The sequence below is a fragment of the Salmo salar genome, chromosome 15, assembly GCF_965601325.2.
Source record: "Salmo salar chromosome 15, fSalSal1, whole genome shotgun sequence".
Classification (NCBI taxonomy): Eukaryota; Metazoa; Chordata; class Actinopteri; order Salmoniformes; family Salmonidae; genus Salmo; species Salmo salar.
This window is the reverse complement of record NC_138305.1, coordinates 41740512-41873163: the sequence shown is the minus strand read 5'-3', so window position 1 is coordinate 41873163 and position 132652 is coordinate 41740512. Positions and strand designations below refer to the sequence as shown.

Genomic DNA, 132652 nt, shown 5'->3' with positions numbered 1-132652 from the left:
AGAGCAGGGGAGCAGGCAGAAACCCGACCAGGGGGGGTTCCTTTCGTCTCATGCTTCAGTGGCAATTTGTCAGCCAGCATGAATGGCCGCCTTTATGAACCCACAAGACAGCAGTCGGGGTTCAGATCTGATTGAGCTCTAAGCCGATTGTACCCCGTTCCTTTGTGGGCCGAGCATAGCCCGTTCCCCCTCAGCCAATGAGCATCCAGCTAGGACATTACCTCACGATCATATGATGTCTATGCCAATCACCCAGAAAAACACTCCCTCTTTTCCCCTTTGAGAGGAAGAAAGGCACTCTGGGAAAATAATGAAACTCCATCAGGCCTTCCATGAGAACCACTCTCTCCAGGAATACATTGACAACGGAGTGTAGAGAGAACAAAAGACAGATTTCTGCAGGGAAATATTTCACAAAGTGGCGTGTAGACAATCGTGATTGAGGGAGTGTTTGGAAGTAGGCCAAACATACAGGGAAGATCACCATTATGGAGACTACTACCAATTAACATGTTCCCCACTGGGCTCGAGCTGGAGATTCCCATGATACACTAGGGTTCAGCTATTGTCTTCAGACACAAAGCTCTGATTATGGAAGTGGGAGCTGCAGGTATGCATGCAAGAGACAGTGGTCTGCAAGAATGTACAGAAGTACACTGATGTGAATTTAAGTTGTTTCATTTGGAAAGAATAAAACTGACATTATGTTTTGCATGACGGAGTGAATAAAACTTAGAGCTGTGACTAGTTCTCGAACCAATTTGTGGATTGTTTCTTGCTTCATTAACAGTAGGGTTTACACAAAAGTGATAAATGACATGACACTTACTACAGTATTTTCCCAAAATATTTTGTGAGACCATGGACAGTAGCTCGAATAGTTTTCAGCCTACCATCATTTGAGAACAACATGGTAGATATGAATTAATAAATGACCTACAACCCATAGTAGGAATGACCAAATTCTTGATAAATCTATTCCTTGTGATTTGCATCTGTCTGGCATCCTATGTTTATTTCCCTCATCAGAGGTGACTTACCTAACAAACAGACTAACATCCTAAAGGATCATGTTCTACCTACCCCCGCCCTGTAACTTCATCTAAAAACAGTGCCTTCAGAAAGTTTTCACAGCCCTTGACTTTTTTTGTTGTTGTTGTGTTACAGCCTGCATTTAAAATTGATTCAACTGAGATTTCCTGTCACTGGCCTACACACAATACCCCATAATTATATATTTTTTTTTTACAAATTAATAAAAAATTAAAAGCTGAAATGTCTTGACTCAAGTATTCAAGCCCTTTTTTTTATGGCAAGCCGAAAAAAGTTCAGGAGTAAACATTTGCTTAACAAGTCACATAATAAGTTGCATGGACTGTGTTAATTAATAGTGTTTAACACAGGGTTTCCCAAACTTGGTCCTTGGGACAAATAATCAACTAATCATCCAGCTTTGAAAATTTGAATCAGCTGTGTAGTGTTATGGCAACAACCCAAACTTGCACCCCTCGTGTCCCGAGGACCGAGTTTGCGAAACACTGGTTTAACGTGATTTTTGAATGACTATCTCATCTCTGTACCCCACACATACAATTATCTGTAAGGTCCCTCAGCTGACCGGCGAATTTCAAACACAGATTCAACCACAAAGACCAGGGAGGTTTTCTTATGACTCGCAAAGGGCATCTATTGGTAAAAAAAAGCTGAGATTTGAATATCCCTTTCAGCATGGCAAAGTTATTAATTACAATTTGGATGGTGTATCAGTACAGTCAGTCACTACAAAGATACAGGCATCCTTCCTAACTCAGTTGCTGGAGAGGAAGGAAACCGCTCAGGGATTTCACCATGAGGTCAATGGTTTAAAACAGTTACAGAGTTTAATGGCTGTGATAGGAGTAAAATGAGGATGGATCAACAACATTGTAGTTACTCCACAATACTAACCTAATTGACAGAGTGAAAAGAAGGAAGCCTGTACAGAATACAAATATTCCAAAACATGCATCTTGTTTGCAAAAAGGCACTAAAGTAATAATCCAAAAAATGTGGCATAGCAATTCATTTTTTGTCCTGAATAAAAAGTGTTATGTTTAGGGCAAATCTAATAGAATACAATACTGAGTACCACTCTCCATATCTTCAAGCATAGTGGTGCCTGCATCATGTTATGGTTATGCTTGTAATCGTTAAGGACTGGGGAGTTTTTCAGGATGAAAAGAAACAGAATGGAGCTAAAACAGGCAAAATCCTTGAGGAAAACCTGGTTCAGTCTGCTTTCCACCAGTCACTGGGAGATTAATTTACCTTTCAGCAGGACAATAACCTAAAACACAAGGTCAAATCTACACTGGAGTTGCTTACCAAGAAGACAGTGAATGTTCCTGAGTTACAGTTTTGACTTAAATCTACTTGAAAATCTATGGCAAGACTTGAAAATGTTTGTCTAGCAATGATCAACAACCAATTTGATAGAACTTGAAGCATTTTTAAAAGAATAAAGGTCAAATTTTCCAGGTGTGGAAAGATCTTAGAAACTTATCCAGAAAGACTCACAGCTGTAATCGCTGCCAAAGGTGTTTTTACAAAGTATTGACTCGGGTGTGAATACTTATGTAAATTAGTTGTTTCTGTATTTAATTTTCTAAACATTTGCAAAAATTTCTGAAAACATTATTTCACTTTGTCGTTATGGGTTATTTTGTGTAGATTTTGTGTAAAAACATCTAGTTCATCCATTTTGAATTCAGGCTGTAACACAACAAAATGTGGAAAACGTAAAGGGCTATAAATACTTTCAATAATGATTTTCTAAAGACAAGCCTAAGCCGATTGTGTGCCTTTGCTGCAGGTTTCCTTCCTTGGCTTTATCCTTGGTTTGTAGTGGGGCAGAGCCTCAGTAGGCAGCATTGAGTAGTTCAGGGTCAATGGTTTTGCCCAGGATGGAACATGTTGGCCAAGGTCTTTGATCATGGTGGAGCCTGGGGGTCATGACCCCTTTTATTCCACATGATAACAACTTTACTGACCCATGATACTATGTCTGCGTCCCTAATGGCACCGTATTCCCTATGCAGGGCATTATGTTTGACCAGGGCCTGCACTATGTAGGGAATAGGGTGCCATTAGGAACGCACATAGCGCAACAGATGACCCCGCCTGCAGTTTAGGGGCACAGAGCTGGTTAATTTCTAAAGGCAGGTTTCCTCATTACATTTAGCCCCTGCTAACTGCCTTTTCAACTCTTGATGTTCACCATTGTTACATGCATTAACCAGGCTAGTTTGATATGGATATGAACAATTGTTCTGAGAAACACTGTACAAATAGTACTTGAAATGATTCACAGTAGAAACACTATTCTGACAACCTCAATATTGTCAATTTGACTTTGAATTCCCAAAATATTGTTACTCCACTCTTAGTTTACACAGTCCACTGTTGTATGCATGATACAGTATATTGCCATCTTCATTGCAATGGCCTGATGTTCTTCAAAAAAATGAATGGAGATGATGTGGTGTGGGAAGGTTGCCAGGACATACTTTAACACAATCAGACCTGACCTATGCATTCTGCTCATGTGGAAAATTGATGTTTAGGTTTAGTTTTAAACTGGCTATTCAATTGTTTAAAAGTACTCATTATGATCATCTTCTGTGTTATCATATTAGCATTAAAACTGTGCAAGCTATCTGTAGTTGCTGACCAAAATGCAATACGCTACTCTGTGGCAAAGGGGTCTGAAAAGGTGGTAGACTGCAGATGAACTGCTACAACAGTGCCATCATCTGGCATTATATGTTCATTGCATCCTTCTGAATAAAATCCTGCCAACAGTTTTGCACTTTTGTTGGTGGAGTGCATTGGTCATCTGTAAATATGGGGGTGTGCGTTTTACTTAATTAGGTAGTTTACCATTGGAAACTTGTGATGTGACCTGACTGAACATTTAAATGAATGGAATCATAAGAATAACAACAAACATGTCAGAACCTTAATATAATTAAATTACATTCCTCATATATGAATGAAGTGGTATGTTGTATTCTCTTATCGTTAATGTGACAAAGGAGGTAATAACAAAGGCAAGGGCTTTTTCAATTAAAGATATTAAAATAACTAATTGAAAAGCACTTCCCTCCCACATAAGATTATATAAGTGATTCTGAGATAAATGTGGACAAAGTGACATATAACCAACAGTTTTCCCCCTAATGTTCCACAGAAAAAAAACTGGGTGTACAAACAGATTGTAATATTTTGTAACATAATCAGTGAACATTACATTATTGGTCTCCTGGGACCTCATTTATCATTCATGCGTAGGCACAAATCTGTGTGTAAACCATGCGTGGGATCATTTCCACGCAAAGTGCGAGATTTATCAATATGAACGTTGGCTTGAGAGTGTGCCATGACCATGTGTGTACACACAGTGCCAAGTGGTAGAATACGGGAACTGTTTGTCAAGCGTAGTATGGGGAAAATATATGTTGAAAATGTGTGAACCTGTGAGAGTAATCATGAAATCGTTTTTAAATGTAATCGTATTTCCATTTCCAAAACCCATTTTTATAGGATTTTTGCGAGGATTTAAAACGAACCTTAAAAAGGCATGCCATTCCGGTGCACATCCAAGTGCTATCCACCCTCGGGGTTTTGGCAACCGGTACTTTACAGCGGGAGCTTGCCAATTCGCATCTCACAGCCCTCGATGTGCCAATGTTTTGGATGCAATCATCAGCAAAATGAACAGTAACACATACCATTTCCATAAACCATCGCACAACAGGTCGCCGTCAACAGGGGTTTCTTTGCCATGATGCTATCAATGGCTTCCCAAATACGATCGGATCAATAGACGGCACCCACCACATCGTCATAAAATCACCATCACAAAACGAAATCAACTATGTGAACAGAAAATACTTTCTTTATGTGCAGGTTATGGGATGCGCACAAGACGCTGCTGAATGTTGTGGCAAGATGGCCAGGTGGAAAGCACGACTTGTTTATTGTGCAGAACAGCATTGTTGGCCTATATGTCGACAGAAGGGAGCTGTTGAGGATGGATGGCTTATTGGTGAGTGTTGCTTACTCAGTACCTATATTTTGCCATTGCTAAAGCAACTTGACTTGTCCTAATGGTCCTCTCTTTGTAGCTATGTTTTTATTTTTACTGGGCAAGCCACAACTGAGCAAGACAAATAAAACATTTTGGTTGTACTCACTCTCTGACACTAGCACCTCTATTTAATGTATTTTTTTTTCCTTCTTAGGTTTTTTGGGTGCGCTGTTGTATTTCATGGTATGGCGTCGTACAATCCCCACTGTTTAAATGGACCACGTGGTTAATTAGGGGCGTTTCGAAAATCAAACAGCTCAAGTCGTGCATGAGCACTGATGCTGGGAACAGTTGGTATTTGTTTATCAATGGTTATCTCCTACCCGTGTGCATATGACGCTCATAGGTTTGTTTGACAAATCACACTTTTTCTATGCATACGACAATTCTAAATTCCGTTCGGTAAGTGGTATGCTATGACAACATCTCTTAACCCCCAGACTATTAATTGAACCTGTCACCACTAATAAGACCATGTAGACTGCGTCTGACAAGATGCCAGATAGTGAGATTGGTTCAGGCCTTAGACACGGTCCGGCGCGCCATATGGCGTGTAATTTATCATGAGTTATACCCTACAGCAGTTCAAGCATATTGCTCCATCTAAACATTAGCGGACACGCAGCGACCATATTGGCAAAGGCCCTGGGCAAGCCAACGATAAACCACTAGTCCATTAGGTGGCATCTGAATCCCTGTCTGTCTGTACGAGCGCGCACACCCGGCCTGGCAGCACTGGGCGCCATGTTGAACCCACTCACCCATTTCTCTGAACTTGCTGGAACGGGGAACTGAAAGGCTAAGAAAAACGTTTTAATTAAAATTCTTCATGACAGTTCTCGAGAATGTTTAATTAAACGGCAATTCAGGTAATTTGTTAACATTTCTGTTGTAGGCCTAATAGGCTACGTGCTTCCATTCCACCCATAGATTGTTCAGAGATCCACCATTCCCTCCACCATCTGGTTATTGAGATAAGCTCCTGGGCATTGGCTTAATAGACGCCTGCCCCGTCGAATATTGAAGCAGCACCAGACCAGTGGTTTTCACACAACCACGCTTATGGACCAGCCAAGGTCGGAGGCAGAGGCCCGGGCCTATGAGGAATTAATTTCATTCATTAACATGACTGTAGAAAATCAAAACTCAAACTAAGAGCACCATTAAGATGTGCAATTGAATCATCATTGATATTCGAGTTGAATAGGCATACACCATTTTTTTTATTTTTTAGCTCATGCACTTTACCAAATAAGCTAGTATGCAACTCATGGCATCTGTCCATGCACTGATGTTGATGTACTGAGTGTTCTGGGCTATATGGTCCCGTGTTGTTTAGTAAGTAGCCTGTTTTGTCTCACTGCTGTATATTTGGGATGTTTTATACTTGACATCTACACCCCAATCTAAACATCTAAAATAATGTTACATCGCCGTCATTAATACCAGCGACACCAGTTTCCAAATACCCCGCAGAGCTAGAGCAGAGTCAACAAGGCGCTGTCCACTCACCTGGTGCTGAAACGGCCACCGGGCAGCACTGGAGTGACTGGACTCGTGAGTTTGTTCAAGGTCACTAATTGCATGACACCTTTGTGATCTGGCTCTGTAATATTAACCATTTTGTAAACATCCAACTTGTCTTACCAGGTAGCTGCTGAAGCCTAGATCTCAATTTTTTGTAGATAGGGGTAATTGTCATCGAGCATAGATAGCCTAATGTCATTCTGAATGTCATCATGCACCAATACAAATACTGCAAACTGAGTTCTAACATCTTAAGATGCGATTTTTTTTTAATAATCAAGGAATCAACCATCGAAAGACCAAATGGCCTATTCACAGAGCAACGTGAGAGAGCACTTCAAAATGACAGCTGCGCCTTCACAACAAAGGTAATTTGCTATGCAGGTCCGTCCATTCAATTCATTTCCTCCACACACCCGTCAGAACAGAGCGTAATTATCGTCTGCCCATTTCCCTCTCCCTCGGGAGTCTATTTTTCCTCCGTCACTGCTCAGATGTCAGTCCTGTGCTCCCTCTGGCCCCTCGCGCTACATACAATTATCCACGCGCTGCGCCTTATCTTCCGCTACATCCTCACCAGTGTCGAGCTCGAGCTGGGGGAGCGGTTGAGTGATGTCCAGAATATCTGATGTCTAACTAACACTATGAATCAGTTAACGAAATAACCAATTAATAAACCCCACACAAGCTCTGCAGAATAAGTGACTCCAGAGGAGATGCACAAGGAACAATGCATAATTGGTTCGACTTTGAGTGAGTGGGAGGACATTTCCTTTGTTGCACTAGGTTGATAAGCTCTGAAAATGGAGCCTTTTATATCTATAAGACTTTGAACTGAATGTCTCATCATCGCACATGGCACAAGGAAGTGTATGTGCATCTCAGTCTGACTCAGACAACAGCACCCATATGATTATTATGCAGGTTGACAATTAGAATATAGGCCTACACAGGTTTGCGCACCATTATAAGGGCTCAAATCAGCAGCCATGATGCGGATGGAACCTCAAAAAATCACATTGATTGGATCCCTGTCAAGTCAAGGGGTCCCCTGCTGTGTGCGCGCGCGTGTGCACCGGTGCGCATGCCAAGTCCTCCTCAACAGTGTGCGCGGTTGATCATCGCTCTCAGAGCTTGGAAGCAATTTGGGCAACCTTTGTAGCACAACTTGTAATCACATTTGTTTGTACAGGGGGAGAGAGCAACAAACGCAACAAATGCTGGACCAGACAGGTTGGTATTTATTATTCAGTTGAGCGGCCACTGGCCCCGCCCTGAGTGGGAGGACCAGGAGGACAGTGTAGACCACCACAAGACATAATTAATTGCCTTACTGAAACAAAGCCCATGTCGGGATGCTCCTGCAATCAATTAAATAGATATATCAAACCAATTGTGTTGCCTATTTGTTGCAACATTGTAAACATTTTGATGTGAAGTGTCACAATAATGAAAGGGAGGGCCATATGAATAAACTATTTAATAAACTAAAGAGAATGAAAATTACCCAAGAAGTCATAACGCGTGCATTTTTTTTCGGTTCTAATTGTAGGCTATAGCCATATGACCTAATGCATTTATAGCCTAACGCAAAATGGGTTCCCCAATGCAACGCTAAATGACATAAACATGGTTGGATGGTTGGAGGTCGTTTCAAAAATATTATTTATGCAGCACTAGAATAGCCTATACACTAAAATAAAATAAATAATTAATCACCCACAAATTGATGACAGACTGAGATTGAGACGGCGATAGAAGAAGAGGATTCAGCATAAATTCGAATATAAAATCAGAGTGGGCAGCCTATGTCTGGTCTGGTCGCAGCCAATGAGCAGGTGGTGTTTGGGTGCGATGAATAGAGTGAAGAGAGGGTTATTCTCCCTCCTACACCATGTGATGACGGCCAGACTGACTATAACACTGGAGCGATGGTTTTTAGTCACTTTCAACAGCAACAAAACGGCAACAGCATCACTGACGTAAAGCAACCACAAAAAGAACTGGAGCAGCACCGCGCTCAGAACAACGGGACTTTGACTTGGTCATCCAATATTGGGAACAAACACAGAGAATGGAAATAGACAGCATACTGAATGGAGTGAGGATGTCGACGGAATATGTCGCCTTGAGTCTTTGACTGTAATTTCTAGCAGTCGGGCACAGCATCTTTCTGATTCTGAATTGCAATGCATTCGGTAAGGAGAGTTATGACAGGAGTTGCTGCAGGGTGCCGCATTGCCTGACCGCTTGCAGGTAGCATAGTGTAATGCTTTTATGGTAATTGTAATGTTAGGTTATTTTGGGTGGGGATGGATGATAACGGTTGTCTCACAATTGTGTGTTTAGGCTTCCAACATAGCCACGTTAGAGATGCAATCGGTGACTGAACATAGGCTATTCATATACCTAATTGGGAAGTCAGCAACAGCCAGTATTGCGACTGATTTGAGAGCTATAAATGTCAACGTATGAAAAGAAAGTTGGAAACAGAAGTCAAATGTTAGATAGGTACAGGTGGAAACATAATGGCGCTGTCCAAAAAGTGAATGCAGCCTATGTTGCACCTTCTATCACAGGCCTACTCAGGAGGACCCAGGACGATATCTGAAGTCAGGCTTTGATTTTAGGGAACTGATTGAGAGGGTCCAATAGGCATATACGTGACGCATTCATTGTTGGAGGTTTTGGCTCCATCGACGGTAACATTTTACCTACCATTCAATATTGGCCGTGGAAGCAAGGACGATGGCTCACTTGCAAGCGGGCTTGTCTCCAGAAACCCTGGAGAAAGCCAAGGTGGAGTTAAAGGAGAACCCCGACACTCTACATCAGGACATTCAGGAGGTGAGGGACATGATCATCACCCGCCCAGACATTGGCTTTCTTAGGACAGAAGATGCTTTCATCCTGCGCTTTCTCCGAGCGCGGAAATTTAATCATTTCGAGTCGTTTCGCCTCTTGGCCCAGTATTTCGAATATCGTCAGCAAAATCTGGACATGTTTAAAAACCTCAAAGCAACCGACCCGGGAATCAAGCAAGCTCTCAAAGACGGATTTCCGGGGGTGCTGACCAACTTGGACAGATATGGCAGGAAAATACTGATTCTCTTTGCTGCTAACTGGGACCAGAGCAGGTAATGTCCGTCTGATATTTGGGAGCTGTCCTTTCAGAACTACTGTAACGACTTTCCCACAGATTTGTGGCATTGGCTTTGTTATAGCCTAGTCTCACGAATTGATTCGAAACATAAATTGAACTATTAACCAAAAGGCAAGCCCTGTCAGTGTCTCATTGATGTAGGCCAGGGCATGGGCATAGACTGGGCTGCATAGGTCAGTAAAAATGCTATTACCCCACTAGTGAATGAGGAATGTAAGTGTTGAACCAGATACAATCAAATTACGTTTCACCACATTACTTTAGAGATTTGAGTATGTGATTTATTTTACTTTTAGGGGCCCACTCATGGGATCTCCATAGTCACAATGAAAACACATTAGTAATTTCACACAATAGCAGGATGTGATAAACACACAAAAGGCCATCAGGAGTGCCTATTAACTTAATAACAGCACTCATACAAGTCATCTCTGCAATCTGAATCTCTGTGTATTACTCTCCTGAATGAAAAGGTTAAAGAGTCACATTATGTATTTACTGCCAAACAAGGGTATGCTGGTTACATTTCATTTTTACAGTTAACTATTTAACTGGGATTACAGTACTAGAATAGTCTCCTAATGCTTTTGCTGTCCTCTATAGGTATACATTTGTGGATATACTGCGATCTATTCTGTTGTCGCTGGAGTCCATGATAGAAGATCCAGAGCTACAGGTGAATGGATTTGTCCTGATCATCGACTGGAGCAACTTCACGTTCAAGCAAGCCTCCAAACTAACACCGAGTATGCTGAGACTGGCCATAGAAGGTCTACAGGTAATAGTCTCAACATTCTTATAAACCTTCTCTTTGCTGGGCTCCACATCACTCGGATTAAGTTCTTAGCTACTTTTGACACTAAACTCCATTTACTGAGATTACTCAGATGACTCCTAATTTAGAGGGGTTTGCTACATTTACTCATTTAATCAAGCCTAAAACAATAAAGGTCTTTAGGGATTTTGAATACACCAGACACTTGTCAGTCTTGCAGTGTGGAAGTGCAGATCTTTGTTGTTGTCATGGTCGGTTATAGAAATATAGCACTACTGCTACTAGTTTATATGGGGGCAACATTAGCGACAACTTTCTTATCATTCTCTTGGTAATGTGACAAACTCTTATAATGTAAAAGCACATCCACTCAATAATCACTCCTCTGTACTCTCAGAAATGACTTTACAATCAAAGACTTGCATAAGAAATTAATTACGACATTTCCATTTTGATTTCTGAGCCTATGATTGCAATCTTCAGCAGGTGATGCAGAGACTCAAATTTGAACAATATTCCTTTGACCCTGTTCAATATTTTCTAATGGAATACAGAAGACAAGGTCTCTGTCCAAGTGCATCCTTTGGGAGGTGGCCAACCAAATTATAAATATGATGTGTAGCCTAATAACAAAATGCATACAGCAATTGCGAATTACATTTTTGTCATTTAGCAGACACTCTTATCCAGAACGACTTATAGGAGCAATTAGGGTTAAGTGCCAAGCTCAAAGGCATAGAATGATTTTTCACCTAGTCGGCTCTGGGATTCGAACCAGCAACCTTTTGTTTATTGGCTCAATGCTCTTAACCGCTAGGCTATCTGCCAACCAATTCCTCTGTAGTCCATCATTCAAATTTCAATGTATGGAAAGTTAAGATAGACTAGTTTTATAGCTGTGTAGCCATGTAATATGTAGCCATGTAGAGCGTAGGCTGTTATCACCAGAAAGGTTCCTTGACTGAATATCAATGGAGGACCATGATGAGGCCATTGCACATTCCACTGCCTCTCCAGACACAGATTAGACTGTGAATAATTGATCACTGCTATTAGTATCTCAGCCTCCCAATGTGCCGCTATCAAATCATGCGGGAACACTGTTGTCATCCTTTGAATGGAAAATAAAATAAAACCCAACAGAAACATTGTACTAACTAATGGAATCAGCCACATAATCAACAGTTACTGGCTAAATGTTTCTCCCTGTCTGAGTCGGAGACGAAAAGCTCCAACTGAAACCCATTTCAATCTGAGCAGGTTTATATCTACACTACATAATATATGTTCATCAGCTCTACAATAGTAGATACTTCATAAGGTATATATGCTATTTATTATATGGTATGGTATCTTCAACTATTGATTTTCCACCTCAAGACACAAAATATGTTGTCCAGTGCCTGACCCTTGTACTCATAATGCTTCTCTCCAGTGTAATGGATAGTGGTGACATCCTATCTGTGAGCCCGCTTGACACTGAACACTGAGAGCATCTCAGGGTGTTGTGGCCCTCTGGTGGGTTGTGTAATGACATTGAAGGGCTCGTGTGTGCCAGCCCGCCTCATGATTCACTATGACTGTCATGAAGGGCCTGAGCTGCTAAAGAAATCACACACAAAGAAAAGCACATTCAAGACATCAACATTAGGTTTTCATCCTCAGCTGAGGTTAACACTCGTTGCCTCTATGGGTATTGATTTTTGAAATTGCCAAGACGTCAAGATGTTGTTCTTTTTTGTTGTGAAGGACATGTTATAGCTAATGATTTATCCATATTACATACCATTTGTACTTGCATCAGGTGCAGCTCACTGTTTGCTGCCCACCAGTGTGTTTGTGTGTGTCTTCCGGATCTCAGTTCAGCTTCTTTATCATTTCCTGTCAGTACATTTGTTAATGCACGTGGGTCGTGTGTTCAGAATAACATGATGAAATTCAACATTACTGACAACAATTACATTTTTTTTTTAACACTTCCACTGGCAACAATGAAAACACTCTGTTTACAGAATTTGAAAGAGATTATGGAAGATTCTGAAGCTTAACAGAAAAATGAAAATGAACCAAAAATCTGAACATACCCCATAAGGATATTTCAAAACGCATCTCCAACTGTGTCTGCTAAATAACTAAATTGTAATTGTCAATGTGTGATAATTCAGTTTCCTATTCCCAAACTGACAGTCACATCTATTGTTGTTGGAATAGCTAATACACAGAGCACAGCTCTAGTACAGATTTCATTGAGTATTGCAAAACAAAGAGAAAGAAATTAAGACTTGTTTAAAGTGTGGGTATTCTTGGCAAATCAATACCAAGAAAAACAAATGGTTGAAATGAGTAGAACACTCCATGCTGGCCTTGGTTTCCCCAAGCTATGCTTTGTTATCTTAGAGCCTCTGTTGTTTCCTCTTGCTCGCTCGCTCTCTCTCTCTCTCTCTCTCTCTCTCTCTCTCTCTCTCTCTCTCTCTCTCTCTCTCTCTCTCTCTCTCTCTCTCTCTCTCTCTCTCTCTCTGTCTGTCTTAGCCATGCCTTTGTCCCTCTTAGTCTAGAGAATAACCTGTGTTCGGCAGCCAATCACAAAAGACCAGTCTTCCCCATCCCATCCCACAAGTTTCCGTGGCAACCTGTCCAACCGCCATGCTATGTACTCTCCAGATGGACTGTGCTGCTAGATGAGAGAAACACACTTCTGCCATTCTCTCTCAGAGTGGGTGATGATGTGTGCATTGTTTCTGTGGGTTTAAGACAGATTGGGGGACAAATGTTTTACATTAACATAATTCTGCAGATGTAGGGCTGTAGTCAGTCCCTCTCTCCATATGGTCTGCTTCCCCATAATTATGTAATTTGGTGCAATGGTGTTAATTCACATCTTAAAAGGTGACAGCTTAAAACCCATTTAGCCAGGCTCAATCAATTAGTTATATATGATCAATAAATTATATATGAGTGCAACACATTTTCAAATGCTCTTACATTTTTAAATTTGAGCCATTTAGCAGACGCTCTTATACAGAGCAACTTACAAGAGCAATTAGGGTTAAGCTCCTTGCTCAAGGGCACATCGACAGATTTTCACCTTGTCGGCTCGGATTTGCACCAGCGACCTTTCGGTTACTGGCACAATGCTCTTAACCGCTAGGCTACCTGCCGCCTAATCTTCATCACTATTATTAATGATAGTGGGAAATCGTCAGTGAAATAATTGGAACTGCGAGAGGTTCATACTTGGAGCTATTTTTAGAGCTCATTTTTTTAGCACTCTATAAAGTATTCATATTGCATTGCCATTTTTTTCTAAGTGTATTGTGGTGAAAACTACATTTTGTTCATTCACAAAGGAATGTGTTTTTCCCCCTGCGTATGGCTAATAGACTTAATTCAGTAGCAGCAGATAATGCCGTGCTGTGCTTTGAGGACAGTGGCTGTAGCTATACAGTATATGATGTTCTGTCTGAGGCTTGGGAGAAGGAAAGTCTACTTTTGTGAAGAGGTGTAGAATAAATATGATTTATGGCTTTATCCTTTAGAATTAAAGTGCTAGATAATTTGATGGAATAGTTATTTTTTTGCTGTGCGTTAACTTGGGCTTTGCCTGAGCTTGGTGTGCCCTTGAGAGTGGTTCAATTGATTGAAAGCTGTCTATGTCTATGTCTCTGTCTATGTCTTTTCCCTTTGTTATCTAACATCTAATCCCTGAGATTGTATATCTATTAGATGCCCAGTCAATTTCTCACCCATCAATACTCTTCTACATACTGTAGATACACATTGTATATACACTACATGACCAAAAGTATGTGAACACCTGCTCGTCAAACATCTCACGCCAAAATCATCTGCATTTGTGTGGAGTTGGTCCCCCCTTTGTTGCTACAACAGCCACCACTCTTCTGTGAAGTCTTTACACTAGATGTTAGAACATTGCTGCTGGGACTTGCTTCCATTCAGCCACAAGAGCATTAGTAAGGTTGGACATTGATGTTTGGCGATTGGGCCTGGATCGCAGTCGCCATTCCAAATCATCCCAAAGGTGTTCGATGGGGTTGAAGTCAGGGCCAGTCAAGTTATTCCACACCGATTTCGACAAACCATTTTTTATGGACCTCCCTTTATGCACGGGGGCATTTTCATGCATTTTCATGCCTTCCCCAAACTGTTGTCACAAAGTTAGAAGCACAGAATCATCTAGAATGTCATTATATGCTTCGCGTTAAGATTTCCCTCCTCTGGAACTAAGGGGCCTAGTCCTCCACCAAACTTTACAGTTGGCACTATGCATCCAGGCAGTTAGTGTTCTCCTGGCTTACCGTCGTACTGCAAGACGGTGAAGTGTGATTCATTACTCCAAAGAACACGTTTTCACTGCTCCAGAGTCCAATTGTGGCGAGCTTTACACCACTCCAGCCGACGCTTGGCATTGCATATGGGGATCTTAGGCTTGTGTGCGGCTGCTCGGACATGGAAACCCATTTCATGAAGTTCCCTATGAAGAGTTATTGACGTTGCTTCCAGAGGCAGTTTGGAACTCGGTAGTGAGTGTTGCAACCAAGAACAGACAATTTTTACGGGATACACACTCCAGCACTCGGCGGTCCCGTTCTGTGAGCTTGTGGGGCCTAGCACTTTGCGGCTGAGCCGTTGTTTCTTCTACACATTTCCACTTCACAATAACAGCACTTACAGTTGACTGGGGCAGCTCTATCAGGGCAGAAATTTGACGAACTGACTTATTGGAAAGGTGGCATCCTATGAAGGCTCTTCAGTAAGGCCATTCTACTGCCAATGTTTCTCTATGGAGATTGCATGGCGGTGTACTCGATTTTATACACCTGTGAGCAACGGGTGTGGCTGAAATAGCCGGATCACTAATTTGAAGGGGTGTCCACATACTTTTGTATATATAGTGTATGTGTCAGGGTTAGGGTCAATTCAGGATGTACACTGAAATTCCAATTCCAATGATCCTCAATGATTTTCAGTGGGGAAAAATGTGAATTTTCGTTTACTTTCTGAATTGACGGGAATGGAAATAGAATTGACCCCAACCCCGTTATGTAGTAATGCAGGGAGAAAACCCTATTCCCAGACAGATACTTCTTACAATCCACTGAGCAAAACATTTTGGTCAGTATTCTTAGTCAACTCAGTGTTACTGTATTGTTTGGATGCAAACTATGATTCATGCATAGATAATGATGTCATTACAGGTGGATGAAATAGCGCTTGAGCTTTGAAGGGATTATACAGTGTTTTTCCTTTTCTACTTGTGGTGAAAACTCCAGTAGAAGAACACTGATCAGATCCTAATGCCATTCTATTAATAACTTAATGAGCTATGATATATTCCCATCGATTGCATGTTTTATTAAGCCCACCCACAGGATGGATGAATTGAAAGCAGCAAACCACTCGACATGGTTCTCTAAGCTTGCCGATAACGCAGTGGACTTGCTCCATTGTATTCAAATTGTATTTATGAATTTAGTCCTAAACTCGAACCTTTTCAATGTGTTTATCGCCAAAGTATACCCAAAAGATGTGAAATATGGATTTGACCTTCCCTCAGTTGTGTCTGGACTTTTATCAAGGGCAAGTCTGTATAATATTTATAGATTCGACCTGTTAACACATTTCGAGTGATTCAGAAGAACAGAGCCTTTCCTCAATGAGAGGTCAGGGATTATGCTGTGCTGTGCTCAATAGTGCAGTATGCACATGTAACAAGTTCAACCAAAGTGCTCAATCCATCTCGCTGTCTGACTGGGAGTCTCCCATCTGAATGTTCAGCTCCACTGCCTCGTATCCCACAGCCCTGTACAGGGGACTCTCAGCTGGCTGAGGAATCAGCAGCAGACATACAGTATTTTGGACCGAGGGGCAGAGGAAAACCAATTGTTAGTTTGCTTGCCTCAGATTCCGATTCCGCTTGGCACTCTGGAGTTGTAATGTTGTTTCTCCTGCAGAAGAACTGTGCTGGTCTGGTCTATAACAGAATGTGGTTTTGCCAATAAGTGTAGCTTCATTCCTCACAATGAACTTTTCCCCAACTTTTTCATTTTACTTTTTCCCAAATAAAGCAGGCCGGATCTGGCAGGTGCAGATAAAGTGTCTCCTGTGGTGCCTACGTTATTGACGTGACCTATCGTTTGTGACTGTCTCTCTTCTCTCTCCTTTCTCCTCTCTCTATTTCCATGGCTACGTATTAACCCAGGGTCTGTCTCTTCAAAGAAAGCAGAGAATGTTCAATGGCTTTATGTCATTTTCAGTTTTCACTTAATGTAGCTCTCAATCAAAGCCTTCCCCAGATAGCCTACTACAGAGTGCTGTGGGCCTGTTTATATAGTAGTCTGCTGTTAAAGTAGTGCATATGAAGAGGCCTGATTCCAGTAAAGGCATAGCCGTTGGAAGTAGTGGTGCTGAGGGTGCTGCAGCACCCCCTGAAAAATCATAATAATAAAATATATATATACTGCTCAAAAAAATAAAGGGAACACTTAAACAACACAATGTAACTCCAAGTCAATCACACTTCTGTGAAATCAAACTGTCCACTTAGGAAGCAACACTGATTGACAATAAATTTCACATGCTGTTGTGCAAATGGAATAGACAACAGGTGGAAATTATAGGCAATTAGCAAGACACCCCCAATAAAGGAGTGGTTCTGCAGGTGGTGACCACAGACCACTTCTCAGTTCCTATGCTTCCTGGCTGATGTTTTGGTCACTTTTGAATGCTGGCGGTGCTTTCACTCTAGTGGTAGCATGAGACGGAGTCTACAACCCACACAAGTGGCTCAGGTAGTGCAGCTCATCCAGGATGGCACATCAATGCGAGCTGTGGCTGTCAGCGTAGTGTCCAGAGTATGGAGGCGCTACCAGGAGACAGGCCAGTACATCAGGAGACGTGGAGGAGGCCTTAGGAGGGCAACAACCCAGCAGCAGGACCGCTACCTCCGCCTTTGTGCAAGGAGGAGCAGGAGAAGCACTGCCAGAGCCCTGCAAAATGACCTCCAGCAGGCTACAAATGTGCATGTGTCTGCTCAAAAGGTCAGAAACAGACTCCATGAGGGTGGTATGTGGGCCCGACATCCACAGGTGGGGGTTGTGCTTACAGCCCAACACCGTGCAGGACATTTGGCATTTGCCAGACAACACCAAGATTGGCAAATTCGCCACTGGCGCCCTGTGCTCTTCACAGATGAAAGCAGGTTCACACTGAGCACATGTGACAGACGTGACAGAGTCTGGAGACGCCGTGGAGAACGTTCTGCTGCCTGCAACATCCTCCAGCATGACCGGTTTGGCGGTGGGTCAGTCATGGTGTGGGGTGGCATTTCTTTGGGGGGGCCGCACAGCCCTCCATGTGCTCGCCAGAGGTAGCCTGACTGCCATTAGGTACCGAGATGAGATCCTCAGACCCCTTGTGAGACCATATGCTGGTGCGGTTGGCCCTGGGTTCCTCCTAATGCAAGACAATGCTAGACCTCATGTGGCTGGAGTGTGTTAGCAGTTCCTGCAAGAGGAAGGCATTGATGCTATGGACTGGCCCGCACGTTCCCCAGACCTGAATGCAATTGAGCACATCTGGGACATCATGCCTCGCTCCATCCACCAACGCCACGTTGCACCACAGACTGTCCAGGAGTTGGCGGATGCTTTAGTCCAGGTCTGGGAGGAGATCCCTCAGGAGACCATCCGCCACCTCATCAGGAGCATGCCCAGGCGTTGTAGGGAGGTCATACAGGCACGTGGAGGCCACACACACTACTGAGCCTCGTTTTGACTTGTTTTAAGGACATTACATCAAAGTTGGATCAGCCTGTAGTGTGGTTTTCCACTTTAATTTTGAGTGTGACTCCAAATCCAGACCCCATGGGTTGATAAATTGGATTTCCATTGATTATTTTTGTGTGATTTTGTTGTCAGCACATTCAACTATGTAAAGAAAAAAGTATTTAATAAGATTATTTCCATTCATTCAGATCTAGGATGTGTTATTTTAGTGTTCCCTTTATTTTTTTGAGCAGTGTATATATATAAATGGGGGAAAAAATATTAAAATCCACAAAAGTGGGCCTTTAACTTCTATGGGCTACGTGGGACGCTAGCGTCCCACCCGCGGGACACAGCCAGTGAAATATCAGGGCGGCAAATTCAAAAACAACAAAATGTCATAATTCAACTTTCTCAAACATACAACTATTTTACACCATTTTAAAGATACACTTCTCCTTGATGTAAACACATTGTCCGATTTCAAAAAGGCTTTACAGCGAAAGCAAAACATTAGATTATGTTAGGAGAGTACATAGACAAAAATATTCACACAGCCATTTTCTAAGTAAGGACGTGTCAATAAACCCCAAACCACAGCTAAATGAAGCACTAATCTTTGACGATCTTCATCAGATGACACTCCTAGGACATTATGTTACACAATACATGTATGTTTTGTTCGATAAAGTTCATATTTATATCCAAAAACAGCATTTTACATTGGCGCGTGATGTTCAGAAAATGTATTCCCACCAAAACCTCCGGTGAATGTGCACATCAATTTACAAAAATACTCATCATAAATGTTGACAAAATATATAACAATTATTTCAAGAATTATAGATAGACTACTCCTGGATGCAACCACTGTGTCAGATTTTAAAATAGCTTTACGAAGAAAGCACATTTTTCAATATTCTGAGTACATAGCTCGCCATCACAGAAAGCTATACAGACACCCGCCAAGTTCGGGGCAACCTAAACTCAGAATTAGTATTATAAATATGCTCTTACCTTTGCTGATCTTCGTCAGAATGCACTCCCAGGACTGCTACTTCCACAAGAAATGTTGTTTTTGTTCAAAATAATCCATATTTATGTCCAAATACCTCTGTTTTGTTCGTGAGTTCAGAGTACTATCCAAAGGCATAACGCGCGAGCGCGGTACCAGAGACAAAAAGTCAAAATGTTCCATTACCGTACTTAGAAGCATGTCAAACGCTGTTTAAAATCAATCTTTATGGTATTTTTAACGTAAAATTGCGATAATATTCCAACCGGACAATAGCGTATTCATTCAAGGAGAAAAAGAAGGAACGGCGCACTCGTGGGATCGAGCATATCCAATCCCTTTGTTGCCAGGCAGTCCACTCAGTAACTGAGCTCCTATTATCTGCCCAGTGACAGGAGAATACTGAAACAACTTTCTGAAGGCTTTTGACAGCCAATGGAAGCCTTAGGAAGTGCAACGTAACCCCACAGATACTGTAGTTTCGAAAGGGACTAGAAAGAAGAACTACAATTCTCAGATCCTCCACTTCCTGGTTGACTTTTTCTCAGGTTTTTGCCTGCCATATGAGTTATGTTATACTCACAGACACCATTCAAACAGTTTTAGAAACTTCAGAGTGTTTTCTATCCAAATCTACTAATAATATACATATTCTAGTTTCTGGGCCAGAGTAGTAACCTGTTTAAATTGGGAACGTTTTTCATCCGGCCATGAAAATACTGCCCCCTAGCCCAGACAGGTTAATAGTGCTGTAATAGCGGACCAATATAGCGTCTGTTGCATGGGCCAAAATATTTTTTAAGCGCCCTCTCCCTTGAAAATAAACAATAATAAAACGCAACATCCCCACCCCCAAACTACTTCCAGTGGCTGTAAGTAAAGGGATATAACAAAGTAGCATCTTCACTTCAGGTTACATTTTCTTTTTGAAAAGGACTCCACTAAATTGATGTTTTCTTTTTTCATTTTCACAGCAGGATTAATTCACTCCATCCTTTATCAATGACTCCTGAAAAGAGCAGAGCTGAATTTAGAGAGCTTGTCAAGCCAATCTCTCACAACTTCCACCGAAGTCGGTCCCTCTCCTTGTTCGGGCAACGTTCGGCAGTCGACGTCACCGGTCTTCTAGCCATTGCCTCTCCACCTTTCATTTTCCATTTGTTTTGTCTTGTTTTCCCGCACACCTGGTTCGCATTCCCTCATCAGACTAAATGTATATTACCCTCTGTTTCCCCCATGTCTGTGTGTGGAATTGTTCTTTGTGTAGGGTGTTACGCTACAGGCTGGCTTGCGCTAGGTTTGTTTCAAACCTACGTTTGTTTGTTTTGTTTAATCCTGTTCATGTCACTGTGGTTGTGCTTTGTGCTGCCTTGCCTGTGCCTTTGGGCCAGGGTGTATATTAAAGTTCTCCTATTATCACCCATCTCTGCTCTCCTGCGCCTGACTTCCCGGCAACCAGTCACTCACCCCGTTACACAATCCTATGAAAAGAAAAATGAATCCAGGAAAAGATGGGCTCATCAGCTTTACAAAAAATAATGTGAAAACATGAGAGCCGCATTCCAGAATGTTCAACATCAACAGTAGTGGAAAAAGCACAGATTGACAATTCAAATAATCAGATTTACATATTATAGGCTATAACTTTTAGTACACCATCTCATCTCTTGGGTTTGCATGCATATACCCCTTTGTCATGTTTACGAATCAGTTGCCAAATTCATTCCAGACCATGAAGCTCAAATTCAAATGAGATTCATTCAAAATGGGGATAGTGCATTCACTGTTGCAATCGGGCTAATCAGCATTTTCTGGTTGACAAATCACATGTCATCAGTGTATACCATTGAGTCCTTGTGGAACAACACATTCTGGGATTTTGCCAGTATGTGTTCATCAGTGTTCACTAAGGGGTTTGACAACTTGGCTTTATAGGCTTCTATTGCCATCAGTGCCTCTCTGCAATGCAAGGAAAGTCTCATCAGCAATCTCTGCCTTGTTAGGTGGGCTGCCCTTGAATTTCTGCCCTAGTTTCTTGCTTTTGTTGCTTGGGAAACTCTGTGAGGTAACATCAGGCAACCTATATGCCTTCAACAAAAGGACAAGTACATCAGGAGGCTAAACTGTGACATAACAGTCACCAAGAGATAAAAAAAATATATATGTTTGGTTATTAACTAATACATCTAAACAGAAGCTAATAAATCAATTGAAATGATCTTGTGATAAAAGATCTTTGGAGCCCTGCAAAATGGCCCACGTATGCCCACGTCCATCTGTTCATGTTCCATGTTGCTGGCTTCTGATGATGCTTGGATGTCATTTGCCTTTTTAGTTGCTCACAGTTAAAGATGCATATGCAGAAATCGCTCCGGCATTTCCTGGTTGCTAAAATTCTTATAGTTCTCCTAATTTAAATTTATGTAACAAAACAATTAAGTATAGTGTAGAGAATCATTGTACCATCTAAACCACTGTGAAATGTATTTTCCATAACCCGAAATGTTGTATTTTCAGCTGTTTGAAGCTGGTGTACAAAACAGAAAGTAAAAGACACAAAAATGAAACTTAAGAACGGGTAGCATAGAAATAGCACACATATAGCAGATCTACCGCTTCTTAGACTTGCTTTCAATGAGAATGACAGATGTATAACACACATTTCTATGTGAATTTGGTCTGGTCACCCAAAAAGTTACGTATTGCAGCTTTAAGCTTCATGCTCTCTCAATTATGGAAGTTTTCCTCTCCAAATGAAACTGCAGCAGAAGTAGCTTGTAGCTAGAATACATCAAAGAGGGCAGCAGTGGTTTTTCTATTCTTCCCCTTTCCCTCCTTCCTCCAACATCGCACTAGAGGTACAGACCAACAACAACCAGAGGAGGAAGACGAAGTCTCCATCCTGCATTCTATTTTGTGTTTCTTATACATTCAGTGTATAAAACATTAAGAACAGCTGTTATTTCCATGACATAGACTGACCAGGTAAATCAAATCAAATGTTATTTGTCACCTGTGCTGAATACAGGTGTAGACCTTACAGTGAAATGCTTACTTGCAAGTCCTTAACCAACAATGCAGTTTTAAGAAAATACCCCCCCAAAAAGTATGAGATAAGAATAACAAATAATTGAAGAGCAGCAGTAAATAACAATAGCGGGGCTATATACAGGGGGAACCAGTACAGAGTCAACGTGCAGGGGCACCGGTGTTGTACTGTTTTCTTCCAGGTGAAAGCTATGATCTCTTCTTGGTGTTACTTGTTAAATTCACTTCAATCAGTGTAGATCAAGGGGAGGAGACAGGATAAAGAAGAATTTTTAAACTTTGAGACATGGATTGTGTATATGTGCCATTCAGAGGGTGAATGGGCAAGACAAAAAAATTGAAGTGCCTTTGAACGGGGTACGGTAGTAGGTGTCAGGCGCACCGGTTTGTTTCATGAACTGCAACGCTGCTGAGTTTTTCACACTCAACAGTTTTCCGTGTGTATCAAGAATGGTCCACCACCCAAAGGACATCCAGCCAACTGTGGGAAGCTTTGGAGTCAACATGGGCCAGCATCCCTGTGGAACACTTTCAACACATTGTAGAGTCCATTCCCCCGAAGAATTGAGGCTATTCTGAGGGCAAAAGGAAGGTGTTAGGAGGTGTTCCTAATGTTTGGTATACTCAGTGTATAATGCAGATGGCGCCTTCATCCTAGTCAAAGCTGTCGGATGTATCACTCTCCCTGTCCACTATCAGCTGTGCCTTATGATGTTGTGCCAGAAAACAGGTCTCAGCCTGTGAGCAGTTCTACTGGTGCCAGACGCTGGACCGCCCAGTGTCCTTGCAGCCAGGCCAAGGGATGCTAACCCAGCTGTCCAGCATCACCATGGCAACAACGGCTGTCCTTCCTGAGATAGACAGAGCCCTTAAAGCTCAGTTCTGTCGTCTTCACCATCAAAGCATATGGCTCTTTTCTCTCTCAGTCCAGGAAGGGCAGAGCAAACACATACTAGCCCCACTGAGGAGAATGAGGAGTATCCTAAACATACGATGGACTGATCCCTGGGATGTAAAGGGATTAAGGTGTATGGATCCTTCTGTTTGGCTTCTAGGCCTAGACGTGCACATGAAGCTATTAGTGCCCTGCTTTAAAAATGAACAGCTATCTGGTTATCCTCAAACTACGCATAGCCAAGAGACAAGATCTATCTCACACTGCAAGGATACCCTGTCACTTCAACTTTTTGTCTGAAAGTGTGATAGAGAGAATTAGTGTTGTGAGTTGATTACCATGCTTAATAGAGGTATACGTCCCGCTGGGTAGATAGGTATAGCACAGCTTGTGTTAATGAAGAATTCCCAGCATTGGTTCTCTGAGCTGGGAGGAAAAAACTCACAGTCGTCTGTGATCTTAAATGTCTAGCCTGATGAATGTGGATTAAAAACTGAGACAGATTTAAGAGGGAAACCCTACTGAAAAAAAACATAATAGCCTAATTTTCAAGCTGGTCCACGCTGGGCTATGTTGTCCATGCAGGTCCGATTGCTGGTCAAGATGGTCTGACCAGCATGGTCTAGCTGGTTAGGTTGGCCAACAAGCTGGTCAAGCTGGCGATGCTGGTGAACAGCTCATGCTGGTATGCCGGTGATTCTGGTATGCAGGTGACCAGCTCATGCTGATGTGCTGGTGATGGTGGTATGCTGGTGACCAAGCTGGTCCATGCTGGTCTATGCTAGTCCAGCATGGTCTAGCTGGTGAAGCTATTCTGCAATACCACGCCCATCATTATCATATTTCCCAGCATGCTCTATTGTATTTTGCTCAATTGGCTCAATTGCCCTCAGCTATGTTTATGTTTTGCTGTGTTCTAGTGTACTATGGAATATATTGCTTTCTTATTCTTGACACTTCTCCCAGACATATTTAAGGTTAGAACTACCTTTCTAAGTGTTCTGATACTTCTAGCTTGGAGTTAAATTTTTATGATAACATAGCTACAGTATTTCACTTTAAAGTGTGTATAGTATTGCTTACTAGGTGTGTCCAATCAATTTTAACCACTCCCTCTTCAAATTAGGGTTAATTGGAAAAGCTGTTAAAAAGAGAACATTGTATTATTTCTTTGTACTCCCTGACGAAGGCCATGCAGCCGAAACGCGTCAGATTTTTTAAAACATTGTTTCTATTGAACATGCCATACTAATAAAGGCATTTTAATCAATTATATGAAGAGTGCCTTGGTCCTCCTTTCTTTTTGATGCTCTATTGCAGTTTGGTTTTTGGAATTGTTTGTTTCAATATCAGTATTTTTGCGTGTACTTGATTGATTAATCGATTAAATTATCTTGTGCTACACAAAGATAAATAACATTTTCTAAACTAATCCAATCTGTTAGTTGCAGTTATTGCACCTGTTACTGAAATGGTTGTTCCAGTTTAGGTGGTTTACAGTGCATTTGGAAATTATTCAGACCTCTTGACCTTTTCCACATTTTCTTGCAATACAGCCTTATTCTAAAATGGATGAAATTACTTTTTTCCCTCATCAATCGACACGCATTACCCCACAATGACAAAGCGAAAACAGGTTTTTAGACAATTTAGCAAATGTATTTTTTTTAATACCCTATTTAATACCCTATAAGTACTCAGACCTTTTACAGTGGGACTCGAAATTGAGCTCAGGTGCATCCTGTTTTCATTGATCATCCTTGAGATGTTTATACAACTTCATTGGAGTCCACCTGGGGTAAATTCAATTGATTGGACATGCTAAAATGTCCAATGACCTGTTTTTGCTTTGTCATTATGGGGTATTGTGTGTATATTGATGAGGAAAAAAAAATATTGAATACATTTTAGAATAAGGCGTAACTTAGCATCCCTTGGGGTGGCAGGTAGCCTAGTGGTTAGAGTGTTGGACTTGTAACTGAAAGGTTGCATTATCGAATCCCTGAGCTGACAAGGTAAAAATCTGTCGTTCTGCCCCTGAAGAAGGCGGTTAACCCACTGTTCCTAGGCCTTCATTGAAAATAAGAATTTGTTTTTAACTGACTTGCCTAGTTAAATAAGGTACAATCTAATAAATAACAACATTTGGAAAAATTCAAGGTGTCTGAATACTTTCCGAATGCGCTGTAGGTAGTGTCATTTATTAATATTTCTAACCCTGGCAGTCATTCTGAATGCAGATTTTAGGTGAATGAAAGTTCCATTTGTTGGATAACCCCAATCTGTCTGGATTCCTATAGGAATTAAACATTACTTTGCAAGCCAGCATAATGTGACATGATGCTGGTTATGCTGGTCACTAGTGTCCAAAACACAGTGAAGGCTGGTCAGCAGCAAAACACAGCAAAAGGCTGATCACCAGCAAAAACTAAACAAAGACACCAGCAAAAACACAGTGAAGAGACCAGCAAAAACCAAGCGAATGCACCAGCAAAAAAACTGCGAAGGCACCAGCAGAAACACAGCGCAAGGCTGATGACCAGAAAAAACACAGCAAAGGCTGATCACCAGCAAAAACACAGCGAAGGCTGGAAGGCTGGAGACCAGCATGACCAGCCTACAGTATGCTGGTCTATGCAGTTTCTTTTCAGCAGGGAAGCTACAGTGAGCTAGCAACACCATTGTCAACTACCTCCATTAGCTAATTCAATTAATACAGGTAGCCATTACACCAGTCTTAAACTTCAGTAAAGTCTGCAGAACAGATGGGAACCACACTTACACATGAAACTGAGGCTTTACCAACATGTTAAATGTTGTGAGACTATTGTGTATTTTGAGCTTTCCTGGTGATTGTCCTCCCACGGGTTTGACTGTAGCTGTGATGTTGCTCTGCTGCGGTGCCTGTGTGAGCTGACTTTACCCCAGACTGTGTCACTAGATTACAGGGTGCACTCTGGATGTTCCTCCTGCGTCCTCCTCACAAACAATCCCCTAAATCATCAGATTGCTCCTTTACATGAACTTCTCCCCAGGGACACAGTTCTGCTGCTCGTCAGCAAACCCTGTTATATCAGTGTATATTCTCAGAATACTCCCTGTGTCCAAATTATAACAGACCATTATGATAATAATGTTCAACCTACAGTGCCTTCGGAAAGTATTCAGAACCCTTGACTTTTTCCACATTTTGTTACGTTACAGCCTTATTCTAAAATGGATGAAACATTTTTTTTCAGCAATCTAGACGCAATATCCCATAATGACAAAGTGAAAACAGGTTTTTAGAATTCTTTGCAAATGTATTCAAAATAAAAACAGAAATACATTATTTACATAAGTATTCAGACCGTTTGCTATGAGACTCGAAATTGAGCACATGTGCATCCTGTTTCCATTGATCATCCTTTCGATGTTTCTACAACTTGATTGGAGTCCACATGTGATAATTTCAATTGATTGGACATGATTTGGACAGGCACACACCTGTCTAAATAAGGCCCCACAGTTGACAGTGCATGTCAGAGCAAAAACTAAGCCATGATGTTGAAGGAATTGTCTGTATAGGTCTGAGACAGGATTGTGTCAAGGCACAGATCTGGGGAAGGGTACCAAAACATTTCTGCAGCATCGAAGTTCCCCAAGAACACAGTGGCCTCCATCATTCTTAAATGGAAGAAGTTTGGAACCACCAAGACTCTTCCTAGAGCTGGCCGCCCGGCCAAACTGAGCAAAGGGGGAGAAGGGCCTTGGTCAGGGAGGTGACCAAGAACCCAATGGTCACTCTGACAGAGCAGAATGTGAGAAACTCCCCAAATACATGCTTGTAGCATCATACCTAAGAACACTTGAGGCTGTAATCGCTGCCCAAGTTGCTTCAACAAATCAAATCAAATCAAATGTATTTATATAGCCCTTCTTACATCAGCTGATATCTCAAAGTGCTGTACAGAAACCCAGCCTAAAACCCCAAACAGCAAGCATTGCAGGTGTAGAAGCACGGTGGCTAGGAAAAAATCCCTAGAAAGGCCAAAACCTAGGAAGAAACCTAGAGAGGAACCAGGCTATGAGGGGTGGCCAGTCCTCTTCTGGCTGTGCCAGGTGGAGATTATAACAGAACATGGCCAAGATGTTCAAATGTTCATAAATGACCAGCATGGTCAAATAATAATAATCACAGTAGTTGTCGAAGGTGCAACAAGTCAGCACCTCAAGAGTAAATGTCAGTTGGCTTTTCATAGCCGATCATTGAGAGTATCTCTACCACTCCTTCTGTCTCTAGAGAGTTGAAAACAGCAGGTCTGGCACAGGTAGCACGTCCAGTGAACAGGTCAGGGTTCCATAGCCGCGGGCAGAACAGTTGAAACTGGAGCAGCAGCACGGCCAGGTAGACTGGGGACAGCAAGGAGTCATCATGCCAGGTAGTCCTGAGGCATGGTCCTAGGGCTCAGTTCCTCCGAGAGAGAGAAAGAAAGAGAGGAAGAGAGAATTAGAGAGAGCATACTTAAATTCACACAGGACACCGGATAAGACAGGAGAAATACTCCAGATATAACAGACTGACCCTAGCCCCCGACACATAAACTACTGCAGCATAAATACTGGAGGCTGAGACAGGAGGGGTCAGGAGACACTGTGGCCCCATCCGATGATACCCCTGGACAGGGCCAAACAGGCAGGATATAACCCCACCCACTTTGCCAAAGCACAGCCCCCACACCACTAGAGGGATTTCTTCAATCACCAACTTACCATCCTGAGACAAGGCCAAGTATAGCCCACAAAGATCTCACCACGGCACAACCCAAGGGGGGGCGCCAACCCAGACAGGAAGACCACGTCAGTGCCTCAACCCACTCAAGTGACGCACCCCTCCTAGGGACGGCATGGAAGAACACCAATAAGCCAGTGACTCAGCCCCTGTAATAGGGTTAGAGGCAGAGAATCCCAGTGGAGAGAGGGGAACCGGCCAGGCAGAGACAGCAAGGGCAGTTCGTTGCTCCAGAGCCTTTCCGTTCACCTTCACACTCCTGGGCCAGACTACACTCAATCATAGGACCTACTGAAGAGATGAGTCTTCAGTAAAGCCTTAAAGGTTGAGACCGAGTCTGCGTCTCTCACATGGGTAGGCAGACCATTCCATAAAAATGGAGCTCTATAGGAGAAAGCCCAGCCTCCAGCTCTTTGCTTAGAAATTCTAGGGACAATTAGGAGCTCTGCGTCTTGTGACCGTAGCATACGTGTAGGTATGTACGGCAGGACCAAATCGGAAAGATAGGTAGGAGCAAGCCCATGTAATGCTTTGTAGGTTAGCAATAAAACCTTGAAATCAGCCCTTGCCTTAACAGGAAGCCAGTGTAGGGAGGCTAGCACTGGAGTAATATGATCACATTTTTTTGCTTCTAGTCAGGATTCTAGCAGCCGTATTTAGCACTAACTGAAGTTTATTTAGAGTACTTAGTAAAAGGTCTGAGTACTTATGTCTTTTTTTAAATATAAATTTGCTAAAATTTCTAAAAACCTGTTTTTGCTTTGTCATTATGGGGTATTGTGTGTAGACTGGTGAGAGGAAAAACAATTTAATCAATTTTAGAATAAGCCTGGGATCTGGGATCTGGATACTTTCCAAATGCACTGTATGTCTCAAACCTGCATGGTAATGTAACAGCACGGAAAAAGCCAATATCAGTGCAATATTGTAACATAAATGGACTGGGTCATTTTCAATGAGCAACGTTAACATGAAGCCAATAATGCCAATATGCAAACCCATCAAGATAAATCTGTAACGTTGGACAAGGAAATGAAAAAGAACAGAATTACCTTCTATTTACATTCTACAAAACAATGTTCAAATCCACTCTCATTATCCAACATACCCTCCTCATAATGTAGTTTGAATAGAATAAAACAATATATACTCTTAGCGAAAACACAGCAAAAGTGGATTACCATACCAACAGGTAGAATAGTGAGTGTATTTGTGTTTTTTATTGCCCACAGGACAGCTTTCCTGCCAGGTTCGGAGGAATCCACTTTGTGAACCAGCCGTGGTACATCCACGCCCTGTACACTGTCATACGGCCCTTTCTGAAGGATAAGACAAGAAAAAGGGTAAGATGGGAGGATGTTGTTGACTGAACATTCTGAAAAATCACTTTGACAGAGACCAACAAGTCAACTGTGTTGCTGTAACCAATGAATGTCAGGTCATTCTATTGAACATACAGCATCGGTTATTATACTTTCTGAATAGCTGCTGTCATAAGCATTGTTCAGGTCAGGACATTTGCTTTTCAAAAGAGCAAATCTATCCACTCCAACAAACTGTAGACTTTTATAACGTGCTCTTAGACAGTATATACTCATTATCTATCTGTGTCAATGTTGTGTTGTTGTTTTGCACAGTGCTTGACTTGGAGTAAAACAGTATTGTTTACAATTAGGTGGAGAAGCTCCACAATACTTTTGAGCTATTATTCTATAAGAGGAACATGATCTAAAGTGGTAGAATGTTCGAGGTGCCGGTACTCAGCTCCGGTGAGCTCCCGCACAAGTCAACCGCTGGTTTTGTCCATCCCTCTCTAGATCTTCATGCATGGGAACAACCTGAACAGCCTTCACCAGCTCATGCACCCTGAGATCCTGCCCTCTGAGCTGGGTGGGATGATGCCCCCCTACGATATGGGCACCTGGGCCCGCACCCTCCTGGACCACGCCTATGATGAGGAGACTGAGTACTGCCCCGAGTCCTACTCCCTGTCTGTCAAAGACCTGGAGAAAGACCTGTCTCCCAAAACCATGAAGAGGTCAGTCTAGACTCTGGACAGTCATGTTATTCACGTGTGTCAATGTGATAGATTGTGTATTGTGTGTCTTCATACGAGATAAAGGTGGAGGTGTCTTCTAAGAAAGCGATATGTTAGTCTGTCAGATATGTCATAACTGATGTATTGTTTCCATTTATAAACTGGATGGTTCCAGCCCTGAATGCTGATTGGCTAAAAGCTGTGGTATATTTAAGAAATAATGCCTGTGGGGGTGTGGTATATGGCCAATATACCACGGCTAAGGGTTGTTTTCTTAAGAACGACGCAACGCGGGGTGCCTGGACACAGCCCTTAGCCGTGGTATATTGGCCGTGTATCCCAAACCCCTGAGGTGCCTTATTGTTATTATAAACTGTTTACCAACGTAATTAGAGCAGTAAAAATAAGTGTTTTGTCATACCCGTGGTAAATATGGATACCCATATATATATATGACAAAACACTTATTTTTACCGTGATATACCATGGCTGTCAGCCAATCAGCATTCAGGGTTCGAACAACCCAGTTTATAATAGACCATATTCCACTGGTATGACAAAAAAATACTATTTACTGGTCTAATTTCGTTGGTAACCAGTTTATGTGTTGTGTCGTGCATAAGAACAGCCCTTAGCCATGTAATATTGGCCATATACCATACCCCCTCAGGTCTTATTGCTTAAATATATCATAAAGTATATGGTTCATGTAATAACCACAGAAATAGGGCAGATATGGAATATACTGTACGTAGGGCTTCCTAGAGCTAGAAGAGTAAGTAGGGCTTCCTAGAGCTAGAAGAGTAAGTAGGGCTTCCTAGAGCTAGAAGAGTAAGTAGGGCTTCCTAGAGCTAGAAAATCAATGGAAAACACATCCTACAGTAAGAACAATCCTTCATTAAATTGCACTACACGTGTAGTTCGGTGGAAATTATCCAACCATTATGTAGAAATTATGTTGAATATAATAATAAATTACATTTATCAATCTGACTCCATTATTCTGTGAATAAATGCAACATGCTCTGTACGTCTCTGGAGGAATCTAGTCAAGGTAGCGAGCCTTACATCTCCTCTCAGTATGACTATAATGATCATGTGTCTAACTTGCAACATTATGCAATTATTAAGAGACTAGATACAAAGAGCTAATCCTGGCAACCAATGTTCAAGCATTAATTTATTCAGACAAGCAGATCAGAGATGTCAAGGTGTTACCCAAACGTGTAGCGTAAATAACAACTACAAATAGACCTACTAAATGATGAACGTGTAGTCAAAGAATTACTCTGTAAAACGAGGAATGTATTTACTCAATTCAGCTAATATAATTTATTAGTCACAAAATAATTAACGCTCAAACAATTACAGTGTACATGAAATACATGATCCATTGCAGACTAGCACAGTAAATGACTACAACCAATAGGATAAGACTTAACGTGGTTACACATGTCTTCAATTCAGAATAATCTCTAATCTAATCAACTCAATTTAAATTGTTGGAGCGCACCCCTGTGTCACTCCCTCTTTGAACTACCCGCTGTCCGACGAATAAAATAACAGTTTCCCAGTGTTACGGTGCTGATATGAGACGCACCAAGGCGCAGCGTTTGTTGAGTTCCACATATTTATTTAAAGTGAAACTTCTTCAACCAAAACAATTAACAAGCAACACAACATGACGTAACAAGCACCACCACAAACAAACAATATCCCCCCAGGCAGGTGGGAACAGGGAACCCTTAAGTATGATCCCCAATTAGAGAAAATGAACATCAGCTGCCTCTAATTGGGAACCATACTAAGAGCACCAACATAGAAATGGAAAGACTAGAACACCCCCCTAGTCACGCTCTGACCTAAACACCATAGAGATCCAAGGGATCTCGTGACACCCAGTAACAATAATTCCATAGCACTTACAGTACAATAAAACATATGGTATCAAAATTCATAGCTCTTAACGATCTCTCGAACAGTCCAAACATGACAATTTAATTCACACTGTAGCATTCATTTTGCCGATTTCACATTTTCATCTAATTTCACATCTCCAAAGGTGTCTGTGCTCTCAGAGTTCTGTGGGAACGTCCCTCCCCGCAGAAAACACAGATAATGTGTTGCTGACCACTGTGATTGCCCACAGATGGTCATTCATCCAAACAATGTCATAAATCGTGATTGAGTCATCACGCTGCGCCTCGACGCCTTCAAGTCACCAGTCCTGAGTATCACCTTCTCTCTTTCTTCCACTACACACTGTAGTGCAGAGCACAAAGATCCATATGCTTGTTTGTGTGTGTGGTGTATTAATGCCCTCTCACTGGCATAATTTTGTTGGATTGCTCTGAGAGATAAGCATTGAAAATTGTATACTTGGAGATTATCTTATTTATTCACTATTCAAAATGCTAAACATTGTTCTGTGTGTTTCATTCAGGTGAGTAGTTTAGGAAATCCTCCTTGACATATACACTACTGGTCAAAAGTTTTAGAACACCTTCTCATTCAAGGGTTTTTCTTTATTTTGACTATTTTTACTTTGTAGAATAATAGTGAATACATCAAAACTATGAAATAACACATATGGAATCATGTAGTAACCAAAAAAGTGTTATACAATATATTTCATATTTGAGATTCTTCAAAGTAGCCTCCCTTTGCCTTGATGATAGCTTTGCACACTCTTGGCATTCTCTCAACCAGCTGCATGAGGTAGTCACCTGGAATGCATATCAATTGACAGTTGTGCCTTCTTAAAAGTAAATTTGTGGAATTTCTTTAATTCTTTATGCATTTGAGCGAATCAGTTGTGTTGTGACAAGGTAGGGGGGTATACAGAAGATAGCCCTATTTGGTAAAGACTAAGTCCATATTATGGCAAGAACAGCTCAAATAAGCAAAGAGAAACAACAGTCCATCATTACTTTAAGACATGAAGTTCAGTCAATTCGGAAAATTTCAAGCATTATGATGAAACTGGCTCTCATGAGGACCGCCTCAGGAATGGAAGACCCAGAGGTACCTTTTCTGCAGAGGATAAGTTCATTAGAGTTACCAGCCTCAGAAATTGCAGCCCAAATAAATGCTTCACTGAGTTCAAGTAACAGACACATCGTAACATCAACTATTCAGAGGAGACTGTGTGAATCAGGCCTTCATGGTCGAATTGCTGCAAAGAAACCACTACTAAAGGACACCAATAATAAGAAGAGACTTGCTTGGGCCAAGAAACATGAGCAATGGTCATTAGATCGGTTTAAATTTGTCCTTTTGGTCTGGTCCAAATTGGACATTTTTGGTTCCAACCGCCGTGTCTTTGTGAGACGCTGTGTGGGTGAACAGATGATCTCCGCATGTGTGGTTCCCACTGTGAAGCATGGAGAAGGTGGTGTTATGGTGTGGGGGTGTTGGCTGGTGACACTGTCTGTGATTTATTTAGAATTCAAGGCACACTTAACCAGCATGGCTATCACAGCATTCTGCAGTGATACGCCATCCCATCTGGTTTGGGCTTAGTGGGAATATAATTTCTTTTTCAACAGGACCCAATGACCCAACACACCTCCAGGCTGTGTAAGGGCTGTTTTACAAAGAAAGAGAGTGATGGAGTGCTGCATCAGATGACCTGGCCTCCACAATCCCCCGACCTCAACCCAATCGAGATGGTTTGGGATGAGTTGGGCCGCAGAGTGAAGGAAAAGCAGACAACAAGTGCTCAGCATATGTGGGAACTCATTCAAGACTGTTAGAAAAGCATTCTCGGTGAAGCTGGTTGAGATAATGCCAAGCGTGTGCAAAGCTGTCATTAAGGCAAAGGTTGGCTATTTGAAGAATCTCAAATCTTAAATATATTTCTATATATTTGTATATGTTTAATTACTACATGATTCCATATGTGTTATTTCATAGTTTTGATGTCTTCACTATTATTCTACAAAGTAGAAAATAGTCCAAATAAAGAAAAACCCTTGAATGAGTAGGTGTTGTAAAACTTTTGACCGGTAGTGTATCATTTTTTGACAGTCTATTGTCTCAGTGAGTTTTTTCAGGGCTGTGTCTCTTACGACTTACTGGGTCGTGAAATGAGCATTAGACAAAAAAAATGAATATGATGCACTGATCTGCACTCAATTGACGGAGCTCTGACTTCTTCTGAGTGCGCTAGCTACTGTAGCAACCTTCTGGAGCATGAACAGAAGTGATGGACTTTTACCTTCGGCAATAAGCTCAGTTCCACTCCTGCTGCCTCACAAAACCCTCTGACTAAACCTGTATAGACATATGACTGTCATGAAGGCCTTCTTGCCTTGGGGAAATTGGCCACTCTAATGTCCTTTTTTTGAGAGCCATCTCAATTTGTCAAGTGTGTTTGTGTGTTTATGTGTGTGCATGCATGCATCTACGTGTGTGTGTGTGTGTGCCTACCTGAAAGGAAATACATGCACTTCCCCGTTCATAGCACAGAATCTTTAGTAAAAACATGTTTGGATTCAGCAGATTTGAATCATTCTCATTGACATTTCTGTTTACCAAGACAGTAGACCGACACAGCAGGCAAAGCAATGAGAGATACAGCACAGTATGGGATTTTCATAAAGGACATAAAAGCATTTAATAACGTCTTTATTCCTATTGTTAAGCACTCTGTTGCCCTGCACTGCCCTGTATCTGTGACAGAGGAGCATTTGATTGGTGTATCATAGCATCCTGGCCAGGGTCCTAATGTATGGTGAACTAAAGGCTGTAATCACCAGCAGCCATATGATCTGAAGTGACTTCTTTAGTCAGGGCTATTATCTCCCCACTGTACACTGCCATTCATACACTCCACAAAGTTCAAGCAAACATTACCTCATGAATTACTTGATTAAAATAACAAAATTGTATATGAGTCACTGTTAGAGAAGTATATGTTTTGTATGATGAGCCACTGTGTCATGGGCACCCCATAATGACGAAGCCATACTGTACTGTGTGACTATGATGTCTGTGAGTGGAGACAGATCTGTTTTACTTTACTGCTGCAGTAATTACATAGCTCCCCGCTAGCAGCAGTAGCTGTATGACCTAAATGTTAACCTCACTGAGGCTGACGTGATTGAGTTCTACTATTCATTCCAATGGTCATTTAGCCCCTGTGTTAATACTGTACATTCATACATTTTATTTTGTTTTGGGGTGGGTTTTTTTGTCACAGGTGAATGAAGCTCTGGTTGTTGACTTAGTTATCATCATCAGTCATATGAATCTTTATCTGTCACGGTAGACACAGGAGACCAACCTGTCCCAGATTTCTGCATGATGAATGATAGCTCCCGTTCCCCAAAGCAGCTTAGGCTTTTATTAGAGAAATATATCAAAAATAGGTCAGATCAGTGTCTGAGTGTGACATTTTGTGATCAACTTTTCGGGCTCATGTACTAGACAAGATAACACCATTTCTTTTTCTAGGAGAAGATCATTTTTATTGATGGTTTTGTGTGCTTGTGCGTGTGCTTGTGCATGTGTGTGCATTTGTGTGTTTGCATGTAACCCAAGGCCTCTTCTGAAACAATTGATGCGGAGGGATTTTGGGATGCATTTATGAAACCCATCGTATATTACCCATCGCCTATGACCCCCATGTGTGCTACCTGCTCTGCAGGATGCAAGGGGGCTCTGGGGCTCACACCTTTTCATCCCCTCCTTTGTACTTGAGTAGGTGAGAAGTCATCAGTGATAATGCTTCACTGAGCACAGGCCTCTCTGATGCTAGTCATCTTTTATTTATATCCACAGGTCCCAGTCGGTGGTGGAGCCCGGAGTTCTTAAACGGCCAGAAAAAGTGAAGAGCGAGGAGGAGAACATGCAGCCACTGCTCTCGCTGGACTAATGTACAGTCTGACACAACACAAGCAGCCTAGAAAACATTGACCCTCAGACAGACAGACAGACAGACAGACAGACAGACAGACAGACAGACAGACAGACAGACAGACAGACAGACAGACAGACAGACAGACAGACAGACAGACAGACAGACAGACAGACAGACAGACAGACAGACAGACAGACAGACAGACAGACAGACAGACAGACAGACAGACAGACAGACAGACAGACAGACAGACAGACAGACAGACAGACAGACAGACAGACAGACAGACAGACAGACAGACAGACAGACAGACAGACAGACAGACAGACAGACAGACAGAGGAAAGAATGCCCTTGTTCCCCCAAAACAAAGAAAATAGCACAGGCATATAAAAAGGAGGTGAGGAGGAGGGAAGAGATTGGAGCACGAGAAGAGCCTGTTCTGGCATCATAAAGATGGTCCGACCCACCATTTTGAGGGATATTTCTAAAAAACAAAAAGGGAGTAAGAGTTACTAGCAGAGTTCCATATGTTATTGTTAAGTGCCAATTCAAAACTGTAAATACACTTCTGATCTAAACCCCAGGAGGATGGGGAACTCGTTGTGACAGGGACACATCTAGAGACTGCTGTTAATATTCTGTATGTGCTTGTGAAATATTTTGTGAAAAAATGGTACTATAGGAGGTTGATGGAAAATCACGCTTAAAGAGGATTGGGAGCTGGGGACTTTCGGTACAGTTTCTAAAATGTCCAAACCGGCAAGTGCAGCTCAGGATTAGTTCTAATAATGATGAGGTTCTCTTTAAATGTGAAGCAGAAAGTGTCTGACTGCTTGCACAGCAAGGCATGTGGCTCTTTCATCCGAGGAATTCAAACAGACGTTCAGGTTTCTCTATCTAAAAGCAAACTCCCCTTTACTCTTCAAGGCTCAATGAATTATGTGTTTTTGTCAGAGACCACATTTTTTGTTTGGTCTGAATCTTGCTATTGGAATACTTTCATCCAGAATGGCTTCTTATCTATGGTTAAATTTGGCTAAACAGTGTCTTCAAACCATTACATTTTTCAACATTTATGAAACATTTGTCAAGGTTAGGTATTTCATATTACATTTGAGACAAGATACAAGGTAAGAAGTGCATACAGTACCATGAAAACATTCTGCAACAGCAAGGTCACATGACAATTGTTTTGTATTTTGAAATGATTTAGTATTAGCTATTGGTTCAGCTCAGAAGTGTTAAGAATGTTTTCTCTGTGTCATGTGATTCCAGAAATGAGTTCTTGTTTAAGATGTATTAACTACACTTGCTTTGAGGATTGTCTTGAAACTATATGTTTCAATAGGAGAGAAGCTGTCCACAACAGCATTGCTACACCTACTTGAAAACCAATTTAGATACAGTATTTAAAAGATAGAGACATTATTTTCTTATATCTTATTTTATGATGGTGGAAGTTAAGATATAATGTATACTTATATACAGTATGATAACAAGCTTTTGTAATGGCTGCAAGGGTACAGTCAGTGTATGCCACTGTGTGATCATCCGTCGCGAGCTCCTTTGTTTCTCCCTGCATGGTGGTGAAGCTTGAGGCCATGTTCAGCTCTGGAGCCTCTGAGCCCTGACACAGTGCTGCCTTCCTGTTATGACACTAACATGGGGTGAGTTTGTAAATTCACTCTGGAGTGGCTACCTGCTGCCCAGAACTAGGCCAGGCAGACAGACATTCTTAATACCCAGTGAACACAGTAGCGTAAACCGTACAGGAAATGTCAGCTCCAGCTCGATGACTGAGTGACTCGGGTTTTCATCTGCTGCAGATCCAGGAACCTTTTTGGTTGCTTTGGTGAAGAAAGGGTGCCATAAGAGCTTGTCAGTGTTACCCACTCCGTCTGTAGTAGCCGTTAGGTAGCGATGTGTGAGATGTTACAGAAACTTGATAGCTGAACAATGTATTTTTTTAATCTAAAGCCTCATTATCAGATGGGGCTGTCTGTGTGCATCACCCTGGTATATTTTTGTGTGATGTTCATCAGTATTTTAAGGCATTCATGGTGCTTGTTTGTCCTGTGCACTATTCAGATCATGCAACAAGAGCAGCAGCGTTTTTGAGAATTGAATATGCTTGTTTAGCATTTGGAATGTTCTTCCAACTGTTTTCATGTATCCAGCCTTGCCATTTCAACCAAAGCCACCCTTTGACAAAACAAAGATTTTATTGTATTATGCTTTACTTAATAAGAATCCACGGCTTGAAGGTAAAGCAACGACTTATTACGACAATGTATTCTTTTTCATGAAATGAATGCATATTATGCTTTGAGTTAAGTCTTTGGTGTCATGTTTTCATGTCACTTTGATTGTATATACATGTAGGAACAGATGGCAGAGCAACTCAATTTAGAGGTCTAGTCAAATCTCAGATTATTCAAAGCGGACGTGTAGGGCAGAGTGTTTAATGTTTAAATGTCCTTAAAGACAACTTGCTGACTTAAATTATGTAACTGAATCAAACATGTCATGAGCAAAAAACAACCAATAAATATGGACACACTTACATTGGTATCGCTCTGCTCTCTTATTTACTGTTCTGCACTCCTGTATGCTGCACAGTATGTTTACATCGAATGAATGTCCTAAAATGGGAGCCATACTCCTGAGCGCACACCAATTTCACCTACAGGCAGTAAGGCATGCGAGTGAACTAAACAGTGTCACGACCAAGGTTATACTGAAGGTATTTACAGGCACTTTTGTTAAGAGGACCTCTGTTGTTGAAGTATGAGTTGCAGACCACTGAATAGAATACAATATGATTACAGCGGGTAATTGAGAGACCATCAAAGCTTTCAGTAAGCAGGTCGCATTCAAAAGAGAGCGCCTTCTCTAAACACGTGTATTGGCTAAGGGACCAATGAATACATTAAAAGCTCTGAAAGATATCAAAAGCTGTGTGCTCAGGGTAATTGGTTGGGTGGAAAATTACTTCGGGAATGAATACCCCTAGGTCGCGTTTCAGAAAAATGCAAGCATCTGGTGTGAGTGTAGAGAGCTAATATGAGGAATTGTCGCAGCAGGATGATTTTTCCGTCCCTGCCTATACTGAGTGTCTACCAGCCACACTGGGTTTACCCCCCACTGAAAAACACAGCAGCAAACCCGCCAGCTTTCTGAATTATTCATTGAAAAAGCCAGCGTTATTCCCTCCCACATGACCATCACAGTGCAGTCTGTTTGGCTAGTTGGCTCACCCAGTCAGAGCCCATACTGACTGAGACAACAGATGTGGTTTGATTTATACTTTAGCATGGGATCCTCCACTTTCAGAGATTGGTCCGAATTATGGATGGACTTGACTGTGTATGAGTCTTCTGCTCATCCCTATTGACTTCAATGTGATAGTGTAGCTAAAGCTGTGTTTTTCCTGTGGGGGAGGCATTTCACTGTCTGTTGAGAGCGTGAGGGGCCAGGGCTATTACAAGAGTCGTCATCACACTGCACAGTGGAACCAGCAGCTTCCATATTGCCTTGCTTTGCCCTGGTCCACTCCCATACAGCCACTTATGGAAATGGAGCTCTGATTCTGGCCTGAGGTGGATTCTGGGAGCTGCCTGCGTGTTTAGCCTGTTGATGCTTGAGGGAGTTGCGTTGTGGAGGGTGCTGTGGCCAGACAGGCAGAGATGAATCACACTTCTTTACCTCATGACTCTTACCATTACACACATGCTGCTCTGGGTACATGGGAAGGAGCAACGTTCTCTCTAATGTCTCTGTCTGCACAGTGGTTATATCAGAAATTCAAATAACCCCCACAGCGTCATTCATTTCAATCTGTTTTCAACATAAACTCCACGGTAGCTTCAAACCGAAGACAAGCGGTTGTATTATTTATTGCAAGTGGCAGCATTACTGAGCATGCGGCACATTGTACTAATTTAGTGCTCTGGCTGACCCAGATCTCCCGGCTGATCAGTTGATGATGTGGCCTAGCTAGCTAGCTAGCTTGTGCTTCTCTCTATCTATCTCTCACTGCTACTGTAGCTCAGGCTGCATGGGGCCCCACACCTCTGCTCAGATTATCGCGGCTGTAGAGCCATGGAGAATTAAGCCTTTAAATAGTGTACTGCTTTAAGGTGACAGATTAGAAAATATGGGTTCAAGTAGCACCATTTTATCGGGAATTAACCAAATGTAAGAGAGGAATTCACTGGATTCTATTTTTGTTCCCTGCCCTGTTCGGAGCAGATTTGATTCAATTCCTTTTATGAATGGCTCAGGCGTGGGCTGGGCTGTCTGACTCCTCTTGATGGGCCAGATTGTGAGGAGTCTTGAGAGAAAATGGAAAGCACAAACCCACAAATCAAATTATACAGTACCACTAAAGTACTTTGGCATACAGTAGGGGATACTCATACTGTATCTGTGGAACTGACTCAATTTGATTTGCACTGCATGATATTTAGGCAATTACACCTCAAGTACAGATGGCATATCTTAACTAGATCATCCTGTTGTTGCAGGAATGCCAACTTGTACTGTATTCAAGGTTTAACATTTTTTATAAAGTTAGTACATTTCAGACTTGATTTGCCCTAATGAAAAATGTAGAAACCACTACAAAAAAATGGCTATTAATTATAATCCACATAACAATTCACATTTCCTTTTGCTGCAGGAGTATTTTCCTGCTGTGAGAAACTGGGTCAAATTAAGATACGGCATCTGGACTCTATTATTGTCTTATTTTTATTTCCTCTCAGGCCTGGGAATGGACTATGTATCCTGGGAGTCGTAAAGGCTGCTTGTGTGGTAAAGTTTCAGAAAAACAACCCATCTGCAATTTGGGAAGCACTCGATAGCAGAACATAAGGTTGCCTTCCTCGTAACTGTGGTAACAAAAGCAATGAAAACGTCAAGTATGATTATCCCTCTATTGCAGAAACAGCATTACCGCTGCTATTTTAGCCCCTCCAATATTAGTCCCCGTCTATAAGGACTGCTGTTACACAGGGGAAATGGACATAAGAGGATTTGACGTGATCAACAGTCTTTATACCCACTGTTGTGCCTCAGAATTTGATAACTTTGTTGCTGGGTGGCATGACAATATGAAGTGCAGAATACAACCATTTAAGAAGGATCGCTGGGTCCCCCACGGGACGGTTGAGCTAATGTAGGCAAATGCGATTAGCATGAGGTTGTAAGTAACAAGAACATTTCCCAGGAAATAGACATATTTTCATTTTAGTCATTTAGCAGACGCTCTTATCCAGAGCGACTTACAGTAGTGAATGCATACATTTCATACATGTATTTTTTAATATTTTTTTTGTACTGGCCCCCCGTGGGAATTGAACCCACAACCCTGGCATTGCACACACCATGCTGGCGTTGCAAACACCATGCTCTACCAACTGAGCCACAGGGAAGACATATCTGATATTGGCAGAAAGCTTAAATTCTTGTTAACTTTGCACTGTCCAATTTACATGAGCTATTACAGTGAAAGAATACCATGCTATTGTTTGAGGAGAGTGCAACATTTTGAACATGAAAAGTTATTAATAAACAAATTAGGCACATTTGGGTGGTCTTGATACAACATTTTAAACGGACATACAATGGTTCATTGGATCAGTCTAAAACTTTGCACATACACTGATGCCATCTAGTGGCCAAAATATAAATTGCAACTGGGCTGGAATAATACATTATGGCCTTTCTCTTGCATTTCAAAGATGGTACAAAAAAAAAATACTAAAGAAAGGTTTTTTTTTTTCTTTGTATTATCTTTTACCAGATCTATTGTGTTATATTCTACTACATTCCTTTCCTATTTCCACAAACTTCAAAGTGTTTCCTTTCAAATGGTACCAAGAATATGCATATCCTTGCTTCAGGGCCTGAGCTACAGGCAGTTAGATTTGGGTGTCATTTTAGGTGAAAATTTAGGCTAATCCTTTAGAGGTTTTAAGCAGTTAACACAAAAATAAGTCTTCCATGACTAGAAGACATCTATACCTAAAATTGGAGGAAAGCCCATAACAAAATCAAACAGACTTATTTTTATTTTTTGACATGTTTACTCGATTTGTAACGCTAACATTGCATTGCCATGTGCAGTCCATGTTTTGCTAAATGTATACTCAAAAATGATCAAGGTTAACAACAAAAGAAGTCAAGAGCACATTGTTCTGAAAACAAAAAAACAATACATTCTTATAAATACTGCAACAATTGATAAATGCTTTTTTCTTTTTAAATCAGCTATCAGTTGTTTTATGCACCATGTCCAACATACTTTAAATCTATATTTTTGGGCATTGATCAATGTGTTGTTGCGTTGCTGTTTAAATAATGGTTTGAACTTTGTTAAAACTGCAACAACAAAAAAACTACAACTTAAGAACAGCATCTGTGCCATCATGTTGTGATCAATTACAGAACATACAGTAGCTACAGAAGGCAAACATAGTTTAGAAATAGTCTCAGAATCTAGCAATAGAGCATTGACAAGATAAATATCTATAAAAAGGAATAACCCAAAATAAAGTAGGTATTTTTGGCAAGACAATTAATCTGGGATGTAATTAGTCTTTGGGAACATATCTGATATTTAAGGCTGAGAGTTTGTTTCCTCCGTGCATGTTAGGAAACTCTTCTGTATTAATGAGATGTCTCAAATCAACAGAGCATACACATCTCATAGTAAAGCTATCTATATCCATCCTTTACAGCTCAACTGATGTCTGACTGAGATATGATTAAAGCTAATATTTCAAGTCCTACAGTGCTCACCAGAGTGTAACTGAGACATAGAACCAGAGACAATAACTGCCAAATGTTTTGTCTTTTTTTAAATAACAGTCATGCATAATACACAGGAAATTACCAAAAATGAATCGTCCAAAAGAACAAAACAACCCAAAATATATTTAGTTTGTGAATAATTTTCTTTAAAATGACATTGTTACAGCAAACACAATCAGCACAGAATCCGTGCTTATTAATCACGTATATCTGAGGTCTGTACTCTGTCAAGACATTCCACAATGTGCCATGGGCACTGTTGTAAATCAAGTAAACATCAGGTATTTAAACCTCATACTGTAGGGTTGTCTAGTCAATGCTTTGTTATACCTAGTGACTGGGAAGGTATGATGGTATGACCGAGCTCATAATGAAAGAGCAGTCAACCAACAAGTCCATTCTGCCACGAGTAAATACGTTTCTCTGACAAAAAAATAGAAAGGTAAGACATAGTTATAATTATAAAATATATAATTAGTGTAATCTGTTGTTGCATTATAGATAAGTGTGGGGGACTCTGCCTCCATCAGTCAGATCCACAGAAAACAACACACAGACAGACAGCAGCATTTCCCCTGGTGGTACAGGAAATGGTGCACTGGAACTTCAAAGTCAAGCTTTTTTTCCTTTGGCCTACTTCACAATACTTTGTCGAGCTGTTGATGCGGACTGTGGCTGCATGTGCCACTGCAAAATGTATGGATAGATAGTACAACAGGCTGAGACAGCTACAGCCAAAACAAAGTAGAGTTTCTCGGCCTTCCCTCTCAGGCTTTCAATAGTCTAGGTACCAGTCTTTTTAGCTAACATTCCACTCCTTGCCACTCCTGTCATTTACCATGTCGGCAAATGACAGGAGTGGCAGGGATGGGAATGTAATAGCTGAATAGAGAAGGTAACCAGGCTTTCACAGTATGGGCTCTCAAGCCACCATTTACTGAGCATTCTTATTTTCCCTTCTACTGTTTAAAGGACATCTGATCTCAGGCCCAATAGTTTCTTTCACATGGTCTTGAAACAGTCTTTAGTTGAGTAAGACAACAATGGATACGCTGGACTTAGCACAGCAGCACCATTATCAGAATAAAGGCACTCCTACTTGAACATGATTCAGCAGTAGGCTGCTGCGCATGGCAGCAAGCGCCATGATAGTAACATGACAGCAATGATAAAGTCATCCACACCTATATATCACAGGATGACATCATAACATCATCTCACGAGAATCATTGTTAGTTGTAAAAAAAAAAAAAAATGTGTGGACAGTCATTGACTTGACCTCTAGTGTTGCATTGTCAGTACACACACACACACTCCTCAGGAGAGAGAGAGAGAGAGAAGAGGTTATTCTGGTTAACAACGGGAGCTCCCATGAGAAATGGTACCATACTCATCTTCCCACAATTCTTTACCAACATGCCAAGCAGCAAGATACAAGCTGATGCAGTTATTTACATGGAAGTAGCATATTAAACAAAAATGACATCACATCACCTTGCTTTAACAGTGTGTGTAATGAGTGATAAGATAGTGTTCTTAAGCCATGTGTTTTATGCAGATCTGGCCAGATGACTACAGTTAGTGTTACATACCTGTACCTTATCTAATAATATCTGACAAGGAGTAGGAACCTTTACTGTAGGTGAAAACTTCTTGTCATCTTTGGCAGGTGAACTAATTTGATGAATATTTTTTTTAATAAAATAATAATATTCTTTCTAAATACAGATATACTCAAATCTGTAATGTAAAATTCAGCCATTTTTAGGCAAATACAAATATTGATCCTCTTTCATGATCAAACTGTGATGCACTCAATTTCTAAAATTCTTATGAAGATCGTCACTGTTTATTTGATGCGCGACTATTACAATAGTCTTAAAATATGGCTTAGGATTTCCTGTTACAGCAATAATGGCAGGGTATGTCACACATCAACAGAAGCATACAGGCATGGACATGTTCGGAGAAAGTGAGCTATATTGTTAATTTGTTATTGTATAGCATGTTCAATTTGTTTCCTTAATAAAATAAAAACATGAAATAAAAACGAAACTAAATGTTTATCACAGTGCCATTGATAATGTATGACCCCAAAATCAATTTACAGATATGTTTTGTCATCCTGAACTTGATGAATATTGTGATAAAAGTAACAAATGAAAAAATTATAACGTGAAGTAATCATTCAACAAATGAAAACGGCAAGATGTTGATATTACATGTACATTATATACATTGAACTTGAGCTAAATTACAATTTATATGCATATGTACATTGAATTTGATTGAACTTTACAGAAATGATCAAATCCATTCGCTTCCTAAGGTAATATATAGGCATAACTTACACTCCTTTTCTTATAAATAAATCTGCTGAAAAACATAGATCACAAAGGACTCAGCACTGAGTGCTAGCAAAAGCGGCAAAGCCACAGGTAAAATAAAAGAGTTCAGGGACTTAAAAACTCATGGGAGCTCGACCGGTCATAGAAAAATAAATAATACTGTACTGTCCATCCATCCTTCCCCTTTAGTCCCTGATTGTCCTGGTTAAGGCTGCCGTTCAGACTGACTAGAGGGAGCAGCATGGAGGTGAGGAGCTAGTCTACTGCCCCGCTGCTCTGGCTTTCTGCTGCTGCGCCTGCTGCAACATCATGGACCGCATGGCTGGGCTCATCGACACAGGGGTCATACCAGGGGTGGAAGGTCGCAAAGGGTAGTGGGCATTCTTTCCAACCATTAAAACACACTGCAATACTTTCTGACCTGTAAGATACAGTGTGGAAATAAGGAATCAATTAAGGATTTTTATAAAGGAGCATTTTTGCATGTTTATGACAGTAAGAAAAAGTTAAGACAGAAATTCATCTTACCTGGCTTCTTCTTGTCCATGGCATTCTCGTCAGTCTGAGATTCTTCTGATGAGGGCAGGGAACACAGGGAATGAGAGATAGACATGTATGAGAGGGAGAGAGGAGAAAGACTCCTGGTACCCAATGTATATATTATCCTTATATAAAAACACAATGTGATGGCTCTCTCTAGATTTCCTCTATCCAGGGTTCCCGAGTGCCGCAGCGGTCTTAAGCACTGCATCTCAGTGCTAGAGGTGTCACTTCAGACCCTGGTATGATTCTAGGCTGTATCACAACAGGCCGTGATTGGGAGTCCCATAGGGCAGTGCACAACTGGCCCGGCGCCGTCCGGGTTAGGGTTTGGCCGGGGTAGGCCATTATTGTAAATAAGAATTTGTTCTTAACTGACTTGCCTAGTTAAATATAGGTTAAATAAAAGTAAAAGGTATAAATAAATTACCAGAGGATATGAAGGGAGTTTCAGAACAGACCCTTTCAATCCCAATGGGACTTCTCCAGCCCTGCGAGGACTACTGGGATTTGGGGAATATGTACTGCTGTGCTGACAGAGAATTCTGATCAGGAAGTCTATAGTATTCCACTGGGGAAAATGGGCTCTGAATTTCAATGATACAGGTGAACTTAAAAAATACTGTGATGGATAAAGGAAGGAAGGAGTATTATTTCCCCATTAGAAAGAAGCATTTTAAAAGTGTTCAATCTAATCAAATTTGACACAGGGTATTTGTTTGGTCCTTAGGAAGAAAAACAAAGAACGTAGAGTAGGGGTGTTGAAATCATTTTGCCCCAGGGACCGCATTCGGTCTTCAATGAAGTCCGGAGGGCCACACTGAAAATTGGTTATATTTCCTTGCCATAAAAAATTGCCAAAAATAGTCCTCTATCCATAGTTTTTGCAATTTTCGATGCTCCCTGACTATCTAGTGATTATTATCGATTTGGACAGTCAAGAAACTATGAATGTAGGTCCATTTTCTGTGCACAGTGATTATTAGTCAGCTGGACAGTCAAGAAACTGTGTGAATATACTTCCATTATCATTTCTACACAGCTTTGATTTGTTTTTAGTCATTTTAAAGTATATTAAGATCGTTTTTTTTATGCATCAACATAGTTACTTTAGGGAGAAGAGTGAGAGTATACTTGCTATCTTTGTTTAACTAACTTTAAGTGCAGAGAGTGGGAAGGCCATGGCGGTGAACACAAGCATGACTACAACCCTTATTTCAAACAAAGTAATTGCAGCTCAGGTCTCAAAAGACATGTAAATCACTTTTGCCTTAATGTAATACATACAGTAGATGGTCATCATATTGAGGATAGTGATTGAGTATTGCTTGATGTCCCTTCACTGTGAGACAAATCACACAGGACGTGAGGAGAGAGTGACTGGGAATATGGGTAAGGAAGAGATGGGACTAGAATATCAAGACTCCACAAGCTCAGTCAATAGAACATCACCCCAACGTCTTTAAATCTTCTGGCTTTAACTTATATCAATCCAGTAAGTGTTGTTACTATTTATCACTAGGCATAATCTATTTTAATAACTAAATGTTTCTCTGTGAACAATTAACATGTTTAATTTACTCCCCAAAAACCCCCAGAGAGCAATATCAGCAAAGAGTCATTGAATCCTAGTTTTATTGTGTTGGCCAGTGGAGGGGAAGGTATAGCTACTACCTTAGTCATGAATAGAAGGTAAAGAAGATTCTGCCCCAATCTCTAGAAACATATAATAATTTTAATGGAAAATTGCAAAGGAAACAGTTGCTACAGTAATGAATTCCGATCATATTGGATATTATCAAGGCGATATCAGTTGAATAAATGAGGTATAAATATGCAGTTATAAAAAAAAAGACAAACAATATGATTCCACCTTCCAGAACACTGTAGCAGTAAACGTTTTTACACATTACATTTAGATTCTACTACTGCAGGATCACTCATTGAGATAATCCTCAATAGTAAGTATAGCAGACAACCCAAAAAATCATGGGTTAGACAGAGCACCATCATGTGGGGCCTAGTGAACATGGCTGCACTAAATCTAACAGTAACCACTGCTACATCCCTATCTCTTATTTGAAGCACAGACACAAGGCATTGGTATTTACTCACTTGCTATACCAGGAGGCTTCACTTCTTTCTCTGAAATCAGAGGCGGGGAAAATCATCAAGCATAAATAATCAATGGAGATCACTAGTAATGTATCAACCGTTTATGAGGAAAGGTACCAGCAATAAGAGTTATTTGATACTTTGAGCTGACGTACCTTTAGCCTCCTTCACAGCTTTATTCTCAGTCTTCTCAGCTTTATCTGTGAGAAGAGAAAGATACATTTGTCTACATGCCATTTCACCCGTTCTTCAAACTCTGCTTATAATCTCAAACGTATTCTCTTCACACTAACAAAAAGTGACATGGCTGTAATTGCAGTTTTACCATGCATAAATTTAAGCTCTAATCATGTTACGAGTGACTGGTTTCATTTTTCATGTGTTGTGAATTTTTGCCAACAAATGTATATAATAAGTGATGTGAAAGGGAATCATTGGAATGCTTATTCAGTGCTGATCTGTCTAGTAAACAAAATCATTCTGCCTGGCCTTTGTCTAAAGCTATGCCGTTTGACAGATCCAATTTCCAGTTGTCAACTAGTGTTTTGTGTTGATTAAGCATGAGAAAGATAACTGATGCTGGCATGTAATCAACCAATGACTATCATAATATACTATTACGCACGACATATTATTCACAAAAAAATGTGCAGCTTTACAGGACACTATAACAGAGGAGAGTATCCAGTCATTAAGAACATTCCCAAGGCTGATCCATGGACAATGAGCATCTTAACAAAACAATGAATAAATAAAAAGAAATTTGATGGCTATTTAGCATGACAAATGTATTCAAAACCTTGAAACCACTCACTCATATCTACTCAAGTTTTAGTCAAATAAATAAATCATTAAGTCCTATATAAATTTGTGTTAAAAAAAGAAAAAAGAAACTGACCTACTTATCAATACAAACAAGATTTCTTGCTCAGGGATTGATTGGATACGGTCCTTATGGTTTTGATTTAGGTTTCTGTTTACTTACGTGGTTTAGTGGGCTGGGCTGTCTTCACAGAGGGTGTGGTTTTAGCTTTGGCTACGAGACAAAATAACCAAAAGTACTTTTACAATAACCTTAATACCAGGATGAGGGAGCATTTAGTACTATATACGCTGGGATAAAGCTTTTGCACCACCTACATTATTCAGTAACAATGCATTATTCAACTTTAATTATCTAAACAGCTTTGAATTAGTTTTAATGGAAACAAATCCTTCGCAAAAAGCATTTAACCCATTTAATGACCAACGATAAGTCAATCTGTGAATAAAATCGGTTTATAACACTTCCTGTCTACAAAACTTGAGAAATGAACTATGCATACACTAAACAGTGCTAGTCTTTCCACACATACAGTATGTCAAGGAAGGACTGAAATAACACAGAAAAAACTAAATGCTGCACCACAATCAGTTGATTGATCACTCTAGTTGGCCTGGGGTGATTAATAGTTAAATTGAACCATTTGCCTCAGGTTTATTGATTAAAAGTGTTCTCCAGCCACACTTTGGTATAGGCTACATTACAAATGGTCAATACCAGATTTTACTTTTTTTCAGCCTAGTTCATTACTGGAATCTTGTGCTGTTGGTCCGTGCAGTAAAAGGCTGGAGCCCATCTCAAATACCCATTAGTCAGAGGATGAGGCATAGTCAAACAAGGACTGTAATATCTTAACACTCAATTGGAAAATAAAAGGAGAAGCTGTTTGTAGTTGTGTAAACAGACATACTGCAAAGACACTGCTATGGTAGCTAAGTTTGATAAAAACCTAATCCTTTTTTTATTCAATAGCAGCATCTATTCAATTCATACTAGAGCAATGTATTTGCATATTGTTATATGAACAGAACTCACCATCTGATGTCTTCACATCCTTTACCTTGTCTTCTTCTCATGCAAGAAGGAGGAGAAATGTATATGAGTGGTATGTATTCCTCTTATCTAGCTGGAAGGTTTACACATCAAACAGTAGAAGCATGAACATCTTAGTAGTCATTCAGGTCAATCTATATTACAAACCCAAATAGATTCCTGTCTCTTTTAAAACTGGATGAAGATTATTTTACACATACTCTACGCATATTTTCATAACCTTGTGTGGAAACGTATAAATCCGGTTCAATGTTGTACACTGGGCTGCCTGCAGTCCTGTAAGACATGCAGTAGGAATCTGGGTTTTGACCCCAATAAGAATCCAATCTAAGAAAGGCCACAAATGCAAATCTCCTTCATAGCTACACAACATTCTACAATATCACCAACATGTGACCATTTAACAAAATACGTTTCAGCACGAAGCTCTACAAAACAATAATTCAAGTTGAATTTGTAAAGGGCCTTTAAAGTGTATATTTGGTTGGTCTAAATTACGCCAGGGTAAAGCTAGGATAAAATCTGAAGTGTGTTTTTTTAGGGTTAAAGTCATACTCTTGAGAATCTCACAAAGCTACAAGATTCTTTCTTTGGAACTAAACAAGGGAGATAAACCGTTAAAATCTGTTATTCATACTAATGAAAATAGATGCATTGGTTATGCAAAAGGATACGTAATATCCAGAAAACACCCTATTTCACCCTACTGTAGGCCTATCATCAATATAGGCAAAGTAGAGCAAATTAAGTGTCTTTTGAGTAATGTAACTTGATTTTTAAAAATTTCACCTAATTTTTACATTCTGTAATAAAGAGCACACGTTCAACTTAATAAAAAACACTTTCCCATCACAAGATCTAAAAAAAAATACTATAGTACAGTGCCTTCAGAAAGTATTCATACCTCTTGACTTATTCCACATTTTGTTGTGTTAGCCTGAATTCAAAATTGATTAAAAAAAAAAAAAAAATCAATACATGTTATTGACTTAATCTTTCTGGGTAAGTCTCGGAGATTGTTGCACACCTGGATTGTACAATATTTGCACATTATTCTTCAAGCTCTGTCAAATTTCTAGTCAGCCATAGATTTTCCAGACGATTTAAGTGAAAACTGTAACTAGGCCACTCAGGAACATTCAATGCCGTCTTGGAAAAGCAACTCCAGTGTAGATTTGGCCTTATGTTTTAGGTTATTGTCCTGCTGAAAGGTGCATTTGTCTCCCAGTGTCTGTTGGAAAGCAGACTGAACCAGGTTTTCTTCTAGGATTTTGCCTGTGCTTAGGTCTATTCCGTTTGTTTTTCTCCTAAAAAAACCTCTCTAGTCCTTGCCGATGACAAGAATACCCATAACATAATGCAGCCACCACTATGCTTGAAAATATGAAGACTGATGTGCTGTGTTGGATTTGCCTCAAACATAAAGCTTTGTATTCAGGACATAACATTTATTTCTTTGCACATTTTTTGCAGTTTTTCTTTAGTGCCTTATTGCAAACATAACGCATGTTTTGGAATATATGTATTCTGTACAGGCTTACTTCTTTTCACTCTGTCATTTAGGTTAGTATTGTGGAGTAACTACAAGATTGTTGATCCATCAACCATTTACTCCTATCACAGCCATTAAACTCTGTAACTGTTTTAAAGTCACCATTGGCCTCATGGTGAAATCCCTTTCCTTACTCTCCGGTAACTGAGTTAGGAAGGACGCCTGTATCTTTGTAGTGACTGGGTGTATTGATACACCATCTATAGTGTAATTAATAACTTCACCATGCTCAAAGGGATATTCAATGTCAGCCAAAAAGAGTTACTTTAAATGAATCCCTAATAACATGAAATAAAAATAATCTTCAGAAATTACTTAAAATCTTCCTAGAAATCACAGAAGATGCATGGAGGGACAGGTCAAAATGCTGAATTTTGGCACTTGAACATGTCTTTATTGATATAAAAAAAAATTGATTTATTGAATTTTCCCTGTGGTCTATATTAAATGGAACTTAATATACCAGGCTTTTAAAATTCAATATGTGTTTACAATTCCTCTTAAAATATCAAAGGGCACTCATTTCGTGAAATGACCCATATATTGTTAACCATATTTGTTTTGTTAACACAGATGTGCCAGTGTTTGTGTTTTATTTTAGGGTTCAAGTCCTTGAAGGGAATTACAGCTGAGTGTTGTTTTTCCAAACACATTACCCAGTTAAGTAAAACACCACTTTGCTCTACCATGCAGACACACCGCAGGCGATACAGAGAAGGATCCCACTGTAATGGTCTAGATACAGGGAGGAAATGAGGCGTTGGGTTGGGAGGAGCAGAACATATGTTGAGTGCAGACTGAGAAGAACTGCCAGGTTAGAACTTGAACCCTACATATAACAAGTCAGGAGGGTGTTGACAGTCAGGAAGCCCATATGACAGATTCCAGCCGGCACTAACCTGATCGCTCCACAGAATATGAAGACAATGTATCATGTGTTTTAATATGTGTGTGTAACCTTTACTTAACTAGGCAAACAAATTCTTATTTACAATGACAGCCTACACCGGCCAAACCCGGACAATGCTGGGCCAATTGTGCACCACACTATGGGACTCCCATTCACAGCCAGATGTGATGCAGCCTGGATTCAAACCAAGGACTGCAGTGACACTTCTTGCTCTGAGACACAGTGCCTTAGACCACTACGCCACTTGGGAACAGCACAAATGTAGCATTTTAATTTGAGCCAGTTTGCTAGAGCAGGAAAATAATCTTGCAGCAACAGGAAATGTGAAGTATTAATGGACATTTTGGTAGGTGTTGATACATTTCTATAAGGGAAAATCCAGTTTGAAATTGCAAAGTGGAAATTACAAACATCAGACACTTTTATAAACATCAAATACATTACAAGTTTAAAATGTCCTGCCCCTGAACATGGCAGTTAACCCACTGTTCCTAGGCTGTCATTGTAAATAAGAATTTGTTCTTAACTGACTTGCCTAGTTAAATAAAGGTAAAATATTAAATAATTATACCTATCCATGTTATGGGGTTTTCACACGCTTCTATAGCCACAAAGTCAGATTCCACTGCCACAAAGTCCAAAATGTGTTTTTTGGTCTTTATTTAAGGTTAGGGTTAGGCATAAGGTTAGCAGTGGGGTTAAGGTTGGGGTTAAGGTTAAGGATAGGTTTAAAATCATATTTTAAGAAGATCAATTGATGAAATGGACAGGGGTTATGACTTTGTGGGTATAGAAACTAGTAATGACCATGTTATGGGCTTCTCTGGGGGGTTGCTATAGTAACATGATGGAGGCTTGTGTATGTGATAATGGTTATCACCAACATGAGAATGTGAACAGCACAATCTTATTAACATCCAACAATAGAAGGAAGAAATACTGGATGTATAACAGATGTTGCAGCATCGTTCTGAAGGACTGTGCCAATGAAACATGCATACTGTACAGTAATTAAAATAAATAGCTATCATCAGTAAAATAGTGAGATAGTATATATTGCGTACAAAGCCAAGCTGCCACTCTGCTAACAGGAGTCATCCTTCAGGGTTGCACCACCATTAAGTACATCATGGGAGAGAACTGTTAAACTGCTGTAGGTCACATGTTTAACACTACTGTTTGAAGTGTTAACCTGTTTGACTCAGCTGGCTGAACATGTATTCATCCACTCAAAACACAGTCAAATCATTCGCACCGTTTCTCTCTGCCGCTTTTGGTTTCTCTTTTGCTGATGGAAAACGTTTTGATGAATTTATTATTCAGTAAATTGCATTCAAAAGAAAAAATAATGAAAGATGATATACTGTTAATGCTGAGTTTCTGCCCTGCACACTGCTACAACAGATACATGTTACCTGTCTCAGGTTCCTTGGATAGCTTCTCCTCCTTCACTGCAGGAGCTAAAAGTGTTAGAACAGTTAAACAGCATGTTTCCAATTGTCATTGTATCGAACTGAAAATAATCTATATTTAGTTTGATGAACTTTTGCATTGCTGTGTGGTTACCTTTTGATGTAGGGATGGGTCTTATAGCAACAACTCTTCCCATGGCTTTTACCATTGGCACCACTACATTTGTGTGGTTACCTTTCCTCATAGTGGGGATTCTTGGAGTAGCTTTCTCTTTTAGGGGCTCAGGTTCTGAAACAACTGGTGCAGAGACAAATTAATGTATTACATTACATACTCATAAAGCATACCAATAATAATCGCCTTGATTGAAAAAGTTAATTAAGCCAAATTGGGTTTAAGAAGCAGCATACCATTCTTTACAAGCAACCATTCGGGTTTGACAGCACGAAGTTCTGAGATAAACAAGACATGTAAGAAGCGTTTCACTACAACTAATAGTAAGCATCTACTCAAGTTAACATTTGTGAAATACACTATTACCTTTCTTGGAAGTGTTTGTGGTTGTCTTGGTAGTGCTTGTCTTGACTTTTTCTTTGGAGATTGCAGGCTCTAAAACCATAATATATCCACAGTTAGAATATATGTTAATTCATCGACTGGAATAACTTCATCTAAGTTCTTGTTACCTTTCTTCGTAGGAGTTATTTTGTCCTTTTCCACAGGCTCTGAAACAATGAAAATGCAAAATATGCTCATCATTCAAAATACAATATTCATACAGCTCAATGTTGCAATGAGAATCCTATAGCAACTAAATATATTCATTACCTTTCTTGGCAGCTGTTGTTTTAGCTTTATCTTTGGAAACAACAATCTCTGAAACAAGAATACAGACCAAACACTTAGTCACCCACTGAACAACTCTAAAAGGAAAACATATATAAAATGTCTGGACATAAATCCACTCAAAACACAGTCAAATCATTCGCACCTTTTTTCTCTGACGCTTTTGGTTTCTCTTTTGCTGATGGAAAACGTTTTGATTCATTTATTATTCAGTAAATTGCATGCAAGATAAAAAAAAAAAGAAAGATGATATACTTGTTTGTATAATACTGTTAATGGACAGTTTCTGCCCTGCACACTGCTACAACAGATACGTTACCTGTCTCAGGTTCCTTGGATAGCTTCTCCTCCTTCACTGCAGGAGCTAAAAGTGTTAGAACAGTTAAACAGCATGTTTCCAATTGTCATTGTATCGAACTGAAAATAATCTATATTTAGTTTGATGAACTTTTGCATTGCTGTGTGGTTACCTTTTGTTCTAGGGATGGGTCTTATAGCGACAACTCTTACCATGGCTTTTACCATTGGCACCACTATGTTTGTGTGGTTACCTTTCCTCATAGTGGGGATTCTTGGAGTAGCTTTCTCTTTTAGGGGCTCAGGATCTGAAACAACTGGATACAGAGACAAATTAATTTATTACGTACTCATAAAGCATACCAATAATAATCGCCTTGATTGAAAAAGTTAATTAAGCCAAATTGTGTATAAGAAGCAGCATACCATTCTTTACAAGCGACCATTCGGCTTTGACAGCACGAAGTTCTGAGATAAACAAGACATGTAAGATGCGTTTCACTACAACTAATAGTAAGCATCTACTCAAGTTAATATTTGTGAAATACAATATTACCTTTCTTGGAAGTGCTTGTGGTTGTCTTGGTAGTGCTTGTCTTGACTTTTTCTTTGGAGATTGCAGGCTCTAAAACCATAATATATCCACAGTTAGAATATATGTTAATACATCGACTGGAATAACTTCATCTAAGTTCTTGTTACCTTTCTTCGTAGGAGTTATTTTGTCCTTTTCCACAGGCTCTGAAAAAATGAAAATGCAAAAATTGCTCATCATTCAAAATACAATATTCATACAGCTCAATGTTGCATTGTGTCAGGGGCGTCGTAAAGGATAGACCAAGGCGCAGCGGGTATAGTGCTCATCTTCTTTAATTTGAATGAGATAACACTTTTACAAAAATTAACAAAACCGACAACTGACAGTTCTGTCAGGTACTTACACAAAACGGAAAACAACCACCCACAAAACCCAAAGGAAAACAGGCTGCCTAAGTATGGCTTCCAATCAGAGACAACGAAAGACACCTGCCTCTGATTGGAAACCACACTCAGCCAAACCTGGAAAACAAAACATAGAAAATGAAAACTAGAACCAAAATCCCCTAGACCAAAAACCCCAAAACACACAAAACGAACACCCCCTGCCATGCGCTGACCATACTACAATGACAAAAGACCCCTTTACTGGTCAAGACGTGACACATTGAGAATCCTATAGCAACTAAATACACTGCTCAAAAAAATTAAGGGAACACTTAAACAACACAATGTAACTCCAAGTCAATCACACTTCTGTGAAATCAAACTGTCCACTTAGGAAGCAACACTGATTGACAATAAATTTCACATGCTGTTGTGCAAATGGAATAGACAACAGGTGGAAATTATAGGCAATTAGCAAGACACCCCCAATAAAGGAGTGGTTCTGCAGGTGGGGACCACAGACCACTTCTCAGTTCCTATGCTTCCTGGCTGATGTTTTGGTCACTTTTGAATGCTGGCGGTGCTTTCACTCTAGTGGTAGCATTAGACGGAGTCTACAACCCACACAAGTGGCTCAGGTAGTGCAGATCATCCAGGATGGCACATCAATGCGAGCTGTGGCAAGAAGGTTTGCTGTGTCTGTCAGCGTAGTGTCCAGAGCATGGAGGTGCTACCAGGAGACAGGCCAGTACATCAGGAGACGTGGAGGAGGCCGTAGGAGGGCTACAACCCAGCAGCAGGACCGCTACCTCCGCCTTTGTGCAAGGAGGAGCAGGAGAAGCACTGCCAGAGCCCTGCAAAATGACCTCCTGCAGGCCACAAATGTGCATGTGTCTGCTCAAATGGTCAGAAACAGACTCCATGAGGGCCCGACGTCCACAGGTGGGGGTTGTGCTTACAGCCCAACACCGTGCAGGACGTTTGGCATTTGCCAGAGAACACCAAGATTGGCAAATTCGCCACTGGCGCCCTGTGCTCTTCACAGATGAAAGCAGGTTCACATTGAGCACGTGACAGACGTGACAGAGTCTGGAGACGCCGTGGAGAACGTTCTGCTGCCTGCAACATCCTCCAGCATGACCGGTTTGGCGGTGGGTCAGTCATGGTGTGGGGTGGCATTTCTTTGGGGGGCCGCACAGCCCTCCATGTGCTCGCCAGAGGTAGCCTGACTGCCATTAGGTACCGAGATGAGATCCTCAGACCCCTTGTGAGACCATATGCTGGTGCGGTTGGCCCTGGGTTCTTCCTAATGCAAGGCAATGCTAGACCTCATGTGGCTGGAGTGTGTCAGCAGTTCCTGCAAGAGGAAGGCATTGATGCTATGGACTGGCCCGCCCGTTCCCCAGACCTGAATCCAATTGAGCACATCTGGGACATCATGTCTCGCTCCATCCACCAACGCCACGTTGCACCACAGACTGTCCAGGAGTTGGCGGATGCTTTAGTCCAGGTCTGGGAGGAGATCCCTCAGGAGACCATCCACCACCTCATCAGGAGCATGCCCAGGCATTGTAGGGAGGTCATACAGGCATGTGGAGGCCACACACACTACTGAGCCTCATTTTGACTTGTTTTAAGGACATTGCATCAAAGTTGGATCAGCCTGTAGTGTGGTTTTCCACTTTAATTTTGAGTGTGACTCCAAATCCAGACCTCCATGGGTTGATAAATTGTTGGGTTGATAAATTGTTGTGTGACTTTGTTGTCAGCACATTCAACTATGTAAAGAAAAAAGTATTTAATAAGATTATTTCTTTCATTCAGATCTAGGATGTGTTGTTTAAGTGTTCCCTTTATTTTTTTGAGCAGTATATATTCGTTACCTTTCTTGGCAGCTGTTGTTTTAGCTTTATCTTTGGAAACAACAACCTCTGAAACAAAGAACACAGACCAATAACTTAAATTCACCAACTGAACAACCTTGAAAGGAAAATGTATACAGTGCCTTAGGAAAAAATTCTGACCTCTTCACTATTTCCACATTTTATTAATTAAGTTACAGGCTTATTCTAAAATGTATTAAATAAATGTGTCCCCTCATCAATCTACACACAATACCCCACAATGACATATCAAAAATAGGTTTTTAGAATTTGTTGGCAATTTATAAAAAATAAATGAATGAAACATCACATTTACAAAAGTATTCAGACTCTTTACTCAGTACTTTGTTGAAGCACCTTCGGCAGTGTTTACAGCCTTGATTATTGGGTATGACTCTACAAGCTTGGCACACCTGTAGTTGGGGAGTTTCTCCCATTCTTCTCTGCCAGGTTGGATGGGGAGTGTTGGTGCACAGCTATTTTCAGGTCTCTCCAGAGATGTTCAATCTGGTTCATGTCCGTGCTCTGGCGGGGCCACTCATGGACATTCAGAGACTTGTCATGAAGCCACTCCTGTGTTGTCTTGGCTGTTTGCTTAGGGACGTTGTAATGTTAGAAGTTGAACCTTCACCCCAGTTGGAGGTCCTGAGCGCTCTGGAGCAGGGTTTCATCATGGATATCTCTGTACTTTGCTCTGTTCATCTTTCCCTCACTCAGGACTAGTTTCCCAGTCCCTGCCGCTGATCAACATCCCCACAGCATGATCCTGCCACCACCATGCTTCACCGTAGGGATTGTGCCAGGTTTCCTCCAGACGTGACGCTTGGCATTCAGGTCAAAGAGTTCAATATTGGTTTCATCGGACCAGAATATCTTGTTTCTCATGGTCTGAGAGGCTTTAGGCGCCTTCTGGGAAACTACAAGCCGCTGTCATGTGCCTTTTACTGAAGAGTGGCTTCAGTTTGGCCACTCTACCATAAAGGTATGGTTGGTGGAGTGCTCCCGATATGGTTGTCCTTCTGGAAGGTTCTCCCATCGCCACAGTAACTCTAGAGCTCCATCAGAGTGACCATCGGGTTCTTGTTCACCTCTCTGACCAAGGCCCATCTCCCCCGATTGCTCACTTTGGCCAGGCGACAAGCTCTAGGAAGAGTCTTGGTGGTTTCATACTTCTTCCATTTAAGAATGATGGAGGCCGCTGTGTTCTTGGGGACGTTGAATGCTGCAGAAATGTTTTCGTACCCTTCCCCAGATCGGGGCCTCAACACAATCCTATCTCTGATCTCTTCGACCTCATGGCTTGTTTTTTGCTCTGACATGCACTGTCAACTGTGGGACCTTATATAGACAGGTGTGTGCCTTTTCAAATCATGTCCAATCAATTGAATTTAACAAAGGTGGACTCCAATGAAGTTGTAGAAACATCTGAAGGCTAATCAATGGAAACTTTATGCACCTGAGCTCAACTTTGAGTCTCATAGCAAAGGATCTGAATACTTATGTAAATAAGGTATTTCTGTTTTTTACTTTTTATAAATTTGCTACAATTTCTAACAACCCGTTTTAGCTTTGCCATTATGGGGTATTGTGTGTAGATTGCTGAGGATTTTTATTTATTTAATACATTTTTGAATAAGGCTGTAACGTAAGAAAATGTGAAAAAAAGTCAAGGAGTCTAAAAACTTTCCAAAGGCAGTGTATAAAATAAACGGTTCCTAGGCGTAAGTTGTGCGTCATTACTTCACAGGAGAGCCATTTGAATGTAAACTTAAAAAATATATCTAAATGTGTTTTTTGACAGAAATGCCTTCTGGAACGTGTGGACTTTCATGTGCCTTAATAACAAACTTGTATGCCATCTGTAAATACAAATACAATTGTTAATTAAGAGCCTAGTTGGTTTAGCCATGAAAAAAGATAGGAACCTTCCCGTTAGGCATGTTTGGCTGAGATAATGGGTGGGCTGGACATGCCGAGAGATGAGTTCGGATCGGTCTGCCATGTAGCACGCTCCTGTCTATAACAGAAGCTGGTCAGTATGTGTAGGTAATTCTTTATACCGCTGCTTTTTTCAAAAGATATCACAAAATGGAATTGAAAAGGTGTTGCTCTCCACTTTCTGGAGGACCGAGTTTTGAAATCAGTGGAATGCCCGGTGGAATTGGTAAATTAAGGATATGGAGAAATTTCTGCCGTTTGATTGCAAATATGGAAAGGGAGTTGAAAAGAGAACACAGAAGACTGTTGCATAAAACACCTGTCTCCGGATTACATCTTCAAACTAAGGGCAACCATGGCATCCATGACAGAGAGGGAGAAACGTCCATCCATGTATACGGTAAGGTAGTCTAGCTAGCTACATTTACAGATATTGCACATTTCTAATTTTGTCAGAAAGTCGTTTTCATTTCAAGTTAAAGTGTACTACTAGCTAGCTAGAACATGCTAGCTGGCTGGCTGGCTCGCGAGCTAATGTTACGTGTAATATTATTACATCATGCAATAAATTACCTTTCTTCATTGTGGTAGGTTTTGTCTTTTCTTTGGAGACAACAGCTTCTGGAATGACAACATCATGCTCAATATTTTCCAATAAAAGTCAAGCATGCAGTTTTGTTATTAATAATGCACTACAAAACCACAAGCTTTTAACTACAACTAATAGTAAGCATCTACTCAAGTTAACATTTGTGAAATACACTATTACCTTTCTTGGAAGTGCTTGTGGTTGTCTTGGTAGTGCTTGTCTTGACTTTTTCTTTGGAGATTGCAGGCTCTAAAACCATAATATATCCACAGTTAGAATATATGTTAATTCATCAACTGGAATAACTTGATCTAAGTTCTTGTTACCTTTCTTCGTAGGAGTTATTTTGTCCTTTTCCACAGGCTCTGAAACATGAAAATGCAAAATATACTCATCATTCAAAATACAATATTCATGCAGCTAAATGTTGCAATGAGAATCCTATAGCAACTAAATATATTCATTACCTTTCTTGGCAGCTGTTGTTTTAGCTTTATCTTTGGAAACAACAACCTCTGAAACAAAGAACACAGACCAAACACTTAATTTCACCAACTGAACAACCTTGAAAGGAAATCATATAAAGTGCCTTAAGAAAGTATTTAGACCCCTTCACCATTTTCTAATTTGTTTTTACGTTACAGCCTTATTCTAAAATTGATTAAATAGTTTTTTCCTCATCAATCTTCACACAATACCCCATAATGACAAATCAAAAACAGTTTTTTAGAAATTGTTGACAATTTATGAAAAAAATGAAATATTTCATTTACATAAGTATTCAGACCCTTTACTCAGTACTTTGTTCAAGCACCTTTGGCAGTGTTTACAGGCTTGATTATTGGGTATGACTCTACAAGCTTGGCACACCTGTAGTTGGGGAGTTTCTCCCATTCTTCTCTGCCAGGTTGGATGGGAAGGGTCGGTGCACAGCTATTTTCAGGTCTCTCCAGAGATGTTCAATCAGGTTCATGTCCGTGCTCTGGCGGGGCCACTCATGGACATTCAGAGACTTGTCATGAAGCCACTCCTGTGTTGTCTTGGCTGTTTGCTTAGGGACGTTGTAATGTTGGAAGTTGAACCTTCACCCCAGTTGGAGGTCCTGAGCGCTCTGGAGCAGGGTTTCATCATGGATCTCTCTGTACTTTGCTCTGTTCATCTTTCCCTCGATCAGTACTAGTTTCCCAGTCCCTGCCGCTGATCAACATCCCCACAGCATGATGCTGCCACCACCATGCTTCACTGTAGGGATTGTGCCAGGTTTCCTCCAGATGTGACGTTTGACATTCAGGTCAAAGAGCTCAATCTTGGTTTAATCAGACCAGAATATCTTGTTTCTCATGGTCTGAGAGTCTTCAGGCGCCTTTTGGCAAACTACAAGCCGCTGTCATGTGCCTTTTACTGAAGAGTGGCTTCAGTTTGGCCACTCTACCATAAAGGTATGGTTGGTGGAGTGCTCCCGAGATGGTTGTCCTTCTGGAAGGTTCTCCCATCGCCACAGTAACTCTAGAGCTCCATCAGAGTGACCATCGGGTTCTTGTTCACCTCTCTGACCAAGGCCGATCTCCCCCGATTGCTCACTTCGGCCAGGCGACCAGCTCTAGGAAGAGTCTTGGTGGTTTCATACTTCTTCCATTTAAGAATAATGGAGGCCGCTGTGTTCTTGGGGACGTTCAATGCTGCAGAAATGTTTTCGTACCCTTCCCCAGATCGGGGCCTCAACACAATCCTATCTCGGAGCTCTTCGACCTCATGGCTTGTTTTTTGCTCTGACATGCACTGTCAACTGTGGGACCTTATATAGACAGGTGTGTGCCTTTTCAAATCACGTCCAATCAATTGAATTTATCAAAGGTGGACTCCAATGAAGTTGTAGAAACATCTGAAGGCTAATCAATGGAAACTTGATGCACCTGAGCTCAACTTCGAGTCTCATAGCAAAGGATCTGAATACTTATGTAAATAAGGTATTTCTGTTTTTTAATTTTTATAAGTTTTCTACAATTTCTAACAACCTGTTTTAGCTTTGCCATTATGGGGTATTGTGTGTAGATTGCTGAGGATTTTTATTTATTTAATACATTTTTGAATAAGGCTGTAACGTAAGAAAATGTGAAAAAAAGTCAAGGAGTCTTCAAAACTTTCCAAAGGCAGTGTATAAAATAAACGGTGCCTAGGCGTAAGTTGCGCGTCATTACTTCACAGCAGAGCCATTTGAATGTAAACTTAAAAAATATATCTAAATGTGTTTTTTGACAGAAATGCCTTCTGGAACGTGTGGACTTTCATGTGCCTTAATAACAAACTTGTATGCCATCTGTAAATACAAATACAATTGTTAATTAAGAGCCTAGTTGGTTTAGCCATGAAAAAAGATAGGAACCTTCCCGTTAGGCATGTTTGGCTGAGATATTGGGTGGGCTGGACACGCCGAGAGATGAGTTCGGATCGGTCTGCCATGTAGCACGCTCCTGTCTATAACAGAAGCTGGTCAGTATGTGTAGGTAATCCTTTATACCGCTGCTTTTTTCAAAAGATATCACAAAATGGAATTGAAAAGGTGTTGCTCTCCACTTTCTGGAGGAAAGAGTTTTGAAATCAGTGGAATGCCCGGTGGAATTGGTAAGGTAAGGATATGGAGAAATTTCTGCCGTTTGATTGCAAATATGGAAAGAGAGTTGAAAAGAGAACACAGAAGACTGTTGCATAAAACACCTGTCTCCAGATTACATCTTCAAACTAAGGGCAACCATGGCATCCATGACAGAGAGGGAGAAACGTCCATCCATGTATACGGGTAAGGTAGTCTAGCTAGCTACATTTTCAGATATTGCACATTTTTACATTTTGTCAGAAAGTCGTTTTCATTTCAAGTTAAAGTGTACTACTAGCTAGCTAGAACATGCTAGCTGGCTGGCTGGCTCGCGAGCTAATGTTATGTGTAATATTATTACATCATGCAATAAAGTACCTTTCTTCATTGTGGTAGGTTTTGTCTTTTCTTTGGAGACAACAGCTTCTGGAATGACAACATCATGCTCAATATTTTCCAATACAAGTCAAGCATGCAGTTATGTTATTAATAATGCACTACAAAACCACAAGCTTTTAACTACAACTAATAGTAAGCATCTACTCAAGTTAACATTTGTGAAATACACTATTACCTTTCTTGGAAGTGCTTGTGGTTGTCTCGGTAGTGCTTGTCTTGACTTTTTCTTTGGAGATTGCAGGCTCTAAAACCATAATATATCCACAGTTAGAATATATGTTAATTCATCAACTGGAATAACTTGATCTAAGTTGTTGTTATGGCTATAAAAAAGCCAACTGACACTTACTCTTGTGTTACTGACTTGTTGCACCCTCAACAACTACTATGATTATTATTATTTTACCATGCTGGTCATTTATGAACATTTGAACATCTTGGCCATGTGATGTTATAATCTCCACCCGGCACAGCCAGAAGAGGACTGGCCACCCCTAATAGCCTGGTTCCTCTCTAGGTTTCTTCCTAGGTTTTGGCCTTTCTAGGGAGTTTTTCCTATCCACCGTGCTTCTACACCTGCATTGCTTGCTGTTTGGGGTTTTAGGCTGGGTTTCTGTACAGCACTTTGAGATATCAGCTGATGTAAGAATGGCTGTATAAATACATTTGATTTGATTTGTTACCTTTCTTCGTAGGTGTTATTTTGTCCTTTTCCACAGGTTCTGAAACAATGAAACAGTATTCATACAGCTCCACGTTGCATTGAGAATCCTATAGCAACTAAATATATTCATTACCTTTCTTGGCAGCTGTTGTTTTAGCTTTATCTTTGGAAACAACAACCTCTGAAACAAGAATACAGACCAAACACTTAGTCACCCACTGAACAACTCTAAAAGGAAAACATATATAAAATGTCTGGACATAAATCCACTCAAAACACAGTCAAATCATTTGCACATTTTTTCTCTGACGCTTTTGGTTTCTCTTTTGCTGATGGAAAACGTTTTGATTCATTTATTATTCAGTAAATTGCATGCAAGATAAAAAAAAATGAAAGATGATATACTTGTTTGTATAATACTGTTAATGGACAGTTTCTGCCCTGCACACTGCTACAACAGATACATGTTACCTGTCTCAGGTTCCTTGGATAGCTTCTCCTCCTTCACTGCAGGAGCTAAAAGTGTTAGAACAGTTAAACAGCATGTTTCCAATTGTCATTGTATCGAACTGAAAATAATCTATATTTAGTTTGATGAACTTTTGCATTGCTGTGTGGTTACCTTTTGTTGTAGGGATGGGTCTTATAGCGACAACTCTTCCCATGGCTTTTACCATTGGCACCACTACGTTTGTGTGGTTACCTTTCCTCATAGTGGGGATTCTTGGAGTAGTTTTCTCTTTTAGGGGCTCAGGTTCTGAAACAACTGGTGCAGAGACAAATTAATGTATTACATTACATACTCATAAAGCATACCAATAATAATCGCCTTGATTGAAAAAGTTAATTATGCCAAATTGGGATTAAGAAGCGCTGTTGTGTTCTTTACAAGTGACCATTCGGCTTTGGCGTTTGCAGCAGAGGGTTCTGAGAGAAACAAGAAATGTGAGAAGCGTTTAACTACAACTAATAGTAAGCATCTACTCAAGTTAACATTTGTGAAATACACTATTACCTTTCTTGGAAGTGCTTGTGGTTGTCTTGGTAGTGCTTGTCTTGACTTTTTCTTTGGAGATTGCTGGCTCTAAAATCATAATATATCTACAGTTAGAATATATGTTAATTCATCGACTGGAATAACTTGATCTAAGTTCTTGTTACCTTTCTTCGTAGGAGTTATTTTGTCCTTTTCCACAGGCTCTGAAACAATGAAAATGCAAAATATGCTCATCATTCAAAATACAATATTCATGCAGCTCAATGTTGCAATGAGAATCCTATAGCAACTAAATATATTCATTACCTTTCTTGGCAGCTGTTGTTTTAGCTTTATCTTTGGAAACAACAACCTCTGAAACAAAGAACACAGACCAAACACTTAATTTCACCAACTGAACAACCTTGAAAGGAAAACGTATACAGTACCTTAGGAAAGGATTCGGACCCCTTCACTATTTCCACATTTTTTATTAAGTTACAGCCTTATCCTAAAATTGATTAAATAGTTTTTTCCTCATCAATCTACACACAATACCCCATAATGACAAATAAAAGACCGTTTAAAAAAAATTGTTGCCAATTTTTGAAAAATAAATATCACATTTACATAAGTATTCAGACCCTTTACTCAGTACTTTGTTGACGCACCTTTGGCAGTGTTTACAGCCTCAATTCTTCTTGGGTATGACTCTACAAGCTTGGCACACCTGTAGTTGGGGGGGGGGGTTTCTCCCATTCTTTTCTGCAGATCCTCTCAAGCTCTGCCAGGTTGGATGGGGAGTGTCGCTGTACAGCTATTTTTAGGTTTCTCCAGAGATGTTTTATCGGGTTCATGTCCAGGCTCTGGCGGGGCCACTCAAGGACATTCAGAGACTTGTCCCGAAGCCACTCTTTGGGTTGTCTTGGCTGTTTGCTTTGGGTCGTTGTCCTGTTGGAAGGTGAACCTTCATCCCAGTTGGAGGTCCTGAGCGCTCTGGAGCAGGGTTTCATCAAGGATCTCTCTGTACTTTGGTCCATTCATCTTTCCCTCGATCCTGACTAGTCTTCCAATCCATGCCGCTGAACAATGTCCCCACAGCATGTCAGGTTTCCTCCAGAGGTGACGCTTGGCATTCATCGTCGAACAGTTCAATCTTGGTTTCATCAGACCAGAGAATCTTGTTTCTCATGGTCTGAGAGGCTTTAGGTGCCTTTTGGCAAACTACAAGCCGGCTGTCATGTGCCTTTTACTGAAGAGTGGCTTCAGTCTGGCCACTCTACCATAAAGGTATGGTTGGTGGAGTGATCCCGAGATGGTTGTCCTTCTGGAAGGTTCTCCCATCGCCAAAGAGGAACTCTAGAGCTCTGTCAGAGTGATCATCAGGTTCTTGCTCACCTCCCTGACCAAGACCAATCTTCCCCGATTGCTCAGTTTGGCAGGGCGGCCAGCCTAGGGAAGAGTCTTGGTGGTTCCAAACTTCTTCCATTTAAGAATGATGGAGGCCACTGGGTTCTTGGGGACGTTCAATGCTGCAGAAATGTTTTCGTACCCTTCCCCAGATCGGGGCCTCAACACAATCCTATCTCGGATCTCTTCAACCTCATGGCTTGTTTTTTGCTCTGACATGCACTGTCAACTGTGGGACCTTATATAGTCAGGTGTGTGCCTTTTCAAATCATGTCCAATCAATTTAATTTACCAAAGGTGGACTCCAATCAAGTTGTAGATCATCTGAAGGATAATCAATGGAAACAGCACCTGAGCTCAACTTCAAGTCTCATACTTGTTATTTATTTTTTGTAAATTTGCTAAAATTTCTAACAACCAGTTTTTGCTTTGTCATCATGGGGTATTGTGTGTAGATTACTGAGGATTTTTTTATTTAATATTTTTTAGAATGAAGCTGTAACGTAACAAAATGTGAAAAAAGTTAAGGGGTCTGAATACTTTCCAAATGCTGTGTATAAAATAAACGGTGCCTAGGTGAAAGTTACACCTCATTACTTCACAGGAGAGCCATTTGAACGTAAACTTTTTTTTTAAATCAAAGTGTGTTTTTTGGCAGAAATGCCTTCTGGAACATGTGAACTTTCATGTGCCTTAATAACAAACTTGTAAGCCATTACATTACAACGGTTTGATTTGTTTGATCTGAGCAATTTTTTTAGCTAGCTACATAGCCGTCTTTGTATCAAAGATAATTGTGTAGTTTAGAGTAATTATCGAGGTTAGCTAGCCAGCTATTTCTGTCCTCCGCGACGCGTTCTCCTAACTTAGTCAACACTGCTAGCTAGCCAACTTCTACCGACTAGCAGCACTGTAGAAACTATTACATTACAACGGAACGACTTGATTAGTGTAGTGTTAGCTAGCTACATAGTTGTCTTTGCCATCTTTGTATCTAAGATAATTGTGTAGTTTAGAGTAATTATCGAGGTTAGCTAGCCAGCCGCGCCGCGACGCCGTTGTCCAGACTCCAGACTTAGTCAACACACCTAGTCATCATCAAACACACTGCTAGCTAGCCAACCTTTAACGACTAGCAGCACTGTAGAAACTAATACATTACAACGGAACGATTTGACTAGTGCAGTGTTAGCTAGCTACATAGTTGTCTTTGTCATAGTTTGATAATTGTGTAGCTTAGAGTAATTATCGAGGTTAGCTAGCCAGCTATTTTCGTCCCCCGCGACGCCATTTTTCCAAACCTAGCCAACTATTACCGACGAGCAGCATTGTAGAAACTAAATACATTACAAAGGAACGTCTTGATTAGTGCTATGTTAGCTAGCTACATAGTTGCCTTTGTATCATGATAAGGTGTAGTACTGAAACTATCGAGGTTACCTAGCCAGCTACACTTTCAAACAAAGTCAACAACGCAGCCACTGCTAGCTAGCCTACTTCACCAGCCAGCAGTACTGTATCATTTTAGTTATTTTAGTCAATAAGATTTTTGCAACGTAAGCTTAACTTTCTGAACATTCGAGACGTGTAGTCCACTTGTCATTCCAATCTCCTTTGCATTAGCGTAGCCTCTTCTGTAGCCTGTCAACTATGTGTCTGTCTATCCCTGTTCTCTCCCCTCTGCACAGGCCATACAAACGCTTCACACCGCGTGGCCGCTGCCACTCTAACCTGGTGGTCCCAGCGCGCACGACCCACGTGGAGTTCCAGGTCTCCGGCAGCCTCTGGAACTGCCGGTCTGCGGCCAACAAGGTAGAGTTCATCTCTGCCTATGCTACCCTCCAGTCCCTCGACTTCTTGGCGCTGACGGAAACATGGATTACCACAGATAACACTGCTACTCCTACTGCTCTCTCCTCGTCTGCCCACGTGTTCTCGCATACCCCGAGAGCATCTGGCCAGCGGGGTGGTGGCACTGGAATCCTCATCTCTCCCAAGTGGACATTCTCTCTTTCTCCCCTGACCCATCTGTCTATCGCCTCCTTTGAATTCCATGCTGTCACAGTTACCAGCCCTTTCAAGCTTAACCTGTTATGGCTAGGGGGCAGTATTTTCACGGCTGGATAAAAAACATACCCGATTTAATCTGGTTACCACTCCTACCCAGTAACTAAAATATGCATATACTTATTACATATGGATAGAAAACACTCCAAAGTTTCTAAAACTGTTTGAATGGTGTCTGTGAGTTTAACAGAACTCATTTGGCAGGCAAAAACCTGACAAGGTTTCAGGCAGGAAGTGGCCTGTCTGACAAGGTGTCGTTCTTCTTGTCTCTGTTTATTGAAGAGTGAGGATCTTAGCTGTCCCGTGACACTTCCTACGGCTGCCATAGGGTCTCAGAAGGCGGCAAAAAGCTGAATCGTGGCTTTGCAGGCTCTGGCTGAAAAAAAGTAGCGCGTTTGGGTAGTGGCTGGTTACAGTACTGTGAGACTCAGGCGCGTGCCCGCGTCGACCGAAAGCTTTGTTTACTTTCCTCAGTTTAGCTAAAAGGAGATTCCCGGTCGGAATATTATCGCTTTTTTACGAGAAAAATGGCATAAAAATGGATTTTAAACAGCGGTTGACATGCTTCGAAGTACGGCAATGGAATATTTAGATTTTTTTTGTCACGAATTGCGCCATGCGCACGACCCTGATTTACCATTTCAGATAGTGTCTGGGACGCACGAACAAAACGTCGCTATTCGGATATAACGATGGATTATTTTGGACCAAACCAACATTTGTTATTGAAGTAGCAGTCCTGGGAGTGCATTCTGACGAAGACAACAAAAGGTAATGAAACTTTTATAATAGTAAAGCTGATATTGGTGAGTGCTAAACTTGTCGGGTGTCTAAATAGCTAGCCCGTGATGCCTGGGCTATGTACTTAGAATTGCAATGTGCTTTCACCAAAAAGCTATTTTAAAATCGGACATATCGAGTGCATAGAGGAGTTCTGTATCTATAATTCTTAAAATAATTGTTATGCTTTTTGTGAACGTTTATCGTGAGTAATTTAGTAAAATGTTAGCGAATTCCCCGGAAGTTTGCGGGGGGTATGCTAGTTCTGAACGTCACATGCTAATGTAAAAAGCTGGTTTTTGATATAAATATGAACTTGATTGAACAAAACATGCATGTATTGTATAACATAATGTCCTAGGGTTGTCATCTGATGAAGATCATCAAAGGTTAGTGTTGCATTTAGCTGTCATCTGGGTTTTTGTGACATTATATGCTAGCTTGAAAAATGGGTGTCTGATTATTTCTGGCTTGGTACTCTGCTGACATAATCTAATGTTTTGCTTTCGTTGTAAAGCCTTTTTGAAATCGGACAGTGTGGTTAGATAAAGGAGAGTCTTATCTTTAAAATGCTGTGAAATAGTCATATGTTTGAAAAATTGAAGTTTTTGTATTTTAGAGGAGTTTGTATTTCGCGCCACGCCCATCATTGGATATTGGAGCAGGTGTTCCGCTAGCGGAACGTCTAGATGTAAGAGGTTTTAACATCCTTATCATTTATCGCCCTCCAGGTTCCCTTGGAGAGTTCATCAATGAGCTTGACGCCTTGATAAGTTCCTTTCCTGAGGATGGCTCACCTCTCACAGTTCTGGGTGACTTTAACCTCCCCACGTCTACCTTTGACTCATTCCTCTCTGCCACCTTCTTTCCACTCCTCTCCTCTTTTGACCTCACCCTCTCACCTTCCCCCCCTACTCACAAGGCAGGCAATACGCTTGACCTCATCTTTACTAGATGCTGTTCTTCCACTAATCTCATTGCAACTCCCCTCCAAGTCTCCGACCACTACCTTGTATCCTTTTCCCTCTCGCTCTCCTCCAACACTTCTCACTCTGCCCCTACTAGGATGGTATTGCGCCGTCGCAACCTTCACTCTCTCTCTCCCGCTACTCTCTCCTCTTCCATCCTATCATCTCTTCCCTCTGCCCAAACCTTCTCCAACCTATCTCCTGATTCTGCCTCCTCAACCCTCCTCTCCTCCCTTTCTGCAGCCTTTGACTCTCTATGTCCCCTATCCTCCAGGCCGGCTCGGTCCTCCCCTCCTGCTCCGTGGCTCGACGACTCATTGCGAGCTCACAGAACAGGGCTCCGGGCAGCCGAGCGGAAATGGAGGAAAACTCGCCTCCCTGCGGACCTGGCATCCTTTCACTCCCTCCTCTCTACATTTTCCTCTTCTGTTTCTGCTGCTAAAGCCACTTTCTACCACTCTAAATTCCAAGCATCTGCCTCTAACCCTAGGAAGCTCTTTGCCACCTTCTCCTCCCTCCTGAATCCTCCTCCCCCCCCCCCCCTCCCTCTCTGCGGATGACTTCGTCAACCATTTTGAAAAGAAGGTCGACGACATCCGATCCTCGTTTGTTAAGTCAAACGACAACGCTGGTTCTGCTCACACTGCCCTACCCTGTGCTTTGACCTCTTTCTCCCCTCTCTCTCCAGATGAAATCTCGCGTCTTGTGACGGCCGGCCGCCCAACAACCTGCCCACTTGACCCTATCCCCTCCTCTCTTCTCCAGACCATTTCCGGAGACCTTCTCCCTTACCTCACCTCGCTCATCAACTCATCCTTGACTGCTGGCTACGTCCCTTCCGTCTTCAAGAGAGCGAGAGTTGCACCCCTTCTGAAAAAACCTACACTCGATCCCTCCGATGTCAACAACTACAGACCAGTATCCCTTCTTTCTTTTCTCTCCAAAACTCTTGAACGTGCCGCCCTTGGCCAGCTCTCTTGCTATTTCTCTCAGAATGACCTTCTTGATCCAAATCAGTCAGGTTTCAAGACTGGTCATTCAACTGAGACTGCTCTTCTCTGTGTCACGGAGGCTCTCCGCACTGCTAAAGCTAACTCTCTCTCCTCTGCTCTCATCCTTCTAGACCTATCTGCTGCCTTTGATACTGTGGACCACCAGATCCTCCTCTCCACCCTCTCCGAGTTGGGCATCTCCGGCGCGGCCCACGCTTGGATTGCGTCCTACCTGACAGGTCACTCCTACCAGGTGGCGTGGCGAGAATCTGTCTCCGCACCACGTGCTCTCACCACTGGTGTCCCCCAGGGCTCTGTTCTAGGCCCTCTCCTATTCTCGCTATACACCAAGTCACTTGGCTCTGTCATATCCTCACATGGTCTCTCCTATCATTGCTATGCAGACGACACACAATTAATCTTCTCCTTTCCCCCTTCTGATAACCAGGTGGCGAATCGCATCTCTGCATGTCTGGCAGACATATCAGTGTGGATGAAGGATCACCACCTCAAGCTGAACCTCGGCAAGACGGAGCTGCTTTTCCTCCCGGGGAAGGACTGCCCGTTCCATGATTTCGCCATCACGGTTGACAACTCCATTGTGTCCTCCTCCCAGAGTGCTAAGAACCTTGGCGTGACCCTGGACAACACCCTGTCGTTCTCCACTAACATCAAGGCGGTGACCCGATCCTGTAGGTTCATGCTCTACAACATTCGCAGAGTACGACCCTGCCTCACACAGGAAGCGGCGCAGGTCCTAATCCAGGCACTTGTCATCTCCCGACTGGATTACTGCAACTCGCTGTTGGCTGGGCTCCCTGCCTGTGCCATTAAACCCCTACAACTCATCCAGAACGCCGCAGCCCGTCCGGTGTTCAACCTTCCCAAGTTCTCTCACGTCACCCCGCTCCTCCGCTCTCTCCACTGGCTTCCAGTTGAAGCTCGCATCCGCTACAAGACCATGGTGCTTGCCTACGGAACCGTGAGGGGAACGGCACCTCCGTACCTTCAGGCTCTGATCAGTCCCTACACCCAAACGAGGGCACTGCGCTCATCCACCTCTGGCCTGCTGGCCCCCCTACCTCTGAGGAAGCACAGTTCCCGCTCAGCCCAGTCAAAACTGTTCGCTGCTCTGGCACCCCTATGGTGGAACAAGCTCCCTCACGACGCCAGGACAGCGGAGTCAATCACCACCTTCCGGAGACACCTGAAACCCCACCTCTTTAAGGAATACCTGGGATAGGATAAAGTAATCCTTCCAACCCCCCCCCCCCCCTAAAAAGATTTAGATGCACTATTGTAAAGTGGTTGTTCCACTGGATATCATAAGGTGAATGCACCAATTTGTAAGTCGCTCTGGATAAGAGCGTCTGCTAAATGACTTAAATGTAAAATGTAAATCTATAAATACAAATACAATTGTTAAATTAAGAGCCTAGTTGGTTTAGCCACGGAAGTTGCCGAGAGATGAGTTTGGATTGGTCTGCCATGTAGCACACTTCTGTCTATAACGGAAGCTGGTCAGTATGTGTAGGTAATCCTTTCTACTGCTGCTTTTTTCAAAAGATATCACAAAGTGGAATTGTAAAGGTGTTGCTCTCCACTTTCTGGAGGACCGAGTTTTGAAATCAGTGGAATGCCTGGTGGAATTTGATAACGATAGCTAAGGATATGGATAAAATTCTGCCGTTTGATTGCAAATATGGAAAGGGAGTCGAAAAGAGAACACACAGAAGGCTGTTGTATAAAACACCTGTCTCCAAATTACATTTTCAAGCTAAGGGCAACCATGGCATCCGTGACAGAGAGGGAGAAGCGTCCATCCATGTATACGGGCAAGGTAGACTAGCTAGCTACATTTTCAGATATTACATGTTTCTAATTGTGTCAGAAAATCATTTTCATTTCAAGTTAAAGTATACTATTAGCTAGTTGTAAAATTATTACAACATGCAATAAAGTACCTTTCTTAATTGTGGTAGGTTTGGTCCTTCCTTTGGAGACAACAGCTTCTGGAATGACAACATCATCAAATGCTCAACATTTTCAAATAAAAGTCAAGCATGCAGTATGTCATTAATAATGCACTACAAAATCTGTACCTTTCTTTACAACAGCTGGTTTGACCTTCTCTTTGGACACAACAGCATCTAGAATACAAGGCAAGAGATATAAACTATGTAACTGTATTCAAATACAGAAAGCAATGATACAGCTTAACTGTACAAATTGTTACCTTGCTTCTTAACTTTTTCTTTAGGGGGCTCTGGCTCTGGAAAAAATACATTATTGACAAATATCAGAAGAAAATCTTATTGATGTGTGTATGCTTTGGTGTAACACTTACAAGCAGCTATATTACCTTTACCTTAGGTAACTTCTTAGGTAACTTCTAACACTGAAACCCTTACCGTTGAGTGCATTTACATTTCAAGTTAAAGTATACTATTAGCTAGCTAACATTAGCTCGCGAGCTAATGTTACGTGTAATATTATTACAACATGCAACAAAGTACCTTTCTTCATTGTGGTAGGTTTTGTCTTTTCTTTGGAGACAACAGCTTCTGGAATGACAATATCATCAAATGCTCAATATTTTCCAATAAAAGTCAAGCATGCAGTATGTTATTAATAATGCAATACAAAATCTGTACCTTTCTTTACAACAGCTGGTTTGACCTTCTCTTTGGACACAACAGCGTCTAGAATACAAGGCAAGAGATAATAACTGTATTCAAATACAGAAAGCAATGATACAGCTTAACTGTACAAATTGTTACCTTGCTTCTTGACTTTTTCTTTAGGGGGCTCTGGCTCTGGAAAAAATACATTATTGACAAAATATGAGTAGAAAATGTTATTGATGTGTGTATGCTTTGGTGTAACACTTATAAGCAGCTATATTACCTTTACCTTAGGTAACTTCTAACACTGAAACCCTTACTGTTGAGTGCATTTACATAACAGTATATATTCAGTACTGTCACGTCCTGACCAGCAGAGGGCGTATTGCTTAGTCTTGGTCAGGATGTGGCAGGTGGTTTGTGTTTGTTGAATGTTGTGTTGGTGATTGGGACTTCCAATTGAAGGCAGGTGTGTATAGTTGCCTTTGATTGGAAGTCCTATATAGGTGTGTGTGTTTGTCTTTGGGGTTTTGGGGAATTGTTCTTGCACTGCGTTTTTGTATGCCTGTAAGACTGTTCCTGTCGTGTGCATTGATTTTCCAGTGGATGCTTTACTCCTTTTTTGAATTAAAACATGAGCATCCACAATCCCGCTGCGCCTTGGTCCTTCTCTCTCACATACGACATATTCGGCGAAGAGTACAACATATTCGGTGAGAAGTACATGTTTTCAGTAAGTGTGAAGGATGATTTGGTTTGTAGAGAGTACCTTACCCTTTGGGGCAGCTGCCTTGGTCTTTTCCTTTGGAACTGGGGGTTAAGAATAATGTGTTCAGATCAAACAAGAACAAGTTATGTAAGTGTATCCCTTTGAATCAATACAATATGTCCATACCCTTCTTTATGGTGGCAGCCTTCTGCTTTTCTTTGGGAGCCTGTGGTTCTTCAATGACAAAAAAACATCTGTTAAGAGTATCCTTTCAAGTATAGTATCAAGGGTCAATAAATCGAAATAAAACATCAGATATGAGCATTTTCATTTATATGGAGAGAACAGAAGATTACTGTTTTCCTCACAAAGTACACTGCTCAAAAAAATAAAGGGAACACTTAAACAACACAATGTAACTCCAAGTCAATCACACTTCTGTGAAATCGAACTGTCCACTTAGGAAGCAACACTGATTGACAATACATTTCACATGCTGTTGTGCAAATGGAATAGACAACAGGTGGAAATTATAGGCAATTAGCAAGACACCCCCAATAAAGGAGTGGTTCTGCAGGTGGGGACCACAGACCACTTCTCAGTTCCTATGCTTCCTGGCTGATGTTTTGGTCACTTTTGAATGTTGCCGGTGCTTTCACTCTAGTGGTAGCATGAGACGGAGTCTACAACCCACACAAGTGGCTCAGGTAGTGCAGCTCATCCAGGATGGCACATCAATGCGAGCTGTGGCAAGAAGGTTTGCTGTGTCTGTCAGCGTAGTGTCCAGAGCATGGAGGCGCTACCAGGAGACAAGCCAGTACATCAGGAGACGTGGAGGAGGCCGTAGGAGGGCAACAACCCAGCAGCAGGACTGCTACCTCCGCCTTTGTGCAAGGAGGAGCAGGAGAAGCACTGCCAGAGCCCTGCAAAATGACCTCCAGCAGGCCACAAATTTGCATGTGTCTGCTCAAACGGTCAGAAACAGACTCCATGAGGGTGGTATGAGGGCCCGACGTCCACAGGTGGGGGTTGTGCTTACAGCCGAACGCCGTGCAGGACGTTTGGCCTTTGCCAGAGAACACCAAGATTGGCAAATTCGCCCCTTGTGTGACCATATGCTGGTGCGGTTGGCCCTGGGTTCCTCCTAATGCAAGACAATGCTAGACCTCATTTGGCTGGAGTGTGTCAGCAGTTCCTGCAAGAGGAAGGCATTGATGCTATGGACTGGCCCGCCCGTTCCCCAGACCTGAGTCCAATTGAGCACATCTGGGACATCATGTCTCGCTCCATCCACCAACGCCACGTTGCACCACAGACTGTCCAGGAGTTGGCGGATGCTTTAGTCCAGGTCTGGGAGGAGATCCCTCAGGAGACCATCCGCCACCTCATCAGGAGCATGCCCAGGCGTTGTAGGGAGGTCATACAGGTACGTGGAGGCCACACACACTACTGAGCCTCATTTTGACTTGTTTTAGGGGCATTACATCAACGTTGGATCAGGCTGTAGTGTGGTTTTCCACTTTAATTTTGAGTGTGACTCCAAATCCAGACCTCCATGGGTTGATAAATTGGATTTCCATTGATTATTTTTGTGTGACTTTGTTGTCAGCACATTCAACTATGTAAAGAAAAAAGTATTTAATAAGATTATTTCTTTCATTCAGATCTAGGATGTGTTGTTTTAGTGTTCCCTTTATTTTTTTTAGCAGTATATTATGTCTATCTGTGTGGAAGCAATATACATACATTTTATTATAGTTTATTTTATAATATATATTTGATTTGCAAGCACCCTGTCCCTTTAGTGAAAATGACCTTGTTATTCTAATATTACCAACTAAGTTAGAGCTTTAGTTCTGAGAGAATAATTACCTTGAGTCCATGAAGCTGGTTGAGTTGCCGGTGCAGGTCCAGGTGCTGGTTCAGTTGGTTGAGTTGCTGGTTCAGCTGGTGCAGGTGCTGGTTCAGCTGGTTGAGTAGCTGGTGCAGGTGCTGGTTCAGCTGGTTGAACTGGAGCTGCTGGTTGAGCTGGAGGAGCTTGATAAACTTGATACGCTGGAGGAGCTTGATAAAATGACTGAGTTGGATGAGCTGTTGGAATATGCAGTGGAGATGCTGAAAAAAGTTGTACATTCGTGTATAATGCAACTTTGGATAAAACATGTGAATCAAACATATTAGCCAATTAAAATTACATCTGATGACAAGGAGAAAAAAGGAGCTGAGGTGTTGAGCAACAAGGAAAAAAACAAGGGTTGTTAAATAAGGTTAAACAGCAGGAAGACAGATCAATTAACTTCCCATTACAGTGTCTTTTCATTGCACACTTGGTAAAGTTATAAAAGTAATTAATAAGACAGCATTTATTTTAAAATAATATAGGACATATTGTTAATATTTATTTAGAAAATGTACAGTATATGTCTACTGTTTGTTTTAAGTTGTAATCACGAGACCTTTTCGGTGAGAAACACCAGGAAACTGCTGGGAAATGCCACTGTAACTAAAGGCGCTACTGACACAATAGAACAATAAAGGAACATTGGGCAGAACAATTTAAAGATGGAGATCTTTAGTATTTTTAAAATGGTTATTGTTAACAATACATCAATGTTTACCAAGAGATAATAATTAGAAACCTATACAAGGACATAAGGACATACAGATGTAGGATCTTAATTTGATCACCCTGTTGCAGGAGAACATTGTTGCAATGCAGGGAATGTAAAACTTGTAGTTTATTGTTTTTTGGTTTAAAAAAGGCTTCTGAAGTTTGCAATTTCCACTTTGAAATTTCAGGCCGGATTTTCCCTTATGAAAAATGCATCAACCCTTACAAAAAATGTACATGAATTGTAATCTATATAATAATACAAATGTCCTGTTACTGCAATATTATTTTCCTGCTATAGAACATTGTCTCAAATTAAGATCCTATATCTGTACAGTAAATGGTGGGTGTGGAAAAGGCTGTGAAGTAGATAACTCTCAGCCCTAGTAACTAGGGGTTGGAGGTTTTCTTGGTCTAGTTACATGCTCAGGATTAACTCCTGGCCATAATTACAACACAGAGCTCTACAGACATGTCAGACACATTTAAATAGTGTTAATATTAGCAATTAATTACCTAATTGGAAATAATTAAAACAATACCAAATACCTGTCATAGTTGTAGGTGGGAATGGATTGTCTGTGAAAATGTGATGCACTGGAAGATAAATTGATTATTTTCAGTCAAGTTTGAGAAGGACATATTATACTTGACATATACAGGACATATACAGGACATATACAGGACATATCATACTGGACATATTATACTGGACATATAAAGGACATATTATACTGGACATATTATACTGGACATATTATACTGGACATATACAGGATATATAAAGGACAAATTATACAGAACATATACAGGACATATTATACTGGACATATTATACTGGACATATACAGGATATATACAGGACATATTATACTGGAAATATACAGGATATATACAGGACATATTACACTGGACATATACAGAACATATACAGGACATATTATACTGGACATATACAGAACATTCACAGCGACATATTATACTGGACATATTATACTGGACATATTATACTGGACATATACAGGATATATACAGGACATATTATACTGGAAATATACAGGATATATACAGGACATATTACACTGGACATATACAGAACATATACAGGACATATTATACTGGACATATACAGAACATTCACAGCACATATTATACTGGACATATTATACTGGACATATTATACTGGACATATACAGGATATATACAGGACATATTATACTGGAAATATACAGGACATATTACACTGGACATATACAGGACATATTACACTGGACATATACAGAACATATACAGGACATATTATACTGGACATATACAGAACATACACAGCACATATTATACTGGACATATTATACTGGACATATTATACAGGACATATTATACAGGACATATTATGGACAGAACATGACACAGCACATATTATACTGGACATATTATACTGGACATATTATACTGGACATATTATACTGGACATATTATACTGGATATATACAGGATATATACAGGACATATTATACTGGAAATATACAGGATATATACAGGACATATTACACTGGACATATACAGAACATATACAGGACATATTATACTGGACATATACAGAACATACACAGCACATATTATACTGGACATATTTTACTGGACATATTATACAGGACATATTATGCTGGACATATTATACTGGACATATACAGGATATATACAGGACATATTATACTGGAAATATACAGGATATATACAGGACATATTACACTGGACATATACAGAACATATACAGGACATATTATACTGGACATATACAGAACATACACAGCACATATTATACTGGACATATTATACTGGACATATTATACAGGACATATTATACTGGACATATTATACTGGACATATACAGGACATATTATACTGGAAATATACAGGATATATACAGGACATATTACACTGGACATATACAGAACATATACAGGACATATTATACTGGACATATACAGAACATACACAGCACATATTATACATGGACATATTATACAGGACATATTATACTGGACATATACAGGATATATACAGGACATATTATACTGGAAATATACAGGACAGGCTATTACACTGGACATATACAGAACATATACAGGACATATTATACTGGACATATACAGAACATACACAGCACATATTATACTGGACATATTATACTGGACATATTATACTGGACATATTATACAGGACATATTATACAGGACATATTATACTGGACATATACAGGACATATACAGGACATATTATACTGGACATATACAGAACATACACAGCACATATTATACTGGACATATTATACTGGACATATTATACTGGACATATTATACAGGACATATTATACTGGACATATTATACTGGACATATACAGGATATATACAGGACATATTATACTGGAAATATACAGGATATATACAGGACATATTACACTGGACATATACAGAACATATACAGGACATATTATACTGGACATATACAGAACATACACAGCACATATTATACTGGACATATTATACTGGACATATTATACAGGACATATTATACTGGACATATACAGGACATATTATACTGGACATATACAGGACATATTATACTGGATATATACAGGACACATACTGGACATATCATACATGACATATTATACAGGACATATAATACTGGACATATTATACAGGACATATAATACTGGACATACACAGGACATATTATGCAGGACATATAATACTGGACATATTATACTGGACATATATAGGACACATTATACTAGACATACACAGGACATATTATACTGGAAATATACAGGATATATACAGGACATAATATACAGGATATATACAGGACATATTAAACTGGACATATACAGAACACATTCAGGACAAATTATACAGAACATATACAGGACAAATTATACAGAACATATACAGGACAAATTATACAGAACATATACAGGACATATTATACTTGCCATGTACAGAACATATTATACTGGACATATTATACTGGACATATGCAGAACATATTATACTGGACATATTATACTGGACATATACAGGACATATTATACTCGACATGTACAGGACATATTATACTGGACATATACAGAACATATTATACTGGACATATACAGAACATATTATTCTGGACATATTTGTAACGCCCTGGCCATAGAGAGGGGTTTTTTGTTCTTTATTTTGGTTAGGCCAGGGTGTTACATTGGGTGGGCGTTCTATGTTCCTTTTTCTATGTTTTGGTATTTCTTTGTTTTGGGCCATGTGTGTGGCTCCCAATCAGGCACAGGTGGTGCTCGTTGCTGCTGATTGGGAGTCACACATAAGGAGCATGTTTTTCCTTTGGGTTTTGTGGGTAATTGTTTCTTGTTTAGTGTGGTTGCACTTGACAGGACTGTTGGCTGTCAGTTTCCTTGTTTTTGTATAGTGTTCTTTCCAAATAAATTGAAGGATGAATACTAACTCTGCTGCATTTTGGTCCTTTCCTGAAGATAGCCCTTACAGAATTACCCACCAACAACGGACCAAGCAGCAGAGGAAGGAGCAGCACAAGGAGAGGCACCAGGAGAGAAGCTATCTGGAGTCATGGACTTGGGAGGAAATCCTGGACGGGAAAGGACCATGGGCTCAAGCTGGGGATTATCGCCGCCCGCAGTGGGAGATCGAGGCGGCGAGAGCTGAGAGGCGCTGGTATGAGGAAAGGGAGCGCAACGGACACGGGAGGCAGCCCCACAATTTTTTTGGGGGGGGGGCACACGGGGAGATTGGCGGAGTCAGGTGGTAGACCTAAGCCAACTCCCCGTGCTTACCGGAAGCAGCGTGGTACTGGTAAGACACCGTGTTATGCTGTGGAGCGCACGGTGTCCCCAGTGCGCGTTCAAAGCCCGGTGCGCTACATACCAGTCCCCCGCAAGTGCCATGCGAGTGCAGGCATCGAGCCAGGGCGGATGGTGCCAGCTCAGCGTGTCTGGTCTCCAGTGCGCCTCCTCGGTCCAGGTTATCCTGCGCCGGCGTTGCGCACTGTGTCTCCAGAGCGCTGGGAGGGTCCAGTTCGCCCAATGCCTGCTCCCCGCCCGTGCCGGGCCAAGGTGGGCATTCAGCCTGGAGTATGGGTAAAGAGTGTCCGTACCAGAACTCCAGTGCTCCCCCACAGCCCGGTTTATCCTGTGCCTCCTCCTCGGACCAGGCCTCCAGTGGGTCTCCCCATCCTGGTCCGTCCTGTGCCACCTCCCAGGACTAGGCCTCCAGTGGGTCTCCCCATCCTGGTCCGTCCTGTGCCACCTCCCAGGACTAGGCCTCCAGTGGGTCTCACCTGTCCAGAGCTGCCCGCCAGTCAACAGTCGTCGGAGCTGCCCGCCAGTCAACAGTCGTCGGAGCTGCCCGCCAGTCAACAGTCGTCGGAGCTGCCCGCCAGTCAACAGTCGTCGGAGCTGCCCGCCAGTCAACAGTCGTCGGAGCTGCCCGCCAGTCAACAGTCGTCAGAGCTGCCCGCCAGTCAACAGTCGTCAGAGCTGCCCGCCAGTAAACAGTCGTCAGAGCTGCCCGCCAGTCAACAGTCAGGGTCGCCCGCCAGCCGGGCGCAACCATCGCCGCCGGGCGCAACCAGGGTCGCCCGCCAGCCGGGCGCAACCATCGCCGCCAGGCGCAACCAGGGTCGCCCGCCAGCAGGGCGCAACCATCGCCGGTCGCCAGCCGGGCGCAGTCAGCGTCGCCAGCCGGGCGCAGTCAGCGTCGCCCACCAGACCTTCGGCGCGGCCAGGTGCGCCACATAAGAGGGCGACGTCAAGGGTGGAGCAGAGGCCACATCCCGCACCTGAGCCGCCGCCGTAAGAAGGCCCACCCGGACCCTCCCCTTCAGAGTCAGGTTTTGCGGCCGGAGTCCGCACCTTTGGGGGGGGGTACTGTAACGCCCTGGCCATAGAGGGGTTTTTTGTTCTTTATTTTGGTTAGGCCAGGGTGTTACATTGGGTGGGCGTTCTATGTTCCTTTTTCTATGTTTTGGTATTTCTTTGTTTTGGGCCATGTGTGTGGCTCCCAATCAGGCACAGGTGGTGCTCGTTGCTGCTGATTGGGAGTCACACATAAGGAGCATGTTTTTCCTTTGGGTTTTGTGGGTAATTGTTTCTTGTTTAGTGTGGTTGCACCTGACAGGACTGTTGGCTGTCAGTTTCCTTGTTTTTGTATAGTGTTCTTTCCAAATAAATTGAAGGATGAATACTAACTCTGCTGCATTTTGGTCCTTTCCTGAAGACAGCCCTTACAATATTATACTGGACATATTATTCTGGACATATACTGGACATATAAAGGACTAATTATACTGGACATATACAGGACATATTATACTGGACATACACAGGACATATTATACTGGACATATTATTCTGGACATATACAGGACATATTATACTGGACATATGCGGGACATATTATACTGGACATATTATACTGGACATATGCAGAACATATTATACTGGACATATACAGGACATATTATACAGGACATATTATACTGGCTACAGGCTATATACAGGACATATTATACTGGACATATTCAGGACATAATACTGGACAAATACAGGATATATACAGGACATATTATACCGGACATATACAGGATATATACAGGACATATTATACTGGACATATACAGGACATATTCCTATACTGGACATATACAGGACATATTAAGGATTGTATTATTACTGTAATAGAAGAGTGACATACAGAACAGACCAATTACCACTGATTTGAATATGTATGAAGCAGATAATAAAGTTATTATTATTACTATTGTTATACAGTATATTTAGGAGGTGCTTCAGAGCGTTAGTGCATACTTACGATACCAGCCAGGAGGTGATGATGGCCAGTAGACTGGTGTGGGTTGACAGGTGGGAACTACAACATACAACATCACACATTCATACAGAACATGCATGCTATGAAACGTCAATGTATTAAATAATCTGTTGCTTGAAATAGTGTTTCAATGTAATAGAAAGACAACATACTCAAAATGTGGTCTGATTCTTGTCTACTGTATGTTCTCTCGTACTGCAATGTGTCCTAAGATGAGACAGTGCTATCTGAACGGTACCATGAAGAAGACACATTTACCTGGTGCAGGCGCAGGTACCCCCGCATCTACATGTTGAGAATCTGCAATATGATAAAAAGAGGACAGAAGTAAAGACATGAGGTGTTGGACAAACATAACACAAGTCCTGGCACAGACTCTGACTCTTAAAAATAGCTTTAATTAATGCATGACTGAGTTACCTTTCTTTGTGGACTTCTCCTTCTCTTCCTTTTTAAGTCTGAGTTCTAAGGAGGGAAAGGGAATGGCACAGCAGGGTTACATCTGATAGGTGACTTTGAAGTATTTTTCCACCTCAGCCGCTCTAAAGACCTTACTCTCCCCACTAGGAGAACTGAGGAGTAGAAGGTGATCTCCACACATATATGACTGATTTGAATTAAATAAAACTGGGCAGTTTAAAACCGGACAATTTACTTTCTTTAAGCAGTGAGCGCTATGTGTGTCTTTTCATGAATTGTAAGACACAGAAAATAATACCTTTTATCATTGAGTATTTTGTTCTGTATCCATCAAACTATACAGAAGTCTGTACTGTTCTGCACTGTACTGCTCAGGGGCATTGACAAATCATTGAATATATATTTTATATATCCTTTATACATATATACGGCTAAGTCATTCAACTTGGGTCTGTACTGTATTTAAAAATACTGTACCTCTCTTTCTGATCACCTCTTCTAGCTCCAATTGCCTTGCAACCTCTGGTTCAATGACATTGTTAGAGGAGTTACAGAGAGACGATCAACCACACATTCAAAGGGGCAAAGCAATCTTAGAATATTTTTTATTTATTCAATGTTGCGTTTTGTTTTATTCAAATAACTTGCAAACAGCATTTCACTTGTGTGTAAAGCTGTTCTTCATTTCAAATACAAACAATATAGTAGGCTATTGCGTAAGTTCACTGTACTTGCCATTCAACTTAAAGAAATATTTCAAAATTGCAACCGTCTCCTCAAGATGAAACATTTGTCTTTCAGCTGAAAATGAAGATTAGTCCTACCTCTCCTTTTGGTGTTCTCAACTGGCTTGCACATGTCTCGTTCTTTGTAATAGAAAAAAATCACATAACAATAATGAATATGTCATTGATGTTCTCATAAATAGAGCAACTACTACCTTCAGCATGTTTCTGCATTACCTAATATTATGTATTATCAACATTGAAATACACAGTAAATGTACAGAAAATACATAGTTGTCCAACGGTACCTCTCTTAGTTCTCACTGCTGGTTCCTTTTTAGGGGCCTCTGAAAATGAACACAGAATACATGACACAAGAGAACATTGTAAACCCATTCTTATATATCCTCTATAGTGCTGTAGTTGTGTGCCAAAGCTGAATGCCAAACTTTTAGAGAACACGTTCAGGAATCATTGGCCACTTTAATAAATGAATCACTAATCACTTTAATAATGCCACTTTAATAATGTTGATATATCTTACGTACTCATCTCATATGTATATACTGTATTTTATACCATCTGTTGCATCTTGCCTATGCCTCTCGATCATCGCTCATCCATATATTTATATGTACATAATCTTATTCCACCCCTTTAGATTTGTGTGATTAGGTAGTTGCTGTGGAATTGTTAGATTACCTGTTAGATATCACTATACTGTCGGAACTAGAAGCACAAGCATTTCGCTACACTCGCATTAACATCTGCTAACCATGTGTATGTGACCAATAACATTTGATTTGATATTGATTTGATTTGAATGTATAGCTGTTTTAAAATAAAACCATATTACAGAAAAATGACTGAAAATGTCAAATGTTTGAAAATTGCAATAGCTAAGATTATAATTGGCTTAATCATACTGTACAGCTAACTACTTCTGACAAACGTGGCTAAGCGGGGAAGCGGATAAACCATCAAGAATCTACAATTCAATCTCTGTTTCATCTTTAACTTTAAAAAGATTTCTGATCAAACTGGAAGAGAATTAAAGATCCTCTACCACTTCAAAGATGAACAGCTTTGCACTAAGATTGAATTGGTTCATCAAACCTCTCTAGTCTCTAAGCTACTTTCAAAGCTACATTCAAAGCAACATGAAATATCAGCTTCACAACACATACTCTTCCGGTCAGGAGTGGCCTTTTTAGCTGTGGATGAGGAAATGGTTATGGTCAAACAAGTCATAAAGTTGTATATGTAAGTGTATATTATTAGTTCATTTTAAAATACTCTCAGACTCATCTAATATGAAATTGTTACAGACCAGTGTTCATTTTGATTGCCTAAACCTTTTCTCTTACACCATGCTTGAGACACTACAAAGTCAACAACTCAGAGTGCATACTGTATCATGCAATGATCATGTCATATGCATATCTAGCATAGAGCTATCAAATAGAAAACACATTGACACGTTGTATAGAGATGTATAGATATAGACTACATACTCTATATCAGGGGCATTCAATTCTTACCCTGCGAGGTCCGAAGCCTGCTCGTTTTCTGTTCTACCTGATAATTAAATTAATTGCACCCACCTGGTGTCCCAGGTCTAAATCAGTCTCTGATTAGAGAGGAACAATGAATGCAGTGGAACTGGCTTCTAGGTCCAGAGTTGCGTTTGAGGGCTCTATATCTGTTACCAATGTAGATTTCCTCCTTTTCAAACAGCAGGGGCCAGTATTATGCCTACTGAGGCAAGGTTCAATACCGCCATGCTCTCTAAGGTCTCAACATGCTCCCAGTTACTAACATGGCAATACACAAAAGCACATTTTATCTGAAAACTTCCACTGAGCATTTTCTCCAAAATTGCATTAAGATGTTTATGTTAATAGAAGAGCTGCTTCTATAAATATACAACAGGCAAAAAAGTGAGATCAGCATCACTGGCGCAGCAGTATACATGCATTACCACAGTTTACAGTAATTTCTATATGGGGCAGTTACACATTAAGAGTGCCTTAGTGCTGTTTAGGGCCTGTTAAGGGCTTTTCATTCCTCTACTATATAAGCTCTTACTTCAACAGCAACCAACACCCTCCTTGGGGAGCATGAAGCGATGCACTACTGTGCTGCTATTCCTAACCACATGAAAGATAACGTGACTCTAACATACCTTGCTTGGCTACTTTCCTCTTGACATGTTTAGCTACATATGACACAGATATATACCAGCAATTAGAGAAACACACCCTAATGCATGGCTTATCTAAACCTCTCCACTAGATGGCGACTTTGAGAAGCAAAACCAAAGAAACGCAAACCATAAGTTAAAATTGAGTTACTGGGGAGTTAGTTACTCACTACTGAACTTTTATTAACCTATGTTTGGTAGAAACACTGCAACCCTGCAGCACATATGGGTCAAGTTGTAGCAATGGACTTTGAATTACTTGATAGTTAGTATGTCTACAACAACATTTAAGCCATACATGGAACTTACAACACTGATATAATTAAACCAAAGTTTTAAGTGTTGCCAATAGCCCCATAAGTCAGAAGCAGAAAAAGGTGTTAAGTCTACTACACATAGGCATCCTCTCAAAGTCATAAGACACTTTTATGACAGCCAGTTCTACATTCAAGGCTATATTAAGCAGAAAGAATCACTCCAATAGTTGTCCTATACAAATACATTTGACCCATAGGGGAGCACAGCCCTACTCACAGAAATAAGGTCAGCCAAATGTATGGTAAAGATATGAAGGGGTTAGTAATGAACAGCTCTCACTTCTCCACAACCATGCATGATATTGACCTATTAGCGGTATATCAATACCTTTTTCCTCCTCTGGCTCACTTTCAGGCTCTTTTGGTTTTGATGAATGCATACAAGGGCACACTACTGTAAAATGGAATGCACATCTTTAAGCTTTACGATGGATCTTTGTATTTACATGTCACTATTTATTCGTTTTTCTTTTTCACTGATATTCAGATGCAGGGGTGCAACTTTGGTTTTAGAAGTGGGGGAACATAATAATAATAATTTTTAAAATAAACACGCCAAACATCCTACCCGACCGCTTGGAGGCATCCACATGGTCCTAAAGCACACCATTGCCTCGTTTTGTATCACATTCCAATGATAAAACTGGGGGGGGGACAAAAATGACATTTCAGAATGTGGGAGGGACATGTTCCCCCCTGTCCCCAGTGAAAGTTGCGCCCCTGTTCAGATCAATAACCGGCAAGGCTGCTGATATACCTTGATGTGCAGGAGTAGCAGCTTGCTGGACCTTATTCTCTGAAAAAGAAATTGATTCACTGATCAATACAAATAAATATGTAAACAGCCAAATGTTCTGGTGCACTAAACCCTCTTCTAAATAATCAATCAACATAAATGTAAGATGGAGCTCTTTTCCTTTGATGTCATACAAATATATCCTCATAAAAGACCTGTATTGACATGCTTCAATAGCAAGGGAGAAGAAAAATTAGGTGAATCACAAACAAAGAATATAATTAATTCTTCAGCCAAGAGGGTGATTTTTCTCCTCAGAAAATCAATATTCAACCAAAAAGGGGATTTTCTGAACTAACAATATGCATGTTTCCTTCATTAAAAGTCAGATCTCTTGTATTGTAGCGTTAACATTATGTATTCATAAATCAAAAGGTTACGACTGGAATTAATTTGAAAAGTGGAAAGTGTAAGTTACAGGATGCAAATACGACAGCTTTATTAGAAATCTGGATTGCTTGAATTTGTCAGAATTAATGTGACACATTTTGATTAAACAGTAACCTTTCACTTGAGAGGTGGGATCTTCACAGCAAACCTACGCAGCTGAATCTAGCATCCAATGACAAAGTTGCTAGTAACAGAAAAATAATGGTGGTTGCCATAGTGCTTGAGGCCATAATCAGTGGGGAAATATAATATAAGGATACCACAATACTTCCAATTTGTGTAAATCAAAAGATCATGCTGCAGAAATCAAATTTGGAGCTGCTTCTCTGATGCTTTCGGGGACATTGAGACTGATCTCATTTGAAAGCTTTTAGCCAAAAATGCTAATTCCTTCCTTGATTCTATTCAGCCCTGCGGTCAAGTACATGATCTGTGTTATTAAACAATTATTCCTTTATCTTGTTTTTTTTCTGTTTGTATTGTATAAGCTGATAAAACAAAGCATTTCTCTTTATCCTGATTGAAATCATCAGGGATTCCAAGAGAAATATATTTCAAAAGATTGAGGCTTAATTGTTTCAGTCTTATCCTCCTTTTGCAGTTTGAACACGAATGCTGGAGAAAAAATGTCAACATGTAAAGCATGCTTTAGGGCTGTAGGACAAAACAGGACAATAAAACTAGAAGATCATGATGTCACGATCAGCTCCCTTTCTGGATCCTTTCTGGAATTTATCACTGATCGATCCATTAGTCAATATATCACTGATCCATTAGTAAATATATCACTGATCTATTAGTAAATATATCACTGATCCATTAGTAAATATAAAAATATAGAGTAAATAGATAAATAAAAATATAGTCTAGTTTCCCATTCTATCAAATTAAAATATATGTTATTACTCACACTGTAGTCTGAACAGTGTTCTTCTTTCTCAGCCAGATACAAACACAAAGATTTTGCAAGACATGACAAAAAGCTTGAGGAGAGACAAAGATTTTGCAAGGCATGACAAAAAGAAACAATTGTCAACCAATCCTGTTCCGAGGCTTAAGGTCAAACCGCTTCACGAGACAGAAGTAAAATCTGTTCCACAGACTTTAACATAATACTTTTTGCTGTGGCAAGGTGTCCTCGGATTCTGAAGAGAATTAATAACTCCTACAGTACACTGTAAGTGGGCAGCTGCACTTAGTGTACAAGAGTATTGAAGAGTATTGCCAACAGGAGTGTTTGATATACAGAGGGGTTCGAAATTATTGACATATTTTATGCAAAAACAATGAGAAATTGTGTTACTTTATACTAATGCAATTGCTCAGAGAAAAATATATTTTTGAATAAGTAAATCTTTTTTTGTTTCAAAAAGGTAGGGGTTAGAATTATATTGTAGGTTCCTCTGTGTTCAATACCTCACCTTATGAGGATAATGGCACTGAGCCTTTTCTAAAATGTTTTATGAGTTGGAGAACACATTGGGAGGGATCTTAGACCTCCATGCAGAATCCTTCCAGATCCTTGATATCCTTCATCTGCGCTTATGGACTGCCCTCTTCAATTCACAGGTTTTCAGTCCTGAGACTGAGATGGCCATTGCAAAATGTTGATTTTGTGGCCAATTAACCATTTCTTTGTGGATTTTGGCAACTTGGAAACAAGGTTTTTGGATACAATATCCTGGAACTGGGTAAAATGCATGATGCCGTTGACCTTAACAAGGGCCCCAGGACCAGTGGAAGCAAAATAGCCCCATAACATCAAAGATCCCCCCCCCCCCCACCATATTTTACAGTAGGTATGGGGTTATTTTCTGCTCATGCATTCTCATTTAGACACCAAACCCACCACTGATGTGTGTGGCCAAAGAGATCTATTGTCATGTAATTTCACCAAAACACTGGTTCCAATCCAAGTGCCAGTGCAGTTTAGCAAACCCCAACGTTTTTACATTGTTGGATGACAGGAAAATAGATCTCTTTGGCCACGCACACCAGTGGTGGGTTTGGTGTCTAAATGAGAATGCATGAGCAGAAAATAACCCCATACCTACTGTAAAATATGGTGGTAGATCTTTGATGTTATGGGACTATTTTGCTTCCACTGGTCCCTTGTTAAATGATAGGGCAATGAGATGGCCATGAGATGGCCATAAACAATGACTGGTAATGTTGCATAGTTTTAGAAAGGTCTGGAACTCACCTTTCTGGTTAAAAATAGCTTTAAATTGCTGAGGTCTAATCACTTTTGAGGACACAAGCTCAAGTACAAATATTATGAAAATATGAAAAATAGAATATAATTTTTTTCCTATTCAAGAAAAGTGGGGCAATAGGGCTTGACATATCTGAAATGCTTTTTAAATATAGTAACATTTAATTATAAATAACATTAAGATTTCACCTTTCTTATAAATGGAAAATAAATATGATCATTCTTAGTGACGTACAATATTGGCAAGATTTCATACATAAACACCAGAGAATTTATTCAGATCAACAGCATCATGAACTTTAGCCAGTACCAGGATATTTTAACCAAAAACCTGGTTGCCTCTGCCAAGAGGCTGAAACTTTGCTGCAGGTGGATCTTCCAGCAAGACAATAACCACATTAAAATCCACAAAGAAATTGTTAATTGGCCACAAAATCTACATTTTCCAATGGCCATCTCAGTCTACGGACTTGAAACCTATTGAAAGCCTGTGGTTTGAATTGAAGAGGTCAGTCCATAAGTGCAGATGAAAGGATATCAAGGATCTGGAAATATTCTGTATGGAGCAATGGTCTAAGAGTTCTCCCAATGTGTTCTCCAACTCATAAGCATTTTAGAAAAAGGTGCTCAGTGCTGTTATCCTTGCAAGGTCAGGTATTTAAATTGATAACAGGGGTGTCAATCCTTTTGACCCCTACTTGTGAGAAAAAAAGAATTACTCGATAAACAACATCTCTTTCTCTGAGCAATTGTATTCGTTTAACATAATTGAATTTCCCATTTTTTTTCCATACAACGTAGCTCAACATTTGAATAATTTATTTCATACATTACATTCATTTTTGTTCATCTTTATCAAGGGTGTCAATCATTTCAGCCCTACATGATCTAAATGTATACATGCATGGAAGCTCAGTCCATCTCTACAAAGCTCATGTTGGCATGAGCCATATGAGAATGGACAGTAAATCCACATCAGTGTTATGATATCATGTTTCTAAGACAGCAGCAGGAGCAAAGGGCAGTGGTTCCTCTCAGGCTAGCCTACAGGAAGTTCCTGTTAGGAAGTTCACTGTGTAGATTCAGAACCTAGACTCTCATCTAGTGCATCATGGGGGAAATAGGGCAGGAGTTCCCAGACTTTTTCTACTCTCCAAATGAACATAAAGAAATTACAGGGGACCCCAATTAAAATGTTATCTTGCCTCGCTATGTGATTATATTTACAAAATTCCAGTCTACCCCGGGTTGCCTCATCACATAATAATGAAATCCATGTGTATTCTAACAGTGTAAAATACCCTTCGTTTACTTGATTGCATATATTGTACCTATGCAAAGTAAAACATTTTAAAATGATAGATTTTCTCAAGGGACCACATTTCAATAGCAGCCACGTTTGGGAAATGCTGACATAGTGTATTTCTGTGTTTGTGCCTCACTGACAATAACAAATACTGTGGTGGTATGGATGATTTTCTATGGCTTATAAAATATGCAAATGTTTCTCATCTAAAAATATCTTTAACAATTGCTATAATTCGGCACTTACACATCCTACTTGACTTGATCATTCAAAATAGCTTGAGAGGCAATACCATTGACCTTAAATATAATGAAAGTCATACCATCAGATCATCATCTAGTAGCATGCAACAAGTGTTTGCATCAAAGGCCATCATCACTCTGAATCTCTCTCATACTATTGATCCTGTTTGGCCTTTGCATACTGTAGGGACTGTGACTGTGCAGACTGCGTCCTCTTCCTCTCCCACAGGAGGATTGGCTCCTATGTAATCCTGTGGATTTGTCTCCAGCCTCTATGGTGTGTACATCTAGACCTCAGAGCCCACTACAGCCTTAAGCCTTGTGGGAGCTACACTGTCATTTAGAGACCTTGGGACTATAAGGTTCTATTTGACAAGACGTCACAAAACAGTTCTAAGATCTGGGACGTGAAAAATACAAATTCTTTCAAAACCATACATTTTGCAGATAGAACCTTATAGTCCCAAGTCCTTGATTATTCATAACATAGGCTCTCGTTTCTTTCGCAATTGCTGAGATTTTTTTCACCACTTTTTCAAAAGAATAGCCACCACTTAAGCTCTTTATGGTAAAAACAAGTACATACAAGAGCCTTAGAGCATGTTTAAGGTGCATTGGAAACATACCACAATTGACTGATAACTAGCAAGTAGTTTACTGACTTCGGGTGTCAGAGACCAGAAAAATATATCAGTTTACTCATCCAGAGCTAAGCTTTAGTAACATTGCTAGTTCTCCATAGGATATGGTGTATTTGTCATTTTAGTGAACTATCGCTTTAACAAATGTGTGATAAAAATTAATTAATATACACTGCTCAAAAAAATAAAGGGAACACTGAAACAACACAATGTAACTCCAAGTCAATCACACTTCTGTGAAATCAAACTGTCCACTTAGGAAGCAACACTGTTTGACAATAAATTTCACATGCTGTTGTGCAAATGGAATAGACAACAGGTGGAAATTATAGGCAATTAGCAAGACACCCCCAATAAAGGAGTGGTTCTGCAGGTGGGGACCACAGACCACTTCTCAGTTCCTATGCTTCCTGGCTGATGTTTTGGTCACTTTTGAATGCTGGCGGTGCTTTCACTCTAGTGGTAGCATGAGATGGAGTCTACAACCCACACAAGTGGCTCAGGTAGTGCAGCTCATCCAGGATGGCACATCAATGCGAGCTGTGGCAAGAAGGTTTGCTGTGTCTGTCAGCGTATTGTCCAGAGCTTCGAGGCGCTACCAGGAGACAGGCCAGTACATCAGGAGACGTGGAGGAGGCCGTAGGAGGGCAACAACCCAGCAGCAGGACTGCTACCTCCGCCTATGTGCAAGGAGGAGCAGGAGAAGCACTGCCAGAGCCCTGCAAAATGACCTCCAGCAGGCCACAAATGTGCATGTGTCTGCTCAAACGGTCAGAAACAGACTCCATGAGGGTGGTATGAGGGCCCGATGTCCACAGGTGGGGGTTGTGCTTACAGCCCAACACCGTGCAGGACGTTTGGCATTTGCCAGAGAACACCAAGATTGCCAAATTCGCCACTGGCGCCCTGTGCTCTTCAAAGATGAAAGCAGGTTCACACTGAGCACATGTGACAGATGTGACAGAGTTTGGAGACGCCGTGGAGAACGTTCTGCTGCCTGCAACATCCTCCAGCATGACCGGTTTGGCGGTGGGTCAGTCATGGTGTGGGGTGGCATTTCTTTGGGGGGCCGCACAGCCATCCATGTGCTCGCCAGAGGTAGCCTGACTGCCATTAGGTACCGAGATGAGATCCTCAGACCCCTTGTGAGACCATATGCTGGTGCGGTTGGCCCTGGGTTCCTCCTAATGCAAGACAATGCTAGACCTCATGTGGCTGGAGTGTGTCAGCAGTTCCTGCAAGAGGAAGGCATTGATGCTATGGACTGGCCCGCCCGTTCCCCAGACCTGAATCCAATTGAGCACATCTGGGACATCATGTCTCGCTCCATCCACCAACGCCACGTTGCACCAGACTGTCCAGGAGTTGGCGGATGCTTTAGTCCAGGTCTGGGAGGAGATCCCTCAGGAGACCATCCGCCACCTCATCAGGAGCATGCCCAGGCGTTGTAGGGAGGTCATACAGGCACGTGGAGGCCACACACACTACTGAGCCTCATTTTGACATGTTTTAAGGACATTACATCAACGTTGGATCAGCCTGTAGTGTGGTTTTCCACTTTAATTTTGAGTGTGACTCCAAATCCAGACCTCCATGGGTTGATAAATTGGATTTCCATTGATTATTTTTGTGTGATTTTGTTGTCCGCACATTCAACTATGTAAAGAAAAAAGTATTTAATAAGATTATTTCTTTCATTCTGTCACGTCCTGACCAGCAGAGGGAGCAATTTTATTAGTTTTGGTCAGGACGTGGCAGAGATTTTTTGTGTTACATGTAAGTGGGTTGTTGGACTCCCAATTGAAGGCAGGTGTGTTGAGTTGCCTTTGATTGGGAGTCCTATATAGTAGTGTGTGTTTTTCTTTGGGGTTGTGGGTAGTTGTTTTTGCATTGCGTTTTGTGTGCCTGCAAAACTGTTGCTGTCGTATTTATTGTTTTTTTCCTGTGGATGCTTTACTTGAGTTTATTAAAAATATGAGTATCCACATTCCCACTGCGCCTTGGTCCATTCCTGACGACAGGCCTGACAGAACTACCCACCACAAAAGGACCAAGCAGCGGAGGAGGAAGGAGCGTCGGATTGATGAATGGACATGGGAGGATATCCTGAACGGCAAGGGATCCTACACATGGGCGGAGATCCTGGCTGGAAGGGATCGCCTCCCATGGGAACAGGTGGAGGCACTCAGGAGAGCGGAGGCAGCAGGAGAAGGGAGCGAACGTTATGCTGGAACACGGCTGGCGAGGAAGCCGGAGAGGCACCCCCAAGATTTTTTTGTGGGGGGGCACACGGGTAGTTCGGCTAGGCCAAGGAACAGCTGTAAGCCAGCTACCCGTGATTACATGGAGGAGCGTATGAGGTGGAGGGCGCCATGTTTCGCTGAGGTGCGCACTATCTATACGTAGAGGCGCACTGTCTATACGCACGCACAGCCCAGTCCGCCCTATACCAGCGCCCCGCATGTGCCAGGGCGAAGTGAGCATCGAGCCTGAAGGGGTGATGCCAACCCTGCGCTCAAGACCGCCAGTGCGCCTCTACGGTCCGGTGTTTCCCGCTATACGCACTAGCATGGAGGTGCGTGTCTCCAGGCTGGCACGTCCAGTACCAGCCCCACGCATCAGGCGTATAGTGCGTCAGCCCAGCCCCGCCAGTCAAGAGTCGCCAGAGCTGTCCGCCAGTCAAGAGTCGCCAGAGCTGCCCGCCAGTCAGGAGTCGCCAGAGCTGCCCGCCAGTCAGGAGTCGCCAGAGCTGCCCGCCAGTCAGGAGTCGCCAGAGCTGCCCGCTAGTCAGGAGTCGCCAGAGCTGCCCGCCAGTCAGGAGTCGCCAGAGCTGCCCGCCAGTCAGGAGTCGCCAGAGCCGCCCGCTAGTCAGGAGTAGCCAGAGCGGCCCGACTGCCCGGATCAGCCAGAGTGGCCCGACTGCCCGGATCAGCCAGAGTGGCCCGACTGCCCGGATCAGCCAGAGTGGCCCGACTGCCCGGATCAGCCAGAGTGGCCCGACTGCCCGGATCAGCCAGAGTGGCCCGACTGTCCGGAGCTGCCAGAGTGGCCCGCCTGTCCGGGTCTGCCAGATTGTCCCGCCTGTCCTCCGGCCCAGCCCGAGTGGCCCGCCTGTCCTCCGGCCCAGCCCGAGTGGCCCGCCTGTCCTCCGGCCCAGCCCGAGTGGCCCGCCTGTCCTCCGGCCCAGCCCGAGTGGCCCGCCTGTCCTCCGGCCCAGCCCGATTGTCCCGCCTGTCCGCCGGACCAGCCCGAGTGGCCCGCCTGTCCTCCGGCCCAGCCCGAGTGGCCCGCCTGTCCTCCGGCCCAGCCAGAGTGGTCCGTCTGCCAGGGTCAGCCCGAGTGGCCCGTCTGTCCGGCGCAGCTATCGGCGCCACCGAAGTGGGCGACGCCGAAGGTGGAGCGAGGTTCACGTCCCGCACCTGAGCCACCTCCAGGATAGGTGGGTTGGGGAGGGAGGGTGTAGCACAGTGCCGTCGTTGACGGCAGCTACCCTCCCTTCCCTCCCTTATTGTTTAGGGGGTTTTGTTTATTGGTTTTGTTGGGGTATTGGGGATTTTTTGTGTTGTCTTTTTTAAGGTGCATTCCGGGGTCTGCACCTTTGGGGGGGGGGGGGGGGGGGGGGGGGTACTGTCACGTCCTGACCAGCAGAGGGAGCAATTGTATTAGTTTTGGTCAGGAAGTGGCAGAGATTTTTTTGTGTTACATGTAAGGGGGTTGTTGGACTCCCAATTGAAGGCAGGTGTGTTGAGTTGCCTTTGATTGGGAGTCCTATATAGTAGTGTGTGTTTTTCTTTGGGGTTGTGGGTAGTTGTTTTTGCATTGCGTTTTGTGTGCCTGCAAACTGTTGCTGTCGTGTTTATTGTTTTTTTCCTGTGGATGCTTTACTTGAGTTTATTAAAAATATGAGTATCCACATTCCCGCTGCGCCTTGGTCCATTCCTGACGACAGGCCTGACACATTCAGATCTATGATGTGTTGTTTAAGTGTTCCCTTTATTTTTTTGAGCAGTATATTTGATGATGTGACTAGAAAGAAGGAAAGGTATTCTCTTTATTACATCATTAAATGTCTGTACTTTTCTATTGAAATATAAATAATTGTAACATTCTGTGCCAGATAGAATCTTATGGCTGAACCCAGATTGACATTTCAGAATGTCAGATTGAGATTTACAAATGTCTAAGAATTTTGATACTCTGCACTTGAGGTACCTTTAAGGTGAGGACCTTAATGTTTTATGAAAGAAGAATTCACTACAATACAGTTTAAAGATCTGGGATATGGATAAGTTGATGCTCAATGTCTCAGAACTATGCTTTGCTCAGATAGATCCTTGTAGTCCCAAGGTCACAATTTCCAATTGCACTTCTGTATGCTACTCTGGGGCATTATCTTACGTCAGATAGCGCGTCGATTCCGCCTGCAGTGACGCTATCTAATGTAAAACAATGACTCTGGGGTAATCTGGGTATATTTCTTTGCTCTTGAAACCCACAGGAATCTACATACTTTGCCACAATGGCAGTTATTTCAACTTCTGTCACGTCACATTTCCCTATCATTGCAGATTAGATCATTCACAGCATGTCTCCAAACGTAAACACAATTGGGAATGGCAATTCCAAAACATTGAGGACGGAATGATATCTTGACCGTGTGATGAGTTAAATAAAGGTTAAATAAAAAGAAAGAAATCCAATAGAAATGAGTGTCCTGAATGTTAAAACAGAATAAAAGAATATGTTCTAGTAGTTCTGGATGCTTCAGCTGTTCTGTTTAAATGTGACCATGACCATTCTGTATAAGGCACAATATCACTGGAGGGAAAAACATGTGCCAAGCCTCTTAGAGTAAACATGGCACATCAAGCAGCAATAACATTCCTTTGATCAAAACTCAGCCATATAAAAATGATTATATTTTTATCTACCAGAGCAGATAATAAGGAATTTCAAGCTGAGGTACCTCAACGGAATCCATACATACTGCATATAGCTTTTATATAATTCTGACAAATGTTTGATTCATGTATTTGTAAGGGGATAATTTTTTTGTCATATTTTCATTAGCGTATTAGAATGATGTTGACCTTTAGCTTTCGTGGTGAACTAAAGCTAAGGGTAAAGAAATAAACTACAAAACCAGACCATTGTTATTGATCACCAACATTCTCTATGGTAAACTCTTAGAAAAAAAGGGTTCCAGAAAGGTACTTTGGCTGTCCCCATAGGATAACCCTTTTGGGTTCCATGTAAAACCCTCTGTGGAAAGGTTCTACCTGGAACCAAAAATGGTTCTTCAAAGGGTTCTCCTATGGGGACAGCCAAGGAACCTTTTAAGGTTCTAGATAGCAACTTTTTTCTAGCAGTATAGTGAGTGGCACAGTCTGAGACAGTCTCATGCAGACATGCCAGCCACCGAGACATATACTTAATATTGATAAAAAGGAACAGATGGGAAAATGAGTAATGGAGAAGATGGAGAGAGATCAAAGAATTAGCCTAAGGCCTTCCTCTCCTCTCCCACCTCCCTGCTCCTCATACTCTACTCTCTCTCTCCTTATCCTTACCTTACCTCACCCACATCTATTCAAACACTCAGACTGTGTCTAGCATCGTCCCGCTCTTTTTATTTACCTTTGACTGCAGGTTCTACCTCCTCCTTGGGCTCAGGAGTTACCTCATCTTCCTCCTTCTCGGGTTCAGGCCATGCTGCTACCACCACCTCCTCGAGTTCATGCTCTGGTGCTACCTCCTCCTCCTCTTCGTCGGTATCAGTAATGGGTTCTACCTCCTCCTTGGATTCGGGCTCTGCTGTCTCTTCCTCCACTGCCTCTTCTTCCAAAGCTTCCTCTATTGTCAGCTCTGGTTCAGCAGATGGTTCCTCAGTCTCCTCCTCCTCCTCCTCCTCCTCCTCCTCTTCTGGTGCTTCTGGAGGGATGATCTCTGTGAATATACTCACAGCTGCAACTGAATAGCTTTGCCAGTTTTCAATGCATCAATGAGGAACCTAACTTTGCATTAGGGGATATTACCCAGCCATTGTAAGGGTCATGCTGACTTTCAATGGATTAATTTGGTACTAACATCAGTATGTTACACAACATTTGGTACCCATTTGAACTCTAAGAGTGGGAGAAGCATGGCATGATGGGTAGTTTTCACCTTGGATCTCTTCTGTCTTTTCCTCTTCTTCAGTCTCTTTAGCCTCTTCAGAAGGTGGGGTTATTGTTTCTTCAACAGGTGGCAATACTGTAATGCATGCAATTAGTTATATCAGAAAATCAAATGTTGGCAGCATATTATGAAAGCATATTGATTGGATGAATGGCATCTTTTGCCATTAATATAATGAGAGCTTCAATATGAACAGACTTACCTTTGAGCGCTGGTACATTGAACGATAACGTTTAAGTTTAGCCAATTATATTTTACATTTTAGCAGACACTCTTATTCAGAGCGACTTAGTGAATGCATACAAATAAATAAAACAATTCTCCACACTGGCCCCCCATGGGAATTGAACCCACAACCCTGGCATTGCAAGCACCATGTTCTATTAACTGAGCCACACAGAACCTGTAAATTCTCTGTAAAGTATTTACATAACAAATTCAAGATTAAACAGATTTACAAAGACGGCAGAAACGAAGTATCTTTGATCAAGCCAGCGCCATTAGTAATCTACTGATGCGATAGTACTACTAACTATTACACTATTACTAACTATCAAAGCAAGGCTATGGTGGCATATTGTTGAAAGCTGTGCATGTGGTGAATAATTATGGTATACAAATATGATATAAGATGACTAATGATAAATGCATTTCAATATCATTTAAAAAAAACAGTGGCAATACTATTGTTTCTACAACACTTCCTACATAAACCGCCACTACTTCAACTGCTGATGGAAAAAAATGGACTGTAGCCAAAAATGGACTGTGAGAAATCACAAGCCCTTGACCGACCTCCCGGAGGATGTGACTAGCTACAGGAGCTTGATGAGCGGCAAGTTCACACATGAAAACTGCCTCTGGTACCCCCTGCCTTACAGAGGTACTTGGCTGGCAACCCTACAGAGCAACAGCAGATGCTACCTTCTGATCTACCCAGTATGAAGACGGGGATCTCTATCACAACCCCCAGAACATGCACGGCCACACACACCTCCTCGCCTGATTTCATCAATATTCATGTCTAGGTTGGTCCGTTGCCAAACCTAACCAGTGTATCATCTGGAAATAAGACCAACATTATTCTAAACCAAGTCATTTATCTAAACTAGAACATGAAACAATGTGTGTCATTAAAACATTCATGTCTTATCATTTTTCCTGGTTTGTTGTGGAGGCATCATACTGGATAAAATTCTATCCACACAGGCCTTGCTACAGAGGGACAACAAATCCTATCACCCCGTAGCCACCACCTTCTTTGTACTGGAGTGTCATTGAAAAGTGTAATTTCATTGTGTATCGAGGAACAGAAGTATTTACTGTGTCTACCTGGGCCACTCTGGTTGACAATTACAAAACCAATATACAAATCAAGTGTACTATTACATCACTCTATTCATGCGTCTTCTGTCCTTCCATCATTGGGCTTCCTTACATACTGTACTGTATATTATCTTTGTCAAATATCATAATTTATGCCATTAAGAATATCATGGGCAGTCCTAAGGTAATAATTCCTACTGAATGTATCAATATGATTTAAGGCCTTGTTACAAGGAACAATACGTACTGTATTAAGTAAATCACCAACCATCACTCATGGGTAAAAAAGGTATCTTTGTGATGCTGTATAATGTGACTCCGAGAAAGCTTTAGTTTCAAGGCAGATTGTTCTATTATGGATCTGCAAAAAGTGTAGACTATTCAGACTCATTTGATCTCTTATCTATACTGTATATCAGATTTGAGTGCAGTATAAATAATTAATGGTAAAATCAATAACGTACCCTATGAAACATACAGCTAGTTTTAATTCTGACCAGTTAGTTGATAATGTATGAATGTTATTACCTTCTCATGGACAGTACTACACAGGTATGATGGTTATGCATGATGGTGAAACATCAGCGTAATGAAAGTTACTGGTCAATACCTGTCAAAAGAAGGTCATCAATGCCACCATCATCATCCTCTTCTTCATCCTTGGAAAGATCATCTTCCTCAGGAGCTGAACTATCAAAGGCTTCTGGTGTGATGTCATCACCTTCATCGGCGTCATCATCTTTGCCGATCACTTCAGCTGCATCCTTCCCCTCATCATCATCATCTGATGTGTCATCGGAAATGTCTGCGACATCACTGACAGTCTCTCCTGAATCCTCCATTGTTTTGTCAACGTCATCAACGATGGCACCACTGTCCTCACTGACAGTGTCATCATCGTCATCATCAGTGTCCTGTAAACTATCTTTAGAGTCATCAGTTGTATCCTCAGCTAATGTGTCTGAGATATCAATATCCTCACTATCAGCAAGATTGACCTTGATATCATCATCGTCATCATCGTTATCTTCTAGGTCAATGGGTTTAGCATCATCATCTGTTTTGTCATCATCTATGCTATCATCTTCCTCATCATCTTTATCCTCATCATCATCATCAACATCATCAACATCGGCAGAAGAGGCAACAGCATCTACATGTTCCGCAACAATGTCAATGTCATTGTCCTGGATGTCATAAACAACATCTTCTGTGACATCAATTTCCTCCTCTTTACCATCATCATCATCATCGTTGTCATCATCAGTGGAAGCAACAGCAGTATCACTGGCATCCACATCTGTAATTGTTTCAGTTTCAGCTTCAGCTTCAGCTGTGGTGTCATCCTCCTCTCTCTCCTCACCATCATCATCTCCAGCAGAAGCATCTGTCTCTGTGTCATCAACATCAATCAGAATGGGAGCTTCATACTCTTCATCATCATCATCATCAGTCTCAGCAGTGACTTCAGCAGCAGCTTCATCCTCACCATCATCTCTCTCTTCCTCAGCCACCTCATCCGCTGCAACAGCCTCTTCCTCCTCCTCCTCCTCCTCCTCATCTTCTTCATCCTCAGCAGTAGCAGCCGCTTCCTCATCATCAGCAGCAGCCTCTTCTTCCTCAAGATCATCAGCCTCCGCAGCAGCTTCTTCATCATCATCTGCAACATCCTCTTCCTCATCGTCATCATCCTCTTCTTCAGCCACTGCAGCAGGCTGTTCTTCATCTGCCTCACCATCATCATCATCATCCTCATCCTCATCTATCTCAGCCTCAGCTGCTGCTTCCTCGTCCTCTTCTTCATCTTCTTCATCTTCTTCCTCATCATCAGCTTCTTCTTCATTCTCATCTTCTTCATCCTCATCTTCTTCCCCTTCTTCCTCATCCTCATTTTCCTCTTCTTCTTCATCCTCATCCTCATCATAATCTTCCACTTCTTCCTCATCCTCCTCATCTTCCTCTTCATCTTCTTCTTCGTCCTCTACTTTAGCAACTGGTTCTTTTTCCTCTGCAAACATCCCTGCAACTACAGAATTAACTGTGTATCTTAACATGATGAGAAAACCTTGAATGAAAAGTGACATTCAGTGCACTGGGCCATAACCAAAGAGACCCATAATGCATTGAGAGGTTTCAAGACAACACAACACACTGCACAATATCTTTATTGTGTACTCATAATGCTTACACCTGTCAAGCTGCTCTCTGCTCACCTAAACCACATACATCTAGTGGTGTGTATGTATACTACCATGATCCTTATTCCATACCATCGATATGTCGATATGTCCAACATAATGCTTTCTCTATATTACATTGCAGCATGTGGTATAAACATAATGACAGTGCTCCATGATGCAAGACACCACAAAGACTGACTCACACAGGTTGACTTGTTTGAAGAGAATTATAGGTTAGAAATTGTCAATCCACAAAGAGTCTGTCAGTGAAGTTGTTATTTTCTGTGGTAGTGAAATGGAGACTCGTAGTACCAACAGTCTCCCCTTTAAGAATCCTCTCATTCTCTCATAGTTATGATGATGCTGGGTATGAACAGCAATTCAAAACCGTTAAAACCCCAGACCGAAAGGAAGACGGAACCAAACAAAACAAAAATAATACCCTCAAGACAACAACTCACACTTACTGTATAAACAGTATGCACATGGAAACACATGCTAGAAGATGCAGTACTGGTGAATTCATGTCCATATAAATTACGTCTGTTCTTAATTAAAGGTCCAATGCAGCCATTTTCATCTGAATATCAAACAATTTCGGACTAACAATTTAGTACCTTACTGTAATTGTTTTCAAGTAAAATGGTTAAAAAAACGAACATTTTCTTCTTAGCAAAATGCAATTTCTCAAGCAAGAATTTAGCTAGGACTGTCTGGGAGTGTTCAGAGAGAATGGCCTAACTGTAGGAGCCTAATGGGAGGGATGTGTCACCTGAAAACTATCTGTTATTGGCAGAGAGGGCAAACTCTCTTTGTTATTGGTCTATTAACTAATCCCGCCTGGTATAAGTAAAAAAATCCCACCCAGCCAAACAAGCTGACATTTCAGGCAGTCTACTCAAACAGCTCTTACACTAGGGGCTCTATTTTCGGCTGGCTTTAAGGTGATGCTAGTGTCAAATGCACGTTAGTTTGCTATTTTGTCATGTAAAAACTGGCGCACTGGCATTTTCCAGCCCTAAAGCCAGGTTCAGCAATTTACCTGTCTTATATCAGCTCACTTGCGCTCAGATGGGCGGGATGGAAATATTTTAGGTGTGTCCTTAAATACATGATCCAAAGTGCTAATTTCAGGCAGCGCTGAGAGGGATATTTAAGACCAACCAAAGCTGGTTTTGGTAACGCAGTTAGTAATGGCATGAATTTTGACAAAGGAAACACAGCCTATCCAGCCATGACACACACTGCCCGTATGGGCATGGAACAAGAGTAGACTAATCTGCTTTCTTACTATGTATTTAGCAAAATAAAAAACAAATATTTTTTCCCATTTTGTTTTATTTGATTAAAAACCAAGCATAGCCTCCCCTCCTCTGTATGAAGCCTTTTTTTGAACTGCTGTTCAATGCAGTTGCGAAGTAGTCAAGACTGTCGATAAAGGGTTTGACTCCTGACACCGCTTGGAAATAAAGGGTTTGACTCCTGACACCGCTTGGAAATAAAGGGTTTGACTCCTGACACCGCTTGGAAATAAAGGGTTTGACTCCTGACACCGCTTGGAAATAAAGGGTTTGACTCCTGACACCGCTTGGAAATAAAGGGTTTGACTCCTGACACCGCTTGGAAATAAAGGGTTTGACTCCTGACACCGCTTGGAAATAAAGGGTTTGACTCCTGACACCGCTTGGAAATAAAGGGTTTGACTCCTGACACCGCTTGGAAATAAAGGGTTTGACTCCTGACACCGCTTGGAAATAAAGGGTTTGACTCCTGAGACCACTTGGAAATAAATATGAATCACCAAAGCTTTATGAAAATATCAAGTTTGAGAGGAGCAAAACAATGAGGTGACATTCCCTTTTTATCTATGCATTGTAGGCAGGCCCACATTATTTTAGCCATGCAGGTCCCTTGTTTAGGCTACAAAGTCCATGCCCATCATGAAATGAGAGATGAGAACCTCTGTACTGGTGAATCTCGTATTTAGAAGTTATTTTCCTGTGACAATTGATTGTTTTCTGTTTCATATGTTCAAAACCCAAGCCCTCCCTTACCCTAGGCACAACGAAGGCTGGTTCAACAGCAATGCCTGTCTTTTTCATCCAGGCGTCTTTATGATATAATTACCTTTTACATTTATTTATTGTTGTTGTTGTTAAAACGTTGTTAAAACGTTTAATTTTATTACAACTAAACTTATTGGAATTATTCACCTTCCTGGTTTTATGGCGTCAACTCCGTGGCACACCTGCAATGCAACTCCTGTAGATGTGTGAATATGATATGATCTGTAAGATGGTTCCGATTATGTTCATAAAACATATTTGGTCGCCGTATAAAATAAGTCTACATTTTGTTATTTCGTTTCTGTAAGTCATTTGCCAAATTATAACAGACTAACATTGGAATTGCTGTTGATTCCAAGGCAATACATAAATGACCGTAAATACACAACTTGAAGCAACCACATATTTCGCCATGGAGCACGTTCTGATTGGCCAGTGAGGGGCCAAGCCTCGACAACTTGTTTATTCATCAAAACCCAGCCCTTTCGCGCGAACACCAGCAAGTGCACCAATAATTGTAATAGTGAAAATAGCTAAAATATTTCTGACACACCCCTGAACCTATAGCGCTACAGCCTGCACTTAGATTTACCATTGTGTTAGGTTTGTTAAAATAGAGCCCTTAGATTTACCATTGTGTTAGGTTTGTTAAAATAGAGCCCTTAGATTTACCATTGTGTTAGGTTTGTTAAAATAGAGCCCTTAGATTTACCATTGTGTTAGGTTTGTTAAAATAGAGCCTTTAGATTTACCATTGTGTTAGGTTTGTTAAAATAGAGCCCTTAGATTTACCATTGTGTTAGGTTTGTTAAAATACAGCCCCTAGATTTACCATTGTGTTAGGTTTGTTAAAATAGAGCCCTTAGATTTACCATTCTGTTAGGTTTGTTAAAATAGAGCCCCTAGATTTACCATTGTGTTAGGTTTGTTAAAATAGAGCCCCTAGATTTACCATTGTGTTAGGTTTGTTAAAATAGAGCCCTTGGATTTACCATTGTGTTAGGTTTGTTAAAATAGAGCCCTTAGATTTACCATTGTGTTAGGTTTGTTAAAATAGAGCCCTTAGAGTTACCATTGTGTTAGGTTTGTTAAAATAGAGCCCCTAGATTTACCATTGTGTTAGGTTTGTTAAAATAGAGCCCTTAGATTTACCATTGTGTTAGGTTTGTTAAAATAGAGCCCTTAGATTTACCATTGTGTTAGGTTTGTTAAAATAGAGCCCCTAGATTTACCATTGTGTTAGGTTTGTTAAAATAGAGCCCCTAGATTTACCATTGTGTTAGGTTTGTTAAAATAGAGCCCTTAGATTTACCATTGTGTTCGGTTTGTTAAAATAGAGCCCTTAGATTTACCATTGTGTTAGGTTTGTTAAAATAGACCTCCTAGATTTACCATTGTGTTAGGTTTGTTAATATAGAGCCCTTAGATTTACCATTGTGTTAGATTTGTTAAAATAGACCCCCTAGATTTACCATTGGGTTAGGTTTGTTAAAATAGAGCACTTCGATTTACCATTGTGTTAGGTTTGTTAAAATAGAGCCCTTAGATTTACCATTGTGTTAGGTTTGTTAAAATAGAGCCCTTAGATTTACCATTGTGTTAGGTTTGTTAAAATAGAGCCCTTAGATTTACCATTGTGTTAGGTGTGTTAAAATATAGCCCATAGATTTACCATTGTGTTAGGTTTGTTAAAATAGAGCCCTTAGATTTACCATTGTGTTAGGTTTGTTAAAATAGAGCCCCTAGATTTACCATTGTGTTAGGTTTGTTAAAATAGAACCCTTCGATTTACCATTGTGTTAGGTTTGTTAAAATAGAGGACTAGAAGTGCATTATCATAATTTTCACAATTTTACAGTATCATTTCAACCTCATGGTGTGGAAATATATATAACACACAGAAAAATCTAGTTTTTGTCTGAACTGCCCCTTTAAGAGTATTTGTACCATAGTACTACCAAATAATAAGTCAGACTGAGATAAACTGTAATGGTCTATTTATAACTGCAAACAACTCTGACATTTGAAATTCGAATTCACTGAAATTAATGGTACTATTAGATTTTATCCTACTACAATATCAACAACCAGAAGACATGTAATGACCATGTATTACAGCGATCAATAATTAAGGTAAATGGACCAGTTGTCTGTAGTAGCTTCTGGGAGTATAATTACGGTGTCTGGGAATAAATTGAGCAAGTAATCACACACAGGTACAGGCTAGTAATATCACATTATATAGCAATTCATGACAGGAGAACACACATTTGCCATAAATTACTCTGGCAACAGTGCAAATTACCACTTACAGACATCATGCAGCAAAATGCCTCACTCCCATGTATCAATCATCAATACATGTCTAATGTTATTTCATATCTGATTAATTTTCTATATGAGCGTATTAAGAACAGGAAGGCACAGACCTTGTTTTCTGGACGGTAGGAATGCAGCTATGAGGTAGGAAGGAAGGTGATTTCAGTAGCAAGAGGTTAAACACAAAGAGTGATCCATGTCCCTTGACAAGTACACAATGTCTGACTATGGATAAGAAGTTAGTAAGAGTACTGCAAGTAACCAAGTTATTACGATGGTTATGTTAATAAAATGTAAGCATTTTAGCAAAGCCACAAAACAACAAACCATTTATTAGCGCTGCTGAATAGCTTGGTTAGAGTGATATCCATTGATTTTGCTTACTAGTATGTGCATTTGTTACGTGCCATTCTAGTTAAACTACATTAGATCTAATGTAGTTTAAATATAGTAAACATCGTATGTTTACCTATAAACCTGGAAAGCATGGCCATGGTACCTTCTGTTCCCCCCTTCTCACTTTCAGCATGATGATCCTCTTCAGCGTACCATCCTATATCTTTTGGGGCCAGTTTTACTGTTACGTGCCAAGGTGAACATCCACAAAATCAACCCCCATTAACCTCAGCCTGTGTAATCTTTTCAAATCCTTGGGACAGCCTACCTACATTAATTAAATGTTTGGTCCTAAAAAAAAATAAAACAAGCATAATTTCATCTTGTGTCAAGGTTTAATTTTGCTTATCTGTTTTGTCAGTGATGTGAGGCTCCTAAAGAGTGAGGGGAATTGCATAGTGGAGATAGGTGGTGGAAAACGATGCAGTGGAATGGTTTCAAAATGCCATCTAGAGAGATAGCGGGGCAGAATCCTTAGGTAATAGACAGATGTGTGTTACATTTAGAGATTTAGACATTTGGAGAGTTTATTAGTCACATGCACGTGGTTGCAGATGTAAATGCAGGGTGCAGTGAATATCTTAAGCTCCAAGCTCCAACAGTGCAGGTCAAAGGGAAGTGAATGAAACAATAGTATTTCTCAGTATAAGAGAGATTTAGGCCTATGTTATGAGGTCATTCTGTTAGGGTCTCTGGCACAGCCAAGCATGTATAGCCTACTAGATAGAGCTAAACCATCATATAGTATATCTTACACTACAGTCGATTACAAATGTTGTAGGTCTTGTAGGTCTAACTCCATGCAGTGACCTGCATTTCAGCAGCAGGTTTGGAGTGACTAAGCGGCACGTCTAAGCTCTTGCTGAAGGAAACAAGGCTTTGACTTCGAAGCTTCATTAGTGGCCGGATGAGTGAGATTGTTATCTCAGGTCATATGGACGCCTGCTAAGCTGTAAAGCCAAGCTCGCGTCCCTCACAGTAACCTGTAGCTGAGTCCTTTAAGGGCACAGGAAGTAGCAGGCAGAAGAGCAAGCATTCACATTGACTGACAATAGCGCTATTGCCAGGAAGCATTTCTCAACAAATATGTTTTTTTTTCCTTTCACTAACATCTGTGTTATAAAGAGCATGAAGAAAACAGCTATTATAAACATTGACGAATAAGTAAAAAAAACCTATGGTAAATTAATAGATACATGAAAACAAACCTTTTTTCTTCACCGGATCTAGCGGGGGGGGGGGGAATATGGGGGGGAATATGTTAGTGTAAGAAAGGAATCAACACAATAGATCTAGTGAAACATTGATGAAGGCAGAATCAATTATGAATGTGGATCAGAGTGGGAGTAATGCTCTTCTCCAGCTGCAGCCACTTTACTTTTACCTCTTAAAAATCACTAAGGCGCTAAAGAGTATAAGTCAACTCAATGAGAGGCAGTAGGCTACACAACAACATCAACAACATTTGTTTACTATGAATCTCAGAGCAAAGGTGGACGATTTAGTGAAATGTATTCCTGTGAAAGAGCCTGGGAGTGGTAGCAGAATTATGTCTAACATGTCAGCTGTGTTATGCTAAGTTTGTGTTATGCTAAGTTTGTGAGGGAAAACAAGTGTGAACTCCACAAAAGTCAGTAGACAGGTTTAGTTTCTGCAGAGCAGTTTGATTTGACGAGTCAGCCCTTCTTCAAGGGAGATGTGAAAATACACCCACCTCATTTGTGCTAAACTGGCTCTAGCTATGAATAGCAGATATTCACATTTGGGATTTATTTTTTCTCTCAGAAGTAAAATGAGAGGAAAATGCTAATTCTGAAGGGTGTGTTTGATGTTGTGGGGTGCGTTTTGAAATATACTGTATCTCTTACTGCAGAGAGAAGGAGGTCCTTTCAAACCACATTAGCCTAAGAGATAACGTTACCAGGTTGTATAAATGCATTAAAGCAACAAATAACGTTTAAAGCTTATTTATTTAATAATTTGTTATTTATTGCTATGAATCTGAAGTATTAAGAAGGTGCCAATGCCATGGCGTCACATAACCTGGACACTATGTTGTGCCTGTACGAGTGGTTAAAGTGTCTACCCTACAGTAAGACAGAAATAGTCTCTGCCCTTTGAGTCGTAACTCATAGACAGCTGTCAGACAGCCAGGCAGGTCAGCATCTATCTGCATTTAGTCCACTGAGCTATGCATAGCCACCGTGGGACAACCCTTTCCTCTTACTTTCTCTGTCCCTATAATCTCCATTTGTCTTGCCCTCCATCCCTCCACAGACTCACTCTCCATCATTTAACAGGGAGCAGAGGTCACTGTTACCGTATGTGTGTGTGTGTGTGTGTGTGTGTGTGTGTGTGTGTGTGTGTGTGTGTGTGTGTGTGTGTGTGTGTGTGTGTGTGTGTGTGTGTCAAGAAGGGATGCAGTGGGTTCAGTTAAACTTTAGTCTGTATGACAAAGACTTCTGTACCTTTGGATGATATCGTAGAAGTGTTTGGAGGTATTCCCATGCTGCCATAATGAATGTCTATATGCATTTTGTATTGATAACTAAAATGTGTGCATAATGTGCCTCTTTCATAATAAATGTAGGCAGAAAGTATTGCTGATCACCAGATAGCAAATACATTTACATTTTTAGCAGACTCTCTTATCCAGAGTGAGTGCCTACATTTTCAGATGATTTATTATTATTATTATTATTTTTGTCCTCTGTGGCAATCGAACCCATAAACCTGGCGATGCTCTACCAACTGAGTCATACTATCATCTGAAATACCTGCCTTATCAAAGTTACCTATAATATTGTATGCATCCTGATGATGCATAGCACATTATATGTTTTATAAATACAACAATATTACATCAGAAGCTGCCTGGATGACAACTATAAAGTTAATCAATTTTCATTGATTCACTCCAGCTCTGTGTGTGTGTGTGTGTGTGTGTGTGTGTGTGTGTGTGTGTGTGTGTGTGTGTGTGTATGTGTGTGTGTGTGTGTGTGTGTGTGTGTACATAATACAACTACATTGCTTTCTTCGGTGAGTTACTATTGGGACTGACATTCGTGCTACTCTCCTGCACTCCCTTTATTGCACAGCGAAACTATTAGTCAAATCTAAGTGACGTTTGCTTACATTATTTTGTTGTACTGTAATTCAATAACAGCTGCTGAACTGTACATGTGGTGCTGCTGTTAAATTAACTATAAACATTTGCTTTCCCAAATCACACTGATGTGTGTTCACTTCTATGCCACAAATCATTACTGTTCCGCAGGAAGTTCGTCCCTGAACTGTTGTACAGTAGTTGTCCTCCACACTGGGGTATACTTAGAGCTCCTGTTATAAGAGCTGGTAAATCACTAGGTTGTCATTGGAAAGGACTATTGATATCAAGTTCCTTCCTGGTTCAATAAGACTGGTAGAAATATATCTTAATACCCAACTGAATCACAGGCTAAGCTACGGAATAGAGACTAGCTCCTTGGCTGTTTCAGATGTCCTTTAGCTAACATTGTGTAAACTGTATGTGCTGATTTTGTTGTGAGGAAACATACGCTGCTGAATATGTTGTAGTGGTGAGTGTGGCGCAAGCCTGGAGAAATTTAAGTGAGCATGGTGAACAGCGAGTGGTGAAAAGACAAAAGCAAGGGATTAATATGAGAGAGAAAGAGAGAGAGAGAGAGAGAGAGAGAGAGAGAGCTAAACCTTGACTTAAATTTATCACGCTGCAGGTCGAGAGAATTGTTCTTCCGTTTCAAAATGATTCTGTGTGAAAGGCTGTGTCCCGTTCTTTAGTTTGAAGTTTGGAATGCTGTTATTAGCTCTATGTGGATGGAGCTTGTATTTAATATGACAATACATCATGTAATATGAGATATGATAAACAGGCTCAGGTTGATATGTATGGACCTCCTTTCAACATACTGTGATTTACAGTATATATATAGTATTGTGTAGTGTTTAGAGGACCTATGGTTCACAGGTTCTCAGTCTGACATATTTTTCCTGCATCCATGAAGTTGAATGAGGCATGACCTGCCAGGTGACTCGTCAAATCAAAGTGGACTGGCCCTTTTTCTTTTAGAAATACCATGGTGTTCTGTTTATTATGTTACTGTTGTTGATGTTATTTGGTCTATTGGTAGGGTAGTATGTGTGAAGTATACCTTCAATTTCCTCCTCCTCAGGTGCTACCAGGTTGGAGGCAAAGGTCAGAAGCAGGTTGCCCCAGCCAGTGGACTCCTCCACTGCCTCGTTCACTACTTTCATGGGATCTGAGCTGATATGCTGAATGCTTCCTGAGAGTGTGGTGAACAGGCTGTGTGAGTTAAGACCCCGCAAAACATAGCTACCCTACATTTACACATTCACTTCTAGAAACACTCCACTCAAAACTAGACTAAGGAATATTTAAAGAATACTTAGTTACCAATGTGTAAAACTGCATTCTGTATAGATAATATAAATATTAATTTAACAATATGCTGTGCTTAATCTGTCAAATGGATTCATACACCGTTCAAATGTTCTGTATGTAGATAAATGCATTAGAACAAGCAAATCCCAGCAACGGAATTCATACCCAGAAACAAACAGAGAAGTGATATGAAGATGAATGTGTACATGACTATAAACAATAGCTTGTAACTAAATGACTATAAAAATGTGATGTAGTATAACATGTCCTCCGTCCATCCATGGTCCAATGGGTTACTTCTAATTTCTGCTGGCGTATTCACTGTGGAGACGGCCACCTGTCTGTCTGTCTGTCTGTCTGTCTGTCTGTCTGTCTGTCTGTCTGTCTGTCTGTCTGTCTGTCTGTCTGTCTGTCTGTCTGTCTGTCTGTCTGTCTGTCTTGCTGTGCAGGCAAACAGCATGAGACATACATTTCCATTTCATCATAGGTAGAGACACACAGTAGGCAGTAGGAATGACATGGTACAGTACAGACTACAGGACATGTCAGACACCCCTGCCAGCATACTGTGTTAGTGACAACTCTCAGGAGAATCTGACTGACTGGTCTTTAGAGATTGCTCTTTAGACTGTTTAGTGCTCATTAGCGAGCAATTATCAAAGCAGTATAATGGATATTCAGAAGAGAGTGGTTATTAGTTATATAATCTATAGTAGTGTTGAATTAGCATGAGTGGGTTAAAGAAACACGGTTGATATAGCCATATTCAACAAAGGACTTTTTTTTCCCTGGACTTTAAAATATTTAAGTGGGAATTTATTTTCTATGCAATTCTGAACAAATGGATGTTACAGCTATCGACAATATCTAAATGCTTATATCAAAGGTATTGAAAGGGACACAATATTGGCAAAAGTATGTGGACGCCCCTTCAAATTAGTGGATTCGGCTATTTCAGCCACACCCGTTGCTGACAGGTGTATAAAATCGAGCACACTGCCCTGTAATCTCCATAGACAAACATTGGCAGTAAAATGGTCGGTACTAAAGAGCTCAGTGACTTTCAACGTGGCACAGTCATAGGATGCCACCTTTCCAACAAGTCAGTTCGTCAAATTTCTGCCCTGCTAGAGCTGCCCCGGTCAACTGTATGTGCTGTTATTGTGATGTGGAAGTGTCTAGGAGCAACAACAGCTCAGCTGTGGTAGTCCACACAAGCTCACAGAGTGGAACTGGCGAGTGCTGAAGTGAGTAGCGCATAAAAATTGTCTGTCCTCGGTTACAACACTCACTACCGAGTTTCAAACTGCCTCTGGAAGCAACGTCAGCACAAGAACTGTTCGTCGGGAGCTTCATGAAATAGGTTTCCATGGCCGAGCACACAAGCCTAAGATCACCATGTGCAATGCCAAGCAATGGCTGGAGTGGTATAAAGCTCGCCGCCATTGGACTCTGGAGCAGTGGAAATGCGTTCTCCGGAGTGATGAATCACACTTCACCATCTGGTAGTCCGATAGACAAATCTGGGTTTGGCGGATGCCAGGAGAACGATACCTGCTCAAAAGCATAGTGCCAACTGTAAAGTTTGGTGGATGAGGAAAAATGTTCAGTGGCTGTTTTTCATGGATCGAGCTAGGCCCCTTAGTTCCAGTGAAGGGAAATCTTAACGCTACAGCATACAATGACATTCTAGACAATTCTGTGCTTCCAAATTTGTGGCAACAGTTTGGGGAAGGCCCTTTCCTGTTTCAGCATGACAATGCCCCCGTGCACAAAGCGAGTAGCATAGAGAAATGGTTTGTCGAGATTAGTGTGGAAGAATTTGACTGGCCTGTACAGAGCCCTGACCTCAACCCCATCAAACATTTTTGGGATAAAATGGAACGCCGACAGCGAGCCAGGCCTAATCGCCCAACATTAGTGTCAGACCTACTGTAACTAGTGTGTTTGTGTCTGAATGGAAGCATGGCCCCGCAGCAATGTTCCAACATCTAGTGGAAAGCCTTCCAAGAAGAATGGAGGCTGTTATAGCAACAAAGGGGGGACCAACTCCATATTAATGCCCATGATTTTGGAATAAGATGTTCGACGAGCAGGTGTCCATATACCTTTGTCCATGTAGTGTATTTATCATGACATGAGTTAATGGAGTAATTAGTTGCTATATTAGTCGTTAATAGTACATTGTATTATATTTAAATATATATATATATAGATATATATATATATATATATATATTTAAAAAAAATATATATATATATGAATTTGTTTTATCTACTCCTCTAAAGTTAGTTGCAACAGTATGTCAACTCAATCTCACTAAGGGCCTCAGAGGCCTCTAATCATCACAACAAAGTTAAAAGCATATTATAATGGCTTGCCTCTAGACCTCCCTGCCTCCTTAATTGCTTTCCTGACAGCGGGAGGTGGGGGGACCCCTGTTAGAAGCAGAGGTATATAAGCAGTGGCACAGGGACAGGGACAGTGAACAGTCTCCATCACATGCACATGATCAATGTGGGGAGAAGAACAAACTCCAGAGTGATGCGTTCTAGGAGGAGGAAACGGACTGTCTTACCACAACAACCAATGGCACAGAGACACAGTTACTCACGATTCACAAAGTATGGTGACAGAAGAAATAAAGGTCATCACAAAGACATTCATCACAATGGAAACAAAGATAGACATGACCATAGTGTAGAGAACACATCAACATACAAAAAGTAAACACCCATAATGCAATAGGTGTGAAAAATGGGAGAGAACAACAAAATGCTGTGCCGTAACTATAACGAGCACAGTATGCCGTTCACTCTTTATTGAATCTGCCGTACTGTAGCAACAGTTGGGTTTGACATGTTTTTTTATTTTTTATTTAATCCCATTGACTTGATTGATTTGTTCCAAAAGCTAATGTGCAGTTATTACATACTGCTGTGGTTTGTATGATTTGAAGCATACCAATGAAATACTGATTATTCAGTGACATTTGCTTGATTGGCACTTCAACCTACGTCATGTAAATGACCAAATATCCCTCAACGCTTGTGCATTTGAACCCCTCTATCTCTATTCTCTGACGACACTGATTCCTGGAAGGATGACTTCAAATAAATACATAGAAATAAATAACATATTACCCTGAAAGAAGTGGTAAGAAGGCAAGGGACTTGGCAGTAGAATGGAATCTCTCTCTCTCTCTCTCTCTCTCTCTCTCTCTCTCTCTCTCTCTCTCTCTCTCTCTCTCTCTCTCTCTCTCTCTCTCTCTCTCTCTCTCTCTCTCTCTCTCTCTCTCTGTCTGTCTGTCTGTCTGTCTGTCTGTCTGTCTGTCTGTCTGTCTGTCTGTCTGTCTCTGTGTAAAGGAAGCAGTGGTGGCATGACAATAGACTTGGTTCAACTCCAATTGGTCGCCTCCCAGGCTATGTGGTGCACATCAAGGGGAATAAAATGTCCTCACAGTCAACACACTCTGCTCATTGTTACAAAATGTCGGTTAAGTATTTAATTTACTGAGTGTTGCCCTTTATTGAAATGTCATGGTGGGAAAAATTCTTATTAAAAATGCAGTCATACCCAATTGCTGTCCACTAAATGGCTGTGTTATGGCTAGGTTCATAATTTCCAAGGCCAGCAAAACAAATACAGTGCCTTCAGAAAGTGGTCTTTACTCATTTTGTTGTGTTACAGCCTGAATTTCATATGATCAAATGTAGATGTTTTGTCACTGGCCTACACACAATACCCCATAATGTCAACATTTTTGTTTTTTTCGCAAAAAAATGTAATAAATGAAAAGCTGAAATGTCTTGAGTCAATAAGTATTCAACTCCTTTGTTATGGTTTAACAAGTCACATAATAAGTTGCAAGGACACTCTGTGTGCAATAATAGTGTTGAACATTTATCTGAAAGCCCCTCATTCAAGCAGTGAATGGATTCAACCACAAAGACCCAGGAGGTTTTCCAATACCTTGCAAAAAAGGGCACCCATTGGTAGACGGGTAAAAATAAAAGTTATAAATTGCACTTTGGATGGTGTATCAATACACCCAGTCACTACAAAGACACAGGCGTCCTTCCTACCTCAGTTGCCGGAGAGAAAGGAAACCCCTCAGGGATTTCACAATGAGGCCAATAGTGACTTTAAAACAGTTAGAGATTAATTGCTGTAATAGGAGAAAACTGAGGATGGATCAACAGCATTGTACTTACTCCACAATAATAACCCAATTGACAGAGTGAAAAGAAAGAAGCTTGTACAGAATAAAAATATTCCGAAACATGCATCCTGTTTCTAACAAGGCACTAAAGTAATACTGCAAAGAATTTGGCAAAGCAACTAACTTTTTGTCCTGAATACAAATTCTAATATATATTTTCAAGCATAGTGGTGGCTGCATCATGTTATGGGTATGCTTGTAATCGTTAAGGACTGGGGAGTTTTTCAGGATAAAAAATAAACACAGGCAAAATCCTAGAGGAAAACCTGGTTCAATTTTCTTTCCACCAGACACTGGGAGATGAATTCACCTTTCAGCAGGACAAGGCCAAATCTACACCGGAGTTGCTTACCAAGAAGACAGTGAATGTTCCTGAATGGCGAGTTACAGTTTTCACTTAATGGCCAAGTTACAGTTTTTACTTAAAACTATGGCAAGACCTGAAAATGGTTGTCTAGCCTCTTGAGGATACCCTAGGATAGGGGGCGCCACAGCGCATTTTGAAAAAAAATCGTTCCCATTTTCAACGGCCTACTAATCAAACTCAGAAGCTAGGGCATGCATATACTTATTATATATGGATAGAAAACACCCTAAAGTTTCTAAAACTGTTTGAATGGTGTCTGTGAGTATAACAGAACTCAAATGGCAGTCAAAACCCCGAGACCGATTGAAACAGGAAGTGGAATTCAGAATTGTGGACTCGACTTCTCATCTTTCCCTATAAATCACACCGTTAACCATGGTTCAGTGAGCACTTCCTATTGCTTCCACTAGATGTCGCCAGTCTTTTCACAGTGGTTTGAGCCTTATACAGTCGAAACTCAGTGAATGAGACTCATTGGAAATTGGTCACAGGGGATGGGCCATCACCATTATGACGCCGGCGGCCATGTCTACCCCCACCTTTGGAAACGGTTTGAAAGACAATTAAATCATCCCCCTCGAATCTTATTGGCTCTCTTGGTGTTACAGGCCCTGAAGATTAATGTTTTACAACGTTTGACATGTTTGAACGAACCTACAGGCGGGAGAATCATTTTATCCGAAACTTCAGCCCTGCGCACATCGGAGAATTTGGAGAGAGCCCAAGGACGCGCTACCAACAGCAGGCTAATGGAACGTGAAGTATGGACTTTTTCGACCGAAAATACATCTGTTGTGGACCTGGGATTCTTTCTGATGAAGACAACTAAAGGTAGGCGATTATTGACAATATTATACAAGATGAGATGTGACATGCGATTGTTCCAAGATGGCGCCGAGCTCTGTATATAAGCTCATTTTCTGAGTATCGCATCTCCTTTTATCGCAAAGTGTGATTACCCAGTAAAGTTAATTTAAAATCTGGTATGACAGGTGTTCTCAAGAGATATTCATCTATAAATGTTAGATTGATAATATAAATGTAAAAAATCGTTATAGTATAGTAATTTAGGGAATTGTAGCATTGTTTCCCGGGACGCATTTGAGGGGAAATTCGTTAGTCAACGTCAGACGCCGATGTAAAATGCTGTTTTTATATATAAATATGACCTTTATTGAACAAAAGAATGCATGCATTGTGTAACATGATATCTTAGGTGTGTCATCTGATGAAGTTTGTAAAAGGTTAGTGCTGCATTTAGCTGTTTTTTGGTTATATGTGATGCAAGTGGTTGGTCGGAAAATGGCTATGTTGCTGCTTTTTACGATGGACTCATCTAACATAATCTAATGATTTGCTTTTCCTGTAAAACCTTTTTGAAATCGGACGACGTGGGTCGATTCAGGAGAGGTGTTTCTATAAAAAAAATATATATATATTAATTTTTTTTTTTTTTAATTATGATTTTTTTTAATGCTAATTGATTTTTTCGCTGGATTTTGATCCCGCTGACGGGATGAGACGCTGGAGAGGCTAGCAATGATCAACAACCAATTTGACAGAGCTTGAAGAATTTCAAAAAGAATAATCTGAAAATGTTGCACAATCCAGGTGTGGAAAGCTCTTAGAGACATACCCAGAATGACTCACAGCTGTAATTGCTGCCAAGAGTGTTTCTACAAAGTATTGACCCAGGGGTGTGAATACTTATGTAAATGAGATATTTCTGTGTTTCATTTTCAATAAATTTGCAAACATTTCTAAAAACATGTTTTCACTTTGTCATGATGGGGTATTGTGTTTAAATGGGTGAGAGAAACAATTTAATCAATTTTGAATTCAGGCTGTAACACAACAAAACGTGGAATAAGTCAAGGGGTATGAATACTTTCTCATCACACTGTATTCTGTCTCAGGGCACACAGCCTTTTGTTTTACATATCGATTAGTTTGTGACCTTGTTGAAATTAACATAGCATGTTTCCCTGTTACTGTATGTCTTTGTGTCAAAAATGGAAAGTACTGAATGTGTATATGGTGATGAAATGACTATGAAAAAAAAGTGCACTTCACTGTCTTCAAAATAAAATAATCATTCCAAAACTCTGTTGGATATCCAGTTGGGTCCACTACCATACATATTTGGTATGAAATTATGAGTGGCATGTACTCCTAGCTATTCCCCTAAATTCCAATGTCTCTGGCAGTCTCTTTTCTGACAGTGAGGGGTTCAAATGAACAGAGAGGACCAGTCTATGAGAGGGAGTCTAGTGACACAGTCATCCTTCACAGAGAGAGATGATACCGCTCAGTATCCTACAGGGGACCAAGTGCTACAGTAGCTACCTGTACTGACAGACGATTCTTTAAAGCAAGGACATGAGACTTGCTTTCAGTATTACTGTGATTCAGCATGTCGTCAAAGATTGTGGCTTCAAAGGCAATTTTTTAAAAGGTTTATATGATATGGGTATATTTACATTTACATTATACTGTACGTATAGAAATTATACTCACGCCAAAAAGTGTTAAGAATTGATATTTGTTATTTTTGGTCCTCTAGTAATTGTCTATTTTTTTTCCTTTCAAGGGTTAATCGATGGTGCCATGGTTTTGTGTGGTGATTATCACCCTCCCATTCCACGTGTTGTCCTGGTGCCATACAGTATCCCCAGGGATCATTTTTACCAACCTTAACCCCCCTTCCCTAATCTAATTTAGGGATGTGTGACGCCAATGTAGTCCCTTTGTTTTCATTACAGTTTTTCTCAGTCGCTTTGGTGCATTTCTTAGATCAAAAGTGCCATTCTTGATACTACTTGTACAAATTCCAAATCATCTAGTCACTTGTGCACATCATTAAAGCAATTTCTTATTCCTTTGAACAAATTGCAATTGCTTTTGTACATATTGCAATTGATAATGTACAAGTGTCAGCTTTTTTCCACATTTTCAATTGCTCATGTCATGTTGATCAAAATATAGTAGATGGTTCTCTGTTGAATTGTCTTACCCCTCAAAACATCTAGGCATTAGTTCCTTGCATAAGCCATTACATGCAAAATTGTTGAACTATTTGTCATAAACTGTCAAGCATAGTTTTACACATTTCTATTAGACCTTTTGTACAAAAACCAACAATCAACCAGTTGTCTAAATTGCTCAAAGGTGCATCTCATGAAGAATCAATTGGCAAGCATATATAGACAGACCACAACACAGAGTTGCAATTTTCCAATAATGGATGGACCAGGAAACGAACAGGGTCAACAGCCAAGAGGAGGAAGAAGAGGAGCAAGGATGCGTGGTGGAAGGCAAAACAGAGGAAGAGGCAGAAGAGGACATAGGTGCATATCTGATGACATAAGGGCCACTATTGTAGACCATGTTGTCAATCATGGCCTTACAATGGCTGAGGCGGGTCGAAGGGTGCAGCCGAATATTGGGAGATCAACCGTGTCCTCAATAGTTCAAACGTTTCGAAGAGAGAACAGGTATGTCCACCAATGTACAGTGCACAGTTACTGTATATAAGCAGTATACTGTATACTTCCTACAATGCTTCATATTACAGTAGTCCACTTGTATTTCACAGCATACAGACATATACTCTATACAGATGCATACTGCACCTTACATGCACCCACCTGTAAGTTTTACAGTAAAATGTGTGTTCGCATAGTTTTTGTCTATGTGAAAGTGTGCGATGCATCACTGCATTTTTCCCCACATAGGACTGCAAGATTACCTCAAACCGGTGGCAGGTTTGAGGAGGCTATTTGCACCATGGTTCGAGCAAACAATGCCATGAGACTCAGGGAAATACAAAGGACCATTATAGAAGACAACGATGTCTTTGAAAACATCCATACGGTTAGCATCTCAACCATCGACAGGGTGTTGCATAGAAACCAGATGAGTATGAAACAGCTGTACCGTGTACCATTCCAAAGGAATGAGAACAGAGTTAAGGAGCTACGGTACCAGTATGTACAGGTAAAACATATATCTATGTAACTACTTTACAGCAACATTTTATAGTGATACATAGTACAGTAAGCATAAACTGCACACATTTCCATTGCTGTGGAAGGAACATGCAATATATGCACATTTTATGTCACTCTTCCTTACCAAAACAAATTCAACTGTGTGTTCTGGGATATAGCGTATAATGGAGTTGGGATCAAGTGAACCCTCTCACAACTTTGTATACGTGGATGAGGCTGGCTTCAACCTGACCAAATGCAGAAGGCGGGGTCGGAATATCATCGGTCACAGAGCTACTGTGGATTTGCCAGGCCAACGGGGAGGAAATATCACCATGTGTGCTGCTATTTCGGAGCATGGTGTCCTAACCCATATCCCCCTTATAGGGCCATACAACACCCAGCATCTACTCAACTTTTTAGAGACTCTCTACAGGGCTCTCATCCCTGATGATGAGAGGGGTCTGTTTAGAGAGGATTTGCCAAAGTATGTGGTCATTTGTGATAATGTGAGTTTCCATCGATCAAACATCATAAAGCAATGGTTTGTGACCCACCCGAGGATGCTCATAGAATTCCTCCCACCTTATTCACCATTCCTTAACCCAATTGAGGAGTTCTTTTCAGCATGGAGGTGGAAGGTGTACGATCGTCAGCAACACACACAGATGACCCTTCTGGCTGCAATGGATGCAGCATGTGAGGACATCACAATAGACGCCTGCAGAGGATGGATAAGGCATTCCAAAAGATTCTTTCCACGTTGCATTGGAAGGGAAAATATCCGGTGTGATGTGGATGAGAATATGTGGGCCGACAGACAGGAACGTCTGGATGTGTAGAGACAGCACTAGAACAGTGCTGCGGGCAAAGTTGTGCCTTAGGGGTGGTTTCCTGTGTTTCTTTCTAATTTTGTTTTTTTTTCCTTTGTGCCCCTTGGGTTGTCCAGTCTCTTTCAATCAATAACCCACATACAGTGATATGTAAATAGTACTGTTGAAATTGATATATGCCATAGAAGTGCAGCCTTGTGCATTTTCAATACAGTAACTGTCATCCAAACTGTAGCCTAAGTTTACATCAGGAAATACTGTCAAAGTACACAGTTCCATTGACAACATGCCTAAACATTTTGACGACCTTGTTCGTGAACAATGACTCAATGACTTATCATTCTGATGACACTGACATGATCATTGGCATGAATATTTACTTTTGAGAGATGTACTAAGGATTTTTAGTGACTGACTAGCTTTAGAAACACATCTATTGTATATTGCAGTTTGTACAAATTGTTCTGAGAATGCCCTTATTATTTTGCACATGTTAGGGATGAAGTGAAAAATGCACCAAAGCGACTGAGAAAAACTGTAATAAGGCTACTGTTTAAGAAATTGGTTTAGGGTATAGTTTAGCTGTAGCCTGACTACTAACACCTAATAAATACTATTTTATACTTATGACAAGGCTGAGAGGCTTCGGTAGAAAGGGCCACAGCCTCATTTTCTTCCCATTATTGCACGTGGAATGGATTAGGAGGTCATTCCTCCATAGATGACCATCGGTATTGGCCACATTCAATGCTCATTATTATGCATTGTAGATTAAATCTATATCTCTCATTGCAGGCTTATCTGCAACATGCAATATTGAATTAGAAATATTAAAACACATAAGATTGGTGTCTCCTCAACAGCAGCACTCAATCAAAGAGAAAGACATTCTGCATGGTCACTATTTAATACCACACAGTTAACAACACAGACTGATGTGGTCTCAATGTACGATTATTTTTTATTTTTTTTATTTATGTCACCTTTATATAACCAGGTAGGCCTGTTGAGAAGAAGTTTACAACTGCGACCTGGCCAAGATAAAGCAAAGCAGTGCGACAAAAACAACAACACAGAGTTACACATGGGACAAACAAACATACAGTCAATAACACAATAGAAAAATCGGCATACAGTGTCTGCAAATGAAGTAAGGAGGTAAGGCAATAAATAGGCCAATAGTGGCAAAGTAATTACAATTTAGCAATTTACACTGGAGTGATATATGTGCAGATGAGGATGTGTAAGTAGAAATACTGGTGTACAAAAGAGCAGAAAAACAAAAACAAATATGGGGATGAGGTAGGTTGTTGGTTGGATGGGCTACTTACAGATGGGCTGTGTACAGCTTCAGCAATCGGTAAGCTGCTCTGACCGCTGACGCTTAAAGGTAGTGATGGAGATATAAGTCTCCAACTTCAGTGATTTTTGCAATTCGTTCCAGTCATTGGCAGCAGAGAACTGGAAGGAAAGGCAGCCAAAGGAGGTGTTGGCTTTGGGGATGGCAGTGAAATACACCTGCTGGAGCTCGTGCTACGGGTGGGTGTTGCTATGGTGACCAGTGAGCTGAGGTAAGGCGGAGCTTTACCTAGCAAAGACCTATAGATGGACTGGAGCCAGTAGGGTTGGTGACGAATATGTGGCGAGGACCAGCCAACAAGAGCGTACAGGTCGCAGTGGTGGGTAGTATATGGGGCTTCGGTGACAAAACGGATGGCACTGTGATAGACTGAATACAATTTGCTGAGTAGAGTGTTAGAGCCTATTTTGTAAATGATATTGCCGAAGTCAAGGATCGGTAGGATTGTCAGTTTTACGAGGGTATGTTTGGCAGCATGAGAGAAGGAGGCTTTGTTGCGAAATAGGAAACCTATTCTAGATTTAACTTTGGATTGGAGATGCTTAATGTGAGTCTGGAAGGAGAGTTTACAGTCTAGCCAGACACCTAGGTATTTGTAGTTGTCCACATATTCTAAGTCAGAACCGTCCAGAGTAGTGATGCTAGTAGGGCGTGCGGGTGTGGGCAGCGATCGGTTGAAGAGCATGTATTTCGTTTTGCTAGCATTTAAGAGCAGTTGGAGGCCACAGAAGGAGTGTTGTATGGCGGTGAAGCTCATTTGGAGGTTTGTTAAAATTAACACAGTGTCTGTCCAATGAAGGGCCAGATGTATACAGAATGGTGTTGTCTGCGTAGAGGTGGATCAAAGAATCACCCGCAGCAAGAGCGACATCATTGATATATGCAGAGAAAAGGTTCGGCCCGAGAATTGAACCCCGTGGCACCCCCATAGAGACTGCCAGAGGTCCGGACAACAGGCCCTCCGATTTGACACACTGAACTCAATCTGAGAAGTAGTTAGTGAACCAGGTGAAGCAGTCATTAGAGAAACCAAGGCTGTTGAGTCTGCCGATAAGAATACGGTGATTGACAGAGTCGAAAGCCTTGACCAGGTCAATGAAGACGGCTGCACAGTACTGTCTTTTATCGATGGCGGTTATGATATCATTTAGGACCTTGAGCGTGGCTGAAGTGCACCTGTGACCATCTCGGAAACCAGATTACATAGCGGAGAAGGTGTTAGTATCAAGGCAATTGTGTATAAATTGAGACAGGAAAGTTAACTGAATTGACAGTTATAAGTTATCATAGGCCGGATGCATGAGAGCAATTGTCACACAATTTAATGGGATGATTTTGCCTGGAAATATGCCCTTAAAAACACTTTGCCCATAAATCACTTTAGACTTAAAAGCTCATGTCAAGACTAATAGTGAATTCAGGTGAATATATCGATTTTTTTGTCCTTTAATTCTGGTCTATTTTGCTCTATTACTTAAGATGCACAAAAAAACAAGCAACACTCAAATGATTTTATTGTTGAGATTGAGCTATTGAAGACATTTCAACTATTTATGGAAAGATTAAGAAATCGTTACAGCTTTCTATTCAATAGCACCGACAATTGCACCGACAAGCGTGGACTTGTAACCAAAAGGTTGCAAGATCGAATCCCCAAGCTGACAAGGTAAAAATCTGTCGTTCTGCCCCCGAACAAGGCAGTTAACCCACTGTTCCTAGGCCGTCATTGAAAATAAGAATTTGTTCTTAACTGACTTGCCTAGTTAAGTAAAGGTAAAATCAAAAATAAATAAAGCAATATCCAGACTTTGGAAAATAGCACAGGACTTGGGCTTTTTAAAACGTTGCTTTTCTAAGGCCATGCAGTTTTGCTGGGCACAAAACATGATGTACTGTAATACAGACTCAATACATTCTAAAGCTGGCTGGTTATGTAATAATTGACTAAACTATATAGGCTACTGCAGGCAATGCTACAACCAACTTACAATAGTACAGTTACAGCACATTCATTACAAATTAGCACTTCATACACTAAACACATTTTACTGGACTACAAGTAATGACTGAAAACACACATGCACACACATGAACACACAAATACCTTTAATGCAATGGATGTTACTTAAATTGATATTCAAGCCACACTATGTCACAGAAAAGGCCACACTTGGGTGTTATTATGGTAAGTTTTGTTCACCTACACACTAAAAACTGGTGAATAGTAGTTTAATGACACATCAGGTGACTTCTAAATGGGCTGTATACATTTTCAATCATAAATCAGTGTTAAATCAGTTCTGTAGATGAGTTATCATGAAAGCTATAGTCCAAAACCATTCATATAGGGAGGTTATGGTTGACCTTAGACTATCTGTACCATTATGGTTGGCATCAGTATGGAAACATACTGTATCTGTGTATAAACACAAAATAGCCTACTTCAATTGTGCTAATGAAATAATAGTGTGAAAAGGTATATAGACTCAGTACTAGATGTAACCTGTGTAAACTTGAATGATCCAGAAGCAACACTTGATGGACCATGTGTACATTATCCATTAATGCGCAGCATGAAGCCCCCACAACACTTACTGGAGTGTGTGACAATTGCTGCCTATCAGCAATTAAAGCATGCAGGTTGTTAGTAGCAAAGCGGAAGCAAAAGCACAGACGGGCAAGCGTAGTATAATGCCGGCATTGACAGGTGAAAATAGGAGGAGGAAACTAGATTAGAAATGAGAGTGAACGTACGTAGCTATGGCACTCGAATGAGAACCTCTGTGAAGGCTAAATGACTTGGGGTGGATAGACTAGACTCACAGCCCCCAGTGCCTTCAACTACTGTTTTGTGAGTTGAACAGATCTACGTTACAATGGTGCCCACTTTTGAAGTTTGCTTATAAAATGTACAAATTAAATGTGAATACGTCTGCAACAGTCGTAATGAACTATATTAATCACAAGTCTGTGATACAATAACATCCCTACTGACTGAAGCAACGCATCTCAAATCGTATCTACCAGTACATATTTTTGACTCATCCAAAAGTAAGCTATTTCACTCAAAGCTGTTTGACTGGGACAGGGGCATGGCTATTTCTGCCCACCCTCTCTCAGATAACTGTTGACTGTAACCGAACACAGATGCTGCTGATATTTCCCAGGCCCAGTAAACTGCAATGCTACACCCTATCTGTCTTTGTCACTGTCGGTCCTATCAGTAACCAGCCAATGAGCTCCCGGCTAACCTGAGAGCCCGCACTCCGTTGGTAGGGCAGTGGCACTTCAGATAAAGTAGTGCCAGCCTGGAAACAACACGCTACTGGGCCTTATCATGCTCCCTGAGCTCACTGCATCCCACATTGGCTGTTTTAACCATTATCCATGACCTTGTTTCACCCAGGCTAAATGTTAAGGCTAAATTAATGAACAAACCTGAGTAGAGGGGCTGTGTATAATTGGACCAAATCTATATCCACATCATTAAAAACCAAAGCCTAAATGACCAAGATGGATGATAACTCAATGCATGATGCATCACATAAACTACTGAGTAGCACTAGCCCCTTTTCATCCTAATTAGTACAAAGGAAAGAGGAAGTCTAGCTCTAACCTACAGAGGCCTTTGAGGAATAAGGTAGAATCCTAATGCAAAGAGCAAGTCTAAACTTGAACCTAACACAGACCTAGAAGTAGCATCCCAATGCATGATGGGTGGGAGCAGTAGGGGGACAGGTTCAGGACCTACCTGTGAGGCCCTTGTAGTCCATCAGGTCGAACATGATGATGGCCACGCAGGACCAGGTGATGACCAGGGCTAGGACCAGGATCCAGGCCATGGGGGAACTGAAGGTAGTGTACAGGTCATCAGTCACGGTCCTCTTAGACACCCTGACTAGGGGCTGTCCTGCCTCCCCGTTTTTGCTCTCTATGACCATGGTTGTGGTGGAGGATCGCACTGGAAGAAAATAACCAAAGATAGGTTGGTGGCCTGATGCTGAACCAACCATGAAGACCAAGTGATTGGTTGGGTTGGTTTGTGATTAAACTGCACTGAGATAAGTTTTCGTCAGGTGAATAGCTAGACTGTGAAGGTACTGTATTGTACTATACATGGTGCACAGTGTCAAAGTAATCTAATGTCTTGTATGGAATGTGTTGTCTCTGTGATCTTTGACTTAGCCATGAAAAACCCATCTCTACAAATTAATATAAATCTCTGTGACGTGGCAATTTGATTTGGTGTTAAATGGAGAGAGCTTCCTTACAAACAAAATATATGACCTTTATGTGCGCCATTCATTTGACAAGGCTACTCATCGATTTACCAGAATGTGTCAGACTATGTCAGAACAAGCCATTGATTGTTGTGCAGCTGCAGTTGTTAGAATGCAGTGTTCATTTTCTAAAATGTTATATGCTGCTGTAACACTGTGAAATCAGGTTGGTGCAAATCAGAGAGAAGCCCTGGCTTGCGACATGGTATCTGGTGTTCTCTCTGAATCGGCCCATGACAGAGATAGTATTCGACTGAAATGCTGCTCCAGCCATCATGATTTGTGTTCATGCATGTGTATGAATGCATGTACAGTACCAGTCAAAGATAGGATACACCTACTAATTCAAGGGTTTTTCTTTATTTTTACTATTTTCTACATCGTAGAATAGTAGTGAAGACATCAAAACTATGAAATAACACACATGGAATCATGTAGTAAGCAGGAAAGTGTTAAACACATCAAAATATATTTTATATTTGAAGTTCTTCAAAGTAGCCACCCTTTGCCTTGATGACAGCTTTGCACACTCTTGGCATTCTCTCAACCAGCTTCATGAGGAATGCTTTTCTAACAGCCTTGAAGGAGTTCCCACATGCTGAGCACATGTTGGCTGCTTTTCCTTCACTCTGCTGTCCAACTCATCCCAAACACTCTCAATTGGGTTGAGGTCAGGTGATTGTGGAGGCCAGGTGATCTGATGCATCACTCCATCACTCTCCTTCTTGGTCAAATAGCCCTTACACAGCCTGGAGGTGTGTTTCGGGCCATTGTCCAGTTGAAAAACAAATGATAGTCCCACTAAGCGCAAACCAGATGGGATGATGTATCGCTACAGAATGATGTGGCAGCCATGCTGGTTAAGTGTGCCTTGAATTCAAAATAAATCACAGACAGTGTCACCAGCAAAGCACCCCCACACCATCACACCTCCTCCTCCATGCTTCATGGTGGGAATCACACATGCAGAGATAATCACCTACTCTGGGAATCACACATGCGGAGATAATCACCTACTCTGTGTCTGATGAGTCAAAATCGCACATTTGGACTCATCAGACAAAAGGACAGATTTCCACCGGTCAATGTCCATTGCTCGTGTTTCTTGGCCCAAGCAAGTCTCTTCTTCTTATTGGTGTCCTTTAGTAGTGGTTTCTTTGCAGCAATTCGACCATGAAGGCCAAATACACACAGTGTACTCTGAACCGTTGATGTTGAGATGGGTCTGTTACTTGAACTCTGTGAAGCATTTATTTGTGCTGAAATCTGAGGTGCAGTTAATTCTAATGAATTATACCAGAGGTAACTCTGGGTCTTCCTTTCCTGTGGCGGTCCTTATGAGAGCCAGTTTCATCATAGCGCTTGATGGTTTTTGTGTCTGCGCTGGAAGAAACTTTCGAAGTTCTTGAAAATGTCTGTATTGACTGACCTTCATGTCTTAAAGTAATGATGGACTGTCGTTTCTCTTTGCTTATTTTAGCCCTTCTTGCCATAATATGGACTTGGTATTTTTCCAAATAGGGCTATCTTCTGTATACCACCCCTACCTTGTCACAACACAACTGATTGGCTCAAACGCATTAAGAAGGAAAGAAATTCCACAAATGTACTTTTAACAAGGCACAACTGTTAATTGAGATGCATTCCAGGTGACTACCTCATGAAACTGGTTGAGAAAATGCCAAGAGCGTGCAAAGCTGTCATCAAGGCAAAGGGTGGCTACTTTGAAGAATCTCAAATATGACTTTTTTGGTTACTACATGATTCCATATGTGTTATTTCATAGTTTTGATGTATTAAATATGATTCTATAATGTAGAAAATAGTAAAAACAAAGAAAAGCCCTTGAATGAGTAGGTGTGTCCAAACGTTTGACTGGTACTGTAGGTCAGTGAGTGTGAAAGAGAAAGAAAGAACAAAAGAAAGAAAGAGAGAGAGAGAGAGAGAGAGAGAGAGAGAGAGAGAGTGCGTGTGCATGTGCTTGTGCATGTGCATGTGTATTTGTCCAGCCTGGCCCAGTGTGGGATCAGGCCACCTGTTGGGTCTCTTCACCATGGCCTGCACCCCGTTGTCAGCCAAGGGGGATTATTGGGTACCCATGTCCCCTCAAACTGCTGACTCAAGAGGCTCTGCAGACAGACACCATATGTCCGGCTTCCTCTCACTTTGATTCAACAAAAAACAATACACAAGTCATACTGTGACTTGAACAGTGTCAGTGTGTGTGTGTGTGTGTGTGTGTGTGTGTGTGTGTGTGTGTGTGTGTGTGTGTGTGTGTGTGTGTGTGTGTGTGTGTGTGTGTGTGTGTGTGTGTGTGTGTGTGTGTGTGTGTGTGTGTGTGTGTGTCTAGTATGTGCACTTGAGTGTGTTTGTCAGGGTTACAGTAATGGTATTCACAGTATGGTATTATCCTGGACTCCAGGAGTAGTGTGGAGGGGATAGTGATGGAATACATCACACAAATATGCTGTGCTGTTAAACATGTATGAAGCTCCAACACATCTACTTTCCCTCTCTCATGACCCATCGCTGCCTGAAGTTGACGTCCCTGTCTTGGGAACTCTTAGTAGATATCCATGACAACTAATCTCAGGACAGTAATAGAGTCAGACAGAGTCAGCCAACAAAACTGATATGATTTTATCCTCTCCTGGGTGCTCTCAAAATAGACCCTTCTAGGTCAACTTTAAGTTTTGTCACCCTGGCTCAGGTTAAATAAAATCTGAGCCAGGTATTCGAACTGACTGAGGGAAAACGAAGTACATCAGAAATAATTATTAGTTTGATTCCCAAAAGTCAGATGACGTCTGTAACAGTAATAATGGAGGTGTATTATGCACCTTAAGTGCAAGACACTTAAAGCCGTGCTATCATCACAAGTGTTTCAAGGCTGCAGAGCAAATGGCCAATATGACATGCTACATGATATCCAGTATTTTTAGAAGCCGACCAATCATGAGATTCCTTTACAGAGCAGGTTCCAAAATGTCTGCTGAGCTATGTTACACATCTGCTTTTAACATTTAAAATAACAAATTAAGTTACCTATAATAAGGAAGTAAAATGTAAAGACATACTTAGACTGGTGTCGATACTGTACCTTCGACTCCCTCAGTCATGCTGGTTTGAATATTTAATTTCAGCAATTAATCCCTTAGGCCCCAAAAAAAAGAAAAACGAAGTTGTAGAGAATAACATGGACCGCCACCTCGCTAATCCTGTTTGAGTCCTGATCGTCGAGGATGAGTCCATGCACAGAGCCCCTACAAGGAAGAACTGCCACAACCAAAAGATATTACAACTGGTGTCTGGACTGGATGTTCAATTCCCCTGAAGATGAAAAAGGATAAATATACCAAATGGTCACCGTCACGTAGGTTCTCTGAAGAGGGTCAATTAAAGTCCAGGAGGGGGAGAGCAAAAGTTGAGGAGGAAAGAAGTTACAGGGCTGGCCAGAGGAGAGGTGCAGATGCAGCCTAAACCTTTTCCCTGCCCATGATGGGTGTAGATCAGGAAGCATAGGACAGGAGGGGGGCTTCAATGTAACCTTAGCCCAGGCTACTCTGCCCTGCCTGGGTTATTCTTAGAGCTAGCCACACCAGCTGTATTCTGTGTTGCCTTTTTAGGCTAGGGGCGTGACCCCCTCCAACAGACCTGTACTGTCATGGAGTGGGGAGCAGAAGGGGCATAAGTACTCCTCTCCTGAACAGCCCCCTCCCTCTGCTGGCCTGGGAATGGGACTGGCAGACACACAAGTCACGTCACTCACAGTGGAGTGTCCACAGGCAGGAAACTGAGGAAGGTGTTTTTAAAGCTGATCTTGATTAAAAATAATAATACAAATTAAATAATAATAAAAGCCACAGTCAGGAGCTGTTCATCTGTCACAGGATGCCAGGCTGATTGCAGCCTAAGTGCTTAGTTTACCTTTGTGAACATGAAATAAAAGATACAGACTGGATTTACTGCCCTTTGGGACTGTATTACCTGTGAAACGCTGTGCCCACATTATTATCTGGGTGCCAGCTGGGTCAGTCACTGCCCACTCAACAGACTGGCACCTGGCAGCCTGATTTAGGCATGGTTAGTCCAATTATTCATAGATTATCTTTACAACTGTAAGACCAAAGCATATCTGATATGATGGTTGGAATATAACCACTGACATTGTATGATTCCCAGATTCATGTACATCTCAAAACATGAATCAAAGTCACAACAGAAATCCATGACAACGGATGCTTCTGTTTGATTTTGTCCGTCAAATGCCCCACAAATCTGGAGGAAAAATGTTGCAAATTGTAAATGTAATGCACTTGATATTTCGGGAAGAAATGTCATGCATTTTCACCTCCCTCCTCTCTTGGCAACCACACACCTCTGCTAAGAAGCCTTTTAGATCATCTAAAGCAGTTTAACTGCTGCCCGAACCCTGAGCCCACATAAAGGGCTGAAAAGACACATTTCATATGAGGATATTGAGTGCAGTATCCTATGAGATTCTTTTACAAAGAGACGGACATATGGCTGTATGTGTGATCATAGTAATCTGTCTTTTGATTAAAATGTGCAGGCATTCAGACTAGAGACAAATAAAAAATATAATTTTGTTTTAATATGTCGTTATTCCTCCATAACTAGTAACAGTCATTATATTGACAGCATTGCACAGTCAGCTACCACTGTTGAGATAAAACAGAGAGGCCTGCTGATGAAATCGTGTGCAATCATGGGGAAAAACATCTCACCTTGCAGAGTGACGCACTGTTGTGCTAGGCACACACTGACGTTTACAACCACTGCCTTTCTTACAGATCTACTATGACACCTTTAGGGCATCATTACACCTCAAAACCTCAAAAGCGTTTTGAGAACTTTAGAGAACTATAATGTGTCCTGGCAGTGATAGAGCCCAATGTGGGACTACTGTAACCACCCCTCAATCAGTCTTACAGCATAATACTCGCAATGCAACTCTATCTCCATTGCTGCCTATGTCATACATTAGTTTTAAAAAAAGCTGGGACTTCCAAGAAATTGATGAAAGAAATGCAAACATTGCAAACATGGAATGACAGAAGTTAGGCTAAAACTAGAAAAGTATATTTCCTGAAGAAAATGGGGTGTGCTCATTTTGAAGTATTTATGGTTTTGAAACAAGTTATAGTAGTGGGACTGCAGTAGTAATGGCAGTGACTTTAAACATATTGATTGGTCGGTTGTTTAATTGGATAGAATAGGGAAGGATAGCCTGAACATATGAAATTTGGTTTGGTGTCTCTTGCTTGAACAGTTCATTAGTTACTATTGGTGTGTTATTTTATGCTAATGTATTCACATTTCTACAGTTCTAGTTTATAGTTTATAAAGTAAAAAATAAATACATTTAGGATAGCCTGAACATTATAAAGTTGGACTTGTAGCCTAAATGGAAAACAGTATTGACGGAAATATTGATTGATTGGATTGATTGAGTGATTGATCAATCGGTTGATTGATAAGATGGAATATCCTGAACATGAGAAAGGTGGTCTGGTGTCTCTCGCTTGAACGGTTCAACAGTTACAATTATTGTTGGTGGGTATTATATGCTAATGTATGCACATTTAAGTAGTTATAATTTATAGGGCAGACCAGAGCTAGAACAGAACTAGACCAGAGCTAGTGCGAACCAGAGCCAGCTAACTACGCCCACGACCAGCGCTAGTGCAGAGCAGAGCTGTAGTTGTGGTCAGTAGTTGTATGGTTGTGCTGTAAGTTCTTTGGGCCCTCAGTATGGACGTGGTCAGTAGTTGTTGTCAGTAGTTGTATAGTCAGTAGTTGTGGTCAGTAATTGTGTCATTGTAGTCAGTAGTTGTGGTCAGTAGTTGTGATAAGTAGTTGTGTAGTTGTGTAGTTGTGTTGCAGCTTCTTTGGGCCCAACAGCGTGGACATGGTCAGTAGTTGTGGTGAGTAGTTGTGGTCAATATTTGTGGTCAGTAGTTGTGCGGCTGTGGTTCTGTAGTTTTGTGGTTCAGTAGTTGTGTGGTCAGCTGTGTGTGGTCAGTAGTGGTCAGTAGTTGTGTGGTTGTGGTCATTAGTTGTGGTCATTAGTTGTGGTCGGTAGTTTTGTAGTTTCGGGTCAGTAGTTGTGGTTACTAGTTGTTGCCAGTAGTTTTGTTCAGTAGTTATGGTCAGTAGTTGTGTTGTTGTTGTCAGTAGTTGTGTGGTCAATAGTTGTGTGGTCAGTAGTTGTGGGGTTTTCGTAAGTAGTTGTGTGGTTGTGGTCAGTAGTTGTGTTGTCAGTCGTTGTGGTCAGTTGTTGTGTGGTCAGTAGTGGTCAGTAGTTGTGTGGTTATGGTCATTAGTTGTGGTCAGTAGGTTTGTAGCTGTGGTCAGTAGTTGTGTGGTTGTGGTCAGTAGTTGTGTGGTTGTGGTCAGTAGTTGTGTTGTCAGTCGTTGTGGTCAGTTGTTGTGTGGTCAGTAGTGGTCAGTAGTTGTGTGGTTATGGTCATTAGTTGTGGTCAGTAGTTGTGTGGTTGTGGTCAGTAGTTGTGTGGTTGTGGTCATTAGTTGTGGTCAGTAGGTTTGTGGCTGTGGTCAGTAGGTTTGTGGCTGTGGTCAGTAGTTGTGTGGTTGTGGTCAGTAGTTGCGGTCAGATTGATCGATTGATAGATTGGATCTGATAGCCTGAACATTTGAAAGTTGCTCTGGTGTCTCTAGCGTGAAC

General features: G+C 41.1%; 2 protein-coding genes across 33 annotated transcripts; one reads left to right on the top strand and one right to left on the bottom strand.

Annotated features, from left to right (window-relative positions):
* Positions 1-8452: 8452 nt before the first annotated feature.
* LOC106571370 (clavesin-2) lies at positions 8453-38574 on the top strand. The gene is made up of 5 exons (XM_014144385.3): positions 8453-9792; positions 10422-10596; positions 29339-29449; positions 29924-30144; positions 35929-38574. Exons 1-5 carry the CDS (start codon positions 9404-9406, stop codon positions 36020-36022), a joined length of 990 nt encoding a protein of 329 aa, XP_013999860.1. The 5' UTR covers positions 8453-9403; the 3' UTR covers positions 36023-38574.
* Positions 38575-42065: 3491 nt separating this feature from the next.
* On the bottom strand, positions 42066-129451 carry LOC106571369 (uncharacterized). 32 transcript variants are annotated; one of them, XM_082961752.1, is made up of 62 exons: positions 129021-129451; positions 125415-125624; positions 113274-113330; positions 110641-110772; positions 107680-107697; positions 106545-106634; positions 106186-106212; positions 100121-101536; positions 98173-98259; positions 97645-97938; positions 87175-87213; positions 86746-86811; positions 86083-86115; positions 85085-85111; positions 84206-84244; positions 83997-84038; positions 83650-83694; positions 83173-83217; positions 83011-83052; positions 82735-82791; positions 77399-77446; positions 76111-76329; positions 74425-74472; positions 74304-74339; positions 73686-73721; positions 73560-73607; positions 73422-73469; positions 73142-73177; positions 73008-73055; positions 72870-72917; positions 65016-65063; positions 64874-64912; positions 64728-64796; positions 64335-64478; positions 64184-64228; positions 63846-63893; positions 63732-63770; positions 63224-63292; positions 63028-63075; positions 60524-60571; positions 60383-60421; positions 60237-60305; positions 60041-60088; positions 57530-57577; positions 55425-55463; positions 55279-55347; positions 55149-55190; positions 54896-55039; positions 54745-54789; positions 54571-54603; positions 54408-54455; positions 54266-54304; positions 54120-54188; positions 53990-54031; positions 53733-53876; positions 53582-53626; positions 49687-49719; positions 48814-48864; positions 47984-48028; positions 47829-47858; positions 45702-45746; positions 42066-45594 (listed from the first exon to the last, which is right to left on the bottom strand). In XM_082961752.1, coding segments are annotated over exons 1-62 (5307 nt in total). In that variant the 5' UTR covers positions 129022-129451; the 3' UTR covers positions 42066-45433. The 32 variants fall into 32 exon arrangements, with proteins under 32 accessions (XP_082817878.1, XP_082817876.1, XP_082817894.1 ...); XM_082961750.1 differs by having other exon boundaries at positions 129044-129451; XM_082961768.1 differs by having other exon boundaries at positions 54977-55039; positions 129044-129451.
* Between the last annotated feature and the right edge of the window lie 3201 nt (positions 129452-132652).

What these genes read in the sequence shown, in the direction of transcription:
- LOC106571370 (XM_014144385.3), top strand. Translation starts at nt 9,404, where the DNA reads ATGGCTCACTTGCAAGCGGGCTTGTCTCCAGAAACCCTGGAGAAAGCC. An exon ending in GCTAACTGGGACCAGAGCAG is followed by an intron (nt 9,793 to 10,421) that starts GTAATGTCCGTC and finishes TGTCCTCTATAG; the next exon opens with GTATACATTTGTGGATATAC. An exon ending in TGGCCATAGAAGGTCTACAG is followed by an intron (nt 10,597 to 29,338) that starts GTAATAGTCTCA and finishes TATTGCCCACAG; the next exon opens with GACAGCTTTCCTGCCAGGTT.
- LOC106571369 (XM_082961750.1), bottom strand. An exon ending in CCTACCGTCCAGAAAACAAG is followed by an intron (nt 101,537 to 106,185) that starts GTCTGTGCCTTC and finishes TTAATTCTGTAG; the next exon opens with TTGCAGGGATGTTTGCAGAG. An exon ending in CACAAACACTTCCAAGAAAG is followed by an intron (nt 54,032 to 54,119) that starts GTAATAGTGTAT and finishes TGTTTATCTCAG; the next exon opens with AACTTCGTGCTGTCAAACCC.